General features: G+C 40.0%; 3 protein-coding genes and 1 long non-coding RNA gene across 11 annotated transcripts; all 4 read left to right on the top strand.

Moving 5' to 3' along the window:
• The first annotated feature begins 39,107 nt into the window (after positions 1-39,107).
• aktip (akt interacting protein) lies at positions 39,108-45,635 on the top strand. Of its 4 annotated transcripts, none has more exons than XM_085253339.1 (10): positions 39,108-39,392; positions 39,926-40,051; positions 41,430-41,641; positions 41,828-41,892; positions 42,001-42,101; positions 42,302-42,390; positions 43,486-43,584; positions 43,829-43,936; positions 44,068-44,128; positions 44,242-45,635. In XM_085253339.1, the coding sequence occupies exons 2-10, from the start codon at positions 40,004-40,006 to the stop codon at positions 44,347-44,349; spliced, it is 891 nt and encodes a 296-aa protein (XP_085109465.1). In that variant the 5' UTR covers positions 39,108-39,392; positions 39,926-40,003; the 3' UTR covers positions 44,350-45,635. The 4 variants fall into 4 exon arrangements, with proteins under 4 accessions (XP_085109465.1, XP_085109378.1, XP_085109325.1 ...); XM_085253252.1 differs by having other exon boundaries at positions 39,109-39,291; positions 39,930-40,051; XM_085253199.1 differs by having other exon boundaries at positions 39,109-39,291.
• A 412-nt stretch (positions 45,636-46,047) lies between these two features.
• chd9 (chromodomain helicase DNA binding protein 9) lies at positions 46,048-123,785 on the top strand. Of its 5 annotated transcripts, none has more exons than XM_085252847.1 (39): positions 46,048-46,293; positions 49,109-50,756; positions 79,067-79,479; positions 88,688-88,793; positions 92,056-92,202; positions 93,412-93,480; positions 93,692-93,747; positions 94,340-94,457; positions 94,808-94,894; positions 95,134-95,271; positions 96,213-96,334; positions 100,152-100,395; positions 102,185-102,361; positions 102,472-102,615; positions 103,985-104,240; positions 104,506-104,716; positions 105,730-105,925; positions 106,250-106,432; positions 107,375-107,560; positions 107,764-107,874; positions 108,006-108,205; positions 108,517-108,716; positions 108,814-108,973; positions 111,544-111,633; positions 112,646-112,749; positions 113,062-113,179; positions 113,317-113,374; positions 113,606-113,654; positions 113,805-114,054; positions 114,465-114,670; positions 115,093-115,965; positions 116,118-116,287; positions 116,426-116,605; positions 117,587-117,761; positions 118,342-118,490; positions 118,708-118,938; positions 119,137-119,286; positions 119,427-119,531; positions 119,898-123,785. In XM_085252847.1, the coding sequence occupies exons 2-39, from the start codon at positions 49,218-49,220 to the stop codon at positions 120,897-120,899; spliced, it is 8,973 nt and encodes a 2,990-aa protein (XP_085108973.1). In that variant the 5' UTR covers positions 46,048-46,293; positions 49,109-49,217; the 3' UTR covers positions 120,900-123,785. The 5 variants fall into 5 exon arrangements, with proteins under 5 accessions (XP_085108973.1, XP_085108856.1, XP_085108919.1 ...); XM_085252730.1 differs by having other exon boundaries at positions 116,426-116,656; XM_085252793.1 differs by lacking the exon at positions 46,048-46,293 and adding an exon at positions 46,973-47,071 and having other exon boundaries at positions 116,426-116,656.
• Positions 123,786-124,287: 502 nt separating this feature from the next.
• LOC146582913 (retinoblastoma-like protein 2) lies at positions 124,288-133,425 on the top strand. Its single transcript, XM_085253124.1, has 16 exons — positions 124,288-124,666; positions 125,253-125,421; positions 126,628-126,835; positions 127,469-127,596; positions 128,062-128,168; positions 128,340-128,443; positions 128,630-128,767; positions 128,865-129,029; positions 129,169-129,226; positions 129,327-129,436; positions 129,516-129,692; positions 130,278-130,349; positions 130,662-130,722; positions 131,210-131,370; positions 131,482-131,646; positions 131,819-133,425. The coding sequence occupies exons 4-16, from the start codon at positions 127,523-127,525 to the stop codon at positions 132,017-132,019; spliced, it is 1,593 nt and encodes a 530-aa protein (XP_085109250.1). The 5' UTR covers positions 124,288-124,666; positions 125,253-125,421; positions 126,628-126,835; positions 127,469-127,522; the 3' UTR covers positions 132,020-133,425.
• A 1,592-nt stretch (positions 133,426-135,017) lies between these two features.
• Positions 135,018-135,749, top strand: LOC146582912 (uncharacterized). Its single transcript, XR_014893086.1, has 3 exons — positions 135,018-135,284; positions 135,375-135,412; positions 135,565-135,749. It is a non-coding gene; the product is annotated as an uncharacterized LOC146582912 (long non-coding RNA).
• Positions 135,750-144,179: the final 8,430 nt, after the last annotated feature.

Raw genomic sequence — 144,179 nt, 5'->3', positions numbered from 1 at the left:
TTGTCAAAATCTCTATCTATCTATCTATCTATCTATCTATCTATCTATCTATCTATCTATCTATTATAAGACTAATTAATTAGTGGAGTAATTGTAACAAATGAATGTCCAAACAACAAACACTGTCCTCTGCACTTCTGACTGGGGCTCATTATTTTCTTATTTATCCTGCATAAATAACCTCAAATTATCCATAAAACCGTAACACTTTAGATTTCTCCCCACTTCATCTGGCTCTGATTAATGTTTTTACAGCATGGAATTAAATGTGCTGGAGAGACGACCCGTGCATGTATGGGCCCCAGAGGAGGAGAGCTGTGACTCCTTAAACCGAGAAAAAAAAATTCTCTTTGTTTTCTGTAAAGGGACACGTCGTTCTAAATTGCTTCCATGTGGCCTCAGTCAGTGTGGATCTGAGGAGTGAGGTGGCAACAGATAATAATGCAAATAAAACGCATGGCAGTTAAAGCGAATATACCAGCTGTGCTGTTTGAAATCACTCGTCGTCACTCAGCCGGCTGTGTGGGCGTGTGATTGCTGGAATGGGACAGAGTGGAGCATGATAAACTTACAGTCTCACTTATGGAAATGTTTGCATGAGCTCTTGACGGATGAGCGGCACTTGTGTTTGCTGCAGTCTGAAAGAGTTCCCTATCTGTATCTACCAAGACCACAGTAGCAGGTGTCTAATGTGACCATTTTGGTTATTCAACACATGAGTCCATTATGACCGCTGAGCCGTGAGAAGAATGGGGGTAAGGAGGGCTGCTCCTTTAAATGGAATCTTTAATTTCACAGGCCTCTTGATATCCTGCCGCAGTTGCAATTGTGTAACAGAAAAGAGGAATCAAGGCTTTTGAAAGCACATTAAGCAGAAAGCAATTAACCAACACACAGTAGTTAATTTTTGTATTAATACTTCAACAGCTGGTGCAGATTGCTTCCTCATTTTTATCTCTGCTCCAGCTGTTCTTCCACCGACAAGAACATTAAAGAGGATTTGTCCATAATAAAGTGGCTCCATATATAGATACCTCGCTGAGAAACGGAACCCGTGGGGAATGTGGATTTACATATAGAAAAAAGTTTTCAATACCCCGCTGGTCTTCCTTTCAGTGAGCACCTCAAGTAGGAGCTGTTTCAAAGCCCCCTTTCCTTGTCTACTGAGTGTTGGCGTTGGTGTACATTTCAAAGTCCTTTATTGACATCCTCTACAGATGTGCTGCTCGGAGGAACATTTGTTATATTGTGAAATGGGTACTAAAGGCAAGGCCCATGAACATTTGATTAATGCTCATACATATGGTGTGCCGTGAAGTGTCTCGGTTCTTTTCTAAAAAGCCAGAAGGATGGGGATTAAAAAAAAGTAAAACAAATTAAATGACATTTTTTGAAATACATTTCTCTGGGCAACATCTTTCCATATTAAGGATTCCATATGAGGATAATGTGGCTTCTATTTCTTTCTCTAAAATAATAAAATCAATGTTTTATGTTTTTGGATCAACCCAGGCAATGAGAGGGCCTGCCTATGGGGTCTTAGCTGACTGTCAAAACAAACAAACCAGGAACAAGTTGAGACAGGCTGCCACTAGTGCCACATCCATCCTGTCTTAAACCAGAGTAAACCACAAGACATGTACTTATGCACCCAGGCAGTTGCCACATCATGCCACATGCCTGCTTGATTAAGTGAGTGCAAGGTATGGCTCAATGGCAAGCCTTGGGCTGGGAAAGAACTTTTCTCACGTTTTTGTTATAAAGAGATAAACTGATACAGATTTTCAAGTCATTTCTTTCTTTCTTTCTTTTTCTTTTTTTAAAGAAAGATAGGTTTAGACTTACAACATTCTTACCTGACAGGGTAAATTCTCCTTTTTACAGCAGAATCTATGCATGATACCATGAACTGAGCTGGTATAATAGAGAGATTTGGAGGATTTATGTGGTGTTCTGTGATTGAACATAATTGAGAAAGTGCTTGACACTTGATAGGGATTTATAGTGCCACTTACCCAAAGAAATGTTTTTCTTTTGGCTCATATTCTAAATTCTGGTCTTAAGCGAGATGACTGATTCTGTGCATGAAGATTCACGACACTAATTAAAACAATATTGCTGTGACTTTAAAGCCGCCAGATTATTTAAACGCACTGGAGAAATTGATTTACAAAGGGGCAACTAATGTTTTTTTTTTTTTCTTCCATTCTCACCGCACGCTATATTTGCTGTGTTGCTTAGATACTTCGTGTTAATGAGTGATGCACAGAGAAAAGTGCACTGTTGCCACTTTTTGCAGCACAGAATTAGTGGCAAACATTATGAGAGTTCAAGCCATTAAAATAAGAAATAGGTCTTAATTTATAGCTTTGGTCTGTTTGTCATTTGGCTTGGCTACTGCTTTGTTGCATAAGCATGTGTGGAATAATTACGGACACAGTGAGATGGGATTCATAATAAGGGTTGAGGATTATGAGGACTGTGCAGGAGGAGGAGACTGCGGCCTCCTGCAGCAGCGCCTCCAGATGTGCAGATAGGGGCCGCAGCTTTGTGTGGTTCCACTTTTAACGCAGTGGGAGAGGAGCACGTCTTGTGAAGTTGATGCGCCAAGTCCAGCGTGTGCTTCCATGTGTGTGTAATGGTACCACCTTCATGATCAAATATTTCAACTTGCATGTCATATGCGTGTGTTTCAGAAAACGTGTTGGCTGGACTTTTCTTCTTGTGGCTGACAGTTTTACAACAACTGCCAGAGAAAGATGGGCTGTCTGTAAAGCATATGCTTGGGACGCAACGATTTATTAGTGACAGTTTACCTGATTTCACCCTGCTAGTCCTGACACACAATCAAAACACAGTCTTTCAGACACACACAAACCCATTCCCCCATGTTACCCCACCTCTGACCTAGATGTTTAAATGTCATTGCTAAGTGCTTCTTGCCTCAGATCATCTGCTCAGCTGGTTGTTCTGGTAACACACTTCAACATCCCTCATGCCGCAGCCGAGCGGCACACGGGCCATTCGGGGTGGCACCGCACAGACTATTCCCATCCAACTTCCTCAATGGGGCTCCAGGGAACCAGGTGTTACTTCCCCCTGCTCTTTCTCTTCTTTTCCAGGGTGTTTGAGGCCACACTGCACACTAGAAGGGTGGAAGACATTAAGGTTCAGCTACAGACTTCGAGTCAGCTCATTTGCCAAACTGCTTGACATGAGAGTGCGGCAAGACTGAAGAAACCATAAGTCGTATCAAAGGCATAGCAGCACATTTATTAGCCTGTTTCCTTTGTCAGAGAGGAGCCACATGGTCAAACTGAACTGAGATAGCTTTGTTGAGAGCACGAAATGTTATTTGTGTCAAAGCCGTACATTGTTGGTGGGGGCACCAAAATTAGATGGCTAAAGATAGACACTGTTGAGTCTTTTTGTTTCATTTTTACGATGCATTTTGGTGTTTATTGAATTATTTCATTGGTTCTCCCTGAACCAGCTGGTCTCCTCACATGTTAGCTCTGGTGTTGTTAATAATAGAAATTCTCATAGCGTGTTGTTGTCTGCCTCTGGGAAATGTCTTTGACACTGGCTCAATGGCCTGCCACCGCACACACACCCAAGCATGTTGGCCATTGACAGTACCATAGCTGTATATTTCTGTGTTCTGGCTCCGACAAGCACACTGGATAAATCCAATGTCAGTGTGAGTGCCATTGCCACTGTTTCAGCCACCCACACAGCTGTGGACAGCTGTTGGGACATGGTAGCCCTGCGTCTCAAAGTATAGGCCGTGCACCGACTTTTTCCATAACTCCCTAGTGTTGTATTAAGTCTTTATAGCCCTATATTCACTTATATGTGAACCTAGGTTTTACATGCCAAAACAATCTGCCCTCTTTGTACTCTGTCAGCAGCTCAGACTGTACTTTTTCCTAGCCTGCTTTTATTCACCGAACATGTCTTCTGACTTTCCTGTGATCACCTATGATATAGTAATGGAGCACACAGCCTTTGATGGCCTGAACCAATAGCTAAAATGATGATAATAGTCCATGCCTGGTCGGTGAAGAGACAGCAAGAGAGTTCACTTTTTGTTCCAAAAAGCTTTGCTTTGATTTTTCCATTTCAAAGTCTGGTATCATACAAATATGTCGGGCAGAGATTATGCCACCCCTCCCTCTCCCATTTTGTACATGCTGCTCTCATCATTGAGAATAGAATGGATCCATAATAACTTGCACATGTCCCATTTTTGTCTTTGTGGTTTTCATTCGGCTATAAATTGAAGGTAGACACTTTTTTCTTTGTGTGATGTGTAAGACAGGTTTAAATGGATGTAATTTCACTTTGAAGCAATTGTGACTCATTAAATGGTGCCAGTTAGCGTGTACATTGCTGGTGGTTGCTGGAGCAGCGTAAGGGCCTGCCGAGCCACTGTGATTCAAGCCCTTCAGATCAGAAAAAAAGACATCTGGCACCCATTCGGGTGAGAAGAAGAGTGCCAACACGAACACATTAGGCGACGGACCAAATGCTCGCAACCCCAGCCTAACACGGAGCGCATGACAACCAAAATCGAAACCTTTCGGCGAGCTTCAGCATTTGCACTTCATTCTGCTTTGTATTCGCTCTAAAGATTTCCCTTCCTTGACGCCAGTGCTCTCTGTAGTGAAACTGATCCTTATTGAATTATGAAGGAAGCAGCGCACAGCCGTGTAGCCCAGCAACTCTCAAATCCGCTGTGGTCGGCATAAAGAGAATGGTTAATTTTTACATTAGAGAGACTAAAGCTGATTTGGTGAGTGGCGTGTTGTCACTACTTTACAAATGACCCCTAAACCTTCTGGTTCCTATTGGTACATCCCTTCCCACCCTTTCACAGCTTAGCTGACAAGCCACATCTCTTAGGAACACAAGCAGTATGTCATTTGATAACACATACAATTCATGTCTGCTAACATTCTCAGCATCACTGGTTTTGCTTACTTATCCTCAGTTCTTGAAAAAGTTGCTTTTCACTCTGAACATCTGCATGAGTTTTTGATGGAAAACAGCGCTGTAAGAATACTAGTTTGGAATTTTGTTGGGCTGACACCCATCCAGTATTTGAAGGCCTGCTTGTGGTTCCAGATATTGCAATGTATCTGAACATTATTTTCATAAAAAAGGGCAATAAAGGCTCGTTTTGGGAATGTAAAATCCATGGTTAAAATTACTGCATTACATGTCTTTAAATTAAAGCAACAAGAGATTTAAATCTTTTTTTCTCTCTTCGGGTTTGGGTCAAGAATGTTTAATTAAGACGCCACAAAAAACATACCATATGCTCATTTTTCATCTCCATGTTTTACAAGCAGCATTAAAATTTTTAAATACTATCTGTCAGCCAGGTTTGTGGTATTTGAATTGATACATGCTCTAGAATATATGCACCCCACAGATTTATAGTACATCATTTGATTTAGCAGGCTCAGCACGGCTTGCCAATAATGGCCCGGAAAAGTGACCATGCTGCCTCTTAGTTATTTTTCAAAACTGTTGAAGAACTATTCTTTGAAGCCTTTAAGTGATCAGCTGTAAGTCGGTGAGGAGCATATGTTTTCAACTGGGTTTTCTTACAAGTAAAGGCAAGATAATTAAATAGTTTTTTAAAAAGGCAATACTGCTGTGGCACTTAGTCTAACCTGAAATTGATTTTATATTTTAATCCAAAGAATTCCATTCATACCATATTGTCTATTACTTTCTCCACAACCAGTCCTTTTCCAAATCAGTCCATCCTAAACATCCTGCTGTCAGGGCTGTGGGCAAGTAAATCACAGTTAGGCATTATTTCATTCAAATAGTAGATATCTTGTTTCAAGAGTAAACTGCAACATCTTGACTGCGACTCTTTACGGAAAACTCTGGAGCGGTGGTCCACGTCTGACCTCGGGGATATGCTAACACTGCGGCTTCACCGAGATTTAACAGTTGTCATGAAATCATTAAATTGAGACCGCCGCATCTGGCAGTCAGACAATAACGGCGGTACATCACAGTGCAGCTTTTTAGTGCCAAGGAGCTGTGACTCATTTCTGATAAACATCTGCATCATAAAATAAAAGCGTGGCCTTGCTTGCATCTTGGTAATGGTACAGTGAATATCAGTTATGCGAGCAAGCGGCTTTTTTCAGTGAACCGTAGTTTATTCAAAACGTACATCCGCATCTGATAAAAAATACTGGGCACAGATCGAGTGAGGATTGTCATTGTTTCCACATTTTACATGTGACAATAAGTACAATATTGATGCAATTGGAGTATTTCTCCGTTACACAGTTACATAAACAGTCTTACCATTGCCACTGCAATGAATATGTTTGGATTATATGAAAAAGTTCATTTCTTTAAAGTGTCTGTGCAACATGAATACATGAAGCTGATTATCTCATGTCCTTAGGATATATGAGGATATATTTTTGCTGTGTTTAAGTGCAGATGTCAAAAATGTTTAAAATGCTAGCATCCAGTCTTCACACTGTTATCAGGTATCTATTCCTTCTAGTAGAAACACTGCAATGTAAACTACTCTCACATTACTACAACATAAGACAAAGCACAATATGCTTAATTTAGAGCTACATACACAGTCATGTCTGGAGTTTTGATCTCCTCCACACCTGCTTCACGCCCTGGAGGACGGGGCTGTGGCCCCCCACACCCTCTAGCAGATTATTACATGAAGGAACCTTTTAAAAAAACAAAAAACAAGCGCGTCCATGCTCACAGGTGTACACACGGGTGATCACACCCACAAACTACACCCTTTTTGGCTCCTACCTCAAAGCACACTGTGTTCTGTTGATCTTATGTGCTGCACAATAATGTTTAACATTTAGTATTTACTGTCATATTCCCATATATCATTGTGATGTTGTTTATTCTATTACTCTTGTTCTCTTCTGCTTGCTTTCTTTTTTCTTTCTCAGCAGGTGATCCAGGTGATTGATATATGCATTTTTTTTTCTCTGCCCGTTCTGTTGGTTTTTGTCTTTTGCCCTTCTCCCCCGTCCTTCTTCTCAGCTGTTTCTCTTTCCCTCTTTCTTTCTCCCCTTCTTTCCCCCAGTCAAGTCTGTCCCGTATTCAGTAAGTGAAAATAAAATAAACAATAAAAGGTGAATCAAAGGCAAGGCTGGGATGGTCAGTTTGGTAAAGTAAATCCGTTGGGCATCTTTCTTTGCCTTTAGACAACAATTCTGATGGCAAAAGAGCCAAACGGGACAGGCCAAAAAAAAAAAAAAAAAAAAAAAAAAAGAGCTACATACACAGTTGATAATATTCTTTCGGGCTAGTTTCATTTAGGGGATAGAAAAGTACAAATAAATCCCCATTTCACTTGATGTAAAAGGACAAAGAAGGATTTCCCAGTGGAAATTAATGTGGCTTAGAGCATTAAAGGGACATCTGGTGATTTTTTTTTCTCCAAATCAGTCCTGGCAACAAAAAAGTAAACTGAGATTGCCTGCATCTGCAGAAGTCAATAAGATCACATAAAAACTGTTTGCTGGATGAGGACAGAAAATATGAGCTTATTTTCAAGTTGTCCTCCATACGTGTTAGACACAATTAAAAAAAAAAGTCTGCAAGCCAAGTGCTAATCAATATCCTTTCCCTTTCTTTTTAATCAGACGGTGATATTTTTAATTTGTTTGTTTGTTTGTTGCTCAGATACGAGGCTGTATCTAGAATATTTATTTGGCCCCGAGGTTCCTCTCGCTTTGGTTTAAGTAAGCATTTTGCATCGTTAGCAGTCCCTGTGGAATTCTCTAATGACAGTCCCAATTTGGAGTTTTAATTCAGTGCTAAACAGAAAACACTCTTCTCTGCAGCTGGCTGGTATGAAAAACTGCCTCTATCACAGGCCAAAGCCATTGTTTTACAAGTGGAAACCCCAACGACAATTATGCCTTACTGGTTATGGTTTGGCCGAGGGAGATGGCAGAAGCTCTCGCTTCAGTGGTACTCCCAAAATGTGGCTTTCCACAGTTAAGGCGAAACAAACAAACAAAAACAAACAGACAAAGAGCCTGAAAATTAAACTGACATGAGGGGATAACACCAGCGAAGACACAATGACATAAGTGAGAGTTTCCAGAGCTGTCACTCCAGTAAATTCTAGAGACTGAATAACGCACATAAATGGAGGATTAGTGGTCAACCTTGAAAACACATGTGCTGAAAGCAAAGCTGGTGGAGCAGAGAAGGAAGTTTGGCACGTGCAGCAGCTGTGTGGTTGTAGGCACTGCAGGGCTCTTTGATCTTCTGTACTCAGGTGTGACAGGGCCTTGGCAAACAGTGAGCCTGTTGCAGGCTGAGGCTGAGGCTGGACGGGCCCATATGGTCTCAGTGAGACCGTGAGAAAGGGCACCTGCCGTGAAGCAAAGAACAACTCAACAAAGTGAAACTTTCTGAGGCAGTACTGGTGCTCAGGATGTGTCAGCTAGGATTTAAAAATAATGTTTAGCGTTTTATTGAAGTGTCTCGGTTCTCCAGATGGATGGATTTGATTAAAACTAGACAGCACAAAGACAGCTTTAAAGCAATTTTAGGGAACTGTATGAGATTAAGGACACATCTGACATGATCCATACTATTCTGGTATTGTGAGTTCCACCCATGTCTTGTTAGAGTTGAGTGCATTCAAAATAATCCTTTTTCACCGTCTGCTGGCAATGCTGTGTTCATCTTTTATAAACTGGTACCACTATAAAGGATGATTACCTCAGCATTAATGGCCCCAAGGCTGATTGCATCTCATATTGCAACTGTCATTGTGTTGACCCTTTCATCAGCAGTGATCAGCTAAGCTCCAAAGGAGCCTAATAGGCTGGGGTATATAAAACACAGTGCCATCATCAACTCAGCAAATTCACAGTTCGTCTGGTAACCCATCTTAAGGTCTTTCAATAAATCAGTCCAAGCAAGGATTTATGAAAACGACTGAGTGAACCCAGAGGTCACAGGCGGTTTAATTTGATACTTGGCAGTAAATCCTCTAATTGTTTTCCAATGCGCCTTTACAGTTGTACAATAATACCACAAGAATACTAGCTTGCATATCTGGATACATAAAAGGAAACAAAATATCATTTTTATGTGCTGTCTGCTGGACACACCTATGTTTAATAACATTTTGCATTTGATTTTGCCCTATAAAACCTTGTCTGCAAAATAGGAAATTAGCCTGTTACCCTAATGCTTAATGAGTTGCATGTTTTTTAGGAATCCAAGTGAACCATTACTGCCATTTTGTCATGATTTGGCGGGCTGCGTTTTAGTCCTGGGCTCTATTATTTCTTATGGGCTAATTAAGACATTAGCTGTTATAGAAATTCCTGCACACTCGTTGTGGAATCAAACTGTCGTCTTTTGACTTGTTCCAACTCCCCCAGTGCCTGGGCAGAGCTCAGGCCTGAGGGTTTTTTTTTTCTTTTTGTTGTTTTTTTCTTTCCCCTCTGCAGCTGTGATTTCTGGAGCAGACACATGAGTTAGCAACCACTGTGACCTTTCTGACCCCATCATCGTCCATCCAACACGATAACCTGACGATTCAGACAGATTAAATGTTGAATTCTTTCAGTATATCCTGAGCAGCAAGGCCATCTCCTTCTGCTTCTAGTTTTCACTGCTCCCTGACTGGAGTTTGTTAACTCTGTCATTTGCAGGGAGACTTTACAAAGGTCACTGTCTGTGTATTTTTCATTAACAACTCAGCGGTGCTCACTCCTCAGCTGGATAATGAGAACCATCGCCTCTGCAGATCTGGAGAAACATTTTTGGTGTCAGCAAATGTCGCAGCTTGATGGCATATAAATGTAATTTATCAGCATGTTTATGTTGCTGGTTTAGTAGGACATTTTTATGCCCCACTAGAGCAGGGATGCTGTGTCAGTGCATAATGACAATGTCACTTGCAATAACAGACAGATTTGGTATTTGTGGCGTCATCTCATAAAGAAGCTCTGCACAGTTTGTGAACTGTGACAACTTTATGATTGTCTTTTTACTCTCTTTAGGATAACTTTTTGATATGAGTACACTACACTATTACACGAGCAAGACATGAGAACAAACTTATCTTTGAACAAGATTTTTATCCAGATTCGTTCCTTAACTATTTGTATTGTAATATTTTATTTAAAAGCAATGCATTCAAGTCCTAATTGAGACAGTACGTCTAAAGGTACTGGACCAATGGAAAGGGGGTCAAATGCCATTGACTATTTCATGTGCAGCTCACATTTGGTTCATGCACATAATGATGCTGTGGTCTTCAAACGTGCTTCTCCAGCGCTCACATCATCCCCTCACATGTCTTTGTGGGAATGGACACTTTTATGGCAGCACTAAAAGAAACTGGCTGAACGTCTATGTTTGATCCTTCCAGGGAGTAGAAAAAAGGGTAATACTTTAATCAGTTGAGTACCTTTTGTTTTTGTGCGTGGGCTTAACAGCACTGTAACACAAAGTAATTGTCAGACTAATTTTGGCTTTTAACCCAGCCCCTTGCAGTTTCAGAATTTTCCAACGTGTTGTCTTCATCGCATTTTGAAGACATGTCCCAAGTGTTGTGGGCCAAACTGTGCTGTCAATGATAATTAAACAGACTGACAGCTACAAAGAGGGAAGAGGCTCCTCGGTATCTTGTAAACAAGTTGCAAAATGGAAAAGAATGGTACAAACCTCAGTTTGGCCCGTGATGCTGCCACAGTATTGGTTATAACTGATCAAAGGCTTTGCGCTATTGGATAATGGCCATGCTAGCAGTACAGCCAGTGGCAAGTCACCATGGAGAAGCTTGATAACAGAGCTCATTTGAATTTAGCCTTCTTGCAACAGAGGTTTTGCATGCCAACTTATCCACGAAATGTGCATTCTACATTGGTGATGTCATTTACACTATATCAGAACCAGACCAATCTGATTATCATCACTCTATCAAATCGATCTTACTTTTTTTTTTTAATGTAAGGCAGAGACAGATATAAACAAATAAAACAAAAAAGTAGAAAAGAATCATCAAAAAAAAAGAGAAAGAAAAACCATGAACTCTTTAAACATACTGTGCAATGGCAGGCAGTAAAATCATAAATCCTTTCTTGGATTTGAGACTCAACAAGCCTTTCTTCATTTACTCGCTGTTGCCAGATTTGATTAATAGGTCAGCCATTTTTTAATGGATCACTTCTCTTATGTGCACAATCACACTCTCTGCCGCTCTGAAATGAGAAAAAGAAACACAATTCCTTTTTGTTTTCAGTCTTGTAAACCACAACATTTGTACGTTGTCCAGTAATGACAGTGTCAGATACAACGAGCCCCAGAGGGCCTTCTGGGCTTGACTTCTGAAGGCCACAAGCTGACAGATACATGTAGGAGAACAAGGCAGAGAGGAAGCCTCATCATGACTTTCTGCAACCACCACCCCTGCCCCTCATCGCCAAGACTTCTTCAGTGACCGGGACAGCAGAACCTCAAGTGGATGACATATTCTTATGGCAGATGCTCACAGAAGAACAATGTTTTTGTACAAGGGTGTAACTGCTATTTTTTATCACCAGCAACTCCACAGTGACTGCAGTCTATTAATCTGTAAATCTTTTGCAGAGAGTTCAAACTGATGAAGTATGGTGAAATGTGTAATCATGTGTCAGCTGTTTGAATTGGATTTAAGAACTAATGTTCTCCCTTTAATGGCCATTTTAGTCATGCTACCAATACTTCAGAACAGCCCCTTACATATACATATCAAGGTCACTCCAAATTTGTATTATAAAGACATGTTTGATTTACCCCAGTTCAGAGTGTAACTCTTGAATGCAGTATCTTTGTCAGTCACTGTTCTTTTTGTTGAATTTATTAGTCTAAAATATATACAGTGCACAAAGTTTTTTGGCACTTTCATTTTTTATTTTTTTTATTTCCTTATCCATTGATTCCAGATTATATTAGAACCACGGCAGACCGAATGACGTTTCCAACATCTTTATTCTTTTATTTACCGGTTCCTGTCACGTTACACGCACAGCTGCAGCTTTCCAGCTGGCAGCTGAACACTTCTACAACAACAACAAGAGCTCAGGAGCTAGCTCACACTATAAGCTGGCAAGGCGTCATTGCGGATGCTGCTCAGGTGCGCCTCCCCTGCAGCGGCACCATAGACCACGCCCCACCACACAGATATACAGTCACACAAGTAGAGTTACAAAGAAGCAGCTTGAGCAACAAGATAAAAAAGTATTATAGCAGATGGTATGGCCTCCAAAGAGCCCTGACAACATCATACTCTTAAGCTTGATTTAGGCCTGGTGCTAAATCTCTGCAGAGCTTATGGCATAGCCTATGCCAGGTGTAGACAACTCCAGGCCTCGAGTGCCAGCATCCTGCAGCTTTTAGATCTCACCCTGGGTTACACACCTGAATCAAATGATTACTTTATTACCAGGCCTCTGGAGAACTTCAAGAAATGCAGAGGAGGTCATTTAGCCATTTAAATCAGCTGTGATTGATCAAGGACAAATCTGAAACCTGCAGGACACCGGCACTCGAGATATGGAGTCGCCTATCCCTGGCCTATGCCATTGTCTACACCAGGGGTCCCCAATCCCAGTCCACGAGGGCCGGTGTCCCTGCAGGTTTTAGATCTCACCCTGAATTAACACACCTGAATCACATGATTAGTTCATTACCAGGCCTCTGGAGAACTTCAAGACATATTGAGAAGGTAATTTATCCATTTAAATCAGCTGTGGTGGATCAAGGACACATCTAAAACCTGCAAGGACACCGGCCCTCGTGGACTGGGATTGGGGACCCCTGGTCTACACTCATACTCGTGCCCTGGTGTGTCTGCATTACTCTGTCAACATGCCACTTGTTGACAGCGGAGTTTGTTTGTCACTTTGTTCGTTTAAAGAGGAGCAGCCAGAGAACCAGCAACCTTGGTGTTCCTCCTGAGCTACAGCCACCATGGGCTTTATGCCACTGAGCATTCAAGTTAAAGGTAGTTATTTGTCAGTTGCAGCTCGCCCTTGTTCAAATTCAAAGTTGTTGGTATTGCAAAACAGTAATAATTCATTTCCATTATTCAATATGTTTAAAAAAGATACCTGTGAAATTATTGTTGCTTTACTAAGAAAGACATTTGCATGGAGTTGATCCTATGTTGAGCCTATACGCAGTGTTGCAGACCATCATCTAAATGTTGTAGCTGTTTACTGTTACCAGGGAAAATTAAAAAAAAAAAAATGTAGAACAGCTGATCTTTACGCTACTTGCTTGTACAGCTGTTAAAACTGAGTGTTTGTAACAATGAAAACCTTTGTCACCGTTGATGATTTTGCACACTGCTCCCTTTCTCGATCAGCCCCACTTCTCACCCAGTTGGCATTTGGTCTATGCATACCATCGTGGAATGCACATTAGCACGTCTGCTAAAAATGAATCCCACTACACAGCTAAAGGGCTAATCAAATAGACACAAACGCACAGTAATTGAATTTGACTATCTGAGCACTGTAATTTAAGCATCTATGTGGATATGTTTCTTGAAATAAATGAATGCATTTAGTATCTTGTGGAGGAAAAACTGACAAAGTTTCCTCTGAGACTCTGACAAAATACACCAATCCACTCTGGCCCAGTGCGGATTATACCTGTGTCAAAATGCCTGACACATCTTCACAAGTCCTTCACAAGTGCAAGTTCTGCATAAGATTGAGATTTCAAAGAGTTACACCACGAGCTGTGATAGTACACACAACTGCCTGTGTAAGTGATGAATCTTTACAAAGAGGCCTTCAGCATCCCAGGAGATGTCCTCATCTTTTCTGAGAAGGAGAGGTAACACAGAGGACAAACCAAACCAGACACTGGAACTATCTTTTCTAATGTATATTTATAGCACTTCACTTGGATTTAAAAAGTTTAAAAACGTATCTAAGAATGCCAAATATCTTTGATCCCCCCTCTCAGTATAATGCAAACAGATAATTATGTTTACTTTTTTCTGGCTATTGATATATACATGGTTTACCTTATGAATATAACAGACAGTATCAAAGATAAGTGTGTTCCTACAAGGATGCTTTGTGGCTGCTCTCTAGTCTGCAATTTGTCAGTGTGATATTTTTATTCGCTTTCATATCTCCACTGGCACTAATGGCTTGTGGTCTGACAAATAAGAAAAACATCTTAAGAAACCTTCAATATGGCTCTATTAGTAATGCTTTATTTTTCTTTTGATTTGATTTTTTTTTATAGTTTTTCCTTTAATGTCATCTGCATTTGTGGGTGGTTTACAGGTGAGTTCACATAAAGGTTAGTCAAACCTTTTCTATTGGACAAGCCAGCGGTGGTGAGGTTTAACCAGCCAGCAGTGATGCTGCCGCTCATGTCTCTCCCCCTGTTTGAAGATAACATCAACTTGAGCTTATTTCAGATACATTCTGAGTCATAATACATTTTCCGCAGACATTAATAAATGATGAAAAAAAGAAAGCAAAGAGTTTAAAGTAAGAGCAGCCATTAAAATATAATAGGGGAAAGTATAGAGTCGGCTTACCTCTGACTGCTGATCAGTCATGCTCCTTCTCTTAAGTTTGATCCCCTCTTCGCTCCATGCTAGTCAATCATCAGGAACAATAAACCAAGTTGCTGCAGGCGTGACAGTGCGGAGAGCGGAGAGGAGCACGGTGGCTACTCGTCAGACTAATTAACCATACAGACAGGGCCCGGCGCCATAACCCAAGACAATTCCAATCTGAAGGGCTGTAATTGAACTGACAAGTTAATTACAGGCTGATATTATCGTGCGTTCCTTGTAACACCCCTCTACAACCCCCTCCCCTTTTCCTCCTTTCCTCTTGTCTCATTCTCTTTCCCGTTCTCTCAAAACTACCCTACCTCCCATCCTCAGATGTGTTAATTAACAACAGTAGCCCAACAGGTTTCGAGCTTACACACATGCCCCCCTGTACTCCTGACCTTTTCACCTGTGCTGGATCTATAATTAAACAGAAATAAGTCCACTTTGTCTCATTTTCATTTACAACATTTATGAGCTGCACTTTGTAGACGGAAAACTCCCACCAGCCCCGGCAGCAGCACCACAGCCACAAGCCCCTCGGCTCAGCCTTCTCCACCCGATCCCACCCTGCACCTCTGTGCACCTCTGTAATTAGCGTTAGCATCTTCTTTAAACAAGCTACATAAAGTTTAGTGGCAGGATTAAATCAGATCATTACCATAATATGGCTGTGCAATTTGCCCCTATCTCTCTGCTTTTCCGCCACATCAAAGCCCTGCGGAGCACTGGTGTAATTGGGCCATGCCTCCTTGTCAAGATGATTCAGCCTGATGGCTGCTCCTCTCACTGAAAAACCTCCTGGGCATGATAATTAATGGAGAAGAAAGTCAAGTCAACATGAAGAGAAGAAGAAGGAGGAGGAGAGAAAAGGAACTTAAAAAAAACTTTGGACAGCTCCACATGAATATTTCACACCTCTGACTTATTCAAAATTAACATTATCAATTTGATGCATAATGGATATTAACTTTGTCAACGCTGTTTCCTTTTAACATGGCTGTGTTTTTCATGATGTCTCCCAATCTGATACCTTATGTTGTGACCTTACGAGTGGTTCCAGTGATGTAAGCGGAATGAAATCAAAGTTTGTTTGGCTCGTTGTATCCATCTTAGATCAGTGTTGTCATTCCTGATTAGGTGTCGACGTGAGGACAGCTGCCATTCATTGAGTTCACGTTGATTTTGAAGCTGATTTCCCTTTGGAGTTAAGATAACAAACTGTGTCTTGTGTATCTATTATAATTTTCTTTTCAAATCGTCTCGTGAGACCAGTGCCAATGGAATTACGACAGCCGAGGCGTGTTACACAAAATCAGTTTTCTTTGATAATTTACATCATGATGTCACCTTGTGGGAAGAATACATATTATAGGCCTGCTGTGCCTTTGTTGACACTCTTTGCCAACACACTTTGGTAATGAATAAGGCAAAGCTTCAAACACAGACAGGTGCTGGGCGTCTAGTAACTCTCACTGAATATCCGGAGTAGAGAGTCAGCCTGGGTCACTGTTGATTTGTTGCAAATTAGCACCATATGTTTTATCTCCGAGTTTACATATGAATGACTCAAAACACAGAAAGGGAGGCTGAGAGTGGGCGAGGGGATGAATATCGATGATTCCTCTGTATGCTGGGTTTGGGGAAGATGTGAGGGGGAGCAGAATGGTGCCTGCCATTCAAATGTCCGTCATCTGTTCAGCCAGTAAGGAAGGACAGACAATGCCAGTGACAGTTGGTGACAGAGACAGCTGGTTGTCTCACTAGCCCCTGCCTGTGATCCACTGCGAGGTGACACCTCGCCCAAAAAAAGAGAAGGAAAGTGGGAAAAAAAAGAAAATCTCAGACTAATCAAAACAGCAGGCCAGACACCCTGCCTGCACCAACAGGAGACCAATGCCACAATGACGCCCGGCTGGCACATCAGACAATACTTTCTCTGTCACAGTGCCCCGCAACTCCGTCTTCCTCCTTCCATCTGCCCTTCTTCAAGTCTTCACCCACCAGCATCAAGGGCACTGGGGGTTGTCAGCTAAAGCCAAGTAACCTTTCTGCTCTTTCATTTCTTCCACCCCAAATTTGAATATGAAAAGGGACTCACTCCTACCCAGTCAAAGACCATCACTTTAATGACATTTGGCAGTCATTTGATTTATTAGGTTTTAGAGGGAGGGGAGAAGAAATCCACTAAATATTTCATATGCCATGCTAATCCTTGTAATATTGCCAGCTGAAGCCATGTACCTGCACCGCTAAGACGTGAGGCACATGGATTTCTCACAGTCAGATGGCTGGAAATGCCTGTGAGTCTCCTGAATAATAAAATAGCTGTATTGAAATATTTAGACTTTGATTCCCATTAAAGGAATCTTTAAAACATGAGATTTACATTTCAGGAAGAAAAGAATAGTGATAGTAGAGACAGCAATCACAACACACTTGCGCAGAAAAACCTTCAGCCAGTCTGAATAACAGCGTCTCCCTCTGTACTCCCTCTGAAAAGTAAATTTTGAGAGAAACAGACGGTATAGGTTCAAACAAAGAGCACGCTGCCATGGCAGAACAAATGGCTCACAAGGAGCCGTTCGCGTGATAGCATGTGTTGTGTTTCTATGGTTGATGTCGGGTGAAAAGCACAAGTGACGAGAGATAGGGCCTACACATATATAAAACATTCTGTGACAAAAGTAGCTTCAGAACTGGGAATGAAAGGAAATGAGGTGTCAGCAGTTTCATCCCACTCGCAACACTTCTCTCATCTCAGCCCTGTTTGACATTTCCACAGCTGCTCCGAGCAGTAAGCGTCGTACTGAGGATACCAATGCTCTCTTTGTTCGCAGCGCGCTTTGTCCATTTGACTGCGTTCCAGATAGACCGAGAGAAGAGACAAAGAGTGACAGAGACATAAACGGAAGCATGTGGTTGACTATCTGCATCCCCAGACCTTGAGGCCTACGGTTGGCTGACAGTATGCAGGCCTGATGTGGAGGCGCATAGGCAAATGTGCCACATGGTGCCTGGTTCCCTCCAATCTCAGGACACTTCTGGTTAAATTTGTCTCTTCCCACAAGTCCTTGGCAGCCGTGACTACCTCTTTCATATTTGACATTGACCTTGTGGTGACATCACCCCCTCCAGGCACTGTGGCATCACTGAGAGATATGATGAAAGCATCCAACCATGGCCACCATGACTACACACAAAACAGACACCACTTTGAACCCTCCGTCTCCTTTTGTTTTCAGCGCAGTTTAAGAGCAGGGGTGGTCAGAGGCCAGCGTAGCTTGTCGTAATGTGCGGCTCACATGTGGCCAGAGCCTGAGTAATGCTGCTTCTTTGGTCGGACCATGTCGAGGGATGTGCCGCAAATATCTACAGACTGAAATAACAACAACTGTACGACAGTAAACGCTACAGAGCTCACGTTTCATTTTTAACCAACCAAAACCAGCATGCTTTTCTATTCTGTTCCACATAACTGCACTGCTGTAGGCTATTTGCAATATGCAATACCCAAAGGCTTTGGAGAAGGTAAGATGAGAATTCACTCTGTTGACTAGAGAAGAAACTGTGATCTTTATGTTCCCAGCAGATTCCCTTACTTTGGGAATATGTGTCAAAGTGGCATGTGTCACATAATAGTATTGTTTGTAAGTGTGACATCTGTGCTCATCTGCATTGCCTTTAAGATAAGCAAATGTGCATGACAAGGTATGTAAAATGTATTTTATCTATATAGCTTTTCACTTATGAGTGGATAGCTTCTCTCAGCTTTGTGGTGCACATCATGAGGGCCCCTAGGAAGCTTAAGGAAGATGAAAACCCAGAGGAGACACTACACCATACTTGCTGTGAGCGGGATCGTGGGTAATGAAGCAGATGCGAATGAGGCTGTGTATCTTTTGCGTGTCAGTTTGTGCCATACGCGTACGTTTCCTTTATGAGTGCGTGTGCATGGGTGCTCAAGCTGGTGCTGCTAGTTAAATGCGCTAATCATGGCTACCGAGTGTGTAATTGGACATAACAGGCATCACTCGGGAAGAGTGGGCGGGATGAGGCAGCGTGGCTCCTTGAAGGCCCAGCTAGCTAATTTGCACACAGTGATATTCCCACGTTGACAACTGGAGGCAAATAAATGAGCTGGGGAACAGCAGCCAGACAATATGCCACTACGCACCCGCTGCTTGATTTGCCACCAGGGCTTCAGCACCCAGGTAGCACAATTACTGCCCATTCTCTCTCCTTAAATTGTGAAGCGGAAGAGAAGTGACACCCATAAGGCGTGCATCACTGTAATCGAATCTAAATGAAGACTGTGCATAACCAGAGCTCCCACCTGAGACAGTGGGAGAGATGTGACCGTGCCAGCCTGTCAACACCGTGTCAACACACCCGTTCACAGCCCCGTCTGCATGCATAATCACACCAATCATTACAATGTCAATGACGATAATGTAAATATAAAGAGTGGAGGCAGGAAAGATGAGGAAACGGAGAATAGCAGGGAACGACAAGGAAAGGCTCGATTTAAAGAGCTGAAGTAGTGATGGTAAGTGTGAACAATGTAGCAACAGAGAGGGAAAACGTTCAGTTTAATTTTGATCATTTACACTCTGGTTACTTTGCATCAGCAGGTAGGATGAGCTCACACATCACCTGTGCCAGAGTGTTTCAGGCTGGGTGATACTTTTAGAGGTAAATATGTCATCATTGCATGATGTCACGTTCATAGAAATACTATTTATGTTTTCTTGAGTGTGCTTTCTCTGGGAGTGTTTTGGGAGTGGCCATTAGGATCGACACCACTGAGAGTTCAAAATATCATGCTTAATGAATGACAGTACCTTTAGCTAATGTTAGCATAACAGTGCCAGGCAATGTTCAATAATTGACAGAAAAGTCCCTTAATAAGTCAAATTTTACTTTATATTGACATGCAATGTGACAACCTAAAGATGACTTGTAATTAGCCTTTTTTTTAAACACCACCGAATTGCATGTAACTATCCAAAAATAATGAGCTATATGCATAGAATATGTCTGGTTCCTGGTTTGACAAGCTTAGATTGTGACATGTGTAGCACAGGTCATTGCACATGGTTGTATCTGATAGCTGGTTAGCAATGTAGCTTGTTACCACCAAAAGGCTGCACAAAAATTGAAGACTGCTGTCACAAAGCCAGTTACTCCTATTAAATCTATACAAAAGAGCCGTCACAATAGAATCTGGGATATTGTTGCTGTTGGTTCTCTACAGTGCCAGTGTGTACAATCTAGTTTTATGTTGCAGAACCATTCAATAAGGCATTCGTACAGATAGTATGTTTAAAGAACATGGTGCATAAGAAAGAAAAGAGTACGTGATCTTACACAGTTAATATATTTTGTTACAGGTTTCACCCAACTGACCAAAGTTCCAAGACCTGACTTATGATGTTAATTCAGACCTGATTAATTAATCAGTTGTCAAGGATTTTCTTTCTAATGATAAAAAATGACAATAGGTTAGGTGGGGCATAGTTTGGACAGAATAACTGGAAGTCCTTCTGTTTCTATGAGTGTGTATGTGTGAATACGAACTTGCTCACAACTGCAGAAGTTTAAATCATTGCTGGTGTCAGAAGGGACACGCTCCATGCCACCCACCATCATTATCAGCACTTCCTGGTGCCAAAGGGGAAGCATTAAATCTTCTCCACCAGCCCGGCGATTGAGACTGTCACCGTCATTAACCTGAGGTGGCGTCAGTGCAGGCCTCTCAGCCTGTTAGCCACGATCCCCATTGACATCCACACGCCGCTAACCTGCCAGCAACAGAGACGTGTGTCTGTGTAATACTGGAGCCTGCAACCAGCCTGTTTCTGTCACTGCCACCTCTCTCTCAAAAAAAAAAAGAAAAAAGAAAAAACTTTTCTCAGTTCATAAGTCAAAACCAATATAAGCATGACCCTTTCGGAGTCACTGATGCAGCTCTCAGTGAAGAATGGGAATAAGAAAGTTACAAGTCTTATCGCTTTTATTTTGGTTTCACTAAATGGCTTTAAAATTATTGTTAGGGTGCTTTGACCTTACCTTGCCTGGCAGCTAGATTCTTGCAAGATTTATGGTATTATTATCAGAAGGTGATCGATCTTGACAGGCTCAAACTGTCCTTGTAGCCAAGCCATAACTGGTTTAGACCAATCAGCAGACTACTGACTGCAAATGTGAGGCATTAAAAAGGCTTCATCCAATCACCTGCCAAAGTTCTTTTTAAAAGGCCTGTAAGTGCCTGAAGTTTTATTTCATTGGTAGGAAACAGTTTGTCAAATATGCTAATTAGCTACACTTACTGACTACAGAGACTAAGTCCTACCAGGTGGCAACCTCAAGGGCTGATTAGGCTAACGTAGAAATGCCTAAAAAGTTGCAGTCCCTCCAAAGGAGACTGGCTCCAAAATTCCCAGTGTTACCCAGAATTCCACACGCTGTTACAAAGGATTTTTAAGCAGCTAACTAAGAAATAATAAAGTTGGAAAAGCGATTTAGCAGGTCACTTAACACTAATTAGCAGCCATCTCTGCCTGCCTGATGCGCTTTTCTAGCCGAGCTTGCCAGTGCTAGCCAATAACTACACATTCTTGTCTTAAAATGGTGCCAAAAAACAAAATTCGCACAAAGAATTAAAAGTATATTAGTCTAAACAGGATTTGGTTTCTTAATAAAAACATAGCATGATGTAAAAAAAAAAACTCAATCTGACTTTGATGTTTTAGAAAAATCTGCTTGGTTTTCTCCTCAATGTTGCCTCTGCATCTCAGCAGTAAGGTGCTAAATTTGATTTCCTATGTTTTCCTTCTATAAACCCATCATTCCCATTTTTTAGTCATCATCCTGGCCTGAGCAGTATCCTCAGTGAGCAATTTCCTTCTCTGTCTTGAACACCAGTGTGACAAAAAAAACGAAAAAGCAATCGACAGCGGGGCTGTGGTCAAAGTGAGGATGGCGACACCCTGTTTAACAACGACAGTGTACTTTGTGCTGTAAGCATAACACATGATTTACAGTACAGTGGATTTTATTTTAAGGGATCCAACTGCCATCTTGGGTAATGATGAAGTGGCAGTGCGGGGATATAGGATGTCGGCCAGTCTCCGGAGGCTTTGACCAGACATGTTTTCGTCTTTCTTTAGCTCACAATTAGAAGCAATAGTCTCCCACTCACACGATGGCTCCCTCTCCTCGGCAGAGATATATTTATCTGAGGATAATTGGCCATTAAATCCTCACTTGACAACTGTGAAAATGCCACCCCAAGAGTAATCTGCCTGCCAGAAAATGACAACGGTTGGCAGAGCTGTCGACTGCTGAGAGCCACATCAGGAATGAATGGATCTATTCCGTGCACTCACAGCCATACACGTGAACACGTACACATCGAACAGAGCGGATGTCCTAAACAAATTCTGTCCTGTTCCTGGTCTTTTTTTTCTTCTTTTTTTTTGAGATAGGGAACCCCTCATTATGATCCTTATTAAAAAGCAGGTCTCAGCATTACGGATGAAACAGCATCATCTTTAAACCCTTTCTGTCAGTAAAGAGAACTGCACTTTAAGCTTTATTTATTTTTATTAACTTTGCAAGCGCTCCGCTTTGATCACTTTATCAGGGTACTCTATTTTCAATTACAGATGTCGCACTTCTTTGAAAGTCCTTATGTAAAATTGGATTCTTCTTAGTCTAACGTCTGTCTCGCTTGAGCTGATCCTTATCACGCTGTTCAAAGTATCCAAGCTTACCAGCTTTTTGAGGCTGTCGAAAGCCTGGCCAAGGCAAATGAAAAGACAAGCATTGTGCAATAAATTTCTGTCCTTTTCATCCAAGTGCCTTGGCTGTCTCTCAAACTGCTAACACGAATCAGACTGAGCAGCAGATACAGTAAGTGTAATTATTCTCAAAGGACAGAGAGAAGAAGATTTCTCTGATTGCGTTTCAAACGCAGCCTGTATTTTGCCCCTGGGTGACCATTTTGCTGTATATTTATGAGTTTTCTTTCTCTCAGCGATCAAATCCATGTAGGCCTCTTCCTATGTGAAACATTTCCATTTTGAGGTTTAAATGTTATTGGGGTTACATAACAGGAGTCCTTGATGAGTGCTTGGAAAAGGTGATAACAAAAATAGCTTAATGTGAGTGAGGTTAAAAGGTTATCGAAGTTTATGGTGTTGTTGACATGTTGGATACAATATTTGTGTGTTTTATTGTCTGGCAAGAAACTGCCAACTGTGACAGAGTGGTAGCCACAGGAATGTGCGCATTATCTTTCACAGAGGAGGTCAAAGGGGTCTCTGCTAAACATGTGGGGGAAATGAAAGTTGGATGAAAGTAAGTGTATTTGGGAAACTGGGAAATTATGGATAAAAGCTCTATAGAACTGCCATACACTTATGGGATTCTGTATGTGTTCATTGCATGTAAATGATTTCTCACTAGATGAGAGTGCCATCTATCTTCTCTGGTCCCAGTATGGGCCAGAGTGCAATTCAAACATTCATAGGACAGCACTTGTGCCTGCAGACTTTTGCACAAAAGTAGCTGAGAGAAGGGGGAAGACATTGCCTTGGGTGAGGGTAGTCTGTCTTTTCCGTGTTATCTGTGTTGCGGACTCAGGGGTTACTCAAATCACAGCATCCTGTCAGGGCATGTTTTAGGAAACACCCATCCCTGATTCCCGTCCAGGAAGCTGAGAGCTTTCTCTAATAGTACTCAGATGGTACTGGATAACAGGCAGGGAATGAAAAAGTTATTTTATTAATAACATAGCAAAAAGGCAGGAAAAGGGTAGATTCCTCTCTAAAAGCTCCAGACTGTGTTGTTTATTAATTCAGAACAGTGTTTCAGTTTCACTATTCATGTTATCAAAAATTCCAACATTGTGTTGAGTGCAATCTCATGTTAGAGTGATAATGGGATGGAAAGTACAGGAGAGGTGAATAGAAGGTGCGTAGCATAAACTATTCACCAGAGAGCACGAGACAGGTGGAAAGCGAATGAGAGAAAGCAGTGTTCCTGCATTTCCATACCTCTATCCACTAGTGACAACACCCAAAACAGATGCACTCTACATTTTAACAGTTTGTCGAAGAAGCTTTTGTTTGCTTCATTGTATTTTTCTCTTTTGGCTTGTTTTTTTTTTTTTTTTTTTACACCCTTCCTTTCACATCAGTTCTTTACTCTGGAGGCTTCCTCACTGCTCACAAACAACAACTGTCTCCCACTCGGCTCTGTTTGATGACCTACATTACATTCTCTTTGCATGAAGGTACAGCGGGCTTACATGTTCTGTGTGCATAAACTGCGGTGTAAATGACTTGAACAAAAGGGTGGAGCGGCCGTATGGGGATGGAAATGAAAGCACGTAGCACTGTAGAGGACACACTGCATCAAGAGAGTTTGGTGTAGTCTAAACACCACCACGGAAGATTTGTGCCACTGATCATGGCTTGTGTTGGTGCAACGTGTGTGTCAACATGTTTCATATTCATGTGTGTGAAGGAAAAGCTTGGGACACGTGCACTCGTCATCCTTTACAAGTTTGTCCCCTCGCACGTGAAACCTAGCCAGCACTCCTTTGGGGCCAGCTAGCAGCCAAATGGTTTGACAAGCTGCATGTCAAAAACAATCCGTAGCTGTAAAGTACAGCTTCTACCTTTGGGGTCGGGTGTGGGAACTTCCAATCATTGCACATCTGTAGATATTATTCACAGAAAATCATCCCAAATATGTTTCATATGGCTGGATGGTGCACACATTGTACATCGTTTGATCATAAAACAAGACCACATAGTGGCGAAATCATATACTTACTTCTATTGTACGTATAGTTGTTGTGCTAAACAATCCAGTGTGCCTCCCTGACCAAAACCACATATGTTCAGCATGAATGAAAAGTCAACTCCATGATGTTCATCCAACAGCAAGTCCTTTGATGACTGCTTTTTAGGCACGGGCAATTTCCCCATCTAAAACGCACGTCTCTCGTCTCCCCTCGCACAACGAGAGTGCACCCATGGCACTGTTGCAACTTGTGTAATGTGTCATGCGGACGTCTGTTCGCTTAGAAGTAAAAGCTCACTTCTGAAAGATCCGTCACACAAATTAAGCCCCTTCAGTTCCCCCTTCTCCAAAAACTAAAAGTTTTGGTGTTATCCCTAAGAGCAGCACTAAAGCAAAAAGCCAGTTAAGCCCCATTAGGAGCCTGTGTGCTGTGACGATCTCATTGGAAGTGCTGGATGAAAATTGCCCGGATTAATGTGTTAATCCATCTCTTTAAAATGCTAATGTCCATTTTATGCCCATTAAATCTCAGTGTGCGTTTTCTTTGATGCATGCAATTTCTATCAATTAAACACAGAGAAGTGAAACAGGCAGGAGGGAGATTAGTTCTCTTGCTCCAAGCATGAATTTCTCCTTTTGGTTTCATATTTATCTTGAATGGGAAGTGGGGGAGTGTTTGGAATGGGTTTGAGAAATACAGAAGCAGCAATGTGGTGATATGACGAATTCTGGAAGCCCTGCGTTTCACAGAGCTTATGACAAAACCCAAACATCCACTAGCAAGAATGTGTAAATATATTACTAGCGAGCGAGTTTTAATTTAAGAAATGAAACTTGTTTGATGTCATTTTCACATCTATAATTCATCATGTCTGCAATTCATATTATGTTTCTACAATTTTGAATTAAATGTGTAAAATTCTTCTTACAGCGCTATGATATCTTTGCTATTTTCCTCATGTCCTTTTGCTGTACTCGTTTTAGTATATTACACTAAGCCTTACTCCAATATGTTAACAAACGTTTAAGCATATACCTTTACCCCAACGACATCCCTGGACACTGGAATACTGTTTAATTAATATATTTTATATATCATTATGTTAACAAGGACAACATGGTGGGGCAATGGCTAGCACCGTTGGATACATGCAGATTATGAAGAGTTTTCTTTCTCTCCGTGTTAGCACTTTGATAGATTTGACCTGTCTACTCCACCTTTTACTGGATGGATGGATGGATGGATGGAATGATTTATGGATGGATCATAAGCAATATAAAAAGGTATTTCTTACAAAGAAACTGTGTTATTGTTTTGGTCCAAAACTTTCATTTCATGCCCTCACATAAGAAACAGGAAAGTCATATTGTCAACAATAGCCAAATACAATTAGCAACAAGCTAATTTGTCTTGTAAGAGCCAGACATTGGTTTGCTGATCTTGAATTCATCAAATAGCAACACATATGTCAACACATATTACGTGTATTCAAGATATATAGTCAAATAAATGTTAATGTTGCCCCATGAATTAACTGTGAAGTTGGCCATTTAAGTTGCTAATTTATATATATCAAAATTACGTTTTTCTTGAGGAGACAAAAGAAGCAAATACCATAAGCACAACCCATGAGTCATCCTAGATGAGTAGAAGAGAGAGCAAAAGGGAAAGCACTGACCTGAAAAGTGTAGATAAATGGCCACTAGAGGTAAAATCAAAGTCTTTACAAAACATAATGAATAAATGCACTAGTGAAAGCACAAAATATGCCACAAGAAAATATTCTATCCTGTTCAGTTCATTCAGACAGCAAAATGAGGAGGTTCACCGTTGAGAAGCTGTAGTTCCCTGAGTGCCTGGCTCACAATAACATACACACATTAGAGAGTTAGTGATGTGATTCAGAGCTACAATATCTTCCAGTAACAATGACAAATCCATTTTAAGATTAGTCAGTATGAAGCTTCAGAAATCCAAGGATATTGATTATCTACCACATTCACAAATTACTGAGCTGAATCGTGTGCCTGTAAGGGCCTGCGGATAGAATAAGCAGTTTGGATAGAAATGAACTGTGTGGTGAATCCGTGGAATTTCTCATCCCACAAATGTCGGGATGACTCGCGGATGCCCTCGCAGTTGTGCAAAGCCTTTTAAGACCAGGAGTGACATATCTTGTCCAATCACAGAGGCCTCTGCGGCTGACCATAAAATGCTTCCAGATTTGTCACACACAGACGCACAGACGCACACACACAGACTCATTGTTCAAAGTTAAAATGCTTCCAGTAAACTCGCATTCATCATGTGAGCACTATTTTTGAGGTAGAACGCAAGGAATGATTTATAGAGGCATTTCGGCTTCTCTCGCGCTCACCCTCCATCATGAGCAAAATATGCTGCCATAAAAGTAAAATACACCCTGTGCTACATGGTGAAAATGTACTAAGTCATATTTTATTTACTCGGGCATTGTGTGACAAGTTGCTGTTTGCCAATGGAAGGGCCAGTGGCTTTTTGGGAGGTCCAGGAAGCTATAAATATAGATCGTTTAGATGTGGAGGTTGATGGAGTCCAATGAGAAGCCTGAAGATAAAACCAGAAGCTTTAATTGGCCTTGTTTACAAGGACTCCAAAGTCATGAAGCAACTAAGTGCTAACATCTCTTATTTAGGTATGGGACACCCCATAGCTGACCCACCCATCTCCTCCTCTGCTATTCTTTAATACATGTTAACTGTTAAAACAACTGGCTCTGGCACCAGAGAACCGCCACCCTCCCTTCACCTCTCCACCTCTCTGCTGGGAGCATATGTTGCTATTCTGTGGGATGGTTAATTTATTAAAATCAACCTAATTTTCTGTGATATAGTAAATCTCTGCCTGGGTAATCACTAGCCCCATTTCATTGAGGGAATTAAGTGCCCACTACTTGGTGCGATCAGAGGCCTGGAAAATGAGGCCTAGACTGGTATTAGAGAGTGTTCACAGCCTGCTAATGGTCAGGGGATGAAATAGATTACCACAACATTTATTACAGTTCAGTGACACTGTGAGCAGCCAAACATAAGCACACGGTCAGCATTACAGATCCTCATTTAAACAATTGCAGCTTCTAAAGATGGCCATTTGGTGATATGAAGGACTTTGTGCTGTGAGCTAAGGAAATGTTTATAGTGTTGTATTGCTGCTATATAAGAATGAAGGAAGTAATTCAACAAAGAGTGATAAAAATGAAAAGGGCTGTTGATGAGGTAATACTACCTCTCATATGTGATGAGGTGGTATAAGGAGTAGCACTAAAGTTCTCTTCTACAAAACAAGATGATTATTGAGTGTGCATCATTGTTAACAAGCCAGCAAGCAAGACAAAATACAACATATGATCAATCTGAAAATCATCTTCACTCTGATTAGTTAACAATTAATGACAATGTCCTCTAAAAACAGGGAAACAAGACTCAATACTCAATCTCAATACTCAACAACCTAGCAAGACAGCACTTAAGTGAAAAGGTTATCAGTTATTACTGTGAAAAGTTACAAAGTGATACATTAAAACCCAACGCTAATTAAGTTGGAAGCAGGAGGCATTAACTCTTTGTATCTCAGCAACATAACCAGAGTTTTAGTTCTACTTTGTGCATGAAATAAGATCAGGTGATTATTGCATAAAGATACCTTTTGTAAAGCTTTTCCCCAACACTTACTAGAGCTTTATTTCCCCCATTCTTACATTTTTAAGAGGCAGGATAACCAGACACAAGGAGGTGAAAGACACCAGCATATCCTAAATCACAGGCGGGACTATATAGTTTAATAAGTGTGGACGTAAAGATGACTCACAACATGACTCTATAACATTTGGATTCTTTCAGTTTTAACATCTGATAGAGGATGACAGTAATCTAATTCAGGGTCTCGATCAGCAGCCTAAACACTGAAATCCAGTTAGAAGGAAAGTCTCTCAAGCGCATCGTGGTACTAAACTGAACACTCGTCCTCCAACTTGGGTAAAATGAGCTACATGTAAAAAGACAGAAGAAAATGCACTTTTTCGTGTGTAATGTTGAACACACTTATTCAAAAAACTTTTCACAGTCCAGCTGAAAGCGGATAAGTCTAAGTATAGCTCTCTTCACTTCAAGCCAAACCTCACAGACCATTTTTGCATAGAAACAGACAAAGCCTGATCATTGTCATGTTGTTCTGCTTGTTTTGGGGTTGAGGCAAAATTAGTTGCAACTGAGTTTGAGGTCCCGAGACGACATGCTCCCACGACGTTTGGGCCACCATTTGTCATTATACAATTTGTCGGTACCGTTTTCAGCAAACAGGAAGTTGCTTAAAACTAGCAGAGAACCTGGCAAGGACTTGTCTTCTCTGACAGTCTCATAGAAAAGAACTGATGGGATTGGACACGTTCAAGATGGTGTGGTTATATCTGAAGGCTCAGACCATTTCCTTAGTTTTTCGGAGGAAGGAGCCAGTATATTTGGACAGCCCTCTAGCCACTCTAGCGCGTGAGAGCTCAATCCCACAAAAAACATTGTCATTCTTGTACTCTTTTTGCCTCTGGTTTTTATCCTGAAACACAAGCACCCATGTGTTCCAATAACTGAAGCAGCATTTCGGTTTGCACTCCCAGATTTCCATTACTTCCCCTCCCTGTCTTCCAGTGGTTCCAGCTGGTGTTGTTGGACTGCATATTGCAGCATGATCCTTGGGGAAGGCATTGTTATGGAAGTTGGGTCTAGTACACTAGAATCTATTCTAACTCCATTCAACAGCCTCCCTGTCTTAACACCACAGCTGTCAGCAATGTCACTACATGATGAGCTGTGACACCACCGAATCTAGCAACGCTTTGTCACCCTGATACACTTAAGCATTGGTTACAGAGCTCCAGCTCGGCAAAGACATGCTGTCAAGTAAGGAAAGACCATTATCTGCAATAGACACAAAAGTACAGGGAATCCCTGCAGACACAGAGATGATTAAGGGCTAAGTGTCATTCTTCCTGTCTTGGTGTATTTTTCTAAAGAGCTCTATCTCTTACTGTCCTTTTTACCGTACACCTCAGACTTATAGCCCTATCTCTCATGCTTGCTCTGGAAGGACACACACCATGACAGCCGTGTTGTGGAATTATCCCGAGGTACAAGCCTTGGTCATACACCACAAAACAACAGAAAAAGGACAATATATGAAAGTAAATCAAAGAGAATATATAAGTATATATATATAAGTATATATATATATATATACTTATAAATATATATATATATATATATATATATATATATATATATACATATATATATACATATATATATATATATATGTATATGTAAGTGGGACACTATTAGTGATGAGCACAGTAACAGATAGTGTAGCTAAGTGTCATTTGCCGTGATGGGAAAGTATTTCAGGAATGCATGCACAAGACTCTTGGTTCTGGAGGTCAAAATAGTGATGCTATGCCTCATTGGTGTCTGATTTCCCAATAATGACACTCCCAGTGTCCGAATGAAATTTCTGATTTCGAAGTGAGATTCTCGCTGGGGTCAGGCACGCTCAATGCTGATACCCTCGGGGCATTTTGGAGCATTTTTTAAAAAGCTGTCTAATTATTTTTTTTTAGTCACACTGCATTATTTATTCAAAGAAAAACTGTTATCTGCAAACATTAATTCCTTTTTTGAGGAAACTTCTGTGGTGGCAAAAGTTATTTATTTATTCGTTCATTATTCTGTTGTGTGTGCCTTACTAAAATGTGTGAAAATTTGAAAACGGAGGTATTTTGTGAACTTATTAAATTTAGTAATTCTACTAAAAAATCGAATAATTACAGAGTATTTTGTTTGTATATATGGAGTGCTTTCACTTTTATGCTGCAAATACATTTGTTATGGTTTTCTTCCTTTTGTATGTATTTTTTATCTTTGGCACTTTACATTTATGAGTTAAAAACTATGAGTTACAGGCGCCAGCAACTACTTCACAGAGCCAGTTCAACTCATTCCCCTTGTGTTTCCAGTCCTTGTGTTAATCTTAATTAAATGGCTGCTGCAGTCATCTTATATTTTCTTACAGACATGAGTCATAATTTTTTTTGCAGAAAAGCAAAGCTTATTTCCCCAAAATGTTAAAACCTCCCTTAAAATGAGAGCTATCATTTCTGTAGCAGTTTACCCTTTATGACATCTCACTTGAATGAGAGCTGTCCAGTAACACGCCAGCTTCACCACCCTCTAGGCTACTATCAGTCTGCCCGAAGAGTGTCATTAGTATTCACAAAGACAGACAGACAATCAGGCTCCAGTTTTATCACTCAGCATTTGTAAGAATCAGATCTGAGACACAGCGGTATCAATAAAAGATCTAATTTCCAGCCTTACTCCAACAACTGTGCCTCTTTCAACCTACGCTGTGGGTATCAATTGTGCATTCAATAATGAAAAGCAATTATGCAGCTAAACAAAGCTGTGGTGGTAATAGGCTGTTGTTTTATTTTTATCCACAAAATTAAAATAGATTCTGCGGCTGTGTGTGGCTTTCTTTTTCAAGAATGGGTCATGCTCAGGACAAGATACTCCTGACACCAGTCTGCCTACAGCATGATTATGATGGAGGTTTCGATCCAGATGAATTAGACAGCAAGTCAGTACGAATGCAGAGACAGTGGCAGACAATCTGGCTGAAACTAGGAAGAAACAGAAGTCGGCTGCTTAGACTATGTCTCAATTAATTATTCAAGAGCCAGATTCTCTATCCAATGACCCCGGTAAAGAAGCACAAATTATTTAGCAAGCTGCCACATCAGTGCTTGGTGTGAGGACACAAAGCATGGGCTCTCACTAAGATAGCCTATCATAGGAGGTATGTGAACCTTTGTTCAGGCAGCTTGCTGCATGACACACGGCCTCATGGGTATTGATGGCTGTATCAGGGTACAGGGCCACAGTTTCTCTCTCTGTCACCCATCCACCCTGTCCACATCCGCCAGGTCTGATAAGAAGGGTAAATGTATGCCCTTGTAATCAACAGTGACAAAACAATATCAGATATCAGTCCTGTTTGAGGAAAATGTGACGCAGACCCAACAGAAATAGTACAAAGGAGAAATGTGGTGCATTTAAAAAACCAAAAAAGACAAACGAAAACTTCTACGGGAGCAAACATATCTAAAATTAAGGTCTACTGTGTATACATGACTTTGGTTGACTATTTCTGGTTTTAGTTAACCATTTGAGTCTTAATATATTGCAAATGTTTCATGCACTGGATATGTGTAGTGGAGCATGTCGATGTATTTATGCTACACTGACACCAAGACAAAGTCTTGAACTTGGTGACATACAGTAAAATGAGACAGCCACGTCTGACACAGTGATTGTCACCCTGTTATTTCTGTTGCTCTTAAAAAAAAGCTATATACTTTCCACAGCCACTCAAAATGTGTTATAATTTCAGACCATGCCAAAGAGAGAGGAAGAGAATGAGGGAGAGGCTGGGTTAGGCGAAGGCGTCAGAGTGTTTGCACACACATGTGCAGGTGTATGTGTTTGCAGTGTATGTGATGTGATAGAGAGTTAGCCTTGATCTTGTTAGTGGTGATTGGGGTCTCTGTGAGACCTCACACACTGGGCTGTGGGTGTAATTGGCCCTGGCAGGCCGGCCTGTAACCATGTGGAGACTTAGGGAAGAGGAATAGGGAGGAGAGCAAGGGCCTTTGTTTGTGGCAGCCGCCACATGTCTGCCTGTGTGGCAGTGCCGTGCTCCCGGGTGTGGAGGCTTGGCTTTGGGGAGATGATTGTTATAGCACTGGCGTTGGCTTTAGAAATGCCTTTTTAATGGGAATGCATTTCACAGGCAAGAGCAGTGAGGTCTGGGAAACCAACAGCGGGGTACACAAGTTCAGCATGTGCTCGCGTCAGGATCTAGTCCATCAGTGGAAACAGCCTGCCATCTGCTGCTGAACACAAGTATGACAGGAGGCTTCTTGAACGCCTCTCCAGACTCTTCAGCTTTTAGATATTTGCCTTTCTGAGGTAATAAAAATGACATTTTTGCACACAAAAAAGCTTTTAAAAAATTAAACGATAGCTTGTGAAATTGATTTAGACGCACATGCACCTTATACTGTCCATATGCACAGATCAATACTCTTTTAAAGTAAACATGTGTATTTACCTATTCAGCCCATCTAACTCTTTTCCATTGTTTTAAAGTTATTGTCTGTTTCCCTACTAATTCTGCTTGTAAACAAGTATGATGCATATGTCGTCCGTTGTGTAGCTGTCATTGTAGAGTACCTTAATTAAAGATCCATTCAATACTAGACCATTTCCACTTACCTCAAGCACTTTCAACACTTTTGATTAATGAACAAATGAATTATGCAGTAACATAAGCTAAGCCAACAAAAGGTATTTGCTGCCTAATGTGTTTGCCTAAATAGCAGTGAAGAGCAGGCCTACCTTTTAAGTGGATAAGGTACCACTGTTTGGCTTGGGGTAAGTGTCTCGTTTAATTTAATTCAATAATCCTGATAAATGAAATAAATCCCTTTTGGGACATCCATTCCTTGAGTAGTGAGATAATATAAAATGAGGTTCACAGAGAAAAAATGAGGACATTATGGTTGATTGAGCTTTTACAAAAAGCAGAAATATTAATACAGAGATATTCTTTATGTTTATAATTTTGCAATAATGAATGAAGCCATCCATGTGGAAAACAATCAGAGCTCAAAGTGGATGACAGTGATTGTGAGGCTTAGTGAAAGAATGCATTAGCATTTTCACACACTCCCAATGCAAATTGTTTCACTTAAACTTTTTAAATACCATTTTGTGTTCCGACTTAATTTTAATAAGTTTGCAGATAAGGAAGCATAAGCATGGACTTGAAAGGCAGATCGTGAGTCTCTGCAACACATTTATTCACCATTTGATTCATGAGAGGAAACGGGAAAATTGAAAAGAATGAAAGAACGCGATCTTCTCTGAGAAATAATCAATTTTGTGCCGAACTGAGATTATTTAAATATAATAAGAAATATCCATATCAAACATTCATTTGAATTCGGTATAGATGCTCGTATAATTATATGCAATATTCCACACAAATTAAAACTTCCTGGAGGCTGGTGCTCCTTATATTGAAAATGTTTTACTTATTTATAGTTTTGTTTGGGCTCATATTTAATTAATACATATATTTTGTACTTTACATATTTCTTATAATAAATGACAGCAATAATAAGGTTTTTTAGCATAAAGCCAAACACATTATTGTCTTAAACATTTACTTACTTTAATAGAAATTAGGAATTTATATTTATTTGTGTTTACCTATATCTATAAATAACAGCATGCAGTCAAAGAAGACAGAACTCGTTTAAGAAATAACCTTTTGTAAGATTTTTAGCGAGGTATTCATTTTGGTAAGTTTGTGCTGTAATCTTAGAAAACCTGTCAATGATCTCACTCTCAAAAATGGGCGTACTGCACCTGCTCATTACCGCAGTGAACTGTTTTTGCTCACCCCAAGTTCCCCCCAACACACACACACATACAAAATCCTATCACTTGTTTCCGGCAACTGCGGCCTCTTGTAAGTCAAATTGATTGAGTTATCCTTGAACATCTGTTGTTCAGCCAAGCCTCAAAGGTAATCCCACTAATGGCCCTCTAAGCTATCCACATAAACACACACATAAATAAAAATGTTTTCTAAGAGATTTGGTCATTGACTCGCTGCTAATCAATTCTGCAGCTGCATCTGTTGATGAAGTTTTGGAAGTAGCCTACAGAGCAAGATATATGTAGCGATCAATGCCTGGCACTAGGCTGACAAAAGTGACAGTCACAGCTCCGCTGGGAGTCAACATTTACACACAGATGGGCTGGCCTTGTCGGATGTCTTGGCAAAACGCTGCGGGATATATGCACGTGCACACATACGCAGCACTAAAACACTGACCAACAGAATGTTGCCCATAAATGACAGAAGAGGGAAAAATTATGGGCTCATTTGAAGCGCAGTCTTTAAAGTGAAGAACTGACATTTTAGAATTTGAGCTACCAGGCTCTGGCACAGACTGATATGACTGCTCTTGGAAGAAAGACAGTTTTTCAACATTTTAGAGAAAAAAGGGAAAAAGGCTTTTGTACTTGCTGGCCATGTCCTTTTTTTATACATTTTGTCACTGGCTTAAAAGAATCCTCTTTAACCATAAGATGCTCACACAATTTAACAAGGGTAAAAATAATGATAACCAAAACTTAGGAGACTTAATGCTACACAAGATCACGTGTAACACACCATCCTGCAAAATTTGTCCAAACTTCTTCCATCCAGTTAGGTCAAGGTAGCCTGTAGTTCTACTTTTAAACAAAGACAAAAACTGAAGAACAGAAAACATGTTCATATACAATGGCTGCTGGCTTCTCAACATGTTACTCATGGGTTGTGGGGAGGGGGGTCTCAGAAAATTTCCAATACCTGTGCTTACAGCTAAAGAAATATCTGCATATGACAGACCAACTTGGCTTTTTTTTTTTTATCTCTCCTGCTGCCAAGCAATATTCATAAATTTAATTTCCAATCTGTTCTCCTTTTATTAGTTGTGTGTTATTAAATGAGATTGCTTCATCTTAATATAATATATTTCCAAGGCCTGTGAATGTGGCTAGGAGCTGATATTCAAATTCAATAACATGGCCTGTACTTAGAGCATGGCACTAATAAATGCCAATGTATGATGCATATGAAGACAGGCTCAGCGAGGAAGTCGTAGCGGGTGATAATAATCTTGTGAATGTCCTTCACAGGAGAGACATGCTTGTCTTCCACCCCTGTGCTCCACTGCTCATATACCTGTAGGAGCTCAGATGACCTACATATGGAGGATGAGTGTGCTGCAGAGAGGAAAGGTGGCTGTTAATATTTCCCTGTGTTTTATTAACTAGACAGACAAATCCGCAGTGTGTATACACTAGCTGTCAAACTTCACTCCAGAGAGAGAACAATGTAAATCAGAACTGTGCATCTGACTTTTAACCTTGCCACTGGACACTGAAGAAACAGGCCTGTTAGTTCAATCCGAAGACATCAACAGTGTTGTTTTGGAGAGAGAGATAAACACATGGTACAGTAGTGGTACAGTTCGCAGCAGATTGGATTGGTCACAGGGTTTCACATATTGGCTTCTGTATGGTTAAAACTTGACGTCTCTCCATTTTCTTTCCTATTTTATCACTGGAACCTAACAACTGCTCTTGCAAAGGTTGCAGCTTAGGAAGCTTAGCCACAGCAGTGAGTGACCTTTACTTTTATTATGAATATTTCTATTTCATCATTATTATAGAATGAAATCTATGCATATGATCAGCACAATGGATTTCTTTTTCATTAGTTGTGTAAAATGCCAGTCAGTGAATAGAGGGGCAGCCAGGGCTGCCAGCCAGACTAGAACCCCCCCGCACATACTGGAGGGATCTGACAATTGGAATTAATATGCGTGGAGCTTTCCCTCCCCGTATGTTGGCTGAGGTCTTCCAGGCAACTTTATCAGGGGTAACATTATCAAGAGCTTTGCCGAGAGCTTCTTCATCATGCTCACATCCGAGCCTGCCCAACACTTGTCACTGTCAATCACAAGGTGATAATACACAGATGATTCTCTCATTTGGTTTAATAAAATCTCCAGGCTTATTTCAACTGCAGTCATTACAGCAAATAATTGCTGCATTGAGGTTTTAGCCAGGCCATAGCCTCAGGGATAAGGAAAGACTATTGCTATATGAAGGATTTGGTTGATGTTGTCTTTTTTTTTTCTTTTTTTAACCTTTACTCCCCAGTCGTTCATATTTCTAAAATGAATATTACATTTGAATCTAGATTTGGCTTTCTTTATTCAAACTAACATTGTTATTACATATTATCTGGATGTGGAGTCATCTGTTTTCACTTTTTTTTATCTATGTGCTGTCAAGTCAGGTTTCACCAGGGACTGCCAATTGTAATTTTTAACTGTCATTTAAACTAAATTGTAGATCTGAATCAGCGGGCCTAAAATTCTCTAAAGATATGGACTGACAGAAGGGAACATATTTCATCTTAAATTTAAATTCTGGCTCCATCTAAAAGTGCACAGCTGGAAAATTCTGCTGAAACCACTATATACTATATAAATCTTTTAGACAGGAACAATCAGACAGAGAAATATCCCATTACATCACTGATCTACTTGGCAAATGTATATAAAGGGATCTGATGCCAATATGATGCTTCCTATTCAAATGCACACTCCAGATTTGCTGTATATCTCCTGGCAAACTTAGAATCTGTTTAAGCGCCTGCTCAAATAGATCTTAAGGAAAAAAAGTGAATGCTGCTGAGGGTATGCTATTTGACTCTGGCCATTTCAGCTAAACAAAAAATTTCAATATAAAAGCAAATCCAGCTCCAACAGGTCACATATTTAATTAGGTAATCCAATCTCCTCGTTTTAATTACATTCATTAGTATATTTGTTTGACCAAACAAGGTCACAATAATTGATTAGATAAAGAATCAATGGCAAAGACAAAAAACTCATTACAGGAGCAGTGGTGTGGATATTTGCACCCTTGTTGGGGTCACACAGTTTATCCCAATGTCAAAGAAGGCAAAGCAGGCATAAACTTATTTGTTTTGAGGTGGTCTTTGATTTGTACATGCCAAAGTAGTGATTGTGACCTTGCCTTGTTGGCTGCCCCATAAAAAAGCAGTACACTAATTACTTTTGACAGTGACGTGTACTTGGGACAATATACAATCAGATAACAATAACAGAGTCAATAATTTGTATTTACTCTGAAACTTGGACAATGTCATTTCTTCCAATTAGTGCAATCACCCATGCATTAAATTAGTTTTTTTCCCCCCTCTCACCCAGAAAAATAATTAGCGGTAATTATTAAGAAATCAAATTTCCCACGTGTGGGACTAATAAAGGTTATCTTATCTTATCTTATCAATCAATCAAGAGAGTAAACTGTCAATGAAGCATGGTCAAAAGTTTAAAAAATGTGTGACACATGGCTTGGATCCATCTTGCCTCCAGGGGAATTTGTTATGCAGTACACCGAAAGGTTAAAGTAATGCAACAGCGCAGTGTGTATTTTGATGTTTATTTAAAATGCTAGATCCATGGATCCACTAATATTTATTTAATCTAAAAGTTAGCTTATTCAAAGTGAAAAATATGTTAAAACTTTAAATATCATACACAAAAAACAAATAGGTAGGGAGAAAATAGTCATTAGGCTATTAGGCGCACACACAAACATGTTTTTTAAAAGAGCTGAAACTCTATCAGAGGTTCATTTAACCTCTTTAATATGGAAAATTATATATAAAGTAAAAATCTTGGGGATTTGTTCTTAAAAATTTAAAATGGGAGTTGGAACATATACTCTTAAATAATAAAAGAAAAATAATCATACATAGTTTATTGCAGGACAAATTCATATTAAAAAAAAGGTAAATCATTTCAAAATTCTGCAACATGTAACCCCTGAATAATCACTGCTTTACTGTTTCCACTGTATATGATTCAAAAAGTGTTTAACGTCTAATAACCTGATTCCATCAGCATCTACTTTTTCTCACATAACAATAATATTAACAGTATATGAACAGACTTACAGTAAAAAGGTAAAATGTGGGCGGAATATGTAAAACATAACACTGAAGAAAAAGATAAATTGAAACATGGGGTGATAGAGGTTGACATTAGTCAGTAATTGTATATGTATTAGATAATGTTAGGCTATTTGCTGCTTCTTATTTTTCAACTGAATGAGAAAACTCATTGATGTCAGTTGAAAATATAACAGAGTTTGGCTTCCAATTGGTCCATTTTACCTTATTTATATGACACTTACCAAAAATGACGAGAAGACGGGTTGGAAAACAAATGTTTTCATCCACCGAGTTATTCACAAAATAAATTACAATGTCTCTCTATCATAAAAGTGCCTGTTTTACATGCTTTTTTCCCTAAATAAAACATATCTATCTATCTATCTATCTATCTATCTATCTATCTATCTATCTATCTATCTATCTATCTATCTATCTATCTATCTATCTATCTATCTATCTATCTATCTATATATATATATATATATATATATATATATATGAATGATTATTATTTTATTTTTTTACTTAGAGTACAGAAATTATCACATAAATTATCATCCACATTACAGACAATGACTTTTAAGGTGTATTATTCGCAAATGTTTAAATTAAACTTTAAACATTAAACATCAAACATTTTCTTCACATTGCAGTATTTGTCTTTTTTGAATTCAAGTCACCATAAATAGAAGACTGTAATATTTGTGCTGGTGGAACTGCTCTCTTCTGGGGTTTTTCGGATGTCATTATTCTCTAGATTTTTTATTTTTTTAGATTTATTTATTTGTGGATTTATTTATTATTATTATTATTTCAAACATCCAAGTCCCCATTGAATTCGAGGCCTGTGTGTTAAAGGGCACGCTGTCTATCACGTGACGAAGTCACCAGCAAATCACCTGCTAAGATTTGTTTCCTTATGAACCAATAAGGACGCGTTGTACAGCAGCAAAACGCCCTTCATTTGTTAGATTGATCTCCGGTTTCTCTGTTTGTCAAATTATTTAGCTAACCTACGTTAGCCAGCTAGCTGGAATGGTAACCAAAGGAATGGTGAGCAGCTGTGCACTTTCCTTCGAAAATTAAGGTGGAACACGCCTTAACATTTATTAATATTTAAAGGGGCGTTTATACAGTTCAAGCAAATACGGTGAGTTTAATTAATAAGCTCTCTTAAGTGCAAGATCCACAGTTAAAGACTGGTTTTGTTAGCAACGTCAAATGTAACCTTAAACCTGAAGCTGACGTTAGGTAAGTCAAGTAAAACAAATGAGACTGTGTAAATCTGGTAAAATTAACTCGTCGTATGCTTTGACCGCTTATGTTGCCAAAATTCCAGCTGTCAAGTAGAAATATGTTACGTTCAGCTGCAACACCCTGGTCCATAACATTTGCTAACGTAGCACTGTAATCTCAGATTGTGGTGAATGACACTATCGCTCATGCTTGTACTAGAAATAACGAGACTTTAACAATACATTTGGTTAAAATCAGAACATTAGTTTAAAATTTGTTACGGCTCCGACAAACAACGTTAGACACACAAGCTTTAAAACTTCTTCAATGAAACAGCTAGGTTAGCACGAAGCTAAGCTAGCCGAAACAACCCGTCCTAGTGTTAACTTTGTGGTGGCAAGTAGCTATGCTAGCTAAATTTGCATGGGATGCTTGATTAGTATTATTGTTGTTGTTATTATTATTATTATTTATTTTTTTTCGAGATGCGTGTTTAGGTTGTGTGTGTTTGACTTCAACTATAGCATTTATTTCCTGTTTCCACCAAGGCAGCGAATGGCCCGGAGACTACTTGTCGTGGGACCTTCATAAAAAGAGGGACATCAGTCTGAACCTCTGAACGAGTGATGAACTTAAACCCCTTCTGGAGCATGTCTACCAATACAAGTCGTAAGGTAAACGTTGTGGAGGTTTTTTGTTTGTTTGTTTTAAGCTGTAAACATACTGTAAACATTGCCATTCCCATTCGGTATTTTTTGTGGAAAAAATGGCAAACTTGATATTGATACAACACTTTAGTGTCCAGAAGCTTGCCCTTAGGTGCCTTTCAGATATGTACAAGCCTGTGGAAACCTCTCTCTAAAATGTGCTGCACATGATAGTCATGAGCTTTGCAAAGGAGATTTTTGATGACTTAACAGTGCAGTAAGTTTTGTTTGTTTTAACTAAAATCTTCACATATAAAATGTTTTGACTGCCTATTAAACCTGGAGTATAGTAGAGCTTACTATGGGTTACAAAGGTTGTATTTCTGCTGATTGCACTTCCTAAGATTAAAATAAATAAATAAATAAATAAAACCTGTACTTGTCTGCCAAAACTTGATTTCGATAGTCCTAATAATTTAACATTTGAGGGGACAAACATCAAACTGAGAAAATGTATAGCTTTGTCTTTTCTCAGCCTTGATTCCCGCACCTGTTCCCACTTGGATTCATATTGTTAAGCTTGTTAACAAATCTTGTTAAACTGGAAAACTTTCATACTCGACCTAAGGGTGTGGTTTTTCCACTCATTTTGGGGGAAATATGCTTATATTGTGTGAAGTTTAACTATAACCATATGATTTAAAACTACATTATAACAAAGTCTCCACTCTTTCTGTGTTGTGGTGTTTGGTGAAGTTTGCTACTGCTTGACTAAATTTCCACCAGCACCCACAGTGGTGGGGAGGGGATTTAGGAGGGACGAAAACGGTGTGAGTGACCTTGTTTGTCTCATTGAAGGTACATTTTAACACATTCTACAGTCAAGGGTTGTTTTTTTGTTGTTGTCGTTGTTGTTGTTGTTGTTGTTGTTGGGTTGGGTTTTTTTTTGTTTTTTTTAAAGTGATTTTTTTTAAGTGCAATATTTATTGCAAGCATTTCTTGCACTGTTTCTTATGGCTTCCTGATGTATCCTGCCATTCAAAACAGCATTCTTCTGTTTTGTGTTCAGAGTGCACTGTGACACTTTACCGCAACTCCTCCTATCATCCTTGCGTCATCAGTAAGATGGCGTTACAGCTAGGCATGAAAACGCTTGCTCTTGTCTAGACATGGCTCCCTGACGAGCTACAAACCAGATGGGCAGTGTAACTTGAGAGGTCACTCACAGCACATGGTCACTACCCTGTGCCATCGGATTACTCCTTAGGTCTACCGTTTGAGCATTTATATACACTATCTAAATTTGACTGAGGGGGTTCCTTCTGATTTTTTTTCCCCTCCCACATAGCATGGGCTTTAATGTTTGATGTGTTAAGATCCCTGTCATGTTTTCAATCCTGAACAGCCGAGATCTGACAACGAGGAACAAAGCGGGCATGGGGAGCAGAGGGCCAGTCCAGCCCGGATGCCCTTCGGCAGAAAGCAGCTTCCGCCGATTCCTAAGAATGCAGCCCCTATTACCAAGCCTTCCCCAATGGGTACCCCAATCCAGTCTGCCAATGGCACGCATGCCTCTTATGGCCCTTTTTACTTGGAGTACTCTCTGCTGGCTGAGTTGTACGTATTGGTCCAGTATCAGAATTTAAATTTCAGTTTGTTGTTAATTTCTTGGCATGCTCCAATATGCTGGTAGCCCTTGTTTTTAAAATACCCACTGTATACATTTTGTATTAAACTAGTTTCACAGTATCATTTAAATTGTTTTTATTTGGTTTCCCTTCTGATTTTTCTTGTGACCTGCAGCACATTAGTGATAAAGCAGAAGCTCCCTGGAATTTATGTCCAGCCATCCTACAAGTCTGCACTAAGTAAGGATTCCACTTTTAAAAGTTCATGCAATTAATCACTTTTTATATATCAGGGGAAAGACAAAAAAAGTGATAAGTGATTCTAAAATGGCATCTCTCACTGTCTAGTGTGGTTTGGTGTCATATTCATCAGACATGGCTTGTACCAGGATGGTGTCTTCAAGTTCACTGTGTATATTCCAGACAATTATCCAGATGGGGAGTGTCCTGTAAGTATTAAAAAAATGTTCTTGTTTGATATTTTGCCCCTTACCAAAAAGTGAGATTGCATGATTTAGCTAAAAAGAGTAAACATTGGAAAATGCAAGATGTATGTCATTATAAATAAGAAGTAGCAGCATAAATGATGTATACATAAACTGTCATAAAATATGGTTTAAGAAAAAATGGTGCAAACAATTTGTTTCAGAAATTAGTATTTGACATACCAGTCTTCCATCCACTTGTTGACCCTGTGTCTGGAGAGCTTGATGTCAGAAGAGCTTTTACCAAATGGAGGTAGGTTTATCATTTTTCTGCTTATGTACTTTGCTTTGTTACTTTTCTCGAATTATATTTTGAAGTGGAAGGAATTGGGGGGGAAGGTTGGAAAAACTTGAGCAACTAAATGAATCACCAAGCTCAGTGTGGGCTGCTGCTGTAGGCTTCAAGGTTCAACAGAGGTGCTCTTTTTCATACCTTGGTTGTAACAAATGCTTATTTGAGTAACTGTTACTTTTCTATCACCTGGAAGGAAACTGGCCGCCGCTGGCTTCTGGTGCCTACAAGGCATTTTCAGCAGAGAACTGCCACTTGCTGATGTTTTCTATTTTTAGACTGTGTTTTAAACCCAGTAGATCAGCATTTTCTTAAACAAACAGACTAGTTTGTCTGGTGCCCACACCCATGCTACCACCCAGTCATTCAAAGTCATTTAAATCACTTTTCTTTCCCATTCTTATGTTTGGTTTGAAATTCAGCACGTCACCAGGTTTACATGCCTGACTGATTTACTGTCATGCGATTGCCTGAGATATTTGCTGTAACATACAGTTGAACAGGTGTAAAATATGAGAGAGAGAGAGATATGCACCAGGAAACGTGATTCTGAAAAGTAACACAAATCCAAAAACTGTATGCCATGACTAGCTGTGCTTCTCGACGTTATCAAAAACTGAACTACGCACAAGGCAGTAAAAACAAGTTTATTATGCTATTCAGCAAGGACTGACAGTGGCATGGACTGTAGTACAAGTTTTGCATTTAAAGGCATCTTGGCACTCCCCCATGATGCAGATGTAGCTAACAGCTCTGTTTGTTAACAGAGGAAAACTCATCTGTTCCTGAAGCAGAGTTAACTTACAAATTACCTGCTTGCTAGCAAGTTTTCTTCAACAAACTTAGTATTTCTCTCTGCTGCACTGGAATCATCTTAGTGACACCAACTAATTCATAAAGTAATATTATATGTGCTTTATGCTGCAATATAAAGCACCTTGGGGCGACAGTAATTTTTTATTTTATTTTTTATTTTTTTGGCTTTCTATATACGATATGTAACTGAATTAAAATAAATCAAACATTTACTGACTTCATCCACCTGTGTGTGTGTAGACGGAATCACAACCACATCTGGCAAGTCCTGATGTATGCACGTACAGTTTTTTACAAGATTAACACCACAGACCCACTCAACCCAGAGGCTGCTGTACTGTGAGTTTAACATTCTTGGTTTTTGCCTTTTTTTTTTTCCCCTTAATGGAACTTGTTGTGTGTGTATATTTTATTTTTCCTCTGAAAATGTTAAAAAAAAAAAAAATCTTGTTAGTCATTTATAGAAAAACATAATTAAAATCTCGACTAAGAAACTGGTCTTTTAGCACTCGGTGCAAAGTGATGTTTCTAGCTAAATAAGTTTGACACTTGCTTTTTTTTTTTTTTCTTTCTTTTTCCCCAGCTACGAGAAGGATGTGCAGTTGTTCAAAAGCAAAGTGGTAGATAGTGTGAAACTATGCAACAGTCATCTTTTTGATCAGCCAAAGATCGATGATCCCTACGCAATAAGGTTGGTCAACTGTCCATTTCACATTCTAGTGCTGACCACAATAAGGAAAAAAGTGTGTGTGTTTGTTAAAACTCTAAAGAGGGAAAAAATTATCTTGTGTTCGGTTCTCCACTTTGATCCATTGGTTTCAGTTTTTCCCCATGGAACCCAGCTGTACATGAAGAAGCAAAAGACAGGATGTTCACATACAAGGTAAGTTTTGCTAAATTAAAACTTTGCACTTTCGAAGCAGGAGAGAGTTTAATCTGCATATTTTATCTGGTGATTCTTATTATGCAGCTTTTAATTTGTTGTTGTTGCCCTAGAGACGACCTGAGGATCACCACAAGGCATCTCAGGCATCGGGTTTGTCTTGGGTAAAGCCTGGCTCGACACAGCCCTTCAGCAAAGAAGACAATCCTCCCCAGAGCTGAATCTGCAATGTCAAGATAGTGGCCACTAGAGGGAGTCAGAAGCATCAGATTCCATGCCACAGGCTTGCATCAGCCATCTGTGTGAAAGTAGAACCTTGGTAGTTGGCAACTTTATATTAGCTCTTCACATTTATTGCTTGGCTTTAAAAGCTTTTTTTTAGGCCTCAAAGAGTTTTAGAAAAAGGAAACCAAGTTTGTATCATATTTAAATCAACAATGACAAATGGATGCGTCAACATCCTTTAGGGTAAGATGCAATCAAAGTACATTCTCATTTTCATTTTCTTATCCATTCACATATTTAGTTACGTTATGACATACAGCTGCAAAAGGCTGTGGACGATGTGAGTGAAATTATTTTCATTCTTATTGTAAGTACAGTGGATTGCATATCAATACCACTTGTTCAATTTGGCTCAGGACTGTTTATTTGTAAGACTCGGAATGTTTAATCACAGCTGTGTTGGTGGGGAAAAAAAACCCCTGTCACATCCTCCTCTATTACCAAGTTAGGTTGACATTTGCTTTATATTTGTGTTTTATTGGACAATGAGTTATTTTTTATTTCCACTGTGTAAACGGTTGTCTTACTTTGCAGCAGAGTTGGCAAATATGGTTTTAAATAAGATTCTAAGTAAGTAAGCTTATGTATTTTGCCAGATTTGAAATAATTTTGAATGTTTTATATATATATCATTGGTTATTAAAGGTTTGATGTGTAAATAATGGATTCTATGCTGAGGTTTAAGAGAAATCTGCATTGGTGCTCTGTAAGAGAATGTCTTTTTTTTTTTTTTCCTTTTTTTTTTGTAGATAATTGTAAATTACTCCCAAATAAATGACGTTACTCTAGAATTACAGAAGTCTGGAAGACAAACGCCTTTATTTTGATAAAGTTTAGTTATTTAGGACACTCTGAACAGCAAAATAGGATGGTAATAAACTGGGGTGCTTCATATTCTTTAGTTACAGGCCAGTGTCAGTTCAAACTTGAAGTCTTCAAGCAGAGGAATTTGGCTTGATTGCTGTATTTGGAAATACTGTAGGAAAATAGATTTAAAATCAGTATAAATTCAATAAAGAAATGAGCACAGCAGGTATGTTGGCCAAAGTTGTTTGAGCTGCTGTAAGAGGGAAAGTTGTAACAATAATTGTAATTTACATGATGCCATTTGGGCTCTTCAGAAGTTCAGATGTGTTGATGCGTGAACCATTTGTTCTTGACTGCTTAGGTTTGAAATTGAAACGGTATTCTTTGAAATCAATAAAAGGATTTTTAAAAGCTATGTATGTTTATGTATTTTTTTTCAAGTGTTTGTTTTGAACTAATGAAAACCTGATTACAAGAAACGTATTTCAAACATAATTACTCAATACAGTTACTGATACAAAGTGGCGATTTCTGTTATACTAGAAATGATTCTATCAAAGAAAACTACGTTCAAATTTGAAGTTACTTATTTTAGCGAAGTATTTCCCTCTGGCAACAGATGGCGTTATGTACCCACAGCTGAAAGCATCTCCGGCTCTGTCACGTTCGCACTGAGGACAGACTAGGGTACATGTGCGAATATAAAACCTCTCCGGATTGGCTCCGGTTTAGACGCGGCCATCTTATGCACTCTGTCAACACAGCAACTTTACAAACGATGACATGATTTAATCAGCAACGCCCTGGCGCCACCGTCCTCAAAGTAGTCACAGTTGGTGAACCGGTTTTTAATTTAACATGGAAATTAGTGATTTTGGCAAATTGTCAGCGGTCCAATCACAGAGAGGGTTACTAATATGCAAATGTGGCGTTATCACAGTCACGTCAGCAGCAGCAGCAGAGCCGCTGTGCCGTGGTCGCCAGCAGGAGTACAACTAACAACACAGTAACAACTTCGCTAATACCACTCTGTCTTCATTGGCGTCTGGAGCTGCGCTTTGTGGTTCTTTCAGGTAAGAAACTGCGCTAATTACGTTGACTTTTCTGAGACGCGTTTGGACTTGTGGGCTTCTGTTTCATACAGTCAAGTAGCTGTCAAATTTCGGACAGTGAGTCAATGAGGGTCGCCTCAGCTGTCTGATGACACACCGCCTAGCTGGCTGTGTATCTTCCCTGTAGAAGCAAGGGTGTTCAGGAGCCAAAAACTTGTTTGTTTTCTTTGAATTCGCATCGAAAGCAGCAAATATCATCGTACTTTTTCAGAGTTTGACGCCTACATGTAAATGCGCGTGTCTCCAAAGTACTCCTTGGTGGGTTCTTCTTGGTCATGGTGGTCCTGAACTGACAGCGACCAGCCGGGCTCAAAGCAGCATGGCACTTGAATGTGGACGCCGATGTACTTAACAGTGCCAATACTTCGACAGGTTATTTGAAATGAAAACGAAAGTCAGGCGAGGATAAAGTAGTTGGCTGTTATCACGGTCACAATCATTGACGACCTCTCCATCCATCTCCGGCCCCCTCCCCCTCCCTATCTTCTTCTGTGAGCAGCGTCACGACACCTTTTGAATCCTTAGGTTATACGGTTCGAGTGCACGTGCGCACCTCGACAAACAGTTTTATATCTAAAACTCAAATGTTCCACGTGCGTTCATTTTCTTTCCGCTCGCCGAGCAGTTGCGCTTAAAGTAGCGCAACACATTGCCGCCTCGTCGGCTTATCAACCACCGCGCTCGCAGAGGCTGTAGCCATTTCTGAGGGAAGATGAAGAGGATGATATTAACTCAAGAGGTGAGCTCGGTGTCTTGCTTAAACATGGTCGCTTAAGGGCTTTGAAAACACCACAGAGGTATAGCCATGTCGCCAACTGAGACACTTTACCAATAACAACCTTGGAAGTTTCCTAAAAGTGGACTGAAAAGCGTTCGTATACGCGCTTAGCTTTTGCTTCAACTTTCAGTTAAATTGATATTGTTTCAATTTTGTTAGTTTTACACGGACATCTCCCCAAATTTCAGGAGCAGTTTATAAACACAGTTCATGTTGATATTAGGCATGAGTTGCACGTGCCTGGATGGTGCTCACAACGTCACAATTATGAAGGAAACAGCTGGAAAGCATCAGAGGGGAGAGGGGACTGGTCTATGCCTCGGAGCCAGATGGGTGGCGTTTGAAGGTTAGCAGTTGCTTGGTTTAGCTATAGGGAACCTGCATATAGATAGGGATCTACAGAAACTTAAAACTGACAAGTAATTACATGGCAGTCACATGATTTCCCAATAAACATAATGATCACTAGAGAAAGCACTGGAGAGAGTCTTGAGCTTGAAGAACAGCCCAATGTGAAAACAGGAATTGCTTCATGCCTGTGTGAATTGACTTTTGCAGGGACCTGGTGGTTAGTGGGGAGAGTGGTAATGTGCATGACAATGAGTCTTAAAAGGAAATGTAGTGATAGTACAGTAAAGTAGATTTCCTTTCTCTGTATGTTTAATTTAAGATTTAAATATTGCTTTCAAAATGCAAAGCAGTGGCATGAGGTGGTGAGAATGTTATGAATTGTTTGTTAATATATGAGATTACACATTTCTCAGGTTTGATGTTAGTAACGTTATAAAGTCACTATAAAACTCGTAATGTAGCAAGTGGAACTGTTTAACTCTGAGAGTTCATGTAGACATTTCTGTTGCTATGGGCCAAGCAGGCCACCTATGCTGGTTCACCTTAAGGTGAACTTAACTTGCATACAGAGAAGTTGGCTGTTAGAATCACTTAGTCAAAAGGATTTTTTAGGTGGGCTTTTCTTATAGCCATCACAAAACTGCAGCAGCAGCTGGATAACTGCCAGTTAAACAAGAAAAATCAAACTTATGACTTTATCTTTTTTAGGAATCATTTTTAAGTTTATTAGCTTGTGCACATTGCTCTGTTGTTGTTGTTTTTTGCATAATATTATCCATATTAGGCTGGTGTCTCTGATAACAAATCACACAGTCAGTAGTTGAGAGCACCATAATTTTTTTTATGCTGGTAGAATGTTATGTTAAACCATTTACTAGCATGGCTATTATTTTAAATATATGCTGTGATAAAGAAAAAGATGCCAGACAAAAATATGGGACAAATGTCTGTGTTCATTTGTGTGCCTGTGTGCATGTTAAGTCAGCATAATAACTGACCTCGGTAGGCTTCTGTCATCTTCCGCTGGTCTGTGGTTGCAGAACACGCACATGCGCATGCTTAAAGGGCCTCCTTTGCCTCTGTCCTTAGCTGTTGAAATTCTATCAGCTGTCTGCACCTCCCACACATTCTGCAGTAGCAGGGCAGGCAGCTTCATTGGTTGTGAAGGTAGGGGGTTGAGGCGCATTTGTGCGTATGTGTGTATTTGAAAAGGGTGGGGGTACAGGAAGAGGCACCTGCTGGTGGCTGGCGGTTGGTTTGCACCAGCTGCTTTGCTGCACACATGAAAGGCAATGCTGACAGATAACTGACAGTACCAAGTTTCTCCAGAACCATGACATAGCCTTCACTTGGATAAGTGCTTTTATATGTCAGATTGATAGAGTCATGCAGTTTTACTGCTCTCAAAGAATGCATCATTGATGATGAAGTGGATGACAAAGTTCAATATGGTGGACAAAAATATACTTGATAAACTGTTGTGTCATCTTTTAACTGGAAATTATTTGTGCATGTGTTTAAAGGTTGATTATGCTAATAAGTTTTTTTTTTTACCAAATGAAATCTGATGTAGGCCATAGATTACCAGCTGAAACTTTATCATCTGATATAAGTATTATAATTTATATTTTTTTCTCTTCATTTTAGGGCATGAAAACTATATAGTCGGCATGCTGTAGCTCTAAAGAGAGGCATTTGGGGACCAGTTTGGATCCATTGGTGTTCCAGAGGTTCCAGTCATCCTCCAGCCTCCACCATGGACTTCTTTAATGACCCTAGCCTCTTTGGTGGAGGTTTGGAAGGGCTGGATGACGATGGCTTCGCTTCAGCACCATCACTCGTGGATGAGCTAAATCTTACTGCTGACTTTGAACCACTCCAAGTGGAGCCTCTTGGCCCTGGGAAGCATCAAGACATGATGCCACCAGCTTCTACCCAACAAGCTATGCCTAGTTACAGCCAGTCAATGGGTCATTACATTGACATTAAGGCCAATGTGGCTCAGGCATTTTCTGGTTCTCAGGGCATAAGTGAAGGCATGATTACAGAGCAACATGGCTCATACCATAATGCTCCCATGAGTCAAGTTCCTCAATCCAATGGGCTCTTCTGTAACAGTGGCAGTCCGATGTGGGGTAACCAAGACCAGAATGGGAACATGTACCAGGCCTTACCTCAACAGCAGCTTTGTCATCAACAGCAACAACTACAAAGCCAGCAACTTCATGGCAGACATCAAACACAGCACCATCCCTGTTATCAGCAAGAGGAGCAGCAGCACAGAATGCGACAGCAGCAGCTGCAACAACAGCAAAGTCATCAGCAACAGCTGTTAAACCAGCACCAACAAATTAACACACAGACTGTGTCCCTGCAGCAGCAGCATCACAATTTCCCGTTTCACCAGGGAGGCCAGTCCAGCAGCCAACAGCAAATTCACCACACTCAGCAGCAGGTTCAGCGCCAACTAACTGTGAGAGAGCAGCAGTTCCACTCAAGAGCTCTTCCAAGTAAGCATTATTTGGAAAGTCAGAATGCTTCTATGACTGCAACTTGCTTGCAAACACAGCCACAGCAAGGTAACTACCAGTTGGTCAGGGAATGTCAAGCTTTCCCTGGAACAGGACTGGAAGAATCTAACCTGTCCTTTCCCATGCACTCATCATCTATGGTTCATTCCCTGCCCATATGCTCTGTCAGTTCTGCCAGAGCTTATCAACCAACTCAGTACCCTACTTATCCTGGGGAGCCAGAATTACCCAGTCTCAATGAGCAATCTTTGTCCTCAGCCTCGGTGTCTAGGCCCAGCAACACCACTGCACCACTCACTTCTACAATACCCGAACTTACAGGGACACCATGCCAGTTTTCATCCACTGCACATTTGAGTCAGCAGCACACTAGGACCCCAATTAGCCAGGCAGAGGAATGTCCTTTCCGTGCTATACGTTGCTCCAGAGAAACCCAAGGAAACTGCAAGTCATCTGAGCTGTTTGGTGAATCTATGCGACCCTACCCCAACATCACCACCCACCTGCCTTCTGAGCAGCCTCAGAGTTGTAGGGTTATCAACACTAATGGATACCAAGCTTTGGGAGACAGCCTTTTACCATCAGCAGCTCATGATGAAGACTTGGATGGCCTGGAGCCTCCTGACCTCCTGCCTGACCTACTGCCCCAGCTTGAGCATGTTTTTAAGCAAGAGGACAAATCTAACTGTGGCTGGACTGATACTACTCAGGAGATTGGAATTGAGTACAGGAAACCATCACCCATTGAGTACAGTGAAGATAAGGTAACACATTTCATCCTTTTTGTTCCTAAAGCATTTGTTTAAAGGCACTGCACTGATCTTTATATATAACCATACACCTCATACTTAACACCCATTTCTAAGTTATAGTCAGTGACAAGAATGAAAATGAATAAGCTGAATGAAATGAAACAGTGATGTGTTGAATTTCACAATTTTAAATATTTTTTTTCTTTAATAATGGAGAAATATTTTCTTCTTTCCATATTATGGCACAGAATTCGGCCACTCATATAATGCTTAGCTATCTCAGGTAGAACATGTGCTTGCCTAGTAGAAAACCTGCAATCAGCAGTGGAAAGGGGAAGGTGTATCTTGGGCAGTCTGAAAGCTATCTGAAAATGATAATGGTCAGTCCAACCTGGCCTGTCTGTCTGGGCAGTGCACTGACAGCAGCTCAGGCCTGATTAGGCTAAGAGTGGCAGGAGAGTCTTCAGGACTTAGCTGTAAGCATACTTAGGGCTATATCAAGATGTGGGTCAGGGCAAGCCAGAAGCACTTGCACACTGCCTCGCTGGAGTGTGGGGGAGGTTGCACGCTGTTGTGGTAGCTGCCACAGTTTCTGTGTGTGTCTGTGCGTGAGTGCGTGTGCACGTGTGAGAGAGTGAGCGGTAGGAAAAGAGCACGGTGAAGGAGAGTGGTTAGCACTTCAGAGCGGGGGAGGGGGTTTGAGAGATGGAGAGGGCAGCAGCTCATGGAAAAAGGAGAGCTTAGGAAAGAAAGGGAGGGAAAGAGACAGAGAGGAAGAGCATGACAGAGAGAAGAGAAGCGGAGGGGGAGGTTGGGTGAATGCATTAGCTGGCTGTAACAGGCTTCAGGCGGTTCCTGGACCTCAGATGGCTTGTAACTTAGCAGCATCCATGCACTACCATCGCCCATGAGTGACACATGACCACCAGCTAAAGTCACAGACCTTTCATCATGCTCTGCACACTTTATGTGCATATGTAGATAGAAACATATTTTTGTGTTTTCTTTTGAGAACATTTGTGTTAGATTTCAGAATTTTTGTTACTAAAACAATGAAAATTATTTTTTTAAGCCACGCTTTATATATAGGCACTTTTTTAAAACCATAAAAGCACTTGTGTTTCCTATGGCCCTCTACTGACAAAACATCTCATAACCACTAACCGTACAGAAGTGTTGTTTGGCAATATTGTACCAACCTCACCTTTGTCTGTATCTGCACTTACCCTAGTGTAGTAAACACTTATATTACTACAATTTTATAGTATGTGTTTGAGTGACTCATTTAAATCTCTGTAAACAGGGACCTCTTACTAGCAGCAGGTCCATTATGTCTCCCCAATTTTAAAAGCAAATATATGCCCCAGAGCCAAAACAAAACTTGTGTTTTGAGTAGCTCATCTATACCCCAGCATTCAGCAGGTGATAACAAAACTGGTGCTGCGCCTAAACCAGAGCTCATCCACACAGGCCATTTGCTCATCTGCAAAGGTCCTTGATTGAAATGGGGCCATGAACCACAGCCATATGAACAAGCCTCTCCCTGTCTGTGTCAACATCCAGCCCTGTGTTGATGCTTACAGGCTGACTGTGCTATTCATGTGCACTGATGTGTGAAGAGCCTGCTGATAGTGTGTTTGCTGAACAGGCAAGGCATCAGGGGATAGCGGCCCACTCTTCACTCCCCCACAGTGAATGTGGCTAATTAGGATTTCCAATGTTTGTAATGGTCAGCTACAGATGTAATGACTCGCCAGGGTTAAGATTTAAGACTTATCACAGGTTTCAATATTCTGTACTTTTACATAATTAAATATTTAGAAAATGTCAAAGTTCGGTTGAAATAAATTTAAAAATAAACAACAGACCTTCTTGCAATGGAACCAAATCAAATATCATGTCTGTCAGCATACTGACATTAAATCAGTGAGATAGCTTTGGTTATCCTCTTTCGCTTAGTGGAAGGGCAGCCCATGATCCCAGCTGTCATAGGGCAAGAGGCTGGGTACACCCTACCTGGTAGCAATTTCTGCATTATTACATAAGCAAAGGTTGAACCACACCCATTTTGGTTTTTGCTACATACCTGTTACGTTTCTGGACTTGGTTTTGAACGACTGTAGTGTTGACAAAAATCAGTCCTCAAACATAAACGGTTGCCAGATGTACTCAAGACAACATTGGAATAGTTCCTGCTATTCCAGAAGCAATAGTACCACATTTTGTCACAGTGACAGAAAATTATACCACAGCAGTATTTCAGCTACTACTAGATATGTGTAGAACTCTTGCTTTATTTCCATGAATCAATTTGGCAACATGTATTCCATGCTAGTGGGCTGATTCTCATGATTCGCATTTCTTTGGTCATTTGGTAATTGTTTAGTTTGTTCCTTAAACATGGGTAAACTAAAAAGTACCTTTCTTCTGGTCATTTCATCTCTACACTAAGTTGCAAATTTGAGTAAATAATCAATTAGATCATACTACATTATTATTTATTTTTTTAGGCGTGGGAAAATTCTGAGGGTTCATCTCTAATTCTCAGCATCTTGATCCAGTAGTAAAAGCAATAATGAAACTAGAGCTAGTGATGACTGGGGATTTTACAGTACTAGAAATTTAGTAGTTGGTACCAATACCAATAGAACTAAAAGATTCACAATGCCAAATTCAGTTGTACTTAAACACAAAGTCCTTTGTTTGCTTGGGGGTGGCTGGAGCCTATCTCAGCTACCATAGGGCGAGAGGCAGAGTACACCCTGGTCAGGTTGTACACAGAGAAACAGAGAACCATTCACACTCATAGTCAGACCTATCTGCAATTAACTTAACCCAACTAATTGCATGTCTTTGGACTGTGAGAGGAACCCTGAGAGAACCCACACAAGCACAGGGGAGAACATGCAAACTGTGTGGTCCTTTACGCTGTGAGGCAGCAGTGCTAACCACTAGGGGTGGGTTTTGATAATCGATTTATCGATTAAAATCGATTCTGGCTTGGATAACGTGATATCGATTCATTAAAATCGTGAATCGATTTTGTAATATAAATTTATTTTGCCCGAAAAGCCAGAATTTCAGGTTAAACCTCATAAAATTTCAACAACCACCAAACAGCTAAAACAGTAAATGAGAGCAGGTACACGGATTCTGCACAAAGATGTAAACACAAAGCGTAGATCCGCCGACGGATCAGAAGCAGTGAGATGTCGCCTTTCTCACCCGACGGCACGGACACGGTCGGGGCTGAAAGCCAACAGCTCACTGATTCTGATGTTTCAGCGGGTCCACGCTTTGTGCTTATGCCCTTTTTGCGCTGATTCTGAAGCTTTATCTCTCTCCAAACAATATTGACCAAACCGGCAACAAAAGACGATCCAAACTACACTTCACATAAACATTGTCTTGAATTCGCTCAGACTTTTGCTGTTTTGCTTTCACTACGATAAAACGCTTAGTCGTGTCTCTAATAAAACCTCTGTAACTTCAGAGGTAATGTTCATATGTTGATTAATGGTTTTCTTTCGTTTTTGATCGACTGCAGAATAATTTTATAAAATCCCAGGCCAGGAAAATCACCTTGGTGTTTTTCTGTGTTTTATCCTCAGTTACTTTGACACAAAGGCATCTGCTGTGATGCTTACACCTTTGATAAAGTCTTGCGAGTGTCAGCTTCCTTTTTATAGATACAAAAATATGTAAATGTACTGATCTGAATTATGATATTTCTGAACGTCTGAGGCAAAATTTCCCAGATTCAAATCGAATCGAATTGGATCGAATCGTGGATCGAATCGATTCGGGACCTTGTGAACCGGAATCGAATCGATTCTAGAAATCAGTGACGATACCCAGCCCTACTAACCACCACCTTACTGTGCTGTTCTGGCCTACTACTGTTAGTTATATTATGTTAGCATAGGCATTTAATTTTAGCCATTGAAAAATATTTTAGTATCTGGAGTAAAGCTGGTTTCAGAATATCAGTCTCAGCTGTCTTAAACAAAATAGTAACAAGCATTTCAGGATAAAATTAGAGAGGTAATACTGTGGATGTCGTTACCGTGAATTGAAACTTTGAAGAAATCTGGAGGCTTGTCTTCACTAAATTGGAAGTATTTCGTCCCTTTGTTCAAAAACTGAAAGAGCATCGTTTGGATATTGGCTTTTGTGAATCAATTAAATCAATGTCTTGGTCCACCAACTCAACCCACCCTACTCTAAACACAAAGTGCTTCTATAGCTGAATCTTCCCTTGTCATCAGTGATTCAGAACAGAGCTATTGTGACCACTACACTACTCACTATTTTTCATATGTTGTGCCATTTCTAGTTTTGCCTTTGCTTCTTTCTTCTTCAATAGGTAAGGCTAGACTAGAATACTTGTAGCCATGTGCCTCCCCCTGCAGTTCTGGAAGAGTAGCCACCTCAGTCAGTACACTGCTTACAATGCCAAAAAAAAACCAAGTACCATCACGTTTTCAGGATTTTGATATTAAATTGTGTTGTAAGGATCGGTCTTCTGACATCCCTAGTGCTGTCAGGAAATTGTATTGAGTAATACAAAGAGAAGACTGCAATGAATACTCATTTTATATTCATCCACCATGCAGTCACACTGGCCACTGAAATTTGAATTGATTTGATAAAGGCATGTTTGAAATAATGACATTTATCCAGTGTCATAGGTTGTTGAATGTTTGGTGTCTATGTTGGCAGTGTACCCAGTAAAGCAAAATGAAAGTCTGCTAAATACACACACATATCACTTTGTTTATTTTTTGCAAGTCATATTGACTTAGGCTTTTTTGCAGGAAAGACTTAAGGGTATGGTAATCCTTTAGAGCTACAAATTGAAAATTAATTGTTGGTTATATAGGTGGTGCAATGGTGCGTGTCATCTCACAGCAAGAAGGTCCTGGGTTTGAATTCACTGTGGCCTTTCCAACCCCGAGGACATGCTCTTGTTTTTGCTTTTTTTTCTTCTAACTTTATTTATCACTGTACAAAGAAACAGGGCAGCTGTGTCCTCAGAATTTTGAGATTCTAGTTGTGAAGGACAGATGATTTTAAAATCTCAACATTGATATCTCCTTAGATATATAAGTTATATGATTATCTTCACCCCCCCCCCCTTTTTTTTCTTCTTTTAAGAATATCAATATGTTGTCTAGCCCTGTTTTTAAATCAGCTATCGACTAAACTAGTTAGCAAGCTCAGCTAGAGCTTTTTAGCTTTACTTGAAAATGCTTCATTGTGTGTGTTGGTCAGCCAAGGCTTATACTACAAAACAAGTTCAGCCTACCCAGGATATCTTTCCATTATCTGGCCTTAAGAAGGTGGTTATCAACTTGAAAAGTCAACCTAAGGTTTCCAAATGCAACTACAAACACGTTCACATGAAAGGTGTAGAGTTGGCAGCATATGACCAGTCCCAAACAAGGACAGCTCTACATTATAGGTGTATATTAGCAGAGCGGCCAATTTTATAAAGGAAGATATGATGATTCTGTGATATTAGAAAAATATTAAGAAGGTAAATATATGTAATACAGGCTGCAAGCAGCATATTTGATGCAGACATAGGAGTAAATATGTGTAATAGGAAATGTTTGTATTAAAAGCACTATGTGAATATGTGAACCTTGTGTGCTTTAGTTAGTAAAACTAAAAAGTAACTAGTAATTGAAAAAAAGTATTTCTTTCTGATTTAAAATCAGAAAGAAAACTGGATAAAACATTGAGACTTGGGCATCCACTTCTGAGAAGATTGGCAAATTCCTTAAATACGAAATTTCTATGTTTCTGTAGTGGTTAATTCACCAGTATGTGTGCAAGCTCTTTTAACAAAATGCTATTTATCAAAATTAAATGTTTTAATACATATTGTTGCTATCCACTATTTTAAAATGGACTGTTTTATATAAAAGCAGGAAAAAGTGAAGCACAGTATTATTTTTTTTATTAAGATGCCAAATTACTGTTATTCACTTGCATACCCAAAAAGAAGAAATTGTTTTAGTGGTTGAATGTTGTACTTGACTAATTTCAGACGTCTCAGAGCAGTCCAGTGTGCTGGCTTAAATTTGGGTGGAAAAAACGAAAATTCATTTATTTGAAACTTCTGTTCCTAGTGTACTCAAACTGAAAGATATTTGCCAAACAAAAGGCTGAATACTGAATGTATTGCCTTTTGGTGTTGAGGACCCATTTCCATTCAAAACCAAAATATTTCTGGGCACTCAGCTCACTGACAGTCCATAAGGCCGATATGACATTACATTGCATATTTTGGTCTTACACATTTGATTGGGACTGGGATTTTGATGCTGCAAGTTTATAAAAAAAGAAATAAGACAACTACTTTTGCCATTAAGCCTCTCTTTCTTATGGAGTCATGTTTTTACCATGTGATGTTATTTCAGCTTCAGTTCATTTTATTCTGTTGTGGCAAATATAAGGCCCTATTTGTCATTGTTTTGGCACCTGGATGTGTGGAGTGCTAGCTTTGTTGTGTTAATGAATGGCTTTGTCATTTTTTCTTTGGCATGCTACTACACTCTACTGTTTGTAATTTTCATAACACTAGAGGCTACGGCTTTCATGCTGAATAGAAAAGAGAAGTGAGACTGATGAACACTGATTGCCCGGGTGGCTGTAGTCATTTGGGGGGGCCCCCAGCAGTGATACTGAGCAGGTACATCCCCGCTGGCTTTCTATATCGCTGGTGTATTGCTGCTTTCCCCTCTCTGCCCAGCCTTTTCCTCTGAGTTGTATTTCCAGTCATCAACTTTGAATATGCATGCTTGTAAAAAGGATTGCTGTTTCTGTGACAGGCTAGCTTGAGTACTTCCTGACCTCTCTGGGGTTTATGTAACTTCTAGCCACCCAAACTGGGCAAGCAATGCCATAATCAGTACTGAAACATGACACCATGCGTCACCCCGTTTGTCACCCCACAACCGACATGTGCCACACACACACACTTGTACTTGGAGAAACCTGTGCCCACATGGTGATAGCCTGTCTTATTCACACACTTTCCACTTTGTCTAATAACCTGCTCCAGTGTGACACGCAGAGCTTTGTATGTGTGCATTTCTTCTTCTGTCTGTCTTTCACTTTCTGTCTTGGTTGCTCACTCTACGAAGCATTCTGTCTGCTTCATCCGCTCTGATTGTCTTGTCTGTTTGGAGGCCTGCCAGATGAGGGCGGGGGATAACTGAGGGTCAGAGGTAGACAGGAAGTCAGGCGGCCTTTGCTGTGAGCGGAAGGGGAGGGTTCAGTGGGAGGAGGGGCTGAGAACTGAGAGGGAGGAGGGAGTTGTACTTGGATTGAGTGTGTCAGGAGCATGTGGGAACGCTGCCAGCCTCAACTGCACAGTAGGTCTGAATTTAAAGTATGCCCTTTTATGCTGCTTTTCTTTCCTTTCTACTCTCTTTTGCCTCCTTCTCCAGGGATTAAATGGCTTTGAATATTTTTGGGGGTGATGGGTGGGTGAGTGTTTGCCCAGCGGTCAAAATGTGAAGGGTTTTTTTTGTGTGTGTATGTGACTGGAATGTCTTTTTGGTTGTGACGCAACCTTCTTGAACTCACGCTAACCTTTGACTGGCAGAAAGGGCGGTTGGACTACCACAGTGTCTCTTGAGTATGAAAAGATTCAGTTCAAGGGGGACATCTTAAAAATCACTTGTAAATTATTTCAGTATAGGGTGCAACAGATGAAATAAGAAAAGACGCAGAGGAGTAATGACCCCTTTGTCCTTGTGTTTACACCTATACAATGAGTGAGAAAATTGAGAGGATAAAAGCAAACCCTTAATATGACTAAAAACTTAAGGAAAGTTATCTAAAGTGAATAAGACTGTCATTCTGTTCCAGTCTGTGGTTTTTGCACCACAGCTTGACTTTGACACACTAAATGTCAATTGTATTGTCCCGAGAGACGGCAGTTGGCTTAGTGATTTGTAACTTCAGCAAACAGGTTTGTGTCAGTAGGAAGTCATTAAATAGTTGCTATGGACGTTGTAAGTGGAGACTTTTATTGTGTGTTATGCTTGTGTGTGTGTTTTTTGTTTTTCATTTTTTTAACAACATTTGACTTACTCAGTTGACTGTTTACCTTAGCAGAAGAGGGTTGACTGTTGAAACCGGTATGTCATAATCAATCATTGCTCCCCGTTTTGTGAGTCAGGCTACAGTGTTGTCAGACAGGCTTTGCAAAGGTTAAAAAAATGACAAGAGTATTTTAGTCACCTTAATTTTGGGCCTTTAATGTGAAAATCTGACTTTTATTTGTGTCTGTAACGGTGGACCCAAGAAATACCAGCCGGAGCGACTTTGACAATGCAGAACTTTTTATTAAACTCGGGGTTTTTACGTGGACACATATACTCCCGCGCTCTCTTTCTCTGCTGTCACCTCCGTCTCCGTCTGTCACTGCCAACATATAAAGAGACACAATCACTGTCAGATCCCAGCACACCTGTTCACCCCGCCCCTGCGCCGCCCCGGGAGCTCACTGCGTCACCCCTCCTCTGCAGCTGGCCAAGGACCACACCCACGCCACAGTGTCTTTTTGGGTATATTTTTTTTATATTGATCATGCTGTAGCAAACCTACAAAATGTAATCCACATGGAGCCAGGGTTTTTCTTGCATATGACAAAAAATGTTGGTCACCATCAAAGAGGTGGTGGCCTTCCAAAGGAAAACAAAACAAAAAACAGCCATTAAAATTTCATTTCATCAAGCTTCAATTTAATTTTTGTTTTTTAAATATCCAGAAACAACAGGAAAATGCACAGAGATCTGTTAAGTAAGTTACCCCACACTTAACCATATTAGCCATGTGCCAGTCAAGTATTTGAACCAAATACTGATCTGATACTGATTTTAAAAAAGTGGATCGCATATTGGTGACAATGACACAATCCATCAGTTCAATCAAAGCTGTTCTCTTTTGTTCAGCAAAACTAGCAAACACCAGCCGTTTGGAGGTGTTTCACACCGGCTATATCAACAGCTGCTATTTGTACGTTTGCAGATGGTTTTTTTTTTTTTTTTTTTTTTTTGGGGAGGGGTTATCTTTTTTTTACCTAAACTGTGGTCAAAGCAAATGTTTTAGTAAATGACATCCTGTAGCGCTGTTTTCTGCCCATCTCCTAGCCCTGGACCTGTACAGGTCCTGGATGGAGGGAACATCAGCACCAATGATCCTCTCTGCAGACATGATTGTCCTTTCCAGTCTGGCCCTGTCCTGCTTTGTGGCTGAGCTGAACCAGACAGTGATTGACATGCATAGGACAGATTGGATGATGATAGTGTAGAACATGACCAGCAGCTTCAGTGGCAAGTTGAACTTCCTGAGTAGCTGCAGGAAGTACAACATCTGCTGGGCCTTCTTTCAGACAGAGTCTATATGTGAGGACCACTTCAGATTGCGGGGATCCACTTCCTGTCTGTATGCTGACACATCATATTTCTGGATCAGACCAATGACAGTGGTGTCCTTGATAAACTATAGGAGTTTCACATATGGTTCTCCTGAGGTGCACTCATTTGTCTAGAGAGAGAAGAGCAGCGGAGAGAACACATCTCTGGATGAGGCTGGTGCTAATGGTCTGGTGATCCACTGACAGGTGGAAGCTAGGTGAACTTCCAGTGCAATGTCCTTCTGGTGGCTTAACACAAGTCTTTCAAAGGACTTCACAGCCACAGATGTTAGCACGACAGGCCTGTAGTCATTTAATCCTCTGGTGGACTTTTTTGGCACAAGGATTTTTTTCTTGGGCCTGTTTTAACAAATGCAAACAGTTATGTGGACAATGCTATATCGCTATATAAAGTGCGGATGCAACTGAGTTAATCATACTTAGCTGCTTCATCAACACCCCAAGGCCCATTTTAAGTTACCACAAGGTCCAGTCATTCTTTGTTGTACTGTGAAAGCCACTGAAAATAATGGGTTTGAGAGAGCAGCACCTGCTGTTTGTGTGATGCATAACTATGTAGAGTTGGGACCGAGCAGAGCTGTAGTCTTGCATGCTCTATGCAGTTTCTCTCTTCCTGTTAGCCCCCAAAACCCCATTCCCTTAGACACAAAGAAAACAAAAAACCCCAACAATTGTTTGACCCCCTTAAAGCAATCACTTTGGAGAGAATGGGAAGGGAAAAACTCCCTTTTAACAGCAAGAAACCTCCGGCAGAACTTAGGCAGGGGCGACCATATGCTGCGGCTGGTTGGGATGAGGGGAGGAAGACAAGACGAGACACACTGTGAAAGAGAGCCAGAGATTAATAATAACTAATGATTAAATACAGAGTGGTGTATAAATACATAGTGAGTGAAAAAGAAACAATGCATCAGTTGGAGTCCCCAGTAGCCTAGACCTACTGCAGCGTAACTAAGGGAGGATCGAGAGTAATTTGATCCAGCCCTAACTTTTATCAAAAAGGAACGTTTTAAGCCTAATTTTAAAAGTAGAGTAGGTGTCTCTCTCTCCTGAATCCAACCTGGGAACTGGTTCAACAGAAGAGGGGTCTGGAAGCTGAAGCTGTACCTCCCACTTTACTTTTAAGTACATTAGGAAAGTAAGTCTGCAGTCTTAGAGTGAGGTAAGGGGGTTATTCTGTACTGTAGTGTCTATAGCCCAGTTTGATCACACCAGTAAAATTAATACATATATTGTATGTTAAAAAATACATTTACATTTTTGTAAAGTACATTCTGAAAACATTAAACTCAACCATAGCCAAGATTATTTTTTTAAATAAAGCTGAAATCAGAAGCATAATTGAAGACTTGCTTTAACTTGCTCCCTTTAAAAACTGCTAAATTATTTTTTTGTCATTTAAATGTGGAATATTTGTAGAAGAAATGCAAATAGCATAAAATAACTTCAGAGTTTTTCACACACCATAAATCTGGATTACAATTTTGAGATCATAGTGGAAAAGAATAAAAACGTAAAAATAAAATATAGTACAAATACTGTTGATATGATTCATACAACTTGTTTCGTTGCCATTGAATAAGAGCATGGATGGTACCAGTATATTTGGTCAAGTAATTTACCTAACTATAGTTTTAATATATTTATACTTCATTTTAGTATTTCTGACTCAGTTATAAATATTTTGGACTCTTTTGTATTTTATTTTGTGATTAAAAATAAAAAAAAATAAAAAAATAAAAATAGTCTTAAAATTACAAATTTTATCAAAAATAACTATCGTTTCATGTACTTTGTTCAATAATGCATCAGGAAAACAAACCTGAAGAGTAGGGCTGGGCGATATGACCCAAAATTCATATCTCGATATTTTTTAGCTGGCTGGCGATATAAGATATATATCTCGATATATTTTTTTAAAGCCATAAAGTAAGAACAAGAAGAGAGTTCTTAGTCAAAGCTGTGTCCCAGATGTCACACAGGCACTTTTATTAACATAGAGCAGATGTACATAAAATTTACTCAAAAATAAATTATGAGCATTTATTAAATAATAATGCTCCATAAATAAAAGAAAACAATGTTGTTTTTGTGCATAACAAAAAGCTCACAATTGTGCAGTCAAAATGTAAACTAAAAGACGCTGAGCACAATAACAAAGACAGATTTCACAGCTGCTCTGTTCCCAACTTGTACTGCGTGACTGACAGCCTGGAGTTTGAAATCCGCTTCGCAACCACGTCTCTTAACAGGTGCCATTTATGGTCCTTATCCGGTTGTTCAGTGATGACGCGACGAATCCTACTTCCGGGTCTAAAGTAGTCTGCGTTTAATATGGCTTTTGTGTTGTTAACATGTTTAATGTTTTGTATTTTCTTCTATTTGATCTCAAAAAGCTCCTAAAACAGTCGGTGATCCCTGTTGACCTCCCTCGGCTTTTATTACCACTAATCATTTATTTAAGCTCAGTTTTTAAAACCTTAGGATGTAACTACAGCCCAGCCCATGCAGCAGTATATGAATGACTAACCTGGTATTGTGGATGGATTATCTCAGTTGTTCTCCTGGCTGAAGTTTGGTCCTTTTACAGCATCCTGCCATGCGATTACATTTGTTCCTGACCACCGAGAACACTCACGGTAACTTTTATCGAGTGGAAAAAAAGTTAGCTTGTTTATATTATGCTAACATAGCTGTGCCGCTAGCGGTCACGTAGCACATCATTATATACCAGCTAGCCAAACTTCAGTAACCCTGCAAACGTCACTGCTGTTTAGTTTTCTGTCTTCATTTATGCTGGAAGTGATAACAGAGCTGTACGTTTTAATTTGTTTCCAAAACCCCGCAGTCAGGACATGCTATATTGTATTTAGATAGAAGCTAGCGAGCTAACTTCCTGCTAACTTCTAACTCCGTTAAATGTCATAAATTCCGTTTTCATGGATGCCTGGATGTTAAACTCAATTGTTACACCTGGTAGAGCAGAACGCTGATCATTTTATTAAAGATGAAAGACTTTAGACAGTTTTTCAACTCTCAGTAATGCCATAGTGATCGTTTGATATATGGACCTGCAGCGGAGTTTAGACCCAGACACGGCTAGTGACGTCAGACTGAACAACCGGATACACAGTAGGGTAATACTACGTTGAAGCACAGTACGTATCACTCCGCGAGGCTCAGCCGTAATCCTCCGACAATCCATCAAGCGGTGCAGCTCCGTAGCTTACCAAAGTCGTACTAAAACATTTTTGACAGATTGCTGAGCGCCGTGTTCCGCATAAAATCGGTTCGCGGCCATCAAGCACAACCAGAATTCATACATTAGGCGCGCTGTCAACTTTTGAGAAAATGAAAGGATTTTAGTCCGTGCAGCACCTCTGGGCTGCATGGCGTTAGCGTGGTTAGCTCGTTAGCGTGGTTAGCTAGCTAACACATTGACGCCGTCCAGCCCCACGCACGGGGCGATGCGCAGTAACTCGTTAACGGAGATTTGCCGTGTCCATCTTGTCGCTTCCTGCAGGTGAAGCGATGGGGGAGGAGGGGGAGTTGTGTTCAGTGAAGGAGAGGCGAGGCCGAGTAACGTTGCGTAGAGACGGAAGTGGACGAAAGAGAGGCAAACTTGCGGCTCCACAAGTATAATTATAACGTAACATAGACTATATCGATATAAAGGATATTGTCAGATCTTATATCTCGTATAAAAATATATCGATATTTTTTAAAAACTCGATATATCGCCCAGCTCTACTGAAGAGCCTTAGTTTATATTTTGTGGCCAAACATTTCATAATGTTGTTCTTTACTGATGAAAATTTGACAGTCTGTTTGAAACTGAATAACTATGAAATGAAGTGTGTTTTAAACCCTGCATTTCTGTGTTTATTTTGGGGTTCAGCTGTAACAGTATCAGCAGGGAAGCTGCTTCTTCTCTGGCCATAACTCGTCCCTGCCGCTAGACATTTGTGGCTGACAGCTGTCTGTCTTTGACTTAAGGTGATTTCATACTAGTACAAAAGATGGACAAATTTGTCAATTTAAGTAAAGCCAGGAATATAGTCCCCACAAGGGACTAGTGAAATGTGTGACTAGTTGACTAACTGATGAAATGTTGGCACCAGAAATGCTAGTTGGTTAAACTAATCATATATTGTTGATTTCACTTCAGTTAGCTTTAAGTTTAATAAGAAAAGATCATTAGGGTGGATTGAACATGAGTCATGATTGAATTAAGCTATTTGGCAACTAGAGTTTAATGGCCCATCACAGCTGTACAGATTCCTAGTGATGACTTAGGCAAGACCCCCTGGAGTCTAGATGCTGGTGGTGGTGATGAAGACGGAGGCTTGGATGAAGTTCTTGGTAATGTGAGAGAGGCAGAGATGAGGAGCTGGTGGTTTACACGAAGGTAACCTGTAAATTTGTATATTTCATTGTAGGGCTGCACGATTTTGCATAAAATGAGAATCACGATTTTTTGGCTTAGAATTGAGATCACGATTCTCTCACGATTTTCTTTTCCAGTATAAATATTTATTGCACTTATTAACTGCACATCAACTTCGTATCAGTTGAGACTGAACATAAAAACAATAAATAAACATAAAAACAACAAATGTCTCACGTTTTGTTGTTGCCGCAAAATGTTGTACTACTTGAAATTCCGTCTCCACCATTGCTCGACGCTGCGTGTATAGAGCAGGTAGTGCAACAATAGAAAAATAGTTGCGGGACGGCACTGTGTAGCGTTTGTCTAGGGTGTTGATCATTTTCCTAAATCCCTCGTTTTGCACAGTGTTGATGGGAGCCATATCTTTGGTCAGGTGATAAGTGATAGCCTCCGTAATTTCTTTGTGCCTGCGGGAGTTCGACGTGTATAGGGAAGCGCTGTATAAGGTTCCCGTTATTGATGTTTGGGTGGTTGACCGGGACGGATTTTCTCCTGTCACTTTCTCGTAGGGCTGCTCGATTATGGCAAAAATGATAATCACGATTATTTTCACTGAAATTGAGATCTCGATTATTTGACGATATTTATTTAACCCTTTAAGACCTACTATAGAACCAAGTCCACCAGAGCTTATATTATTTTTTTACATGTTGTAGTGCCATTTGTGGGAGCATTTCAAGTTGCTATACAACTGTTATAGCCCATATTTTAATAATATGTATGCATTAAGTCCATAGTAACTACATTAATTGCAAAAAAGTGCAATAAACTACAAGAAAATTGAAAATCGTTTTTGTTTTTTTACATATATTTCTACTTGGAGAAATTTAAGAGGTTTATCCCTCAAAACTTTAAATACAAAAAAGTTGCAAAAAATAGTTTACAACAACAGGAAATTTATTTTGAGTGTCTTCATAGTTTTATTTTGGAGATACAGCAATTTTTATATACTGCAGGAAAAACAAAAAAACAATCCTATGATGCAAATTTGCAAAGAAAACAGCAGGTGCATCAAAACAAACTATTTCCAGCAGTGCAATTTGAGTTCTAAGCATCCCAGAAACTATTCAGAAAAGTCAAACATGACCAGTATAGGTTTTTAAGGCCTACAAGTAAAAAAACTACATTTCCGCGAAAATGACATCACTTCCTGTTTCGGCCAGGAAATGGCGGACATGTGATAGTTCGCACTGACGACTTTTTCTGGGAAGTGTTATGAACAGCTGATCGGATCGGCAAAGCGTGTTTCTGGAATATTATGTTTTTGTTCCTGCAAGCGCTTTTTATGCAATATTTGCAAAGCTTTATGTGGAAGGAAACCGTGACCGAGGACAAGCTGATGGCATAAGATGTAAGTACAACTCCTCCGGTTTCATATGCAAAACAAATTATTGCGCTAGCTTACACGGTTCAGGTTCTACAGGGATTTAAAAATAGTTACACAAAACGGAGCGTGCTGCTCTGACCGGATTTAAAGGGTTAACAATGACTTTAAAAAATAATATAAAATAGTGTGCAACACCACTGAAGTTTTTTTTTTTAACCTCTCTTTTCAACCAACAGCAGTCAGTCTCCTCTTCAAATAACTTCTGCTTAGCTTTCTGAGCTTCCCTCGGGTCCTCTTAATCAGCGGTCTCCAACCTTTTTTGCGCCACGGACTGGTTTATGCCCGACAATATTTTCAGGGACCGGCCTTTAAGGTGTCGCGGATAAATGAGGGAGGGGCTAATAATCGGCTCAGTCATTTTTAATGATCGTTGAAAGCCCAGATCGTAATCGTGATTAAAATTCGATTAATTGAGCAGCCCTACTTTCTAGTCATCCCTGATGTGCTCTCCGTTGTTTTTTCCCTGCTAATTTTAGCATCACACGGCACAGCTTCTGTATCACGTGGTATAAGGCTCCGCCCTTGTCATTTGTTGAGCAAGAAGAGTGAGCGCTTGTTTTCATGCAGAGTACGTCCCGGATCAAAATGCGGTACAATCGTCGTCGTCGTCTTTTTTTTTTTTTTTTTAAATCGTTGTCATTTGGAAATGAGATCGCACATAAGTATGAATCGAGATCGCGATTTTCTAACGATTAATCGTGCAGCCCTATTTCATTGTATATCTTACTGTAAACCTACTGTCATTTAATGGTCGGGCATTGCACAGCTATAAGCATTTCACCTCATGTCATACTGTGTATGGTTGTGTGTGTGTGTGTGTGTGTGTGTGTGTGTGTGTGTGTGTGTGTGTGTGACACAAATAAAATTTGAATTTGAGGGAGAATGCCTGATGAGCACTGAGTGAAAGTGCACAAAGTGGAGGCCGATTGGCTTGAAGATGGTGGGCCGAAAGATGATTGGTCCAGACCAGTGACGTCAGCAGTGAGCTTGATAACTTGGGAAAGTGGAAGTAATGAAAAGCACTGTCTAGCCTCCAAACATTCGGGTAGTACACAGATGTGTGATTACACATCTTCCTTATTGAACTTACACATAAGGTTCATTTCAAAGATGTAACACACCCACCTACCACTAGTAAGGGGTAAAGTAAGGCAGATGACTGCAGTAGTTTGACCAAAAAAATGAGTAAATTGGCACGTAGCAACTCGACAGGAGCAGTGTGTAACCACATTTGTTTGGATACAGTTTCCACTCCTTTTTGATTGTTCTCAATTTGAGTGTATTTTTTCTTTCATGTTTAATTGACTAGTAAATTAGTCAACAGGGAACCCCTGATGAGGTGTGAATTACGTTATGCCTCAGTTGGCTTGGGGGTGACGACCCGATCTTGTTAGACCTCACCATGCTCTTTTACCTTCTTTACCTTTAGCTCAGATTGCATATTAGTTTGGAAAAAAAAAAAAACAACAACTCAGTTTTATGTTGCAGCTTATGAGACGTCATAAAAATGATCTATAATTTGGATTTAACTGTTAAAATGTCATTATCTTAATATAAAGTTAAGATGCAACTAAGGTAATTCTTTTCCTTTTTTTTTTCCATTTTTGCGGGGAAAACGCTTCTGCTCTGCACTCTCGCTCTCTTCGTTTCATAGATATCTGCCATGCGCACAGGAGAAGGTAGAAATCAAAGCTGGGGGGGGGGGGGAAAAAAGTCCTCACTTCATCAAATCTTGAAGGCTGTAGGTTAACTACACACCTGCACTGTGCTTCTTGTGCATGAATGTATGTGGTTGCCTCTATGTGTGTTCCTCCTTACGCAGGCACTGGCCCTGCTCTGCCTTTGCACTGCTTCAATAATGAAGGAGCTGTAAAGGTCTGGCAGTAAGCCCTTTGCTGAGTTCTCTTCCACCTCATCCCTCCCATCCTCCCTCCCTCTCCTTCTGTCTCTCTCTCTCTCTCTCTCTCTCTCTCTCTCTCTCTCTCTCTCTCTCTCTCTCTCTGTTGCATCCTAAGGGACCTCCTCTCGGCTCCACTCTTCAGTTTGCACCGATGTTCCCATTAATGAATGGCATCATCCGGCTTGCTTGTTTTGCACAGTTCAGTTCCACTTCACTGCCTGGTGTCTGACCTGCTGTGCCATCTCTGATTCAGAGAGCACCACATCATTACTCAGAACAACCACAGCACACACTAACTCAAAAAACCTCTAGAAGGGCACTTTCAAAGCACATCCTCCACCAAGGCAAATGTCCCATTTCACAATTTTTAAGAGAGGAATTCAGATTGGTCCCCATATTAAATTGTTTCTGCCTTAGTGGAGTCTTCCAGCATGAACAAAGTCCCATGAAATTTGACTTTAGAATGAGCACATAGCCCTGAGAATGGACCATGGACTCCATAACCATTTACCATTTCCCTCGGGATGAATAAAGTATGATCAATCAATCAATCAATATAAAGTACAGACACACTGATCCCTTTAACATGCATTCTTTCTCATGACCAGGTAACTCATCTGGATGTCCATTTGTAGAAGTAGGAGTTTACAAATGAAAATGGAAACCACCCTACTGCTCAGTTGATCTATGATTGTTATGTTTATTACTTTATCATTTCAGTTGATAGTGAAAAAGTACAGTAACGCAGGGTATCCTTTAGAGTGAGCCTACATTGTGATTGACAGGTCTCCACTGAATGAATATGGTAGGGTTGGGCAATCTTCTGAATTGGTCTTGTTGCCCTCCTGTGAGATTGCCAGTAAGTGAAACCACTTGTGCAGGGACAAGTCATGCAAAGGTGGCACTGTCCAATCTCCATGTTTGTGTACTGTGTGGCTCAAACACAGAGCAAAGCTATCCAACTAGCTCGACTGCTAGCAAAATAAAGAGACACAATTGGATTTATTTTCTAATTCCAGCCTGACATGTAAGGCTATACCAGCAGGAGACATTTGTGCATATATGGTGTTGAATGATCATAACGAGCCTACCGTAATTAGTGGGCGTACATTTGTGGATATCACCTACAAAGTTAAAACTCTTAAGTCATTGAATTTGCTGCTGCTTCTTTTTTTTCTTTATGCTTAAAGTTCTAACTTGTTCCGTTCATTCTGTTGCTATGAGTATTAAATAGCTTGTCTGTCTCTCCTCCCTTCTTCAAAAGGCACCACACTATGGAGTCTTTCATTTGCAAACAGGCCCCTACAGTGAGGTAGGGGGGAAATAACTGAGTATCTCTGCAAACAGACTTTTACATTAAGCTTTAATTTAAATCAAGATAACAGACAAAGAGGTCCTCCTGCATTCTCTAGTTTTGTTCCAATGATGAATCAATGCCATGGCTACAGATGTTTTTAAAGAGTGCAGAGCTCAGGATTTATCAGAGTTGAAGGGGAAAACAGTGTTGATTGGCCAGCTGTGGTGATCAGTGATGGAGTTACCACCAATAAGAGTTATGAGTTTACCTTGAAAAATGTCATCCCTTGTTAGTAGGGGTTTTTTTTCCACATTAAAGTGAAGTAAAGAGGCTTATGTGGATTGGAGGCAAGGGAGGCAATGCTAGTTATCTTGGGCAGCATAAGAATTTACTTGCATTTGAGACTAACAGTAGACCCTCTACAGAAATATATTTGGGAGAATGCATGTGAATCAAAAATATTACAATACAAGTAGCTCAAATAGCTTTTTGATTCGACATAAAAACTAATTTTTGTAGGGAATAGATGAGTTTCCAAACTCTCCCTACACTTAAACTGTGATGTATAAATAGGGGGTAGCAAGACTGAGAAAGTTCATATAAATTATGATGCACCGTCCGTCAATTTCTTAGTCAGTTACACTTCTTGCTTGAAAAGTCCAGTTTCAAAGCAACAAGATGGCAATAGTCAAAACTGACCCTTCATGACAGGACTTCACTAACTGGTGTTGTCACATTGACTTTGTGTTTTATATTCTGTCTAGGATAGGGTCCTCTCCTCTGTTTGAAAGTGATATACAAATAGATAGCACTTCCACAAAGATAAGACCGAGTGTGTGGGGGTGTTTATGTGCGATAAGACATACACAGATTTGTTTTGAATGTCAAGAATAAAGTATACTAATTATATTAACCAGTACTCAGAAGTGAGGCTCCTTAGTTGCACTGCTGGTATGTAAAGTGTGTTTGTCAGCTACTAATTGTGAGAGTTGTCCCTCTCTGGATGGATGGTCTCTTGCTTTCATTTTGACTCCTACTCATTCGTGCATGCAAGCAGTGCTAGTCCTTGAAATATCATCTTAAATCTCACTGAGTGTCTGCCCTCTGAGCTGACACTTAAAGATGCAAGAGGGGCAAATGTCCTACTTAGAATTGCTCTCTCTCTCTTCTCAGTCATTGGCCCTGGTTGTCAAAGAGCCCAGACTAGACCATACTATGTATTCTGACCAAGTCCCAAACCCACGTCATGGCTGTTAATTTTTTTAAAAATGTTCACTCACTGGGAAAATTAGCATCATAAGCAAAGCAAACACAAAACAGAGGCCTGAGTTTATTTTCCTCAGTATGTTAATTAACAAAATATGATTTTAAATCTAGTCATCAGCATAATGAAAGACGTTATTGCTATTCACATGGCTTTAGTTTAATTAGTAACTTTAGAAACACTGCTGCGGGGCAGACAGTGCTTCCGTTTTATTTGGTTAAGTGGGTAGTAAGTCAAAGAGAGAAACAGTTTCAAATATTTACCCATTTGTGATAGTACTTCAGGAGTTAAAAACAATACTGTTTAATGTAAAATCAATTTCCTCTTTTTTTTCTCTTTTGCTTTATTAGTGGAATTTAGACAAAGGCCTGACATTTACTCTGGACTCATACTTGGATGTGAATCACATAAGGTGGCTGTAGACATCTTTTCTCTATACCTCACATTCCTGCTTTGTCTCCTCACAGTCACCCCCTAGTGTTTAAAACTGACATAGCTAGATGATTACGTCCAGCATACTATACCTATATCCCATCTGCGCCCAAAAGGCTTTTTGTTGGAATTAAGAATGTCTTTCAGCGCTAAACTTGTTTAAATAAAGGAAGAAGTCAAATAGTGCATTGCACAAACACAAGGATATATGGTCTTTCTTTATGAAAGCCTGTTGGATCTGTTGTTGTGCTTCTAAGGAGTGTAGCATGATTACATTTATAAAGCCTGTCCTTCAATTTGCTGGACCTATTAGTTAGTTAACTGTATCCAGTACATTTAGTGTTGTATTTGTACTGAAATAACCCTGATGTAAAGATCATGCAGTCTGTTTGTTTGTTAAAGGATGGAGGAAAGAAAACGTCCTTTTCGGCTTTGAGATCCTGGTTTACTTGCACGTTATCTATAATTATCTTCACAGATGCATACATGTGCACACACAATGCATAGTGTGCTGACAGTGTTGTTTCTCCTTAGGCTAGTACAGTTTTCATGCTCATTCACTTCTTTTGGGTGTGTTGGGTTTATTGAATGGTTAACCCAGTGGATGCAGCATTATAATTATCTGTATTATACTAAATGTTTTGAACTAATAGTAAGATGAAAGTGGCCTGAACAACTCCCATGTGACCAATTGTTATTTCTAGCTGCAGCATCACCTTTTTAAAAACACCTACATTACAAGCATTTTGATGGTTTAACACATTTCACACTTGCAGAAGACAGAGAAACGCTATGTCTAATTTAAAGTTTATTAAAAATATTCAAAGCTGGCTTCTTCCTGGTTTAAATGTTTAGGGAGTGACTCAGAATATAAGAACAACTGGCACATAGTTCAGGCAGCGACTTAAGTGAGGTCTCTCAATTTCCCTCTTAAATTTCACCATATGAAAAAGAAAAATACATTTTGATCTTAAGTATATTAAACCCAGCTTAGAAGGTCCTTGTGAAAAATAGCAGTTCTGGTGTTTGTTTGTTTTGTTTTTTCTTTTGGAGAAAGCCAAAACCTCTTTCATTGGTATCAATGTTTTGTTTTTGTTTGTTTTTTAAGTTTAAATATTTGCAAAACAATTTCTGTTATTCTAAACTAGAACACCTGTTTGGAAGGTGAATGAATAACCTGCCCATCTCCTTTCAAAACATACAACCTGGCTGAAATTAAACAGTCATGGTCATCCAGAATTTTTCCAGACTGAGGTGGAGGTAAGAACACAAATAACAGGTTCAGCTCAAGCAGTCATCAAGTGGTCTTTACTCTGTGAGCTCCCTAGTTAAAAGGTCCATGTCATGTTTCATTGTGCACATGGGATTGTAGTGCATTGGCAGTGTGTTAGATGTCTATGGGCAGCTACAAACTGCCCATCTACCTGTAGAAATCATTAGATAGGGGCAGTATCAGAAGTATGTGGTAAAACCGGTCTGTGGGCTACTCTTGCTTGTGCTATTGTTGGTCCATCAGCCAGCCACGGAGAAAAGCGAAGTTATAAACATACAACGAGCTGAAATGAAACAGTGTTTTAAAGCAACAAAATGAATCCACTGCAACTAGGTTTCTACTTTCATACTTTTATTTCTTTAACTTTGGAGTTTTATTGGGGGGTGCTTTTTCCATTCCGGTTAAATGCCACTATCACTCCCTTACTTGTTCTGTTAAATGCAATGCATGTCATCCATATCCAGCAATGAGCAGTTGGGATTTTGGAGGACTGCACAAGTGTACGTTTGCAAGTGTACGTGGACAAATCACAGGACCATACGTTTAGCACAAGAAGGCAGGTAACTATTTGGTGAATTCACTACAGGTGATTTTATGTGTTCATTCACTTGCAACTTAAGTGGACTATCTACTTCTGTGCTACAAAATGAAATGAAAATAGTAGATAGATATAATAGAATATTGTGAATTGATTCTCATTAAATTTTGAAGGCTGGCTTTGTTTTCCAAGAAATGCATAAATCATTATATTGTTGAGGCCTGTTTAAACTTTCTTTCTTTTTTTGGCTAAAAAGAAAAATGGTTAAACAGGACACCATCCATTTTCATCATAGCATGTCTAATTCAGAATCATGGCAAGGATAGATTGGATCTAGCATTGGTCACTGAAGACAAAACAAAATCACACAGTTAAGTCTCCGCTACAGAATAGCTGTCCTTGATTTTGTGTGTATTTTATTTTTAGCTTGAGAACATGGCAGTAAACTTATTCACCAGTGAAAACCTCATTATATGAAAGAAGTAGTGTTTTATCAATCACCTTTTCAAATTTAATTCTTAAATAACATTTAAAAATGTGAAGTGTGTGCGTTGTCTATTCCAGTGCAGCCTTTTTTTCACCCCGCACAGTGTTGTCACTGACACTTGGTGTCATTGCATTTGAGCTGGATAAGGAATTAATTTTTGGGATATGAGAGTAACAGCTGGCTTTTGGCTCTAGAGCCTCGTGGGTGCTAGCCATCTTGTCATTTACAGCCAGTGCATTGCTAGCTCTGAGCTCTCCATTTTCTTAATGGTGAGTTGGTGGAGACTCTCATGGTGGTTCAGGCAAGAAATGAGAGCAGTAGCGCACTAATACAGACCCTTTGATGAGGAAGTAATGGAGTGTTCAGCGACAGACACCTGTGCCTCTGCAGCCACGCTGCTTCTCTATGCGCACACACATTTTTTTTTTCCACCCGCTTCCTTTTACCAGCTCTGCTACTCCCCTCCCCTTCTCTACTTCCCTCCCCTCTTCCTTTCCCCTCCCTCATCTGTCCTAAAACGAAGCCACTCCCCTTGTACAGAGCTGCCAGGCTTGTTTGCATATTAACTGTCTAGTTGCCAAGGAGCTGTGGCTTCATGCCATGTGACTGTTGAAGCATGTGTACGTTGTTGACTGCTATACTTTTTTTTTTTCCCCTTGATTTTTTAAAATCTAGTCCGGGTAGAAAAAACATTTACCATGGAGCAAAAATGTTTCATTAAAAGCAACATAGTTACTGAATCTGGTTTTAAATGAGGCATTATTCCGACTCTCTGGAGGCTTGTACCAGGTTATTTTATTCTTCAAATACTTGATGTTTTTTTTCCTGAAGATAAACCATTGTGGGATGTACAAAATTGCATACTTGTGTAAACCTGTGGCAGTTAAAGTAATGAATGACAAAGTTTCTTTATTTTTTCACTGTTGCAGTTTAATGAGGACTGTGAGGAGACTGTATTTTTAGTTATGTTTATGTTTGTCTAGGGTGGATTGAATATATGACTATGCAATATGTGACTGTGAACTCATTACAATGTGAGTGTGAGTGTGTGTGTTGTCGAGTCATCCTTGGGGAGTGTAGCCTGGTGGACATTATCTGACAATAGATTTGTTTCGCTTGGAGATAATGCTGTTGCTCTGCTCGCAGCAAGCATGTGGTCTGCTTTAAAGTCCAAACTCCAAGGCCTGACTTGGCAGGTTGATACAAGGCACGCTGCTGCAAACACTTAGAAAGGAATATTGCTGTGCACACATGGCTGTGATCTCTGTAGAAAAGACAATATAGAGCTTTAAGAGCAAACCAGAGGGAGATGGTGTGAGAATTTCTAAAGCCACTGCTATAACAACACCCCCATTTACACACATACAGATTTTGAATAAGGCTGTTAGAATATGTGTACAACATGGAGTGTAAAGCCATATTGTATTGTAACCTCAACACACTACCCCACACATTTCACACCATAAACTCACAACCCATGTGAGGAGGATCGGCATTTAATAATATAATAAGTTATATATAAAGTAACACTATATGGGATGTGTTCCTGCCTGGAAGTCTGACTCCTTGCTTCCTAGGATAATGTCTTACTCTGCGTTTTATTTACTAATGTCTTCACAACCGCCATGCAGCTTGTGTCACCCTGACCGGTCAGATGGCATGTGTTTCAAAAGCTGTTCGTGTTTTGAATTGTGGTAATTATTCATCCCATGAATGCAACCATTTAGTCCTTTAGTTTCTTGGTGTCTTAGATTTGGCCATTAGAATAACTTCTTTTTTAGAAACGGCATGAAAAGTGTGTCCTTCCTTGAATTGAACTGGACAGACAACAAACTGTGTTGTGTGCAGCTGCATTTGAAATTGACTTTGTGTTGTGTGGGAAGGATATTGGTTTACCTTGTTTTGCACAGTAAACACAGACTAAAAACAGCTGATGGCGTCCGTCAGTAGCTCAGGCCTAACCCAGTCGTTGGGGGGTATTGTACCTGGCGTCAAGCCAGCCTGTGTCTAAATAATTCCCAATACCATGTGCCAGGCTGTGCACATGGACCCTACATTGTGCTGTCAGGAGTTCCCTGAAAGGCCTTCTAGCTCAAAGAGTTTGTGGTTCACAGGAAGAGCTCCATGTCTTGGACACATCCCAGCTTCCACTCTTGGTCACCCCTCCCCCAAGACTCGTAGCAGGGTGACCTGGCTTTGACCCGGTAAAAGTGTTTGAATTCACCGCTGGAGACAGTGTAGGCTGTGTGTGCCAATTTAATTAGGAAGTTGAAATCTGTTATACTCTGTTTGTATGAGAAATTTATTTTTAGCCTTTGGAAATTTGTTTTTCTGTTTGTTCTTCTGTCTCTCTTGGAATCTGCTGTTCTATTTATAAATCAACATATCACTATCAGTAACCAATATGAGGAAGTGAAAAGCTACGATGTTGACAATCTGTGGCGTGGGAGAAATCCAGTACTTTGGGGGTTAAGTTGTGAAAGTTAATGTAATAACTGCTAGCACCATCTGCTGGCCTACTTCCTTACAAAGAGAGAGAGAGAGAGAGTGAGTAAGAGAGAGAGAGAGAGAGAGGGAGAGAAAAACGAGTCTGGGTTTTAACGACATCTCTAATATTCATGCTGATGCATTTTGCTGCTTTGTGCTTTCATTTTCCGTCGCTCTGCCTGCCAGAGTCTCGAGCTCGCCACACACGCCCGAGCCAAGGAGAGGGGAGGGCAGCGAGGGAGAACAAGGAAAAAGATAAGTGGGGGAGAAAGGAGGAAAAAACAATCAGCCAAACAAGCGAGCAAGATAACACAAAAAAGGCTTTTGTGTGTAATAAAAGGAGTAACCTACCTTATCCCAGCTGGTGAAGAAGACGAGGAGAGGCACAAAAAGAGAAACGACTAAGCGGGAAGAGCAAGAAAGAACAAGAAACAAGAGGGTGAAGGCTCAGAGAGGCACTGAGTGCACTCACGAAAGGCAGGCAAAAAGAGGAATCAATGAGAGGGGAGGAGAGAGGAAGGAAACTCTGACACACACACACACAGAGTGAGTGAGGGAGACTTGGGTGAAGCCGGACGACAGTAAAGCAGCACACAGCAGCAGAATGAGAGCTTCCTGGACTGCCACGCACCTCCTCTACCGCCAACAGCGCTGCTCCCCCATCACCCTGTGAAGAGACAGGCGAGGGTGAGAGAGAAAGAGCGAGTGGGAGAGAGAGAGGAGAGAGAGTGAGCTCCCATGCGCTCCTCTTGAGCCCTGCCTGCTGGGGGAGGAGGAGACGAACAGATCCGGCGCTCTTGCACTGCCCGAGGAGAAGAGCTGACCGGGAAGGAGGAGGGGAGGCAAACGAGGAGTGAGGGAGGGGAGGGGGGGACACACGGCTCAAGGAAGAGTGAGAGACAAACGAAAAGGAGAGAGTGAGTGTGTTTGTAACAGAAAGTGTGAGTGAGCAACGGAGAGAGAAGAAACCCAGCGAAAGGGCAAGGCTTTTGTTAGCCGGTTGGAGAGGGGGAGGAAAGAGGAAGGGAAAAAAAACACCATGTCTACAGTGAAGAGGCCAAGAGGAAGGGTAAGTGAGCTGTGCTGAGAGCTGGGAGGGAGGAGGGACAAGGGGGAGGAGGAGGGGCCGGCAGGAACTGAACAACCTCCTCTGCTACTGGCTCATGCTGCACTGCCGCCATCTTGAACTCATTGCTGCTTTTTTCCCCTTTCCCTCTATATTCATTTGCTTTGCTGTGCTGGACCTTAGCATGGTTTACTGGATGTACAGTATTTTCCCCATCCCCACTGTCCAATCATACATCACTTTTCATTCTCAGTTGAATTCTGCTGCCCTGTTCTGTAGTTTATGTACAGTGTATGGTGTGTGTGTGTGTGTGTGTGTGTGTGTGCGTGTGCGCGCATGTGTTTGTGCCCTCTATGAGTTGAGCCTGTCAGTCACCAGAGACCTCACTACATGTGGAAATGAGAGGGTGGGAGCGAGGGAAAGGTGTCCGGCCCAAATGGAGCTTACTCTACCTTTTCATTAGCTGTAATAGTCCCTGCCGTTTTCATGGGACTGCGTGCTGCTAGAGAGATTGAAATCACTGCAGTGCTGGCAGGCTGTAATTTCAGTTATTTATAGATGTATTACACAGCTGCAGTGCTCTCACTTTTGGTGCATTTTATCTTTTCTCTCTCTCTCCCTTGCGCTGCCTTTCTGATAGAAACCTGTTTTCATATTTAGTCTTCCTCTTTCCTACCTCTTTCATGTGCGTTCATGTTCTTCCGCTCTTAAACATTACTTTCTACTCCTCCCTCTGTCTCTCTCTCTCTCTCTCTCTCTCTCTCTATTTTCTTTCTTTTCACCAATAACTTAAATGAGAACATTCCAGCATGATCTGGTAAATTTCCTCCTAATAGCCTCAGCGGCGTGGCACACGTGAAAATCATAATGCAGCTTTTGTGTGTATGTGTGTATTTTTTTCTCCCCACTTCTTCCAAATGAATTGCTAGTTATTCAGTTCCCTCCCCCACTTTGTCAGTGAGGTTCAAGCTAATTCTCTTTATTTAGCTAGCAGTGTGGAAAAAAAGCAACCAGCCGCGCCTGGGCCATGTAGGCATACGCAACACATTTTTAGATTAGGTCATCCATTTATGGGTTCCCTCTCTGCTGGGCTTAAAGCCCACCACAGGGTGCTTGTGTAGTCATAACCGCAGTCACGCCATCTATTATGCACATATTATCATGTATCAGGCAGGCTAGATTATTTATGTCTGCGAGGCTCACTGTGACCTGCTACATTGAACCAGTGTTTAACCCTCCGTTTGAAAAGCTTACTTGAGCCAAAAGAATTTCAGTTGACTTTTGATGTCACATGGTTTCAGAGTTCAGACAGAGGGTCGTCTGCCCTTGATCTAAATGAATTCTTGGAGGAAACATTGGCCTTTCATCAAGCTCAGTGTCTACTAGTAGAGTAGAGTTAAAGTGAGCATCATGCAGAGCATGGCAGGTCCACCCCCCACCCCCAGCTTTTGAGATGGGGACAGCAACAAGCTCTGCTGCCGGAGTGCTTCACACAGCCTTGAGAAGGTTCTGTTTTTCTGAATGAGTGATATTTTCATTCGTCACACGAATGCACCCTAGTATGTTGCGAATTCATAGAAGGCTGGATTTTAACATTTAGTTTCTTCCTTGTTTTAGACCTTGTTTCATATTTATTACATTCAGCTGCTTACTGTACAGTAAAATGGCATCGCACTGTGCTTCCACGATATTCTATGAAGGAAACAATATTTCGATTGTGTTAGCTGAGCTGTGTGACTATAGTGGATCCACATGCTGAATGCAGCTATAAATACAAGCAGTGGTATTAATGGCTTGTTTTGTTTTGTTTTTTTAATAAATGCTTATGGTGTTACAAAACAGGAAGATGTTTTGAACAATATCTTTTTTTCCTTTTTTTTTTTTTTTTTTTTTTTTAAATTGTTTGTTACCAAACCTAGTGACAACACACCTATATAAGTAGAAATGCATAACCTGTAAATGGCTGCAGGCTGTATCAGTACATCCACATTGTACCTCATTGGCTTTGTAATCTGTTATATGCATTATGTAAATTAAGGCTGATGTTGTTGTTTTTTTTTGTTTTTTTTCCTGTTTTGCATTTTTTATTTATTTTTTGTGAGTCAGTGTTTTGAAGCTAGTATTTGGACATTTGTTTTGTTATTAAGCTTTTTCTTTTTAAAGATCTTTGCATCACTAGATTTTTCTAAGGTGCAGCTTTTTGTTTCGAAGGCTCGATGACATCACACACCTTTTACAGTACCATGCTCACTATGTTTCTGTTTATTTTTCTCTTTGACCATAGCCTCGAAAGAACGCTAATGGTCCCGGAAGCCAGATACGGGTCCTCAGTCCCCCAATGAAGAGCAGCTCATCCTCGTCATCATCCTCTTCATCTTCCTCTTCATCTTCATCCAGCTCCTCATCAGAGAAAAGGGTTCCACGGAGGACGCATCATCAGATGGATTCAACTCCACAGGACAAGCAGGAGAAGGCAAATAGGATAATATCAGAGGCTATTGCAAAGGCTCGGCAAAGAGGGGAGAAAAACATCCCAAGGGTTATGAGCCCAGAGAGCTTCCCCAGCTCTTCTTCGCAGTACAAAGCCCACCGTGATCATGAGCACAAAGGAAATGGGAAGGCACGGTCCAAGGAGAAGGCCTGCAGGAAAGCTTGTATTGTACCCTCCTCCAAGCCCAAGCAGAAGGCCAAGATCGGGTATGTAGTCACAACCATTAATGCTCAGCTATAAACTGCTGCAGTGCGCTGTTGCTTTGGCAAAAAATAATCCACTAAGCATCGCTTTGATCTCATGTCTTTTAACTCAACTCATGCTTTAGTAACAGCGGCATTTCATGAGCCCGTATGCGCAAGTAACATGTGCCACTGATTAACTATCTGTCATTATACTTAATATACAAAAGACAAAGAAATCGTAGCTTCAGCGTTTCAGAATTCAAATTAGGATTTTTAAAAAATTGTATAGCAATAATATACACCACTTTAATATGTAAATAGGATAAACAATACATTGAGACAGAGATTCATATAAAATGAAAAGTTACAGGACCAAATCTTACATATTGGAAAGCTTATGTCAGCTATTGTATTTTCTATAGATTATGTAGTGAAAAACATGTTAACATTATTGATCACTATTTTGTCACTACTGGAAAATTGTTAAACACATAGCTTGCGTTCAGTAAAAGTCACGTTTATGTTGAGGCTCTTCACTTCACTTCATCCACATCCACTTTTCTAACAGTTCCCACTGAAGCTTAGGAATTTAAAGGGATGGTTTAGAGTTTGAAACTATTACATATTTATGATGATTGTTCTAAATGTTTGATTTAAGAGCCAGTTTAAAAAGAGCAATTTTCAATAGGGGGAAAAAAATTTTTTCAAGTTCCCAAGTCACAGATCAGTAAGTTTAAACTTGAATTAATGTTACTATACATGTACTTTGTCTTTTTCTGACTTAAGGTAATTCCTTCTTGCTATTTGCATCAATAAAGCAGCAGCATTTGACTGATTTTAGGTTCTTGTGCATCGGTTGATTTTTATTGGTACATTTCTACATTTATTTTCTGCCTGTGGTTGCCAAGATGGAAGCTCAAAGTTCAACAGACTTTACTGCACGCCATAACAATAAACCAGGCTCAGTCATCAGCATAGACATGGGAGGAGCACACAAAGACTCCATTTACATGCAGGACAGTGCTTCTTAGTATGTTTTTGTGAGTAGTGCTGATGTAAAGATACCTTAATCTGTCTCCCATCCCCCCGTTTTTAACTGCTATAAGCAGTATGTAGCTCTAAGCCACACCCAGCGCAGCCTGTTAAGATATCAGCTGGTGCAGATGTGAATGCAAAGGCAGGGAACTGAAGGAATGGGGGAATGTTTAAATATATCACATTGTACAGCTAGAAAAAAAAAAATCACTATTGGTTTTAAAGCAGCACCCACATTTGAAACCTAGCGTGAGAGTGGCTGGAAATGGTCAAACTAAATATCTGGTTGGCTGCGGCCTTGGTTAATAATTAGATGAGGTATGCTGAGGGAGAAAATCTGTAGCACATAATGAATTTCACATGTCCTGTGTGTGAAAATGACAAAGTTTTGGAAGTGCTAATGTTTGGGAGAACAGTGAGATGATGGAGGCATCAGTCATTGTGATACAGTCTGCCTACACTTTCAGGTTTAGTTGGAGGTAGGTGTCTGTTGGTGTTCACATTAAGTCATGTCTCAGCTCCATGATGAGCTCCATGAGGTTTGTGGATGTGATTGAATTTTTGAACAAGCTCAGGTGTGATCTTAAAATGAAAGCGTTGTTTGAACTTGTTATTTATCTTTGACTTTTAAGATCAGGAAGCTTCACTCATATTGGTTAGAGAGTGCACACCCAGATCTTTTACTCTTCTAACCACCTTGCATCCGTTGAGACAGTTCTTAAAACCATCAGTATGTAATCAAGTGCAGTCTAAGACTTGATGGCTTTAAAGGACAGCTAACCGTGTGTTTGCAGTCTGTCATTTAAATGTGTCACAGATAACAGTCATTGTTGTTATAAGCTAATGAGCTAAGTAACCCAAGCAACCATACCTGGGGTAAATGTTGTTTTAAAAAACAAAAAAACAGTCAGACCAAAATACAGTCAGTGATATAGACCACATTTTATAGCACCCATTTCTTCATGTATTCCAGCCATTTTGAAAAATGAAGTGTATTCAGGTCAGATGATGGACCGGTCATCTGACTAGAATGACCATACTGAGAAATTTATAAAGTGCACGACATTTCAAATTAGTTTGACTGCTTTGCTTTATTATTTGCTAAACATTACATGACATTACTATGCCTTAATTAATCATATTTTGGGATTTAAGCTATTTAAGCTATTAAAATTGCTCTTAAATATGTTAAGCTGTTAAAATGCAAAAGACTTTGGTGCGAACACGGCAGTGACGTATAGCTGTCTGTATATGACAAGAGGTTTGTAGGAGTGTGTGAATGTTTCCTCTGAGGTGTGAAGATTCATAGCTAAGAAAATCTTGAGGCTAATGGAGCTTTTACTTTGCTAATTAGCAAATAAAGAACAGACAAATTGGAGCGGATCTTTTTCAAGAGCTCCACTTAATGATGCTGCTTGAAGACTCAAAAACCAAAATAACTGTGACTCTTGATGGCCATGTTGATATAAACAAAGACACTTACAGGAATAGAATGTGCATTCACCTAAATCCAGCAAGTCCAGTTTAACTGAGACAGGCAGGTGTAGACCTTGAATCACGAAGTCAAAACATGATCCGCCACAGTCTCACAGCACTCTAATCATAAACATAAAAACTAAAACCCATTGTCCTGAGCACTGGATGGCCTGATTTTGTCATAAATACCATTTTCAACACCCACTTTTTTTTTCTAAACAGTAATGAAGTAAATGTATTATTGCAAATGCACAGGGAGTGACTACTTGTTGATGAAAGACAGAAAGGAGAAAACTTTCCAGGCTAACAAAACAAACATACCAGCTATAAAAGACTGAAGTGACTGGCACTGTTGTAACAGTTACAGTGTTTATTTTCATTTTTGCATTGTACATTTTGACTATGGACTTGTAGAACTACTTCACAGGGCCTATCCATAATAGTGTTCTTGCATTAAGGCTATGAATGGCTGTATTTCTGACTGTGCCTTGGCCTCTTGCCCAGGTTGACTCTTGGTCTGGCAATAAAAGCCCAATTCTACACACATTTGCATACATTCAAGAGTACACAATTAATTATAGATATGTTGTATAATGCATAGTCTGTTTACTAGTTCTTTCTTTTTTTGTGAAGAAGATTCAGTTTCTATTTTTGCTCCACACAGATGCAGTTGGAATATGTTTATATATGTACAGGGAGGGGTAGATCTGTTGCACTTGTGATGAAGACTGCGGTGATTGAGACTATAACACGAAGCGTCTTTTCTGTATTCATAGTGGAGAGAGTCCTGTTTATATGCATGCACCACCAAGGATCTCCACATAAAATATTAATGTATACCGACTGCAGAGGTACTAACCTTCCGCTAAAGTCATTAATTCAGGCTCTGCTCTGTTGAGGGTGTGTGCTTGGCTGTGTTCTGAAAGCTGGAGGTTGTGTGTATTTGGTGCTGTTTGAGTATGTGCTCACTCTTCCATCGCATCGTCTGACTGTTCTTTAAGCAGGGAATTGGATCCCACGATAAGACCATTACCCTAATTGTCGGTATACTTAAGGCTCTGTTTCTCTGAGACCACTATACTGTCATCACTACCTATGTTTCTCGGAGAATCAATTCTGTTTAATGCCTAATAAGTGTCCTCTGGATTACTTGGATAGTTTGCTCACCAGATGCTTGGAAAGCAAATTGGGGGGTCATACAATCATATGGAAAATCTGCCTGTCTGATGAGAATAAATAAATTAATGCAGCCGATTAAAATATGGGTGCAACAGCCGCTGTGACAGGTGGACATGACAGATATCCAAGAAAAATCAAACCGGAGAACAAATGTTACATATTTGTTATCTTTGTCTTGGCTAATATGCTTCAGTATCAAATGACTCTTCTTATCTGGGGATTTTTAATGAAACTATAGCCCAACAAGAATTTCCCAACACTAATGTCCTAACTGATGTCCTACTTTGGGAAAACAAGATGTGGTACATTAAAATCAGCTATTGGGGAATTCTAGAGACTAATTTTCAACTTGGTTTATAACCGTCTTAATAATTAAATTGACTTTAATCACTATGACTGCTGAATATTTATCAAAGCTTAAACATAGACCATTAGATCCCACAGCATTTAGGCAAATCAGACACATCATCATGGAAGCTCTTATGCTTTGCTGCTATAAGGTGCGATAACCCTGGGGAATCATTTCAACTGTTAGTACTACAGGTGTTTATGTTGAATCTTCAGATTCACTCGTTTGTGGCGTTTTTTGTTTTAATCAAAAGGGCGTTACTTAAGCACGTATTTGTGCCTCAAAGATATATCATACCATAATATCATACATAAAATTGCTTGTGGTATGCTTTGGAAATGACAGACCGTAATAGTAAAACAGATTAGTGAGTTAACCCATCATTGTAAAATAGTTCATTTTTAATTATAAAAGCTTTACTTGCTTTCAGCGTGACATGATGGACTGACCCTAAAAGATGTTGTGGACAGGATGCCTTTTTCAGGGTCACCATAGGACCTGCATATCCTGTTTTTAATATTGTGTAAATACACCTAATCTTAATAAACAGGACTAGGGCACTGATAGATTTTTCTTTTCGCTTTTCAGCCAGAATTTTATAAATTTAAATATTAACCAACATTATCTACTCTAAGGAGAGGAGGTGGTTATTTTACTGGATAGGCTTGACCGATCACGGCTCTCTGTAGGCTGGAATGTGCTTTTCTGTGCAGCCTACCTGCTGAAAAATACCCTCAAATAATTATCAGATGAAAGCAGTGTGCTGCTCTTTTTGTTCCACCCTCCCCCTCCTCTTTACATTTTTTTTCCTAATATAAATTTGGTTCAATCAGCATGCTCAAAGCTGTGCATCCAATGCTTCCTGTGAGCAGGCATGTTATAAATATGCTGATACTACAAAGCAGCAGGGTAGTAGGAAAATATCAAACAAAATGGTGCTTGTGAGATCAATTACATGATAGAAAATGGAGGTTTAAGTCTAGTGTATGTGCTGCAGCGTATAGCTGTTCATATTTCAATGCTTGCCTGCTAGCTGTCTAATCTCTTCTCCCTCACTTTTTTCATTAGGGAAAGCTAAAGCTGGTTTTTTTTTTTTTTTTTTATTGTTTTCCTAGTTAATCCCTTGCAGGGTGCATTTTTGTGCGTGTTCACATGTGCAGGCATGTGATATATAAACATTCTGGGGGTCTGTGCATGTCTTAATGCAAACTCAGATGTTCTTATATATGTGTGTGTGTGTGTGTGTGTGTGTGCGTGTGTGTGTGTGCGTGCGTGCGTGCGCGCGTGTGTGTCTGTCTGTGTGGAAGAGAGAGAGGCTACTACCCATTTTTAATTTAAAAAAAAATATGTTTGCTGTATAAAGCAGAAATCCCATGAGGCCATGTGCTCTGCGCTGATATAGTATTTGTGTTTTAGAGGGTGCTTGATAGAGCTGCTGCTGCTGCTACTGTTTCCAGTTGTTTGCTATGTGGTACTGAGATTATAGCCTTCCATTCATAAGAAGGGGGATTTCCTGAGAACGACCTGCACTGCTGTGTCAATAAGCCCCTCAGGATAAGAAACGCACACAAACACGCAGCATACTTAACGGCATTTTTGAGTATAATTCGTTCACTCAAAATCATAATTTTCTGAGGTAGGCTATCTAATAGGTGAATACTGTTCCTCCGACATGCTGAAATGCCTCATTGCAGTTTTGGCTGGCAAAGCACCATCAGATCTTGATTCTATTAAAATCAAACCCTCACTCATGCACTCTCACTGGCGGCATGCCAAGTAGGACAGGACAACACTGGGGGACAAGGGATGGGGTTATTTGGCACAATGGGGGAAAAGCAGCCAAGAAAGCCGAGCAACTAGATTATTACTCTCAGGAAAAAGCTTGTGATAGCCTATCATCAGTGATACAGAGTAATGTCAGATCAGGGACAACTGTAGTCAAATTAAAGATGTAGGATTATGTCTTGAACATGGCCTTGTAAAATTTGGAATCTTTATCAGGAACAAACATTTCCACCCAGCAACTCTGGGCGGAAATGCACCATAAAGTACAAATATAGGAAACAAAAATGAGTAGAAGTGGTGTCCTCTGCAACCATAGTGGTTATCACATGTCAAGAAACATGACATGGTTGCCAAAGTTATGAAGTCACCTTCTGATATCAGTTAGTTTTAATGGACAAACTATTCATCGAATAATGTTTCGGAGGGTTGGTCTGAAGGTCATTTGTTTTGCTCAAGATTGGGAAACATCAGTGAGAACAAATTTAATAATTTGAAATGGTTTTGACCCGATTGATAAAATTCAACATGAGAAATTGCATCAATATAGAGTTGACTGTTGGTATTATAAGATAATTATTTGTTTAACACATGCCACAGAGACTTTGTTGCAGACAGTTTCTTCTTGTGTTCACTTTCTCATAAATTTGGCATTTTCCTTCAATATAAAAAAAAACAAAACTCTTTTTACAGCTGTCTCTTTGTCTGGTCAGGCTGTTAGGCATTTTGAATACTTAGGAGAATGAATAGAATTTTTGTAATTCAGTGGTTTTCATGCTGATCTTTTAAAGTTCTTTGCATCAGGGAGAACTAACTACTACCCAGAAGAGTCTGCTTTTGTACCACTTTTTGTTGACTTCAAAGTCTGAGTTTATTCCCTGTCATTTGAGTTACCATATTTCAGCTTGTGGGAAGGCTATCCAGTCAAAGGGAGAATGTGCATTAGTATTGATGTTAGTAAATCTTTGGGTGGTCCTGTGTATCAGCCACATAAGCGGTGGAACAGGATGTTACCATCACTAAGATGTGGGTTTTGTTTTTTGTGTGTGCAAGTGTAGAATCTATTTTTCATTACTATGGCATCTATGTAAATCACGTGACTCTCGTAAATGCCATGCACACATGCAGCAGATGTCGATACAAATGTATCACACCGGCATCCGTATTTTCTGTCTTCACTTTCTGGCTCAATTGATGTTTCTACAGTCCTCAAGTATCTTGCTTCACAGTTCAAGTTTTCCCATATGGGGGTCAGAGAGATGCTTTAGCCCTGTTATGTGCTGTTAGTTGCCGAGCTGCTAAATGGTGATGTGACACTGCTATTCAGCAAGACCCATATCACAGCCAGCTTTTATTTAGTCAACGATAAACATTGTGTTCAGTCCCATTTAGCTACTTTATTATCATTATTATCAGTATTGTTTTTGTGTTGTTTCATTTTGGTTTTTGTCTTCTTTTCTTGGCGTCAGAGCTGGAAACTTTCTTTTTTCTTCCACTGTGTCACTCTGACTTGGCATATATCTTAGCCATTTGTAGCGTTAGTAACCATGTACTGGTGTTGTTTTCACAGGAAGTGATGTCATGAGGAAGATTTAACACCCACATAGCCAAATACACTCCCAAGGGCATGTTGCATGGCAACCATAAAGTGTCATTGTCAAGAGGATTTGTGAGATGTAATATCATCCAGAGAGGGGTGGAGGGGCAGGGACAGGGACAGGGATGCCAACTGAGGGGACAGCTCTTCAGTGTTGCTGGAAGTCTGTTATTTTCTACCTTACACAGTCAGATATTTTGTATCACCTGAAATGTATCTAGTCTATCAGACCACTAATTCTATGTTGCTTCAAGTATTTTTCCATGTAGATAAGCTTCAGATGATTAATTTTTTGACATTAAAAGTGAAATGTGTGAAAAAGTGTCAAAAATATGAATTTTATTTTGTTTGTTTTTACTTTATTTTAACTATGAAAAAAATTGGGTTATAATGATATTTATGCACACTTACAAATATATACGAAGATAAGACTTTTAAAGAAGTCTTAAATCGGAATGAAATGATAAATCGGAAACAACAAAATTAGTGGCTTTACATATTGAAGTTGCTATCTTGACAGTTTGTTTCTTTGCTGTCCTAGTTGCACATATTTTTCCTCTCACACTCTTAACATGTTTGAAAGCTTATAGGGAAGAAGATATATATTTCCTATCAATATCACACCAAGCCAAAGATTTACCACTTGCGGCTAGCAAGAGATTATGCATGTGGAGAAGTGTCTGCATATGTGGTTAGAGAATATATGGAGAAAGGTCACAGAAATGATATGTGACTGAAAGAGAGGAGATTAGAATATGAAATGCTGGCAAAAAATTAAAAGCTTGCATATAGTCATTCTGCAGTTTAGTGATATTTGCTGAGATGCTGAAGATATCTGGAGCTCTGGTACTATAAATGTATATTAGACCAAGGTAAGAGTTTCATCACCCACAAACTAGGAATGGTATTTTAAAGAGGAAAAAAATATTTACCAAATTAGGATCGAATGACGTTGGTGTGAATCTTCCATTTAAGGAGGAGCTTTAGTAAAGCACCGAATTCCTCTCTGTATAAACTGAGGCAGCGTCCATTGTGAGCATGTTAATACGTGCAGCCATTCTCTACAATCGTTCCACTGCTGTTATATGTATGTTGGAGTTTGACATTAAACTGCATTTATTCCTTTTGGAGTACAGTGCAGCAAATGCTTTTCTTTTTCAATGTATATGTTTGCAAGGGGCCCAATAGTTTTGGTTGTCTTTCCACCCTTCTCTTAGAAGTCATTAATGATAGCCTTTTTGTTAGAAGTAGTTCCTTATCCACCCACTTAAAAGCTGTTAAAATGTCTCACTTTAGATTTAGTTCAAAATAACCCTGTTTCTTCTGAAATAAATGTCAGTTCTTTTGAGGTGTTTTTGCTTTCTGTGATGAGCTCTTAAAAATGCATTCACTTTGCATTAATATACTCCCTAAAGTTTATGCAAGTGCAGAATTGTCAAAAACAATGAACAAGCCAAATTGCCCATGTAGAATATTTATACTTGATAAACAGCTTGTAGAATGTTTAGCAGGACTTCATACACTTGAACACGTTTATTGGGTAGATATTTTTTTATCATTTCATATTTAAGAACTCTAGACATGGACACATTTGTGAGATAAACAAGATTTTTAACAATGTTTTGAAAATAAATGTAGATTAATTTTACAGTGTCGAATCAAGCACGAAAAGGCAGAAAACACTAATCAGAAGCCTCTGGATTGTACCATTAGGGCATTTGTCCAGCTAAAATATGCCTAAAGCAGAGTAAAAATTGTATATTTGGTACATGTTTTTTATTGTTTTCATGGGGTCTTTTTCTCTCTCTTAGGAAAATTGTCATCAAGATTGGAAAGAAGAAAAGGCGAAAGCCCGAGTCTTCAGAGGAGTCGGATGATGACCCTCCCCCTCAACACACTTTGAAGGATGATGACTCTGTGAGTTCCAGTATAAAGTATACACAAACTTATGCAGACATACATGCACAGCACAAGCCAACAAGGAACAGGGGCTCTAATGAGACTGGGAGAAATTAGTGCATTTCATTGCTGTTTATCAAACCAAACTATGAACCTTACATATGAGACAACACTAGAATTTTAAGTTGGAACTTGGCTATATTTGACTGTGTTATTTCCCCACTTTATTCAGATTTTGTGCAGGTGTTATTGAGAGCAGACGAGAAATACGAGACTCTTTTTCTGTTAGCTTTCTGATAAAATTTAAGTGGTGTCCTCGGCCTGGCTGTTCACACTGCTGCTGAGCATTGTAGAAGACTTAACAGCTTTAGTCTGATTCTGGAAGGCTCCACTCTCTGGTTCATATGGAGGTCATACAGTGGGTGGCTATCTCAAGTGCACATTCTCATCTGTGTTGATGATTGAGAAAACTGACAGCAGAGGTTTTTATCTAGGTCAGAGCATCAATGATAGAATGGCAAATTGAACTAGGTGTCACCTGAGTTTACCCTTTAGCATTTAAAACACACTTCTGGTCTGTGTGGAGCTTTTCTCACTAGTAGGTTCTGACAGATATCCAAAAGGTTATGAGTGACATGAATGAATGACTGGGGACGACACCCCACTAACTACAGTGTGTTGTATGATATAATTACGCCCGCTAAGTGGCACCCCAGGACTTAATTAAAATAGTCGGTGGATGACTCATTTATGATGATCTTGTGGAAGAGGTTGAAGTAGCTTGGCCGCCGGCTGGAACAGGAGCATGATCTCCTCAGGGGCTCGCTCCTATTGTTGTGGCATGCGGCAGGTTTGAGTCTCCAGCTTCTGGTCAGTTTGGGTTTGTGAATGTGAGGGTATATCTCCACGGGAATACTGTGCTGCACACCTAATTAACTGTGGCTCAGTGGCATTTATTCCTAATTAACTACATATTATCATTAGGAGGGGCTCGTGTATTGATGCAGGATGCAGCTGCCCACGCATATGATAATTATAAAGGCTTGACAGGAAGGAATAGAAAGAAGCCGGATTTTAGAGCACTTTTTTTTCTGATTTTAAGGATATTTTTCTGGACTTTGACTTGGTTTTAGTAACGTAAGGCCAGTAATAGGTTATGTTGGGCAATGGCCTGCACAATGGAAAACTCTATATTATCATTTTGAACAGGGAAATGTATAAATGTTAAGTGCTTTTGCTAGGGCTGTTCGATATAACGATGTATATCGGATGACGATATAAAAACATCTATTGTTTCATTTTACGCTTCGTGGTGTCGCAAAATAAACTATTTATGGCAATATTTTTTCATCGTTTTGATGGTCACTGTAGTGACTATATTAATTTCTTAAAATTCTCTCTTTCTCTTTTATTTAATATAACCACACTACGGATGGACAAGCGCCTGTTTTTGTGTGCTGTCATTGGCAACAACAACGGTAAAATCATCGCGTGTCCGCTTGTTTATTTTCCAGGTAAACTTTTCACAATAAAGCTCAAGATCCTGTTGAGACTTTTCAAAATAAACTGAATCACATGAAAAAGTATGCAGAGTATTTATGGATGAGAAGCAAAAAAGAGCCTTCGGGTGCTAAAAAATAAACCTTAGACTCAAACATTAGAACAGGCTTTCCCCCGCAGCACGCTGTGTAATAAATACTCACAAAGAAAACGGCGGCCGTTACAACCTATGTCTAAAAATGTATAGTTTCATGCATCAGTTAAAACACTCGACTCCAGGTACACGACACCCAGCTGGAAAAACTTCAGCTACCCGAGATTCACAGAGTTTACAGAAAATGTTAAATTTTTGTGATTTGTGTCGTTATCAGGACGATAGATGTTTTATATCGGGATATGAGATTTTGGTCATATCGCACAGCCCTAGCTTTTGCCATTTGTGTTTTCAACCAGCAAGAAGAAGGATAACATCTGTGATCATAGAATATTAAAGAAAATATATTTGACAGTAGACCTGATTGTTAGCCTAATGCTTTTCTAATCTTATTCTAAATTCTAATAATAAAATGTTGGAAGTACTGGCAGGGATTTATATGAGTAAAAGCATGCTCATTAGTCACAACTTTAAAATAGTTTGTAGATTTTGTTGCTGTCTGTTTAAATCACACTAAGCGTAAATGCATGTGTAATTTGCCTTAACTAAGCAGTGGGACACTCTAGGGCTGTACGATATGACCAAAATATCATATCCCGATATAAGAAATCTATCGTCCTGATAACGATATATAAATCACAAAAATTTAACATTTTCTGTGAATCTCGGGCAGCTCGTCTTGCAGGAAGTGTTTCCAGCTGCGCGTCATGTAGCTGGAGTCGAGTGTTTTAACCGATGCATGAAACTATACATTTTTACACATAAGTTGTAAAGGCCGCCGTTTTCTTTGTATTTATTACACGGCGTTCTAACGTTTGAGTCTAAGGTTTATTTTTTTAGCACCTGGCGGCTCTTTTTTTAAATTTTCATCCGTAAATAATCTGCTCTTTCACGTGATTCAGTTTATTTTGAAAAGTCTCAACAGGATCTTGAGCTTTATTGTGAAAGGTTTATGTGGAACATAAACAAGCGGACACGCGATGCTGTTACCGTTGTTGTTGCTAACCACAATGCATAAAAACAGGCACTTGTCCGTCCATAGTGTGGTTATATAAAATATAAGAGAAAGAGAGAACTTTAAGTAATTAATATAGCCACTACAGTGACCATCAAAACGATGAAAAAATATTGCCGTAAACAGTTTATTTTGCGACACCACGAAACAAACGATAACGTAAAATGAAACGATAGACGTTTTTATATCGTCATCCGATATATATATACATCGAACAGCCCTAGGACACTCTGAGCCTTGATAATACGTCAATCATGAACCTGATCATATAGCGTTTTTTTTCTTTGTGTTTTCTTTAGCTAAGTTTATTACCTTGCTTTGGCGACCTATGTGATGTAGTTACATTGTTGCTTTGGTTTGTAACAGGCACACTAGTTAAGAATGAAATGAGTCCATGCTCAAGATTCTGTTAGAAAACATCTGCTCAGTCTTGATCAAATCTTCAGTCTTAGAGCCATATGGGAAATTTTCATGTGAAGCAGTCATTAATTACCAATTTTATTTTGCAGTTTCAAAATTGATTAATGAAGTATTTGAGATTACTTTGTTTTGTCTTTTGTGTAAATGTGCTTCTTACTCCTTTTTTTGGCTTATATCTTATAATTTTTTAGAAGAGGCGGTCTAATCGACAGGTGAAGAGGAAGAAGTATGCTGAAGAGCTGGAGACCAGGTTGTCAGATGAAGAAGTCAAGGTTATTGTCAAAGCCAAGAAAACCAATACTGCAGCATCCAAGGAACCCGCTCTTCAGCTATTTGTAGTAAGTAATTCTGCATATAACTCTGTGGGAAACACGTTTAATTTCAGTTGTTTCAGTTATAACATAAATGGGAAAATAGAGCTTCAGTGTATTAACTGGAATCAGTGGATGTTGCATTTGTGAAAAAGATACAGTACACCCTATGATTGACTAGCTGGTAGAACCATCTTTAGCAGCAATAACTTGAAGTAACTTATTTTCTGCATGGTTTTATCAGGTTTGTGGGAATTTGTTTATGCACAGCTATCTTAAGGTCCCGCCACAGTATTTGAATTGGGTTAAAGTCTGTACTGAGCAACTGCAACAACTTGGTTCTTTTCCAGTTACTCTATTGTAAAGTTGCTGGTGTGTCATGGGATCATGGTCCAATGACCCATTTTAGACCAAGATTTTAACTGTTGGGCAGATGGTCTAACATTTGGCTCTAGAATACTTTGGTATACAGGGGAGTTTGTGGTCGACTTGGTGACTGCATGGTGCTCATGTCCTGTGGCCTTAAAACAAGCCCAAATAATTGTCCCTCCAACTTGCTCTTAACAGTTGGTATGAGGTGTTTGTGCTGATATGCTGTTTGATTTTTGTCAACCATGGTGCTTTGGTCTATGACCAAACCTCTCCACTTTGGTCTTGTCTCTCTTTTTCACATGTATTAAGAGTTTTGACTTGAAAAGAAATAGAATTGTTTGTGGAAATAATGCACATAAACATTGTTGGGAAGATCTTATTTTTGTACCATAAAAGAACACAAACACACTCAGTAAAAAAACAAAACGAAACAAAAAACAATAGGACTGCTTGCTCTGCTGAATAGCCTGTTCTTTTCAACAACACACTGTGACGTACAAACCAGGACCCCTGCAGTAAGGCTTTTAAAAAGAAGAAGGATAATATTCACTGTCCTTTTTTTATGATTTAGATGCAACAGCACAGAAGTTAGAAAGGGCCACAGAAACATTTTAATGCTTAAAAATAAAATTAGTTGTCCTCTAATTTCTGTTGTCTAAAACTGTTTTTTTTTTCAGTTCTGGGATATTTTTATGTAATGCAGAATCACAAATTTGACAAAGGAATTTATGATGTGTAAAGCGTAAGAGAGCATCTGGTGTTTGTTTTTGTTATCATATTATGAAGACATTTATGCAACTTAATGCTCTGGGGTGACTGTTATGAATTTATCAGTTGACATTAACCATATCATGTTCTCTCTAGGAGAATCCCAGTGAAGAGGATGCTGCTGTTGTTGACAAAATCATGTCTTCTCGTATTGCTAAGAAGGAGGTAAATATTTAATTTGTTGTTTTGCCTTATTTTTTAACCATTGCACAGTTGTGATAAAAGCTTCTCTTGCAAATTTTTAGCTTAATAGATTTTTGGGACTATGTATTGAGTTGTATTGTTGTATTATGTTTTTTTTCCCCCTTATTATAGCACTAAAACTAAATGAAAGCATTGCTTCTCATTGTTATGTTTTTGCATTCTTTTTCTTTAGGTCTCTCCAGGAGTGGTCATTGAGGTGGAAGAGTTTTTTGTAAAATACAAAAACTAGTAAGTTATTCATATGTAGTTTCTGGGTGGTTAGTGGCAAATATGTTTTTGTCTATAGATATATCTATAGAGACAGAGGCAACATGAAAGCTAGAGGATGTAATTAAGAACTTTTGACATTTCAAATGTCAGTACATCACAGGCATGCATGGGACAACTTTTAGTATTGTCGTGTCCTCAATGTTATGATGACTGTTTTTTCTGTTAATAAAGAAGAATACAAATTCTAGCGTATTCACACACCAAATTATCAGTTTTAATGTTTTGGAAATTAAGATTTAAGTGTCATACTCAGCTTCCCAGAATTTTTTTTTGTGTGTGGCAGATAATCTGTCATCAGCCAGATCACATCCATCATTTCACAGCCAAATGATAACGAGGATGGAAATATGAATGTGAAAACACTTTAATATTTCTAAACAAATATGACTGAGAACAGCATGCCAGTGGATACTGTGACCACATCTGCAATCTGTGATCACACCTGCTGGCCTCAGCAATTCCCCCAGATGCTGTTTAGGTGATTGCAAGAGTCCCTTACCTTACTGATCTTGTGTGTGTGTGTGTGTGTGTGTGTGTGTGTGTGTGTCAGCTCCTACCTACACTGTGAGTGGGCCACAGAACAGCAGCTGGAGAAGGACAAGAGGATTCAGCAGAAGATCAAACGCTTCAAGATGAAACAGGCACAGAGGGCACTCTTCTTTGCAGATGTAAGGATGTGCGACTGGTTTGTGTCTGGGGACGTACTGTACTACCCGTGTCGACACAAATATTTGGTTATTATTTATTTATTTTTATTTATTTTTGGGGGGGGGGGGGGTCTTTTTGTCGAGGACATTTCTATAAGTGGGTGTGCGTGTCTCCACAATTTGGTGTGTCTTTTAGGATGCAACTGCACGTTCAGTACACATCTGCGTGCATATATTTGAGTCTCTTTACTCACTCATTTGATACAATATAATGTTTATCTCAGTTTCCAGATGGTGAGTGGGCACTTTGGTTTATTCCCTTTATTTAATCTTTTTCATTTCCTTTTGTGTTTTCCTTCTGTCTCGCTCAGATGGAAGAGGAGCCATTTAACCCTGACTATGTAGAAGTAGATAGAGTGCTGGAGGTGTCATATTGCGAGGACAAAGATACAAGAGAGGTAAGCGAATCCTTTTTCATTTCATCACATACGTGAGTTCTGTATTTGTGTAAGTTCCTGAACGGTTTTCTTGGTTTTGTTCCTTTCAAAAGATTCTCCACTCTAGCAATGTCTTTGTATCTCAGAAATGCCCAAGGCCATCCTAATGGGCTTCCTTGCAGCCTTTGTTAATATTGTAAAAGCAAAGCTTGGCCTCACTCTAGTCTTTTTCAGTGCTAATCCTCCTCTGCTTGTTACAGGAAGTGGTGTACTACCTGGTGAAGTGGTGCTCTCTGCCTTATGAAGACAGCACCTGGGAGCTGAAGGACGATGTAGATCAGAGCAAGATTGAGGAGTTTGAGCAGCTGCAGGCAGCCAAGCCAGACTCACGCAGGGTGGTAAGTTGTGCCTGCCAGCCTTCTTCAGTTATCGCTGTATTTCCATGTTTCTTTATCACTCTTGCGCGTGTGCGTGTACACACATATTACAGTGATCTAAATAAGACAACACTCACACAGGGGTATGAGCGAGCTTGAAAGACAAACCCCTGCTGTCAGTCACTTCAACATCAGTGAATGATGTTTTTATTGGAAAGGTAAAACTAGGAAAACATTTTCTATTGAAGATTCACAAGACGTACTGAACAGACGGAAGTCAAAATTAGGAGAAACGAAATAGACGAATCTTCAAAGAGAACAATGTTTTTTTGTTTTTGTTTTTTATCATACTCTATAGTTCCCCTTTATTGAGAAACAAACTGTTGTATTTATAACTAGACTACACAGAGATCAGTCGTGTAACTTGTACTATGAAGACTGACAGTTTTTGTTTCAGGTTATCTTTCGTCTTTTATTTCCCTGTCCACTACAATAGTTCACACTTTGCATATCTGTGGTTGTAACAATAGGTCAGTTTTTACACCTCTACACCTGTGTGTATATCTTTTTGCGTGCAATGTTACCATATAGGTTTGCAGATGCAGAAAGGTTGGCGTGCTGGAGATTTTGTTTTTATATTGCATGTATGTCACACTGCTGGATTTCCTTATTTTTTATATATTCTAAACCAATGTCATTCTCCAGTTTGCTTGAATAACCAACATTTTGCTTATGAACACTAATGCTAGCTCCACATCCAATTTACTATTGTATAAGTTACAGATCCTTTAGCCTATCTCGGCTATAGTACACCCTGGATGGGGTGCCAGTCAATTGTACGGTCATAATGCTAACATTATGTATAAGAAATTGTGTCATGCATTTGTAATATTTACGTTCTATGGAAAAGTGTTCATCAAAAATGTAAAGTTAACTTCCAATCTGCCATATATGTCACTTAGGAGCGTCCTCCTGCCAATCTGTGGAAGAAGAGGGAACAATCGAGGCAATACAGGAATGGCAACAGCCTCAGGGACTACCAGCTAGAAGGAGTCAACTGGCTTCTTTTCAACTGGTACAACAGGTTAGTTTTAAGCACTGTGAGTATGCATACCTGTAAAAAATCTGCAGCTATTGTGAAAAACCCAAATAGCTTTTAACTGGTATCACAGTACAGAAATTATGCCATCATGTAGTTTTTGTAGTTGTCAGCTGGATATCCATGATGTTAATCTCCCACTCAGCCACACCCCAGAGATGCTCTATTGGGTTGCAATATCACAGCCCAATAGAAAACCTGGAGAGCATTTCATTCCATTGAAGTCATTGCCGTGTTAAAGAAACCTGTTTGATAAGATTTGACATGATTTAACAAGATCCAAGCCAACATGAGCGAAATATGCTCTCTTTTCCAAGTCCCTGTTAATATTCTTGCTGTAGCATTTTGGATCAGCTGAAGGCTTTTCAAGGAGTTTTAGGAGGGCCTACTAATACTGAATTACAATAGTCCAGTCTAGAAGTAATAAATGCATGAACTAGTTTTTCAGCATCACTCTGAAACAGGGTATTTCCAATTTTAGAGAGAGTGCACAAATATAATAAAGTACTCCTACGTATTGTTTGTTATGCACATTAAATGGTCAAAAATGGCTCCAAGATTCTTCACAGTGTTACTGGAGGCCAAGGTAATGACATCCAGAGTAAGCATTTGGTTAGATAACACGTTTCTAAGATTTTTGGGGCGAGTACAATAACCTCAGTTTTATCTGAATTTAGAAGCAGAAAATTTGAAAATCATCCAGGTCTTTAAGTCTTTAAGGCATTCCTGCAGTTTAACTAATTGGTGTGTGCTATCTTGCTTAATGGATAATGTTGGGTATTACCTGCAAAGCAATAAAAATGTATGCTATGATACATGATATTGCCTAAGGGAAGCATATACAGTGGGGCAAAAAAGTATTTAGTCAGCCACCGATTGTGCAAGTTCCCCCACCTAAAATGATGACAGAGGTCAGTAATTTGCACCAGAGGTACACTTCAACTGTGAGAGACAGAATGTGAAAAAAAAAATCCATGAATTCACATGGTAGGATTTGTAAAGAATTTATTCGTAAATCAGGGTGGAAAATAAGTATTTGGTCAATAACAAAAATACAACTCAATACTTTGTAACATAACCTTTGTTGGCAATAACAGAGGTCAAACGTTTACTATAGGTCTTTACCAGGTTTGCACACACAGTAGCTGGTATTTTGGCCCATTCCTCCATGCAGATCTTCTCGAGAGCAGTGATGTTTTGGGGCTGTCGCCGAGCAACACGGACTTTCAACTCCCGCCACAGATTTCCTATGGGGTTGAGGTCTGGAGACTGGCTAGGCCACTCCAGGACTTTCAAATGCTTCTTACGGAGCCACTCCTTTGTTGCCCGGGCGGTGTGTTTTGGATCATTGTCATGTTGGAAGACCCAGCCTCGTTTCATCTTCAAAGTTCTCACTGATGGAAGGAGGTTTTGGCTCAAAATCTCACGATACATGGCCCCATTCATTCTGTCCTTAACACGGATCAGTCGTCCTGTCCCCTTGGCAGAAAAACAGCCCCATAGCATGATGTTTCCACCCCCATGCTTCACAGTAGGTATGGTGTTCTTGGGATGCAACTCAGTATTCTTCTTCCTCCAAACACGACGAGTTGAGTTTATACCAAAAAGTTCTACTTTGGTTTCATCTGACCACATGACATTCTCCCAATCCTCTGCTGTATCATCCATGTGCTCTCTGGCAAACTTCAGACGGGCCTGGACATGCACTGGCTTCAGCAGCGGAACACGTCTGGCACTGCGGGATTTGATTCCCTGCCGTTGTAGTGTGTTACTGATGGTGACCTTTGTTACTTTGGTCCCAGCTCTCTGCAGGTCATTCACCAGGTCCCCCCGTGTGGTTCTGGGATCTTTGCTCACCGTTCTCATGATCATTTTGACCCCACGGGATGAGATCTTGCGTGGAGCCCCAGATCGAGGGAGATTATCAGTGGTCTTGTATGTCTTCCATTTTCTGACGATTGCTCCCACAGTTGATTTTTTCACACCAAGCTGCTTGCCTATTGTAGATTCACTCTTCCCAGTCTGGTGCAGGTCTACAATACTTTTCCTGGTGTCCTTCGAAAGCTCTTTGGTCTTGGCCATGGCGGAGTTTGGAGTCTGACTGTTTGAGGCTGTGGACAGGTGTCTTTTATACAGATGATGAGTTCAAACAGGTGCCATTCATACAGGTAACGAGTGGGGGACAGAAAAGCTTCTTACAGAAGACGTTACAGGTCTGTGAGAGCCAGAGATTTTCCTTGTTTGAGGTGACCAAATACTTATTTTCCACCCTAATTTACGAATAAATTCTTTACAAATCCTACCATGTGGATTCATGGATTTTTTTTTTCACATTCTGTCTCTCACAGTTGAAGTGTACCTCTGGTGCAAATTACTGACCTCTGTCATCATTTTAAGTGGGGGAACTTGCACAATCGGTGGCTGACTAAATACTTTTTTGCCCCACTGTATAATGTAAAAGGAATTGACCCTAGCACGTGACTCTGTGGAACTCCATAATTAACCTATGGTGTTTGAAGAGGACTCTCCATTTACATGAACAAATTGGAGTCTATTTCATAGATATGATTCAAACCAAAAGCAGTCAACTGTATGACGCGTTGCACAGAGCCCCCCACACACGCTTCTTTTTAATTTAAGTGAGATCAAATTTAATTATGGAACCATTGTTTTATAAAAATAAAGGCATATAATTTCATACACATCACAAATTGCAGTGGTTATGTAATGTGCCCTAATTTCATAAAGGTAATAATATTTTGTTTTTTATACTTCAGAGATGTGCTTATCCAATTCTGTGGTCTCTTTTGGGGATAATATGTAGTGTTGCTAATCTGTTTAGCGTTGTACAAAGAGGTTTGTTTGTTGTTTTCTTTGCTCTATTTGTATCAGTGCAAATTGGATTAATAACAGAAACGTCCATCAGTTCAGGATACTGTAGTATATTTGATTTATTTTACATACATTTTGTGTTTCAAGAAGAGGTCTTTTGGGTGTATTGGCATTGCAGATAATAAATAATGAATGATTTATCTTGCTTTGAATCCTGCGTGTGTGGGACCATCTTGTGTTTTTCTGTATTCACATTATTTGTTTAGGCCTGTGAGGGTAGTCAAATTTCCTGTCAAGGTGCATACTGTTGCGACATTTGCTTTTCTTCGCCTACAATCTCAAAAGATGTGCTGCACAGTACATCTGCTGAACACAGTGTCAGTGCGCTTGCATTAACCCTGGGAATTGGTTTTGTTATGTGTGAGCATGCAGGAGTTTGTGTATGCCTACGCAGAGAGATTCATCAAAAGTAGAGAGCTGCTTAAGAGGCCAGTGGGAATATCTGCACGTTGCAATTAGCATCAAGACATAATACCCCCACCCACTGGACAGCTGAATAAATGGTTAGCTGGAGTACACCACGCAGCAGAGGCAGTTGCATTTACCATTGTGTGCTGTATGATATCTTGGGACTATTATTACTGCTGATTATCTTGTTTTCACTGTTTTTTGTTTGTTTTTTTTTGTTTGTTTTTTATTGTCACCGGAGTTCTGCATTTTCCTTTCATTTTCTTGCTCTTCCTCTTTTCACCTATTCCCCTGGCCATCTGTACACATTTTGTATATTGTTAGAAGAGAAGAATTTCTCATAATATACACCACGCTGTGTTTGTGATAAAATTGCATACAGTACTTAGATTCAAAACATTTGCACCCCCCCACACACCTACTTTACTTTTTGTACAAAGCAAGGAATTTATTTTCTCCTGCTTTCTTTTTGTCCTAAATCCACTGTGTTTTCTTTTCTAAGACGGAACTGCATCCTGGCAGATGAGATGGGCCTAGGGAAAACAATACAGTCCATCACTTTCCTAGAAGAAATCCATCGCGTTGGAATCCAAGCGCCCTTTCTCATAATTGCCCCACTCTCCACCATCACCAACTGGGAGCGGGAGTTCCGTACCTGGACCCACCTCAATGTCATCGTTTACCATGGAAGCATGGTCAGCAGGCAGATGCTCCAGCAGTATGAGATGTATTTCAGGGATGCACAGGTAAATGAATATATCAAGTGCAGAAAATAATACATTTTAAAATGAGTACAGCAGATTCAACACAAGAATTCACAATTATTGCTCTTGAGTACAGTAGTTCTTATTTTACAAGTACCAGTGTTATTCTGTCACACAATCAAGAGAATAATATAGAAAGGAGCCCTTTAAGAAGCTGAAATGTGCTATGTATTACTTGCATCCTTTCATATAGTTTTGGCCAATGTGTAGTAGGTACCGTAATATGATTGTATATCACCACGCTGGCTGTTTTTGGCTATGAGAAGACTTAAGGACCTATAAAGGAATCAGCTCTGGATGCACAGGGGTACTCCCAGCTTGTTTCTCTTACCAACCACATAGAGAAATGTAAGGATTTGGAGGTCTTTTAGTTCATTTTAATATATATACCTAATTTTTCCTTTTTAAAAACAGGCAAGCAGAACTCAATTCTGCTGTGCTTACCTTTTAAGAGTGAAAGGCTGTGATTCACTTAGATTAAAGTAATCACAGTGCTTTTTAAAAAACAGCAGCACTGTGTCAGTAACATGAAATCCTATGAGTAGTGTAATGATAGGTTTCAAAGCAGGAGGCCTTCTTATAACAATAGGAGTCGGATATTGAAAAGCCAGGAAAACCGTGATTGTGTGTGCAACACAAACGCTAGATACCCTTTACAGTCCTATAGCTAGTGCAGCAACCTCATTTAACACCATGTTTTTCAAGGAAAACTCATCTGCTGTAAGACAGGAACAAACAACAGTTCAAGCACAGTGGATTTCTGTGCTTGGTGCAAGTTGTTTGTAAGGTTTGTGTCAAGGCTGTGTTCAGAATCGCTTGAAAAGGTATCACTTTGTAGCTGTATTGATTTTTGTCAGCCTGTATAAAATATAAATCTATAAACAGCTTGGGTTTGCTCAGAGAGAGATAGCGTTTCAACAAATATCTGGTTTATAATACTAAGATATGCATATAGCAAGAATCCAAATAGGGCCCGTGCCTGACAATATGTAGGCTGCTAGGTAGTTAGTGAGCCTTGAACAGAAGCTTTATGTGGTTGGCAGGCCATGTGATGTGTCACAGCAGGCAGTTAGGACCTTTTAGTATTCTGACGAAACGTAGGAGGAATCTAAGGCGAGAGGAGAACAGAGTGGAGCCGCCACCAGCCTGTCTCCCAGGCAGCCTGTGATGTCATAGCAGCCCCCACGGGGAGATCTCTGTCATCGCTGCTCAGGCATATCAGAGTGGCTGACTCCTCAACAGCAGCCTGTTGGCTGGCTGGCTGGCTGGCTGTGGGAGGGGGTTACTGGATAACTGAGTATCCCTTGAGGACTGTTGTCAAGGCAATGGATACAAATGGAGGGGCGGGGGAAAGCAACGCTTCCCCAGACAAACAAACAAATAAACAAATAATAAATACTCACTGGCAGGTGCTTGTGTACTGGATATGCTGTAGATAGCCTCCTAACCATAATGTATGTTTTTTGATGTTTGAGAAGTCTAAATAAAGGAAACCCTGTGTTTGCTGTCAACAGCTAAAAAGGTTGCAAATATGTAGGTTTCTAATGTCAACACAGAAAAGGACAAGCTTTGTCAGAAGAACTATGTACCTTTCATGTGCATCTGTTTATAGCACTTTTTCCAGTACATTTTTTTTCAGATTCAGTGCTTGTGTAAATAGAAAACAACATTGTTTTAATCACATAACACATTGAGCATACTTCAGCTAATAAAATACGATATTTTAACTAAACGGATGAAATATGTACACTTCTCCCCTTTTTGTCTTCAGGGTCGTATCATACGTGGTGCCTACAGGTTTCAGGCTGTTATTACCACATTTGAGATGATTCTTGGAGGCTGTCCCGAACTCAATGCCATAGAGTGGCGCTGCGTTATTATTGATGAGGCCCATCGTCTCAAGAACAAGAACTGCAAGCTGCTAGAGGGATTCAAGCTCATGAACCTGGTAGATAAATCATGAGCTTAGAGAAAATTATTACACATTGTCCGAATTTTATTCAGAAATACCAATTGAAGCAATTTTCACTTTACATTTAAACTCTTGTCCTCTTCAAGGAACACAAGGTCCTGCTGACAGGTACTCCTCTCCAGAATACAGTGGAAGAGCTCTTCAGCCTGCTTCACTTTCTGGAGCCGGCACGCTTCCCTTCTGAAAACACCTTCATGCAGGAGTTTGGAGACCTTAAGACTGAAGAGCAGGTGAGCTTAGATATGTGCACATTCTGTCTCAAGAGTTTTATTCTCCATGACAAAAATACACCTTAGAGAAAAACTGCATCAATGTGTGTTGTGTTGTTGTGCTTTTATGGCTCCACACAGCACCTTAATATTTGCAGAATCTAAAAGAGATCTTTCTTTTCAGTGTTGGTTTCAGTATTTTTTTATGAATGGGCAGCCAAATTTCAAACACACTGCTCATCAGTGAAGATACTGTTGAACTGGAGCCTATTCTAACTAGGGCACAGTCATAAAACGCACACATCCAACACATGATGAATAATAACAATTGATAACAGGTATTGCACTGCTCAGTGCTGGACTATGTGACAGTTTCGCATTTCCTGCTACATACTGCTGTTTGGCATTTCATTTTTAGTCAGTGTTACCAAAGAGGTGTTCAATGGAAGGCTGCTGAAAACATCTCAATGTCAGGAGTGTGGAAGTGTGGAGCAGCCAGTGTTCAACACATGGAACTAAATTTAGAAATGTGTAATTCTTTTCATAGTAAAAGCTGCTGGTGCTGTTAGGAGACTTATTTTCTCCACACAGCATAACTGATATTAAATGAAGTCCTGCACAGGGTGTGTAATAAAAAAAGCACTTTGTAAAGCTGGCCCAGTCCTTGGAGTGTAATAGTATCTACACCGTGATGCTGCACTACAGCACAAATTCATTATTTGTGAGATGTAGGTCTTCATAAGATGAAGGAAAAATTACTAGACATACATATGAGATGGCCTAGATTATACCTCTTTGGCAAGCTACAATAATAATGATAATATGTAGAAGGTGACTCTGTAATATAAAATACTGTGCTTGGATCAGCTTTACTCTTCAGCGACTTCTGCTTTAAGAGTGAAATTGTATGTGTTACTATGGTTGCGCTTAACACCAAATGATGCAAATAGTTTCCCCACTGTGGCATTTCTTAACAGTAGCTGGAAATGAAAATAATTTTGCAGTCAACTGCTGAGCTAACACCGAGTTACACTTCTAGCCAGTGATTATTTACATAATGTATGTTATCTACTTTTAGTGGTTCTTTGCATCACCCGCTATACTTGTGAAATACACATTTCCATGTGTAATGATACGTGTCTGTCTATGATATGGAACAGAAATTGAATTTCTTCATTTTTTGCTGCTCTGTAACTTTTAAAATACACTTATTAAATGCAATAAATCTAAATTTGAAAATGGAAATTTGATGACTTGGATAATACTGTTCGTTATAACCCAACACAGCTACAGTTGTATCCTTTTCAAACATACAATTTTTAGACCCCAAACAAGTGCAGCATAGAAGCAGCTGCCAAAGGTGAGTTCAAACTGTCTCTGTGACCCACAGGTGCAAAAGCTTCAGGGTATCCTGAAGCCTATGATGCTGCGTCGTTTGAAAGAAGATGTGGAGAAGAAGTTGGCTCCGAAAGAGGAAACCATCATTGAAGTTGAGCTCACCAACATTCAGAAGAAATACTACCGTGCCATCCTAGAGAAGAATTTTTCTTTCCTGGCTAAAGGAGCTGGCCCGGCAAATATGCCCAACCTGGTCAACACTATGATGGAGCTAAGAAAGTGTTGCAACCACCCCTACCTAATCAAAGGTAGGACAGCGCTGAAAGCTTAAATAAAGAAGTTCTGTAATAACTGCAAACTAACAGCTTTTGTTCTCACCTTCTAGAGCTAACAGCCAAATTTAGCCAATTTACTTTCTTTCTGTAATCTGCTTTTTTATGGTACACAAGTACCATTGTTTCTCATATAATTATGCTCTTAAATATCAGTCATTGAATCGAAATCCGGCTTTAAATAAAATAATTAATTTTGACAATACTTTTTTTTAATGCGCCCATGTCTTTGCTATGACAGGAGCAGAGGAAAAGATCCTAGAAGACTTCAGGGAAGTGCACAGCCCTACTGCCCTAGACTTTCACCTACAGGCTATGGTGCAGTCTGCTGGGAAGCTCGTCCTCATTGACAAATTGCTGCCTAAAATGAAGGCAGGAGGGCACAAGGTGCTCATCTTCTCCCAAATGGTCCGCTGTCTGGACATCTTGGAAGACTACCTCATTCAGAGAAGGTAACAGGATGTAACTAGACAAACTGTAGTCCTGCAGTTCAAATGTGATATCACCCTTACTCGCTTACCTTTGACCTCGTTCTATCCAGTCTGATAGTAAGGAAGCACCATATCTGTTGTACACAACCAAACAAGGTTTTAGTTGTACACTTAGTAGTAGTTTTAAATGTTCCTTTCTACCTGCATTGTTTAAATTTCTAATTTCCTTTATGTTCAAAGAGATGTCAAATTATCACACCAAACTGCCAGGCACTTTACACGACAGCCTGCTATTTTAATCTTCTCTTTAGCATTTGTAACTTGATAATGTCTCAGTTCCATCACAGGGTTTTAGGTTTAAATTTCAGAGTGCAATACACGGAGCTATTTCAATCAGTATACGTGAATTTTTTTTTTTTCTCTTTCATCAAAGATATAAAGCTAATGTGTACAAACTAAGTTCCAGCTAAAGCCCTTCACTGTCCTGTTCTAGCTCTTCCTTTCTCTTTCTCTTCTTTCTTTCTGCTGGCTGCCCACCAGAAGCTAGAACAAACCTCAAGCTATTGTAAACATGTGAGGTGCTGTGCAACACAGACCTCAGACAGGGTTCAGCAGTAGGTTACAAAAGCCCTCAGGGCTCCATCACATTAGACAAGTGGGAGATTCTGAGGTTTCTCTTGAGTGGAAGTGGATAACCCCAGGAAGAGCAAGGGGTAGGATTGTAGGAGGGGATGATTGTGGACTCGAGGATGAAAGAGCATACTCACCTCTTGTAGAAATAGTTTTATATTTCTTGGGTTAAGAAAAAGGGAATACAAAACAAAACAAGAATACATGATAGTGTGAAGACCATAAGTACTGTGGTCTTGTTTTGAGTATGGATAAATTAATATGGCTGTCAAAGAATAACGCCCACATTTTGGTGTTTGATTAGATAAGCACTATACCTGGATCCCATGTACAAGAACTCAGAATAAACTATTTAAAAAGGTATTGTACAAACATTCATCATATTTATTTCATTTATGTTGCAGGTATCTGTACGAGCGTATTGATGGACGGGTTCGTGGAAATCTGCGACAGGCTGCCATCGACCGCTTCAGTAAGCCTGACTCAGATCGCTTTGTTTTCCTTCTGTGTACAAGAGCTGGTGGGCTGGGAATCAACCTCACAGCAGCAGACACCTGCATCATCTTCGACTCTGACTGGAACCCACAAAACGACCTGCAGGTAGGACTCAGCAGTGGGTTCAGCGAAATGCTGTAGACTTTGTTTTATTGCTGTTTCGAGAAAGTGGCATACTAACAGTTATCTGAGATCTGCTCGTGCAATTAATAGGCAGCAAAACTAGCCACCATGGGAAGTGCATTACACTGTGTCTAGTAAAAAGTACATGTTGTGAATGCTCAGTCATTCCACAAACAACTTACATGTTATTTGTTGAATCTCATTTTAATGAGTCATTTAAGAAGAGCAGTCTGTCAAACCAATGTGTAGATATTAAAACAAATTATATGCTCGGTGCAGTTTCCTCAGTTTTTGTATACTTTACAGGCCCAGGCTCGCTGCCATCGCATCGGTCAGAACAAGGCAGTGAAGGTGTACCGTTTGATCACCAGGAACTCATATGAGCGAGAAATGTTTGATCGCGCCAGCCTCAAGTTGGGTTTGGATAAAGCAGTGTTGCAGAGCATGAGTGGCCGAGATAACAGCCTGGGAGGAGGCACTGGGGGAGGGGTAAGTTTGAGAATTGTCCATACGGTCTGGAATAGAAATGAGTAGTTAAATCTTGAAATCTTGTAAATTAGAAACCATCTTGCAGAATTACACGAGCCCCAGCGCCAATGACTAATGCCTCATATGGGGAGATGCAAATAAATTATAACATGTTTTTTGTTTTTTGATCGAAGTGTTCTGTTTATTGTTAACGAACAGTACACCGTCCACTCTCTTCTCCAGCTTTGCCATCTTAAACTCTGAAAAGCTGGATATGAAACAAGTTAATGATCTCCTGAAAATTATTACATTTATAAAAGACAAGAGATCAATGCTGCATTTCTTTCAGCTGCCATTCCAGTAACATAAAAGTTTTGACATACATACCCGGGATACTGAATTACATTAGGAGGACACTGTAGCAAATGTGAAATGACACTAAGCCAATTTTTTCTTGTCAAGCCAACAAAAAAATAAAAACTAAAACGTGAAGGTCACTCTTAAAATTTCCACTTGAAGTGTAACCGATCCTGTTAGTCTAATCTGTTTGTGAGGGAGTGTGTCAACACTGTGAGGTGTGTAGGTGGATGCTTAGCTGCAGTTTGTGTCCCCTGGGAGTTATATGAACAGTAAGGAGGATGTATTAGCAGTTTTCTACATCTGGTTTGACTGAACATATCTGCATACTAAACAAATGCCGGGGTTGGATATATAGCTGCTAATTTTGTGATTTTAATAATTCGGCACGCTTTTTGTCGCTCTATCTGTGTGCCTGCATTTAGTGTGCTATTTCTGTCAACTGGAGATTTGATCAACTCATGCATTATGTAGTGCCATTCCTCCTGTGGTTCCATTTCACACCTGAAGTCTATTTTGTAGACTTCAGGTCTATTATCATGTAATTATAACAGTGTTATAGTTTCATGACTTTAATGTGATTTTTTTTTTTTCTTTACCTTACAGGCTGTGCAGCAGCAGCTGTCCAAAAAGGCGATTGAAGATCTGTTGCGACGTGGGGCCTACGGGGCAATCATGGATGAGGAGGATGAAGGGGCCAAATTCTGTGAGGAGGACATTGACCAGATCCTGCAGCGCAGGACAAAGACCATTACCATTGAGTCTGAGGGACGAGGATCCACTTTTGCCAAGGTAAAAAACAAGAAATCTGATAAATAGAACTCGTTAAGTACAAATGATTTAACATCAGCTTTATCGCCTTTTGTGTACATGAGTGTGGAGATTGCATATCGCTGGCTATTTAAAATTCTCAACCTGTGCCCATTCCTGACTCAGGGATACGGGGAAAAACAAATATGATTATAACTTAATGTGATTCTGATGTCTGCTTTCAGGCCAGTTTTGTAGCATCTGGAAACCGTACAGACATCTCCCTGGATGACCCTAATTTCTGGGACAAGTGGGCCAAAAAGGCTGACATTGATATGGATATGGTCAATGGCAGAGTGAGTACCAGACTAAAATGGATACAATATTCACAGAAATGGATAATTGGAATGTGACATACACAGGACATCTATTCCCTTTTAACTGCATAAAAGACATAAAGTCCATGAAATTTTTTCCCCCTCTACAGAACAGCCTGGTCATTGACACTCCTCGTGTCAGAAAGCAGACAAGGCCCTTTAGTGCCACCAAGGATGAGCTAGCAGAGCTTTCAGAGGGCGAGAGTGACGGCGATGAGACCAAACCTAAGCTCAGACGAAACTACGATCGCCTGAACAGCTATGGCCGCACAGAGTGCTTCAGAGTAGAGAAGAACTTGCTTGTCTATGGGTAAGATACATTTAATAAGTTTAACCTAATACTAACTATTAAATAACATAGCTGGTATTTGGAAGGACTTACCTGAATTTTTGTCAACAAAGAGGCTCCTGAAAAATTTGTAATAGATTGAATTAAACATCCTATTATCTCCACTTGAATTTGTCCATATACATACAAACAAACAAGACCATCAGGATTATAAATTACAGCAATATGCATTTTTGCTTTAACACTAAAAAACATTATCCAAACTGTATATAGAGTCTGCTTCCATACTCAAATGAGTATTCCTAAGTGTGGCATTCCCATTCTGTTTCCAGATGGGGTCGTTGGAAGGATATCCTCAACCATGGCCGTTTTAAGAAGCAGTTGACTGAGTGGGATGTGGAGTCCATCTGCAGGGCCTTGTTGGCCTACTGCCTGGTCCATTATCGTGGAGATGACAAAATCAAAAGCTTCATGTGGGACCTCATAGCCCCTACCGAGGATGGACGCACAAAGGAGTTGCAGAATCACTTAGGTGAGTCTCAGCAATTCAAGCCGACATTTACTGACTTTATTACAATCAGTAAGTAGTAAGAATTAATTTGAACCACAACACTTTTTTATTTTGCTAGGCTTGTCTGCCCCAGTTCCTCGGGGGAGAAAGGGTAAAAAGATGAAAACCCAGTCTAGTTCTTTTGACATCCACAAGGCTGAGTGGCTCAGGAAGCACAACCCTGAGCATATGCTTCAGGACGATGGCTATAAGAAGCACCTGAAACACCACTGCAACAAGTAAGTATTCACTTATGGCACTTTTCATCCAATTTGAGTTTCATCAATTAAGACAAATAATGTTCCAAATGACCACAATATAGAGGTTCTATATTGCTATTTCAAAAGCATTATAAGATAAAAGAGAGTATGCATTTAACTGGCTTATAGTGGAGATGGGGACTAATTGTCTATTGCTGTGTTGTTTAGTCTCCCGTGCATGAGAAAGAGGTGTGTGAGTGCTGATGTAAAACTTTAAGCTATTATAGAAACTGGCAGGTGGTGATTATTCTCTTTTAACAAAGATGATCTCAAGTTATTTTTCGTGTAATGAAGCCTAAGTGTATGAAAATACAGTTTGCACGTGGCTCAAATTTTAACCGCGGCATCTTCAAGCAACAATAATTAGGAAGCACTAAAACATGTATTGGAGCTGACAGTTCGCTGATTGATTAACAGACTTGACGTTGACACTAGCTGATAAGAATCTTCATGAGGCTTCAGCCCATCTAATGGCTGTCATAGATCTCTCTTATTTACAGAGGGGGGAATAGCGCTGTAAAACGCAGAGCTTGTGTCCATTGGGCTTTGGATGCAGAGCACTGAAGCTTCCATAGAAAGTTCTCCATTGTTTCCTTTTCCAGTATTGCTGAATCCAGGGATTGTCTGATATGTGACACACCGGGCAATTGGGGACATGCAGCTAGCAGGGTTTGCTGACTTGTGCGTTTTCCCTCTGAGGACCTGGAATGTGACTGGTGGGGTGGGGGTGTGCACTGGCTTCTTAACAGACCCACAAATGTAGGACACAGCTCTTGCACAGCAATGGTTGCTATAGGAAGAAGGGGTAAATTACTGTAGACTGTTTGCTAAAAGACTTGAAAAGTTTAAAGCATCAACAGGTTATGAAACTGGATCATAGTGGGTGATAATGATGTGAACATCTTGGACCTTACTGAATAAAATGCAGTAGATTTTTTTCCCCTTTTTACTGCATGCTGAATAATATAATTATGAAAATATACTTATACTATGCAGGTTTAAGAAGGCATTTTATGGTCATTGCGTGTTTTGGATGAGAATATTATCTATGATGAAGAATCTCTCTGTTACGCTGATGGTGTTTTCTATGTACAGCCCATTGGAGATTTTTTGCATGCCACTCATGTCAGACATACTTGGGTTATTTGTTTTTGAAAGACTGTGTTTGACTGTGCTGAGATCCTCTGCAGCCTCTCTGAGTGAACCACATCTCTCACACACAAACACAAATGCAACTAACAGAGGCTTGGAAAAGGGGTGCTGACAGGCAGAGGAAGCAGCAGCTGCTCCTGGGCGGGTCCAGTCACACAGGAATATGGAGGGTGGAGGACGGAGGGAGGAGGACGTTCAGCTCTAATTTACCAGAGCCACAAGTCCAGGCCGGTCAACACAGACATCCATCACTCCTACAGATGGACAGACTCTGGAGCCCTCCGGTTGTTCATGGTCGTGTCAGTAAATGAAAGAAGGATTTTGGGCTCATTTATAACAATATTTAGCCTAGTTATACCAGAAGAAAGATGGAATGCCTGACATGATGTATTTGTGAGCAGCAGCCCACAGTTTTTTCAGTGCTCTTGATAGAAAAGCTGTGCTGAAAAGAAGCCTTGGCAGGAGAAGCAATGGATCCATATGATGATGTATGAATATAGTGGTATAAGTGATGAGAAAAAGTGGTCACAAATACAAGGAAGCAGACTAGCCTGCCAACAATGGTACTAACAGAGATGTGACCTAAAAAAATCATTTTAGGATTTTTCAAAATTCATTCATTTATTTATTTATTTTTGTCCTTGAAACCTGAGAGCCAAAATTGGCCAACAGGCATCATGATGTGTTCTTACAGAATGACTAGACCGTAGGTCTTCGTCACCAAGAAAATCTCAAGGCTTGCTAGACGCTACAGCTCTGGTACACCAGCACATCGGTTCCCAGCACTTCACTGTCTGCGCTCAAAGCCTGCTGCCTGTAATGTGCGATCATGCATCACAGAGCTAATGTCTCCCCTGTGAGTCAGCCTCCTCTCTACCTTGTCAGCCTCGACTTCCCAGCCTTCATCTACTGCCAGTACAACCACATGACAACTGGAGAGAGACGCTTGTCTGTTCATTCAGTCCTCAGAGCCGAGCTGTGGATGTGCTCATGACTCCCTTGTGACGTCTATACAATAATGTCACTCTAAGTGATACAATAATTCATAGTTAATTGATCAGGGTTGGCACATATGCCGGTCTCTTCAGAAGAGTTGGGTAGAGTCTCCTGCTCCGTCAAAGGCCAGTACAGTGGAGTATTTATAGCTGTACTTTGCTCTTAGTACACTTAAAGATGAGAGATTATAGGCATAAATTGATGAATGTGACTAAATGTATAAGTGAAAATGAAATGAGTATACAATACAGTCTGTAGTCTGACCACACAGTTAATTGCATTCTGCCCAACAAATTGGTGAGTCTGTGTGCGTATGTCTGTGTATTGTGTATTACTTCTGCTTGCTCAGCAGGGCTGAGTGGTCAGGGCTTTGTTCTGACCAGTGGGTTTTCTCTGTGCAGGGTGCTGCTCAGGGTCAGAATGCTCTACTACCTGAAACAAGAGGTGATAGGAAGCCAGGCCCAGAAGGTGCTAGATGGCGTGGACTCCAGGTGAGCTTGACTTTTACCTAGTCTGATGTCAACTTGGGTTGTTTGCACTGAGAATTAAAACCGTTTATCACTAAGATGAGTTTTTCCTGAAACTCTTATTGCTTGGGTCTCCATTAGAATTTATTTTTGGCAAGGACTATACTATACTCTTCTTAGGACATAACTCATCTGTTTATACTTAGCAGTAGACAGCTTTTAAACCTTTATGCAGCATTTTTATAATTGTACACTACTCGCAATCTCACTGTACAGAAAAGACCAATGCTTCCTCTGCCTTAATACAACAGTAAATGCCTTGATAGAGATGTTAAATGACAACTCTGGTTAAAGGGTTAAAGGCGTTGCCACAGACTTCTCTTCTGGAGTGGTGTCATTAGCCTATGGTATCAACCTGTTGAGGGAACAAATGATCAGCCAAATTCATTAGAAGGTTGCAGAGCTCCACCTGCTGGTGAAAGACGGGACTTATTTATTTTCTGCTCAAGAACAAGATGGTTCAACTACAGTGCTTTTGCATCTTTGACGTGGCCAGATTCAACACTAAATTCACTATAGCAACCTTATTTGTATTTAAGGTATAATGCCACATTGTGATCTTTTCAAAAACATGCCAACTGCCATGAACATGAAATGACTATTTACATTTTACAAATAGCTTTGTATGGATTAACAATAAAAGACGTTTGTATTGAAGCAAATAGATGTATAAGGGTTTTGTTTTTTGTTTTTTTTAAGTTGTTTAATCAAAAAAATATATATATTTTTTTATGCTAAATTGTTTATTTCAAACAGTACATTTGTATTTCTGAGCAGAAAATCATTATATCAAATAAAGCTCTTAACGACCAAAAAAAAAAAAAAAGTTGTTTAATCAAATCCAGCTGCTTTTTAAAAATGCATCAAGAAGTATCTTTTGAAAAACGGTCACAACTATCAGCAAGTATATTGAAATGTATAAACATCACTCCCCATAATACCCGTCTAAAGCTGTGCGTCTTCTTGTCCTCTACAGTGAAGTAAAGATCTGGGTTCCAGAGCCTGACAATTCAGAGCTTCCAGCACTGTGGTGGGATGCAATCTCTGACAAGTGTCTTCTGCTGGGTGTCTTTAAGCATGGTAACACAGTTTTTCTACTAATGTGACTTGCTTGTTTGTTTGTTTGTTTTAAAACTTCAGTACAAAAAATGTAATTCTGGATTTTAAGTTCCAACTAAAAGTTAGCTTTTAAGTTAAGCTTTTTCCGTGATGATAGTGGTGAGTTTGGTGAAAAGGAAAAGTCAGCATTTGTTATTTAAAGTACCATCAGTGGAAACCTGCTAAAATATTTTTCGTTGGTGGGAAATTAACCAGCTTGTCTACTTCATATCTGTTTCCATGCATTATCCTTAACTAATTTTGGTGTTTACTTATCCTCCTGTGCTTTCCCAGGTTATGAGAAGTACAACACTATTCGTGGAGACCCTACCCTGTGTTTCCTAGAGCGTGTGGGAAAACCAGATGAGAAGGCCATCGCTGCTGAACAGAGAAACAATGATTTCATGGATGGGTGAGTACACGACACCCACCTGAACTGTTAAAATACTTTGTCTTTTACTTTAATTTGATTAGGCTGGTCCAGATATCTTTTAATCTGTCATCTGCAAAAAAAACCCAACAAGACACAAACTTTCTCTATGTGGATAGGGATGTGGATGATCCAGAATACAAGCCTGCTCCAGCACTGTTAAAGGACGACATGGAGGTAAGGTCACAAGACTCAAAGGTGAATGTTGCTATTTGATATTTATTCCCCAAAATGTTATTCTGTTCATGTGGATGTAGCGTTTTTCTGTTCAGCTGAACAGAATCAACTTTTTAGGATTTCCTTACCTGGATGATTGAGCATGCATCAAGATATTTGATACTTAATTTGACTTGTTGGGGTTGTCAGTTCTCCAGTAATCTTCTTTAAACATATATTCTTCTCATTCAGGACGACGCCTCTTCTCCTGGAGACTTGGTTATCACTGACAGTGCTGGAGGTAAGTATTAGATGCTTGTAATTCACAGCAAATTATCATGATTACAAGCACAGGCCTCCCACGGGCAGGAGAAATCTAGAGATTTCAAGTGGTAAATTCAATAAAAATATTAGAAATAATGCCACTCTTTTTGCTGTTTATTTAATTCAGATCCTGTTCCAGTGACAGAAAGTGAAAGTGCCTACTGGCCCTCCCCCTCAGTGCTGACAGCCAGGCTGAGACGTCTGATAACAGCTTCTCAGCGCTACACCAAGAGCCGCCAGATCCTACACATCCACCAGACTCAGTCTCAGTCCTCCCAGCAGACTATGGTGCTGTCTGCTCCACTTTGCCCGCTACCCCCCACTCTCAACGACACCCTCAACCCCAAGATGGCTGCCAAGATTGAACGGCAACAAAGGTTAGAACACAGATTATATCAGTGATGGCTGAAAAAGAAGCAATTCAATATTCATATGCTCTCGTAAAAGCAGAATATTATGTGTCGGGGTTGGGCAGTGTGGGAACCCATTACCCAATCTGCTGACATAGCCTCCCAGAGCAACAGGCAATTTTCTAGGATTTCAAATGGGCCAATGGATATTCATTTTCAGTTTTAAAAATAGTAAAAATAGTAAATACAAATCAAGATTGTTAACGATAGCCATCAGTCTTCTGATGCACTTTTTCAAATTCTATTCTTAGTATCGCAGTTTCAAACATGACTGGTCAATAGTATGCCAACCAGACATCAGAAATCTTTTTTTTTTTTTTAAAGAGAGAGCGTATGTTTAACTAATAGAATTTAAATTTATTTTCCACTTTCAACAGATGGACCAGACGAGAAGAGGCTGACTTTTATCGCGTTGTCTCTACTTTTGGTGTCGTTTTTGACCCAAACCTCGGGCGGTTTGATTGGACCAAGTTCAGGGCTATGGCTCGGCTGCACAAGAAGACTGATGAGAGCCTGCAGAAATACCTTTGTGCTTTTACTGCCATGTGCCGACGTGTGTGTCGCCTGCCACCTAAAGAGGGAGGTCAGATGCTCATTTTCTTATTTGCAGACATGTATGCAGATCACAATGTCATATATTATGGTCCAGTCACACCTATATCTGAAGGGAAGATCCTTCAGATTATTTTCAACAGTTAGTGTCTCTAAGCCATTTGATCTCATCAAGAAAATCCATTTAGTTGGATAACTTAACGTGAAAACAGTGCTTCATGTAGTATGTGGCTCACTCAATCCTGACTCCAAGGTTCTGTTTTGGAGGATGGTCTGTAACACCTTAGTAAACAAGCTGGCTCAGCAGTTCTGAGGTAGACGACTGACTGATAAGGTTAATCATTTGTGGAAAGATAAACACTGTGACATTGAAGCTCCAGACAAAAACAAGTCTGAGAGTTTCCTGTTGAGAATTTTTTTTTTTCTCAAACCTGCTTGTTCATTTTGTTCCAGACTCTGCAGTGGACCCTTCTCTAAACATCCAGCCCATTACAGAAGAGCGAGCATCTCGTACCCTGTACAGAATAGAGCTGCTTCGGCAGGTGAGGGAACAAGTCCTTCGACATCAATTATTGTACGAGCGTCTGCCACTGTGTCAGATGAGCTCTGACTTACCTGTTTGGTGGGAGGCTGGTAGTCATGACCGTGACCTGCTAATTGGTGCTGCAAAGCATGGTGTAAGTCGCACTGATTACCACATTCTGAGAGACCCTGAACTCAGCTTCATGGCTGCCCAACGCAACTACAGTCAAACAAAAGCTGCACAGCAGCAATCACGTACATCCACACCGCTCTTACACCCTCAGTACCAAGCTACCACTTCAGTGTTGACAGGCTCTCCACTGCCTCCACCCACTCAAAGAGACGCAGACCTATGTGGGGTCACGCCCAAAGTGGAACCAATTTCAGAGGGTGAGGAGAGCAAGGAAAGACAGGGAGCAAGTTGGACCCCGACTCAAGCACCAGCTACTCCCACAGGTCTGGAAGAGAAGCCTGTTTCAGTAACCAGGGACAATGAAAGGCAGATGGTGGCAGCACGAACGAAACCCCTCACACCCAACTCCTCAGAGAGGAAACCGAAGAAGACCAAGAGGGGCCGCAAGGACGCCAGGCATGGCACAGAGTCCGACTCAGATGGCTCCTCCTCAAGTTCGACGTCACGCTCTTCTTCCTCTTCATCGTCATCCTCATCTTCCTCATCACATTCAGGGTCCAGCTCCTCCTCTTCTTCTTCATCTTGCTCTTCTGGCTCTTCATCATCATCATCATCCTCCTCATCTTCTTCTGATGACAGTGAAAGTGAGGGAGAGGAAGGAAAAAAGAAGGGTGAGTACTTTCTTATGCAAGTTCCAGAAAACTTAAAGCAAGTAATGTTTTGTTAGGAGTGCTGACAGTGAGCTTTTCTAGGTTCAAATAAATGCATTTTCTCTGTTTCATTCTTTGTGGATCTCAAATGTCTTTTTGCCGATTTTTCTCAGTCCCCACTGTTACAAGTGTAAAGGGATTTGATGAGGACAGTGTGGCATCTCTCAGCGCTACGCAGGATGAAACACAAGACACCCATGTAGCTGAGAATGGCATCTCCAACAACTCTTCACACCCTTTCCAGGGTGGAGGGTACATGCTGGCTGCATCATACTGGCCAAAGGTGATTAACTATGCATATGTGCGGTTTGCATAATTTGCTGATGATGTAATGCTGAAAACACATTAATATGTCCACTTACAGTGTGGTCAGGTGCTGTGGGGAAATCGCACTAAAATTCTGTGGCTCTTGCTTTTTAAGGATCGCGTGATTATTAACCGCCTGGACAGCATTTGCCAGGCAGTGCTTAAAGGCAAATGGCCGGGAACACGTCGGGTCTATGAGCCTGGAGGCGCTGTGGCCTCCTTCTACACCACCAAGCTGCTGGACAATGCCAACAGCATGTGCGAGGACCCCTCTGCTTCACCACAGGGGTCAAAGGTGACCAAGCATGTTGCAGAAAACAAGGAGTTCTCAGTAAAACTCAACGATGTATGTTGATTTCTCCCTTCCTCCCCTCCTCCCTCCGCTTCGCCCTAATCCTAGGACCCTACCACTTCCTGCTGCCATGACCGGTGTTAGTTGCCGTGTTCAGCATGTTTCTCTGGTTTTCTTCCTGCTTTCCTTTGGGTATGATTAGTGGTTTTGACTGCCTGGCAGGAGGAGAGATTAATTTAATAGCAGCCTTCCTCTCTTTTCCCACACACTCAATTTGAATTGGGCTCTTGGGCTGTGATTACATGAGCACAAATCAGTCAGTCATGAGAATATAATAAGGTTCAGTCTGAAGCCTCTCTAGACTGAAGGGGGTCTTGCTAATAATCAGATTGAAATGGAGACCTCTGCTGTGGGTGTTCTCTGATATGCTCCTAAGCAATGTGGCCATTAACATGGCAGGCTTCAGATTTGCTTGTATTCATCTTTCCTTTTATGCTGTTTTTTGATGGGGATCATTTTCCAAATTTATGGTTTTTACCATCACAGATCATTAAACACCAGAAGCTTGTTACCTTCAATATTAAGATATTATATGCTGACAGCAGCTATTGCTTTGGCATGGCTTTCAACTCCAGTCTGAAAAAGCTTTACCCACTGCTTTGCTAAGCACTACCCACTGTGTGTCCATGTGTCCCAGTATTACTAACCAGAAAATATCTGAACAAGATTTGTTTTTATTTTGTGAGAAACTTTTTACAAGATGAATTAACAAAGATCTCAAGTAAGCATTTCCATTAAGAGAGAGCAATGAGAACAGCAGTCCTAGTCATCCTTAAATCACAAGACAAAAAGAATGTGATCATTCAGGAAAGTCTCAGACAGACTCAACAAATAAAGTCTAAAGCTTTTCTTTGTTTATAAATCTGTACATTTCCCCGACAGTCATTTTCCTAGACTTGTCTTACACTGTTGTCTGTATAACAGGAGGGAGGTCTGAAGTTGACCTTCCAGAAACAGGGTCTACCTCTGAAGAGGGCCCTGGAGTCTGAGGAAGGTCCCCAGGCCCAGCAGCAGTACCTGGCTCGGCTTCATGAGCTCCAGAGTGCCTCAGATACAGGACTTGCTGACATCACCAAACCTCAGTCCAGCTTCCAGACGGGTATGTTTCTTTAAAAATAATCTTCCTCAACAGATTTGGCGTATGAATACGCAAATCTCTAGGCAACAGGAAAGACTTTAGGCAGCAGAAGTTCTCTGTTTGTAGTCCAAGTAGTGTTGACCATTCATATTTGAGTAGGCTTTAGTTGTGTGCAGTTAAACAGTTGGTGTTATCCAAAAAGGGAATACATTGCACTATAGAAATGTATTGCCTGATGATGTGTGCTGTCTAAAATATATCTGAATGTAAATAGAGCAAAGATCTGAGCATCTGTTCGTGCACAGTGTGCTGAAATGGACAATGCTGTTTTTCTTTAGCACCACAAGATGGTAGCAAAGGATCAGAGAAAAACAGTCTGGACTGTTGCATTGGCTTTGCGTACTCAATACAGACATTTTCTTTATTAAATATCTTAATTCTGTAAGAAAATCATCTGGTCTGTTCATAATATTCTTAAATGTAAGAAAAAGTCAAAGTCCTGACACCAAAATATGAATGTGGCTCCAATTTAAGAAAAGATTTAGAGTTAGCCCTTTTTCTGACACAGTAGTTCACTGCTAACAGGCTGTTTCTCCTCCAGTTCCTACAGGTCTTACTGGTCAGATGAGGCCAAATGGAGTAATAGATGGCCAGCCAGTGGTTAAAAGGAGGAGAGGGAGGAGGAAGAACGTTGAGGGAATGGACCTGCTCTTCATGAACAAGAGTAGAGTCCCAACAGTTCCCGATCAGGTAAGCAGTTGTTCTGTTAGCTGAGCATACTTCTTAGTAAGTATGTTATGCTAGAAATCAGAAAACAATCACAAATGGCAGTTTCCTGATTTTTTTTATTTTATTTTTGGAACCAATTATATTTGTTAAAAGTGCTCTTCTGATTTTTTTTTTTTTTTTTTTTAATGGCTGTTCTGCAAAGTATACAGTATATAATGACATGCTCATATGCTTTCAGGTACCTCCAGGGTGGGGGGGTATTGGCCAGGTGGGCATGACTCCAGGCCCTGCATCAAGCTACAGTCAGAACCCCAGTCAGGTCCCTGCAGACACTGAGAGCAGGGTCCCGGTTATCAACCTGAAAGATGGCACCCGGCTGGCTGGGGATGATGCCCCCAGGAGGAAAGAACTGGAGCAGTGGCTAAAAGAAAACCCTGGCTTTGTGGCAGACACAGGAGCTTTTATCTGTGTAAGTGTTCCAAGGGCTTCAAATTCTTCTTGTCTGTTGAAAAGAGACAATTCCTGATTAACTAAAATAATAGATATTTAGAAACATTATTTTATTTAGTACATATTTAATTAAAAAAACAGAGGAACCAGTATGAGCAGAAAACTTCTTGTAGTTAGACATTCTATGTAACTAACTGTCGTTACATTTCATGTTTAGGGGGTAAATAAGATGCAAATGCAGTTCCACTTCCAGGATGGCCGGCCAAAGCAGAAAAGGCACCGCTGTAGAAACCCCAACAAGATTGATGTGAACAGCTTGACGGGAGAAGAAAGGGTCCAGATCATCAACAGGAGAAACGCACGCAAGGTGTGTTGGTGGTGTTTAAGTCATAACCAGCCATACAAATACAAAGATGGCTTTTAATTTGTTAATAATCATTTTGACAGTGTGTACATTATAACAGTGATGTGCACTTGGGTTTATGTTGTCTGTATTCTTTCTTGAAGATTGGTGGAGCCTTTGCTCCTCCGCTGAAGGACCTATGCCGATTCCTTCAGGAAAACCCAGAGTATGGAGTCCCGCCTGAATGGGCCGATGTTGTTAAACAGTCGGTAAGTTACAGAGTAACACTTCCCTCACATATTATAAAATTTATACCTTATAAAATTTAAACAGGCGTAAGTTCTACTGTCATGAAGGTTTTAACCTGTTTCTGATCATTTTAGAGACGGCAGTTTGGTGCCATCGAAATGGTTTTTAAATTCACCCCATTCATGTTATTGAGTGCAGATAGTAGTAAAACTGGCCTGACTAACCTTAATGCATATGTTCAAATATGTGCTGTTCTTCTTCTCTTAGGACAACATTAGTTTTATCTCAATGAGCCTAATTAAGTAACAGTGAACTGTTGTCACTGTCACTACCTGACTATTTGCTTGTATTGGGGAACCCTACCAACATCGTTCCATCTTTTCCAGGGTTACCTCCCAGAGAGCATGTTTGACAGGATCCTGACTGGACCCATTGTTCCAGAGGAGGTAAGTCGGCGTGGACGGCGACCTAAGAATCCTTTGGCCAAGGCAGCGGCAGCTGCAGCTGCAGCGGCAGGAGCACCACCTAACCCGGCAGCCTCGGCACTAGGTTTGAACCCACTGCTGGCAAACGGCCTCCTCTCTGGAATGGACCTCACGAGTCTGCAGGCCTTCCAGCAAAACCTCCAGAATTTACAGTCCCTGCAGCTCACTGCAGGCCTGATGGGGCTGCCGTCTGATGCTAGTAACCTGGCTGCAAGTAACTTGGCTGCCATGTTTCCCATGATGCTGTCTGGTATGGCTGGACTGCCAAACCTCCTCAGTATGGGCAGCTTGCTTGGGAAGCCTGCTCAGGAAGCTGCAGGAGGCTCTGAAGAGAAAACAAAGGGAATAACCAGCGGTGGGACAGGAGAGCCAACTGCCTCTAAAGCCCCCTCTCACACCTCAGACACCAAAGGAGAAAGGACAGAGGGCTCAAACACGACTCCTTCCTCCACTTCCAGCTCTGCTTCCTCTTCCTCCGCCACACAAAGTGCTTCAGCTGCCTCTGCAGCCTCCAGTCAGCCACTGTCTCTTAACCCCTTGTTACTCTCCAGTATGCTTTACCCAGGGACGCTTCTCACTCCAGGCCTTAACCTTCCTGTGTCCACCACACAGCCACAGAGCTCAAACAGTGACCCCACCCTTCCAACTGCTCCTCCTCTACCTTCAGTTTCCCAGTCATCACATCAGGAGACAGAGCAGCCAGAGGGAGACAAGGATGGAGAGGAGGAAGACGAGCTTTTGGAAGACGCTTTGGATGAGGGGGAGGAGGAGGAAGAGGATGAATCCATAGAACAAAAGGATAACAGTGGTCCTGAAGGTTCAGGGAAAGCAGAGTCTTCTTCATCAGAGTCTGGGAGCTCTTCCTCATCCTCAGACGATTCAGACTCAAGTGATGAGGACTGATCCTACAAATATATAAATATAAATTTATTTATGTATTGCCTAGAAATGTATACATATATTCACATATATATATGGATTTTCCAGCACTTCTGTTGTGATTTCTTTACATGTAAATACAAGAACTAACTACAATGTTCTGTAATAAAGACTACAAAAACCTTTAAAAAAGAAATAAAAAAATAGGAAAAACTGACCTAAAGAAACTGAAATAAAATGTCAATGTTTGTTCACAAGGTACAGTCTTGTTTTGAGACATTTTGCATGTCAGACTTTAGTAGATTTCTGAACTCTGAACTTGTACCATGCAATTATTGCAACAAAAAAGGCATTATTGTAATTATGTCAGGATTAATTTTATTAAAAGAAGTAAAACTACATCAACACGCTCTTTGAGCTGTACTATTAATATATTTTGATTGTCAGGGGTGTGGGGAATGACACTTGACAAACACTTTGGGTTCTCTTGTAAATAGTACTTTTACAGGTTCGTTGACACTTATGCTTTGCAGATCATACGTTGGATATGTCAGCAATAACTTGGGCAGCTAATGAATGTCACTGAAGCTGTAGATTCTCTGTCTGCCATGTTCCACCCGAGTGCACAACTCTCACAAACCTGTCAAATACCTTCATATCATCTTGAAGAGGTTATTTATCACTTCTCCTTGTCCAGGTAGGAAATGATTCCTTCCTTAGTAAGGACTTGGAAAAATGGTAAAATTATTATTTTTCCAGACGTACACAAGCTTAAATCTGTCTTTCAAAAAAAAAGAAGTTAAACATAATTCATTTCTCTACTGTCTGACTTTACATTTTAATATTCACCATCACCTTACAAACATGCCACAGCATGTTCAAGGCGCACTTTAGCCACCAACAGTAGGCATTCACATTCACCTGCACATCTCTTAATTATAACTAAAAGCTCCTTGAGCTGCGGTAACAGAGAAAAACCTTCTACTGTGTGCCAAAAAACTGCCCTTTGACCCTTGGCGGTCTTGACGGAGTTGTTTGGTCTTTGTAGTGTTGATGGATATTATTTCTACAACCCCGATGTATTTGACTGAATCTTACCTCAACTTTGCTAAATGGATTGGCTTCACTGTGCAAATGTACATGTGCATGGGTGTGTGTGTGATCTGTCAATGTACACAATGTTCTCATCTCTGCTGGAATGTGTGTCAGAGGCCTTTTTTGATTTTATTTTAAATGAAACCTTCCTCTGTGTTTTGCTTCCTGAGCTGCTCCTCTCGCCGCATCCATAACTCACCAGGCTGTATGTTAGGTGGTGGTGTGGGGGCTGACAGGCTATGAGATGTAAAAAACCGCATTGCTGTTGTTTTTTTGGTCGTTTTGTTTTTTTAATACCGTCAAAAATTTCTCTTTGGAAATTTGGAGGATTCAAGTGCTTGATGATACGCATTGCATGGCAACCTGTGTTCCTACAAAGCCCATGGGGCACAAGCACAAGTTAGTTCAGTTCCTGGCTAAGATTGTAGTATCACTGTCATTGTCTAAGTATTAAATTTTACGCAGTGCCACACGGGTTAGCTTCAGGAAGGGCTCAATAATAGCTTTTGTTGCTGGGAGTTTTCAGCGCTGTCTTGATTTATTTCACTTCACCCTCAACTCTGTTTTCTGACGAACAGAGCTTCAGATAGATGTAGAAGTGCCCTTATCCTGTACCTCACTCTCTTTCATTCACCGCTCACATCTACGCTCACTATCCATGCTTGTGTGTTTTGCTCAGCATCCGTGCACATGTCCATTTTAAACCTGTAACCAGGATATACACACAAACACTGGAGTTCACTCGAACCGAAGTACCTTTTTGTAAGTCTCTCTCAGCACAACAGTGCTTGCTCTAGGACTGCTGTTACACAGTGGACTGTTAGATACACAAATTATTTCCGAGGTGAGGTTTCTGTTTGGGCTGAGGGTGACAGCCCGCTGAAAAACCTGTTTAGTTCTTAAGTGTAGCTGTAGCATTTTTCTCCGTGGGTTCAGACATGAACAAAGACTGAAGACATGCCTGATTTCTAATGTTGCTTTAATGTGGTTTTCTTGTATGCCTGTTATATATAGACCTCGTCATGGGTTTGCTTGCAATGCAATTGCATTTTTTCTTTTTTAATTATTATTACTAACAGTACGGTATTTTTCTATGTCTGAGCAATGAACTTAAACATGCCACTGTCATTTTGTATATCTGCACCTCTACGCTCTTTAAACTTGTAGTGCCCTTATGCAAACACCCAGCCACTGCTACATCTGCTGTAGGTGACTGACTGATGACTTTTGCTACTTTTTGTTGCCCCGCAGCGATGGATTGATGACTGTGTTAATCCTCGTTAAGAGATAAATGTAGACACAAGATGGGACTTCTCGCTTTCATTGCTTTCCTTCCTTTTTTTCCTTCTTTTTGTAGAGGTTATATTGTATACAGACCTTGAAAGCACTGCTTGCTGCTAAAGAGGCTGTGCTGAATCTGCATTAAACACAGACACAAGAAAACAATGACCAATATGCAAGAGGAACGACAAAACACACTACTGCTGTACAGGGAGGTTTTCATACATGTAATCACTGAGATGACAAAACTACCATCATGGGGTTTGTATTTTTATTTCAAGCTTGATAGTATCCTAAATGTCACCCTGGTCAGTTTGTGTCTTTTTCTTTCTTTTCTTTTTTTTTTCTTTCTTTCTCATTGGACAGTTGATATATTTGCAAGTTGTGGTCTGTGTAGTCAAAATAATTCTTAATGTAGTGCAGGAAAACACGTCTTAAAAGTCATTTGTAATTTATTGGATTACTTTCTATGAAGTTCTATAGAGGAAATTGAGGTTTAATTATTTTTATTAAACATATTCTTCTGACTATCAATTAAGTGTGCCTTTTACTTTGTCCCAGGGACTTTTTGAAGAATTCAGTTATATCAAGGAGTTGACCGCTTTGTCTTGAATCCTTTAAAAAAATTGTACAGGTATATATCAAATTTTTGTTCAGCATCACAACACATGCAAAAATACATGTGTGTGTGTGTGTGTGTGTATATATTTGTGTAGCCTCAACATTAGTTTAGTTACACACATACTGCAGCAGGGCACTAGCTCACAGTAACACACAATGATGAAGCAGTGAGCACCCAAACTGTTAGGCCGTAGAGCAAAGACACAACAGGTAAGTATGTGTGACTGAAATAATGCAGTAGGAAAAACATAGTTTTGTTGTTAATATTCTAGATGAGGCTTGATAATTTATTTCACTCCCAAGTATTTTCTTAAAAAAACAATTACATATTTCCTTGTGATTTTTTTTTTTTTAAATATTCAATTTACTGCTTATTTAATGGATCCATTTGCACATAAACACTGCATAAACGTTAGTAGACACAGAACTCTAGTGCCCATATTGTTCCAGCAATGTTGGAAATGAACAAGGCTACATACCAAACTCTTGCAGCAGAGGGCCTTTCTTCACTGCAAGTCCTTCTTTTCTCCTCAGGGTGGTGCTCAGTGACCTGTTTAACTGCTTCTACTGCTGTTTGGCACTTATCTTAGCAACCAGACCAGATGACAAGTTGAGGCTTGTCTAATGTGAGAGGCCAATGGGCTGAACTTCCTCACCCTGCAGAGCAGCAGGTTGGCTGCACTGAATCATGCGGCATTGCTCTGCTGCTACTAGACAAACACACAGGAGAGATTTTTAAGAGCAGAAGTCTGTCAGTTTGACCTAACACCATCCCAGAAGAGCCACTGACACTGGTGAGTGACTTTGATCCTGGTTTATGAGTTTTGTTTTCTTGAGCTACGTTGAAAGTTCCACAGAGATAATAAACTGCACTGGAAGTCAGCTGACTATTTGGAGTAAAATGCAACAGTTACACGATCTGCTTCAGTGTTCCTAAAAGCTGCAGAATAAAAGAATCCTCTGCACACATTAACCATCTATATAGCTATTTTTCAGCAGGCTTTGCACTGAATAACAAAGTCTGATTATAAACCAAGATAAAGGCAATGTTTAGTTTAATTCTCTTTAAGGGACTAGCACATGTTAGAAAGTGAAAGTAGGCCTATTTTCACTTAGCATGAGTTGCATGTGAGTTGACTTGAGTGGAGTCCAGTCCAGAGGAAACAGGAAATGGGTGTGATTTAGATATTGTGCCAGCTTTTAGCAAAATTAAAACAGCAAACAAACATGCAGAAAACACATCTGTGGTGTTTTTAAATCGACACCGTGCTTCCAGGATCTTCCTGCTAAAGATAACAAGATAGGGTGTGATTCATATTTATGAGAAGCTGCATGCATATTGATGCTTCCAACTTCCTGTTTGTCTCTTCTGAGATGCAGCAGCTGGAAGTCCGTCAGAATGAGACACAACTTGATGTTTTAAGATGCCATTGGACTGATATCAGCATTTGGACTAAAATTTGGAGTGCACGATGAGAGTTTTTCTTGCCATTTTACCTCACCACATGGAAAACGCATCAGACAGCTGCTGCTTCAACCAACACGAACAGTAAGTTGTGAGCAAATCTGGAACACAGAGAATCAAAAGGCATCCATTAAGCTGCAATGATCACAAAAGTATATAGAAATGTCCTTATGTTGGAGATTAAGCAAAAGGTCAGAATTAAACTAATTCTGGTTCTGATTTTGTCTTGTTAGTGGGGGGAAAAGTATAGCCACATGAAAGGAAATATTAGGAAATCACAATAGTAATGTTGAGTGTGACGTGCTCTACTCTGAAAACCTTATGGCACATTTTTGAGCAAAACTGCTTCTTATCCACCTACAGTGTCATCCGCAGTCATTGTAGACTGACTCAGCACAGGCAGTAATAAACAGCACATGTGAGAATGGTTAGAGGAACAGAGTCTCGTTCAGGCTGGTGGTAGCACACAAAGAGACTGTAAAAAGAAGAGGGGACTTTACCGCGAGGGGACGGAGTATTCAATTCTCAGCAGATCGAACCATGCTTTGAAACACACTTTTTAGAGATTAACAGTCAACATTATCCACCATTATTATTCACGTGACCCAAGGATGGTTCAGTATTTAACTTATTATTTCCTCATGAGTCTTCTCTGGCATCTAAAATATTCTTGTTGTTACACGACTTGCCAAATTGACAGTTGCCCTGCACAGGGAAACTGAGTTTGAGATGTTTTTCTTAGGTTTTCAGTATGTGAGGTGCACAGGAACAAAAGTGACTATTCACAGCTGCCTCAGAGCAGGAAGTACACATGAGTGAGTCACTAAAGGCAAATGAACAGAGTGGGAAAGTGGTGCTGTCAACAAGACCACCAGGCCATCTAATGCATCCATAACAAGAAAGGCAGCAGCAAATATAAAACTCCAGGTGTAAGACCATAGTTTGACGTTTCTGTAAATAAGCTGGCTTTTGGGCACCCTTCCCAGTAAAATCCATCACCAGTCAGTATTAACTATATATTCTCCATTTGTCCATTAACAGGCTTAAAAGTGTGGTTTTATTTTATTTTTATTTTTTGAGACACAATTGTTGCAGTCCATTAACAAACAGCTAGCTTTATAGCAGTGTAGCTGTAAGTGGACTGGTACTTATTTAGTACCGTTTACTAATTTGAACATTCAAAACACTTTCTACTAAAAGTCTAATTCATCCAGTCACACAAAATCATGCAGTGCTTTTATGTGTTCCTACGTACTTTTATCTAACATTCTCACAAACTCACTCCAACAGATGAAAGTTGGGATTCAGTATCTTTCTCAAGGATACTTCGACACATGACCAGGAGGAGCCGGTGTTCTGGGAATCCATCCTACCTGGCAAACCATCCTACCCGTTGTTTCTGCGCATGCGCACAACACCGGACATCCCTCCCTGGAATTCCAATTAGTAGCGGACCCACTCTACCACCTGAGCCACAGCCCCGTTCAGTTGCTTTTAGGTTAGTCGTTGTCAAAAGGTTGCGTGTATTTTTCTAGTTATTTGCCTACGGTGAGGGGTTTTTAACCTATGCAAACATGATCCTCTAAAATAGTAAGTAGCTCAACTGGATGTAAGGTGATTGCTGATTGGTGGACAAGCCAACTGGAAAAGAATGGGGGTGAAAGTGGAACAGTAAAAGTGCCAAAATTCATCAAAGCTCAAAAATACAGAATTGAAGCAGACAAGGGTCTGCAGTGGACGCTTTTGAATATTTCTAACACTTGGTTTTCCTTCAGTACTTTGTATGTTGTAACATCGTGACTTGCACAGACCAACAACAGCGCAAGCAAGAGTCGCACACACATTGATTGTACCACAAATGTTGGACACTGCCTCCCTGTGGCAAAACACACTCACTGCAGCTCGCTATGGTCTGCCAGCACACCGTCCAATAGAGAACCACGTTGAGCCATTTAGAATGAAAATGATTAGTTGACACTGATGATGATGCAGTTATCTGGTGTGTGATAAGCAGCTGCTTAGTCTGCCTATGCCTCAGGTCCTCGTACAAGCTAATATTTTCAATTATGATTCATGCAAAGTTACCTCTAGTTTGTAAACAAAATGTGTATTTTTTTCACTCCATGTTTAGGTGTCCATTTGATTCCTGCTCTGACTCTCATCCTGTGTGAGTGAGGAGGTCACCATGGCAACTGTGCCACAGGGGATTGTGGGAAAGCCAAGGTTTGGCCCTAGTGACTGTCTGATCGCAATGTTGAGGTTAGCCCTGCAGTTACAAAGCATTACTGACTCACACAGTGTTTATCTGTGTAGGCTGTGTGTATGTCAACCTGATACTGATACTCGCAGCACTAATAGCTGCAATAAAGCACAACGCGCCTCAGATCTTTCATCAGTCTGCCTCACACACTGTACAAATGTGGCTAGATCAATTTAACAGCTACATAGTGTAGTTAACATCTGGTGTTTTGCTAAAAGGCACTGAGGGTGTGGTCAAGATCAATAATGTGTAAGCACACAGAGCTGATAAAGTTTCTGTACTGGGAATTCTTTAATATAGTTTCTACTGTTGTAAGCAAGAGCTTTAAAAAACACACGTGTGGCATTTCATTTACAGTTTAGAACTTACACCTCCACTTTATGCCAATGGCAGAATATTGTTGAATTACATTTTCCATTTCCTTTTGTGCTGCTCAAATTTCTGTGACGATGCCTTGGATTCAGGGCTTGCTCCAGAGATTCGACTGAGGCGATTGAAACAAGACTGAAATGCATGCTGCAAATGTTTCTACAGCATTACAGGGATGACGAGGGAAATGAGAAGACCAAAGGTACAGTGATGATTTTACAGTGGAATGTGGCCTTCAGCGTGTATCTGGTTGATAGCCGAAATTCTTATGATTAGAGAGCAGGCTGTCTTTTGATAGCAGGTGTGAAATTCTGGAATAAAGCCCGTGTTGTTGATACGTGCCAAAAAATAATCTATCTAATATTGTTCACAGAGTTGGCAGCAAAGTGCTGCTACGAGGCAGGGGTTTGGTATCACAGAATCTTGGAGAGCCTGATCAGTCAAGAGAGGAAAAGGCTGGGCTTCAGTGACATCTCAGTAAGTGCACGCCATCTGGTGGCCAAAGATGGAACTGAGCTTTGACCATATTAACTGAGCAGTCACAGATAAATGTCTCACAGCACCTGTGATCTCATAACTTATGTATTTTATTTATTTTGAGTCATCTTTGAAGTAAAGCAGCTGGTGCTTGTAATGCATGTAAAACAGGTGTGTTTGATGCAGGGCATCTTGGAGCATGATCTTTTCCAGCGCTGTCTGGTGGCCTGTTGCTTGGAGATCGCTGTAACCTCAAACAGCTTACCATGTGACTTCCCGCTGCTCCTTCAGATCCTCAAACTGGAACCATACCACTTTTGGAAGGTACTTTGTTTTTGCCATATACTGTACACTTAGTGATACAGTAACATTTAGTCTGTGATTTGAATGCTCCCTCTTTTGTTTTTCTTTGTTCTCACAGGTGATTGAGCCTGTTTGGCGGGTTGGGTCAGGCTTGCCTCACTATGTGGTCACACACCTCATCCAAGTGGAAGAAAAGGTTTTGGAGAACTTGGCTTGGATCAGCGACTCACCACTGTGGGATGAAATCACACCCAACGAGGGCCATATGCCCACCTGCCAGCAGGTTTGGAATAACACAAATACTCTTTGCCTGACATCATAAATGATCAATATTTGGAAATTTTATAACATATCCAAAGCAATTAAATTTTTCTTTGAACAGTTCGGGTTTTAATGAGAGTTTTGCCTTGTGTCAAATGTAGGTAATGCATCCAAATAGGCTTGAAGGTCCAATGCAAACGGATCCAGGTGTGCCGAGAGGTATTAACACAGTGCACTAAAGACTCATTTTAAATAAAACCATTCCCTGCAAACTGTTTACACTATTACTATAGATTGAGTGGTAAACTATTTTTGCCAGTAGATGTCAGTTTGGGGATGAACCACTCAGCCAGGACAGAGCAGCAGTGTTCCCCATCAGCTATAAACAGACAAGAGAGATGCAGCTCCCTCCATCTGTTTGCTCGGAAGGTCAGTTCTATATCATGCGTCCAGTTGCCATTGTTGTTATATGGCATGTTTAGTGTGGTCATGTCTGTCTTTATCTCAGGTTTACAGCTTGATGGCCAAGCGTCTGAGGGAGCTGTGTTCCACGCTGGAAATATCTGATGAGCTGCGATTAAAGATCTGGACCTGCTTTGAGTATTCCTTGGTCCACTGCTCTTGTCTAATGGAAGACCGTCACCTGGACCAACTGCTCATGTGTGCTATCTACATCATAGCAAAGGTGGGTTTTAAAAGATACTATTAAAACCCACCAGAATCTGCTAAAATAATGCAAGACAATGCAACTGGAAAATGCAAGTGGTTATCTCAGAGAAGATGAATAATAAACTTTAAACAATTCTTAGGGAGTGAGGAATACATTTAAATGTTCAGGGTGGGCTAAGATATACCAGCATTTTGCAGATGATGACTAATGCAGTACCAGCAAGATGTAGGTAGGGAGAACAGCAAACAGAGAGACGGTGCAGTAAATCAAAGCCACAGTAAATCAGAATGGCCAGACTTCTTAGACCTCTGATGTTGGACACCTGCCCCAAATTGAGTCCACCCTGACCACGGAGAAGTAAAACCTTCAGGGAGGTTTACAGATTTACAGTTTTATGGAAAAGAACTACTTGGTGTTTAAATAAAATTAAAGACTGTTGTGAGGGCACTTGACAGCTGAAAAAGTTTTTATCGCTTTTCACTGACATGAAATTAAAGGAAAACTGTATTTGTAATCCTAAAAAGAATCCATGTTGGTAATGCATGGACTTCATTGGAAAACACATACTCAGCAGTTAAGTGGTGGCATTTGCCTTTACAGATTACCAAGATGGAGATACCCTTCAAACAGATAATGAAATGCTACAAGTCACAGCCACGTGCCAACAAAAGTGTAAGTTTCTTTTATTTTGGTTTTTATTTTTTGCTGTCTTTAGTATACAGCTGTGAATTAACAAAATATAGCGATACAGGTTGAAACGTGTATCAGCTGGGCCCACTTATTCCAAGATTCCATCAGTTTTAGCGACATTCTGTTTTGTGTTTATCATCAAATGTTTTAATGTTAACAGGTACATTTTTTAAATAACTGTGACAATATCATTATACCTGCTTTACATGAGCATTTCAGTCTTGCAAGGAGGTTAGCAGGTTGACAGTAACAACTCAAAGCACTTGTTTCAGCATTTACCGTTTCTATCTGCAGGTCTGCAAAAACGTGCTGATTTCAGAAAGGATGGAGGAAAATTCTACCATTAAAAAAATCAGTAAGAAAGCTTTTAAATAAAAAAGTCATATATTTTAAATATTATGGAACACCTGTTTTAAAAAACACACTTACAAAATAGCCTTGTAATTACAGTAATGTACATAATGCGTCCCAATAAGTATTGAAAATGGGACTACACATTGCCCTCACTGCCATCGTAGCTTTATATGTGTAATGCATGCTCACATGCTTGCAATCCACTGTGGGCAAAGAAATGCGCATGTATTGTTAGCTGGCTATGTGGCTCGGAAACAGTGGCACTGGTGGTGGTAGAGTTAAAGAAAACGAATGCAGCATGTGTTGTGTTAGATCCAAATAAAGTACTATACAGAGGTAGAACTCATAGCAATGCCTCATTGCACAAGAAAAATGACACCCATCAAGTTACCAAATGATTCACTTACAACATTTTACCTGCATTATATCCATTATCCCAGAGTAATTCCACAGTGATAAGTAACTTTTTATTATATTGTTGATTATAGATACCGGAAAGCACAGCAGCACTATCCTAACCCCCAACACACCATCAACACATTATCCAAGACCTGGGCAGGAGGAACGGGGCAATCTCATCCATTTTTACAACCAGGTCTACACGACAAAGATGCAGCATTTTGCCAAACAGTTTGCTCAAACCTCATTAGTAAGTGAACATTTTTTCTTTTTTCTGAGCTGACGTCACAAAACTAAGAACTCAGTAAAAATGGGAAATGTTTATTTTCCATGTAATGCTTACACTTCATTTCTTGTCCAGCGAGACACCCCTCCTTTGTCTCCATACCCTCGACAGTGGAAAGCATCTCCTCGCTGTTATCAGCTGTCCAACAGCCCGTCCATCTCCATTTCACCATACAACACAGAAACCCCTTCCCCTCACAGAACTGGGCTCTGCTACTACTTCAACTCAAGTCCTCCAGAGGTGTGTGGATATAGTGTTTTTGTTTTCACATGATCGTCTTAAAAAATTTTGTGTGTTGGGGTACAATCTAGGCTGAATACATTTTACATTCCTATTTTGGAAATGATTTAGTGAATAAAAATGGTTGACTTTGCTCGCACACAGTAGAATATTATTTTCCTTTTGTTCACAGCTTCTGCGTGAGATCAACAACATGATCAAAACGGGCAGGTCACCAAACATGCGATGCTACGCGGTATCACTGGATAGAGATGAGGAAGGAGATGGATCCTCAGCCAAGAGGCTTCGTTTGGATGGGCAGTCAGCCTGGCAGAGACGACTGAGAAATGTGTTCAATGATCGCATTACAAGAATGAACCAGGACCAGGTCTAGCTTATTCCAGCTAACAGGCCTAACCTCCACTCCGATGGAAGTAAAGCACACATTTACTTCTTGACAAATTCTCTGTCAGCTCAAAGGACTAAATTTCCGTTGCTTGGCTCTTTTGTTTGGAACCATTTTTTTCTGATACCATAAGTCATGTGTGAAGGTCTGTGAATAAGCCACTTTATCCCCAGCACAGTAATAGAAGACTGGTCATCCTGGGTTGCTGCCTGATGGAAGTGTCCTTCATGATATTGTATGAATTTAAAGAAAGACAAGGCTGCAAAGTGCCCAGTGAGTTTTTCTTAGATAAAAAAAAGGACTGAGACAGGACTTTAGCAACTAAAAGGCAGATTAGTTAGTGTTTGTCTGCATCCACAGGAATTAATATTTACAGTAATATGAAAACATAAATGTATCCACAAATGCATCCAATAGACATTTGGGCAAAAAGTTTTTTTTCTGCACAAATTTAACAATTCTGTTAAAAAAAAAGTGTAACTTAGGCCTCTGAAGCTAATATAACAAAACAAAATTTTGATTTAGTCATTTTTGCATAATTAGAACATTTATATAATTATAGTTCGTTATCTTAATGAGTTAAATCTCACATAATAATAATAACATGGTACCTTTACATGTATGCAAAATGTTTTATTTATTTTAAATGTTTCAATGAACATTTTAAACTCAATTTTTGGTGGATTTTCCAGCATGCTCATCACTGTCCTGTTGAAAGATGGACAATTTGGCAGCTATTTATTTTTTTAAATTTAGCTAAATTTAGCTACAAGATTTTTTTTAGATGATTTGCAGAATTATTGATTTAAATTAACTGGGGAACACCAAACCCTGGATGTCTGAGGTTAAAATAAGACTTATTACTCTCTAAGAAGAGTCTAATAACTGACACCATATTTGAAGGCCCTGTGTGATTAATTTGAGGATGTACTCATTTGTTCTCACTAGACTGATCTGTTTTTTATGTTTGACTTACTTTTGGAATTTTGAGTGTACATACTAACATTAACTCCAGTCTATGACTTGCATGAATACTGAAGTTTGAAGTGATTTGATTCTGACTGCATATTGGTGATACTAGGGGTTTGATGCATACCACTCTAAATTAATTTAAAGTTGTTTTTACATTCAACTTATCGCAAAACTATTGAGGATAAACTAAAGTAAGACTTTTGCAAAAATAATAAATGAAAAGTGCTGTTACAGTAGCAGAAACTTGCACTGGTCAACATAAATGTAGAAGCTAAAACAAATTCAGTCTCAATAAATCTTTAAAAATCCAGTCAGCAGTTTTAGCCACCGTTTATTACAGACTGAGTATCACAGCTGATTCAACAGGACATCAATCAAAAACTGCATGGTGATTTTATTAAAGCTCTTTTCCAAACAGAAAAGTGTTTTGCTTTTGAGATTTATTGCGCAGAATGATACATGTGTCAGTTGACAGAAGTTGGCTTTATTATCATCTGCTGATGCAACAAAGTTTCTTTAAATCTGAGTTTAACAATAAGTAGGTATTACCAAGCTTTTGAAGACACGTGACCACTAACCACAAGATTTTAACTTGATGACAATTAATAATGTGGGATCAAGTGAACCCCTCAGCAAACAACCCATCATGAAGGGGGGAAATGAGCAGTCCTCAGTTGATTGCAAATGGTTGGAGGTTAGTGGCAGTCGCTGGGAAAATGATTGCTAATATCCCAGTCATGCAGGCCTACAGATTAGTCAGTGACATCCTGTCAACTACCTGTTGCTAGGAAAAATGTCTATTTCCCAACCAGTTCAGTGCAGCGCCTTCTTTGCAACCAATTTCACCCAGTGAGGACCAGAAACCTCCAAGAAACACTGCCAACCAGTGCAACATCATGTAAAAAACTAGGGTTTGGCAATGGAACAGATGCCTTTCTATTTCTATAGAATTTTTCAAATTTCAGTTCAGCCGCAGTTCTGTTTGTGGAGATTTTTATTTTGCTAATTTAATCTGCGTCCTTGAAAAATTTAATTGGTAACTAATTTGTGCTATTCCTGAATAGCACCACAATATACTGCCTCTTTCCTTTTTGTTATGTTGTGTTACATCGAGAGTTAACGTGCGATTTCAAAGGTGGGGTAACCCTCAGCTGTAGCACTTCAGCGACGGAATAACTTAGAAATACGTAACGTAAGAATTCCTGTGGTTAGCTCCAGTAGAGTTTACTGTGTCCAGAATAGGACCAGTTGCTTACTGGTCTTTGTGGATTTAGGCAGTTAAATATAGAAAGATATGAGCAAACCCCTAGACACAATAAAGCTAGTATATAAGGTCAAATTTAGTGAATGAATCTAAACAGCATCATCCCCTTAAATTTAATTTAATGTCGGCCACCCTTGACATTCTTAACTTCCCAGTGACCGTGCACACCACAGCCTGCTCTGCACCATCCAGCATATCACAATACTGTAAACTTTACAACAATGCAAATTAACCACTTTAACCTGTAAATTAAACCAATTTTCAAAGAGTTTGAAAGACACTTCACAAAAAGATAATTCAGAAACATGTCATGTATAGATCCAATATCTAAAAAAAAAAGAAGATTTTTTTTTAAAATTCTAACGTTTCTGATCACAAGTTGTTGACTTTTACACCTGTTTCTTTCTGCTCTATAAAGTTTGATGTAAATTGGATTTTGTGAAATGACGATGGCTAAAACTCCTCCAAGGGAATCAAAACACAAATTTTTCCACTGTGGAAAAGTCAGTAACCATAGCTACTGTGTGATTGACACACAGCCCACTTCAGTGTTTATCAGTAACCATGTTTTGCTTCAGAGTTAATTCTCAACCACTGTCGCTTAGGGATGTATTTGCAAAAAGGCAATGTGATACAACAGACAAAGGACTGTAAAATAAACCAACAAAGTTAACACAACAGGAAGTCATATAGTTGCCATGGAGAACAAATGCACCTGAGCCCACAACACACAAGTTTTAAGGTGACGACCAGGATTTTGACACTTCATACTCCTGTGGACAACCATCAGCTGAACGACACGCTGCACACTCTCAAATTTTGAAAAATCATGGGCTGCAACACAAGTAGGGGGGCCACAGTGGTTGACCCTTCTGAAAAGCCAGAGGACAGGCCGAAAACTGCCACTTCCACCAAGCAGGCGCCTGCAGAGGAAACGAATGGAACAAAAGAAAAAGATGAAAAAACGAAGAGTTCCAGCTGAGCGCCACCTTTACACCGAACCTAACTCTTCTTCTTGTAAGAACATTTTTTCTTTAAATGTTATTCATAATCTGCCTTTAAGATTTTTAGTTATTACCTGACTATGTCCTTTCATTCTCCTTTTAGTTCTATCAATCAACAAGGATACAGCACCTCTCTGTAAAGTAAGCAATCTATGACCATTGCATAGGGGTCACTTTGATACAATTACCTCTGTAACTTGACCGCCGTGTCTTTCTGAAGCAGTTTGACGTGACAAATGGGCTGCATGGTGACTGAGAAGCGTTCTGTGGTGTCTGTGTTGGTGTGTGCACAGATTGGCCTGTCCGAGGGTGAAGGAGGACCTGTAAGCAGGATGAGGCGACGCTGCACTACTGTCCATCAACGTCTGTCATCTGGGCCAGGCACACATAATCAAATACGCACACTTCTCTAGAAATCCGACTCCTATTGTCAAAGTCTAGAAACTATTTTGTGATAAATATATCGTTTGGAGTATTACATTGCGTTGTCTTGAACCTCTGTTGCCTTTATGTTCTTTTTTAGGCGTCGTTTCCTGCGGCGTACCTTGCTTTGTTTTTTCACAATCATTTATTTTCATTCTCTTCTCCTCTTTACTTGCACTCACACACCTCTGGTCAGAGCTGATAGTTACAACACTCTCTTTTAAATGCTTCCAATACTGCTGTAGGCTAAAGCAGCAACTCTTTAAGACAGTCAACTTATGTGCTAGCTCTGTGTACCTTGCAGCTCTCAGCTAGATGGGATGCTCTGCATATGAGAGGGCTGCTACCGGTGTTCATTTGGACAGTCTTTATACAACAAATAACAAACTGCTGCCAAGAGCTGGATTGAGAAGACCTTCCAGAACTTTATGTTCCTTGCCACCAGGGGGCATAGAGACAGGGGAAACAGTTCCCTTTGCCGCCACCAGGGAGCAGGAGCGATCTTCCCCCGCTGCTGTGAGACGTCTGAGGCTGGTTCCATTTGCTGAAGACATTTAATCTGAAATATAGGTTGTAAGTTTATTACCAGTGAATGGAGCTGGAATGGAATAGCCATTTTACAAAGCCATATCAAAAATACCCATCTCAGAGGCAGTGGGAAATTACATGAAAATATTACCATTATACAAATGGAAAGTGTGATTGAATAATGCGCCGGAGAAGATAAATGAAAAGCACTTTGTTGGAAAACGTGGTACTAAATAGGTTTTTAATTTCAGTAGTGGGATAAAAGAAGCACATTTTTACCCCATTTCACTGCCAATTGATTAGTGGCTCCACACCTGCAGATAAAGAGGGGGCCTTATCGTCTCATTATCAGTTAATTAATATGCATGCACACATGCCAATTATCTTTCCTCTGCCATTTAGCAGAAATGAGACATTGATGTTTTAATGGTGCCGGAATGGATAACTCCTCTGTTGCTTTAAAGACAAGGCAGGCACATTGATTGACATAGCTGGGAAATGTTAAGAGAGACAATTGAATTAAGAGCAACCTGAAACGCTTGATTATTATATTAATACTTCTCAACAGCCATTTGCTGTTGCTTTCCAGGGGCTGTGAGATCAAGCAGAGTTTTTGATTAACTCTCTTGTGAAAGATACAAAGAGGGCAAAGCTTATGGTGCAGTCTATGTATATATATCTACCAATGAGAATCCATTATGGAAATATTTTATTTGAAGGACATGCAGAATAGCAAGCCATTACATTTTTCCACTATGCCATGACTGTAAAAAAGCTCAAGGCCACACCAAGTGAAGCAAACCCAAGATGAAAGTTATATTAATCATTACTCGGTTTAGTATACTATGTGCACTGAATTTATGTTCATGAGTCACAGGCCAGTGTTATGTGCTGGAGAAATAGGCAATATTATGGAAGGAAGCACTATTGACATTTTTCATTTCTGCATAAATGCTTGTGGTTGCACACTGTGCCCAAGGCTGTTAGCTTTTTTTAATCAGTGCTCTTTAAGCTCAATGCCACAATGCTAGGATGTTGGAGGTATTGCGATCAGAAAAAATAGAGCTAGAGAGACTGCAAAGTCTTTCAGTTAAATCCAAATCTAGGATCTGTGATTTTTACACACATAAAAAAATCACAGAGGACAAACTCATGCCACTGGAGGCAGCTGCTCACACAACTGTGCCAAACGAGAGGGCGAAAAAATGAGAAGGGCAAGTTACAAAAAGTATTTGGTTTGTAAGCGCCTTACTCAGTAATAGACCATTTATATGATATGTATAATACCCTGCCACAAATATTCACAAGTAGTGGTGTTATTTTCAGCCAGCCTCTCTTTAAAGATGTGTTCTTCACAGGGTATCTTTTGTGAATATATGATCAGAGGCACGACAGCCCTGGTCTTTAATCTTACACTGGCCTTGAAGAATGTCACTGATTCCAACCAGCCTGCACCCTCCTCCTCCTCCTCCTCCTCCACCCTCACAACTGCAGGCTACAGAGACCATCCTATTCACAGTGTGGTGCAAGAACATGTTTCTGGTTGTTTAGAGGGCTATGGCTTTCTTTATTTTGTGTTTTCAAAAAAAAAGAGAAAAAAACATTGTTAAGAACTTGTCACTACCATCTGATCCCAGAGGCCTTTGGAGTGCTGGTTCGTAAACAGCTGATTGTATAAAAATAGCTAAGACTTTCTCAATGAGCAACCCACTTTGACTTCATATCAGAAATATAACACGTTTTTGGTTTAATCTATATTTGAAGACGTAATATAGACCCCCAACACTGGTACATTTGGCATACACAAAAAAACCAAAACAATAATTTTTCTCCAAGTATAATAAAGCTAGAAGTCTCCGGGTCTGACATCTATCTGTTCGTGTGTCCCAAATTGCTCCGCTTGATAATGCCCACAGAAACAAGTGTGAAGAGAAAAAGCTGCAACCATGAATTGTAAAAGTTTGGGAACTAAAACTAAAGTTGGGAAAACGCTCAGAAATAATGCCAACATAGTTTTTGAATCAATCAACTGCATTTCAAGGCATTAAACGTGGCGGTAGATGAATTTATACATTTAGGATGTCAGAGTGCCTCATTATGTGATACCAGACGTAAACAAGGATGTTTAAATCAGGAATCTTAAAGAAGTGCTTTTGTTGTTTGTTTTTGTTTTTTACTGTTCTTGAATCTTTGGTTCAACACATCTAAACGAGGTAGTGCATATTATCATATCAAAGCACAAGTCCTCTCAGGTTCTTTAGCCAATATATCACTGTGTTGGTTATATCAAACTATGACATCTCTTACAGATGAGGCAAATATTACTATTACACTTCCACTTAAATACAAAAAACCAAAAACTATTTTCTCTCAAATATGTTTAAACTAGTAAAGGTGACTCATAAACTATTCTCCAAACCTCTTATAAAGGAGAAAAATTGAACACTGGAGTCCAATTTTGGGGAAGATGGCTTCCTAACTCATTTGATGTTTGCTGGTGATAGTTCAATATTCACAGACACGGACACCTCTTTTGGAATCACTATGAACTCATGCATACTCATACAGGCTAAAGTCCAATTCACTTCTATTCTATTCAGTTTTATTTATGCAGTGTCAAATCACAACAACCATCATCTCAAGGCTCAGGTTCACAAATTTAAGTACTTGGGATCACGGGCCGATACCCGTGATCCCAAGCTCCCGTGGTGCAAAAGACCAGCCTAACAGAAGTTGCAAAAGTCGGCGTTAAAGACAACGTGAGAAACCACATTAAGGAAGATATCAAGGAAGCTTGCACCATAGCTACCGATTGCAGGTATTAGAAGCAGATCATAAATGAGGTCCTGAGTCCATCGGCTCTAAAGGACAAAAGAAGAAGAGTTGTTGAGAAACATGTTATTTTATAGAGAAATAATGTGGTTTTAAACCCAAATGTTTGGCAGCAAACCCCCATTCTATCGGTTTTCAAACCTTTTGTGGCAAATGCACACCAAGGATGCAAGTAAATATTTCAAGGTACATAAATGCACACAAAATCGCATGTATGTCATCTGACACTCATGAGTTGGTGGTGCTTGTTTAAAGGATGCAAAAGTGGGCTGTCAAACATGCCATTGTCTCACAACACAAACATTATCACACCTGCAAATTTTAATTCCTGTAACAGCTCCATTTGGATATGGACTTGCTTCCATCACCTTATATTTTTAAAAACATTTTTGTTGTTTTTTAATGGGGAAATGAGTATATTTGAAGAGCTGACACATTAAATTAACAGTTCATTTACAACATTTTCTGCAGTTGTTTTTTTTTTTTAAATACTAAGATATGGTTGTCTCAAATTCCATGGCACCCTTCTGCTCAGCGAAGAGCACACTATTTAGAAACAAAGTGGAACTAAATTGGAATTCCACAACAAACAGCTTCAGAAAAGTCCAACATTTTCTTCTCATCCATTTTTGTTTTCTTTTCGCTGCAGGTTTTGGGTCCTGCAAGAGCAACTAGACTTTGAATTTGGGCTCTCCTTCTGTCTTCTTTCATTAAATCTACTTTATGTGACAAATGATGCAAAACCTGGTAAAGTATTATGTCATGATCTTGGAGGTCAGTCTTCATCCATTTTGCTAATTTTCTTTCACAAATGCACGTAATTAACTGATCATCAGTAAGTGTGACCACCTCTATATCAGACGTTTTGGCAGTTTGTAGGTCTGGAGCAGTCAGGGGGGTTTTAACACAATGCCAAGGAGGACGGACATCAGTAATGATCTTTAAAAAGCAACTGTTGCTCCCCACCAATCTGGGAAGTGTTGTAAGGCCATTTCCAAACAATTTAAAGTTCATTATTTTACTGTGCGAAAGATTATTCACGAGCGGAAACCATTCGGCACAGCCAATCTTCCCAGGAGTGGACTTCCCAGTGAATTTAACCCAAGGTTGCAATGGTCAAAGAAACTACAAAAACCTAGCATGCTAGTATGTTAAATATCACTGTTAATGATAGTATAATTAGAAAAAGACTGAACAAGTATGGCCTGTTTAGAATGGTTGCCAGGAGAAAAAAATAAAATGATTGCATCTGAACAAAACTTAAGACCTTTAAAACAACAGCCTTTGGACAGACGAGACCAAAGTGGAAATATTTGGTGAAATCCAAACATACCATATCAACACAAAGCCTTCATACCAACTCTCAAGCACAGTGGTGGAGAGGGTAATGATTTGAGCTTATTTTGCTGCAATGACTGCAAGGACCTGGGCACCTTGCAGTCATTGAGTCGACCATGAACTCTTCTGTACACCAGAGCACTGTAGAGTCAAATGTCAGGCCATCTGTCCAACGGCTAAAGATTGGTCAACTTTGGGTCATGCAACAGGACAGAGATTCCAAGCACAGTAGCAAATCGACAACAGAATGACTAAATGCTGTATTTGACCTCAACAGAGCTGTGCCTAAATAAATCCCTGCAAACCTCAATTGAATTCACCCACAACAGTGTAAGAAATTGATAAATTTATACAGAAAGCATTAACTTCAAGTTAACGCTGTTAAAGGTCATTCTACAAGCCATTGAATCATTGTGTGCACTGTTTGCAGTTCTGTGAAATGTCTATTTGGGAACTATTTTTCTCCTATTCCTGCTGCTCTATGCTCTTCTTTTCTTGTCAATGGAAACTGTGCATAATACCACCAAACAGTATCCATGGTACTAAACTTTAGAATGCACATATCATTTAGCACTTCCAAATGCTGTCGATAATATTGTCCAGATCTTATTAGAAGCTGTTTATGGTAAGAATTCAGCTATTTCTGTGGATTTGACAGCAAATCAGAGTCGTGTTGGTATTCCCCAGGGTACTTTCAGTTTGGAAATATGAGCATCTAAATATCCTAAAAAATGTGTAGAAAGAAATTTCAAGGTCCAAGATTTTTATATATTATTTACATGATTATAAATATACTTTGTACATAAACTATATTCGATATTTTGTGACACTTAATAATTGTAATTCTACAGTTTTTTTATGTAGTGCGTTGCATTCTGTTGAAACTTGACAGTAAACAGTAACATATTAAAAAAATATTTTTTCTTATTTCTTCCTCTGCCTTCATAAATATAAATGATTGATGAAATATATATCTAAAATTTCCTTAAACTGTGGAAAACATAACCCGAGGAAAGCATCTCACAACATATGCACTCAATGTTTCCAAAATAAATCACTAAAAGTCAACGGTGAACAAATACAGGGACTGAAATATCTTACCATTAAGCTTTTTGTCAAATGTCATAGCAATGAAAAGTCTGTAGGACACTGCAAATAGATTATGAATGACTGGGAAACCCTATAAAGTCTTGAAGGCAAATAAGATTTAGCTGAAGATAAAGGTCAAGGTGCTGGGGGAAAGATATAGGGAGGCATGTGAACAAGGATGACTTGATTATCCTGGAAAGGAGCACAAAGAGACATGTCCTTTTGCAACAGGGTTAGAAAGTAAATACCAGCTTCTAATAACAGAAGCAAAAGTACCAGCTATAATTCTGGAAATTTATATAAGCAAAAAGAGAATGTTTATATAATACATAATCTTTTGAAATAATGTCTAATGTACTTCTTGATTCTTCTGGGGATTAAGAAGAGAACCAAAGGCTCTTAAGAAATATTTTAGAGTGTTTCCCTAAGAACTTTATTTTGAGTATATTCTATTTCAGTGTTTGACCATCAATTCATTTTCAAATTTTAAATACATTTTGAATCATCAGTCTATATTTTAATTCTGATGGGATCTGATGGGAAGGAAGTGGCCGGGGGACAGGACAAGTCATTAATGTAACTCACTGTAGTAGAATACAATAGCTTAGCGGCAGCTGAAAGGCTTCTGTATGGTTGTGTGCGAGTATGGCTCTGTGGACGCATGCATGGTCTGTTCACGTAGCATAACTCCTTTCAAAGAAAATGGTGAAAAATAGGAAATTGTACTCTAAATGTCATTCATTCAGCTCTGATGTCAGGGTGACCTTCAGCAGAATCAGCTCTTCCTATTGTGACTGTGGACAAGTGAGCTCTCTGAAATATCAAATTTGATAAGAAAAAGTGTGTAAAAGCAAACGCGTGTCACTATATAGGCTTTGTGAGTTGTCTAAACAGATTTTAATACCACTGGTGATTATTCTGTACATGTTATTGCTTTGTGTTGTTCATGAATGTAAATATTAACCGCATACTATATTGATTCTGTTTCATTTTTATGGGTTGGATATTTTAGCTTAAACAGAAAGAGTTTGTAATCAAAGTACCAAAAAGTAAACTGCAAGGATGGTAGCGGGGCCTGCAGAAGCTCAGATAACAAGGCCAGTTTACTTTAACTGCCTTTCTAACTGCCTTTCCTTTCTTAACAAACCAAGGTCATGCTGACGATGCTGTTAGCCACCCTCAATCACTGAGAAAAAAAAAAGACAAGACAAAAAAAATTCATTGATTTGTAATTGTACTCATCCAGGAACCCAAAAGGATCTAGAGTATGATGACTCATCAGAGGTGTGAATGCCTGCCCATGAGTAATGTCATGGTATTTTGGTGTTTTTAATGTGTTTCTCACTCAGACTGGATTGATTGTACAGCATACATCTACAATGACTTCAATGAAACAAGAATTGGGTGCAAGTTTGAATTTATTTTGAATTTTCTCTAATCGACACAGAATCAAAAGTTTAGATTTAGGCTCAAATAAACACATATACTCACTAAATCTTTTATTAACTGGTGCCAAAGGCTCTGCAACATCTTTTAGCTTGACGAGGCCAAAATCATTTACCTACAACTGGTAGTTCCCCTTAGTTAGTATAAGACAAATTGGTCTGAAGACCACCCGCAGGGAAAGTGGGGAACCTTTTTAAAAATACATACTATATGCTTGTATATTTCAGCCCACATCAATCATTTTGATCCTGTGTGAATTAGAGAAAATTCAAAATAAATTCAAACTTGTGCACCCAATTCTTGTTTTTTAAAGTCACTAAAGATGTATGCTGGATACTCATTCCACATTTTAACAAAATTACTTAAAAAAAAAATCACGATTTGGATCAAAAATATAAAAGTTCCGATTAATAGTATCAAATGTATTAAAATTGAAAACAATGAGTGGCTACATGTAAAAGGTTGGGAGTGAGACCATGAGCCGCTGCATAAAGGGACACCAAAGGACATCTTGTTTGTATCTCTGAATCCAGCAGCTTTAATAGCAGTATTTGATGGGCTGGTTAAGACAATTTAAATCATACTACATTTTCCATTAGCATATGCTTTTACATACAAGATAGTTATTTACAGAGCTGAAGGAAGTTGACCACAAATATCTGTGAAAAAAACCAAACAGATATCACAGCCAATATATTCATCCAACACTCCATCCGCTATTGAGTCTTTAACTACAGACCCCCACTCACAGGCTCTCATGTTCATTATCATCTAACATGTCTGTGGAGTATACATGACTTCTAACAGAATGGGCCTCGTTCTAACGTTGCAACTGACTTCCAAGCACCACAAAAGGGGAGAAAAGGAATGGGGATACTTGAGAAATCCTACATATTTAATGTATGCCATATATCAAAAGGATAATAAAGCAAATACAACTGAATGTTTGTATTTGTCTGTTTGGCTTGTGTTTTTGGCTTGTCACACTTATGTGTGTTCAACATTTAACATCACTGGAAACAAATCCATTAGGACAAGAAAGGCTTATTATCTCAATAATTTTCCCCGACATTTTGCTGGAGCCTTTGTGTTCACCATGACAACAGGCCTAATACCCTGAACATTACTAAACCATCTGTAGAAGGGCTGCTTCATGCACATCAAATAACAGTAATAGTCTGCTAATGGCATTATTGCCCGCTGTGTCATCATGCCACAGTCCTGCATGCCTCAAGGGAAAAGAGAAAAATCT

Source organism: Mchenga conophoros, linkage group LG1 (assembly GCF_057382185.1).
Source record: "Mchenga conophoros isolate Kocher_MC1m ecotype Shallow Benthic linkage group LG1, M_conophoros_male_GT1.1, whole genome shotgun sequence".
Classification (NCBI taxonomy): domain Eukaryota; kingdom Metazoa; phylum Chordata; class Actinopteri; order Cichliformes; family Cichlidae; genus Mchenga; species Mchenga conophoros.
This window is presented reverse-complemented; position numbering and strand designations above follow the sequence as displayed.

Coding starts and splice junctions, on each gene's coding strand:
- aktip (XM_085253339.1), top strand. CDS start 40,004: ATGAACTTAAACCCCTTCTGGAGCATGTCTACCAATACAAGTCGTAAG. Junction 41,642..41,827: donor TACTCTCTGCTGGCTGAGTT/GTACGTATTGGT, acceptor TGTGACCTGCAG/CACATTAGTGATAAAGCAGA. Junction 42,391..43,485: donor AGAGCTTTTACCAAATGGAG/GTAGGTTTATCA, acceptor GTGTGTGTGTAG/ACGGAATCACAACCACATCT.
- chd9 (XM_085252730.1), top strand. CDS start 49,218: ATGGACTTCTTTAATGACCCTAGCCTCTTTGGTGGAGGTTTGGAAGGG. Junction 107,561..107,763: donor GAGGATCCACTTTTGCCAAG/GTAAAAAACAAG, acceptor GTCTGCTTTCAG/GCCAGTTTTGTAGCATCTGG. Junction 107,875..108,005: donor TGGATATGGTCAATGGCAGA/GTGAGTACCAGA, acceptor CCCCCTCTACAG/AACAGCCTGGTCATTGACAC.
- LOC146582913 (XM_085253124.1), top strand. CDS start 127,523: ATGGCAACTGTGCCACAGGGGATTGTGGGAAAGCCAAGGTTTGGCCCT. Junction 128,444..128,629: donor TGGGCTTCAGTGACATCTCA/GTAAGTGCACGC, acceptor TGTTTGATGCAG/GGCATCTTGGAGCATGATCT. Junction 129,437..129,515: donor TCCATCTGTTTGCTCGGAAG/GTCAGTTCTATA, acceptor TCTTTATCTCAG/GTTTACAGCTTGATGGCCAA.